General features: G+C 40.4%; 1 protein-coding gene, 2 long non-coding RNA genes and 1 other non-coding gene across 6 annotated transcripts in view; 3 read left to right on the plus strand and 1 right to left on the minus strand.

Moving 5' to 3' along the window:
• Positions 1–3,831: 3,831 nt before the first annotated feature.
• On the plus strand, positions 3,832–93,932 carry Ano5 (anoctamin 5). 3 transcript variants are annotated; one of them, XM_048442429.3, is made up of 22 exons: positions 3,975–5,229; positions 15,094–15,137; positions 17,844–17,897; positions 22,948–23,061; positions 44,425–44,493; positions 46,311–46,595; positions 51,432–51,545; positions 53,276–53,391; positions 62,722–62,856; positions 63,550–63,655; positions 63,752–63,812; positions 64,825–64,976; positions 67,155–67,229; positions 69,248–69,470; positions 71,020–71,189; positions 72,141–72,238; positions 75,787–75,917; positions 80,283–80,488; positions 82,495–82,673; positions 84,544–84,649; positions 93,287–93,520; positions 93,652–93,932. In XM_048442429.3, the coding sequence occupies exons 1-21, from the start codon at positions 4,161–4,163 to the stop codon at positions 93,506–93,508; spliced, it is 3,729 nt and encodes a 1,242-aa protein (XP_048298386.3). In that variant the 5' UTR covers positions 3,975–4,160; the 3' UTR covers positions 93,509–93,520; positions 93,652–93,932. The 3 variants fall into 3 exon arrangements, with proteins under 3 accessions (XP_085538827.2, XP_048298386.3, XP_048298404.3); XM_048442447.3 differs by lacking the exon at positions 44,425–44,493; XM_085682701.2 differs by lacking the exons at positions 82,495–82,673; positions 84,544–84,649; positions 93,287–93,520; positions 93,652–93,932 and adding an exon at positions 78,089–78,159 and having other exon boundaries at positions 3,832–5,229; positions 80,283–80,482.
• A 308-nt stretch (positions 93,933–94,240) lies between these two features.
• LOC125405976 (U6 spliceosomal RNA) lies at positions 94,241–94,343 on the plus strand. The gene has a single exon (XR_007233745.1). It is a non-coding gene; the product is annotated as a U6 spliceosomal RNA (small nuclear RNA).
• Positions 94,344–135,001: 40,658 nt separating this feature from the next.
• On the minus strand, positions 135,002–139,265 carry LOC125405796 (uncharacterized). Its single transcript, XR_007233687.3, has 2 exons — positions 135,548–139,265; positions 135,002–135,434 (listed from the first exon to the last, which is right to left on the minus strand). It is a non-coding gene; the product is annotated as an uncharacterized LOC125405796 (long non-coding RNA).
• Positions 139,232–144,179, plus strand: part of LOC146889952 (uncharacterized) — a 14,816-nt gene continuing 9,868 nt past the window's right edge. The window contains exon 1 of the long non-coding RNA XR_014999477.2: positions 139,232–139,542. This is a non-coding gene — a long non-coding RNA (uncharacterized LOC146889952). The remainder of the gene's footprint in view (positions 139,543–144,179) is intronic.

Below are 144,179 nucleotides of genomic sequence, written 5' to 3' on the forward strand. Positions count from 1 at the left end.
CCTTTGGGCACATCCTGACATGATAGTACCTAAAATGTTCCACGCTCATTTTGTGTGGATCCAGTTTTTCCCTTCTTTGTTGCTATCGTGACCTCCCTTTCCAGCCCTATATCCTAATCTTCATTGTTAAATTTATATCCTGGCTAATGGAAATCCACCTCTGCTGATTCAATTAGCCCATCAAATCGAGTTAATAAATCCAGGTTGATTCTGAGCACAGCATTCCTGGGTAGTCCCAGGGGAAGTTGAGGAGACCACAAGGGGAAACCACAGGTGGAGGCTTTTACTGCCTCTGGAGTGGAGCCACCAATGGTGGCCTTTTTCAGGATGAAGTCTAGACTGAGGCAACTCTGAAGGAGAGGGTTTGGGGTGGAGCCTCCACCTGAATGTTCGAAACTCTTTGGATATATGGATTCCAGGGACTGAGGTGAAGCTTTCACCTAAACATCCCAGACTCTGGGTACATGGGCACTTGTTCATGTCTGATTGTTTCCTGCAGTCATGGGATGATACAGGGAGGGGGAGAGTTGGAAGTCAGTGGGCTCATGCTCAGCGCAATGTTGGCTGGAGGGGCATCAGCTTAACTGCCATCCTGGAGACCTTAGACATCTGTTTCTTGAGAGAGCTGAGAATACAGGTTGCTAGGAGAAAAAAATATAGATTGTTATCATTAGCCCTATGAACAGAGCTAGCCATGGGAAGGGTGATTAACTGCCAGAAAGAACGGGACAGAGAAGTGCCCTGGTTATACAGAAAAGGTAAGGGTGAATGAACAAGACATGAGAGCAGATGTGCCTTTTAAAACCAGATTCCTGAGATTTCATCTTACACCTGTAAGAGTGGCCAAGATCAAAAACATTGATGACAACTTATCCTGGAGAGGTTGTGGGGTAAAGGGAAAACTCCTACACTGCTGGTAAGAATGCAAGCTGGTACAACCCCTTTGGAAGTCAGTGTGGCGATTTCTCAGAAAATTAGGAAACAACCTTCCTCAAGACCCAGTAATACTACTTTTGGGAATATATTCAAAGGATGCTACAAGGACATGTGCTAAACTAACTACGTTCATAACAGGATTGTTTGTCATAGCCAGAACATGGAAGCAACCTAAAGATCCTTCAACCGAAGAATGAAGATAGAAAATGTGGTATATTTACACAATGGAGTACTACACAGCAGAAAAAAAATAATGACATCTTGAATTTTGCAGGCAAATGGATGGAGCTAGAAAACATCATTTTGAGTGAGGTAACCCAGACCCAGAAAGGCAATTATCACAGGTACTCAGTCATAAGTGGTTTTTAAATATAAAGCAAGGAAAATCTGCCAACAAATCACAATCCGAGAGAACCTAGACAACAATGAGGACCCAAAGAGAGACATGCATACATAGAAATAATCTACATGGGAAGTAGAAAAAGACAAGATTCCCTTATTTAATTGGGAGCAAGGGGAACTTGGAAGATGGTTGAAGGGGAGGGGCAGGGAGGAGAGCCAGGGAGAGGCAGGGAAAGAAAAATGTAGAGCTCAATAAAAATCAATTAAAAAAAGAAATAGTAGTATGCAAAAAATATTTTTACAAAACAGATTCCAGTTGCTGGGTAGGTACCCATTTGAGTCTGGAGAGGTGGTTCCAATGGTGAAGTCCCAGGAGATGGTGCAGGCACTAGCCTATCTGAAAAATCCTTTGCACTTTGTCCTTGGCTTTAACAGTGCTGTGACCTGTAAGATAAGCTCAAAAATGGGTGGGGTCAAAATAGGCCCCAGAGACTGTTAGTTTTCACCAGACCAGATTTTTTGATACAGCAGCAGAACTTCTCCTGGGAACCTGCAGGTGTCTGTAAGAAACCTGGAACCGATTTACATCTTGGCATCAAAGCAAAAGGCTATGACGTTAGATTAAAAGGCATGAAAGTTTTAGAAGACAATTAAAGGAAAATTTAAACCTTCTGAACCTCTGAAGTTACATCTGAAACCTGGCTATCCTGGACTATGAAGCCTATGAACGAGGCACACCTGTCTGTATTTTTAGCAGGAAACTTAACTAATAAACTAATGAGCTACCAGTACCGTAAGTCATCAAATGCCATCACACAGATCTGGAAGGAAGGCAATCCCGTCTCTCTGTGCTCTTTGGCCAACACCCGTCTTTGAAACCTTTAGCTGCTAAGCCCAGGAGGCCTGACGCTCATCAGTAGGAACACCACCGCCAGAAGTCATGGGGCAGGTGGCAACCAGGCCCTTAGGGTTTGCTCCGCCAGAATTCCCACTGAACAAATAACCTTAACCCCATCATGCTGGGGACAAGCAGGTGGAACTTTCCAAGAAGCTGTCTTGGTTTCCATTGGGATGTGACAAGCTGGTTCAGGTTCCTGCTGTGCCCCTTTTGCTATGATGACGAAAACCTGTGGGTTCAATGAAAGCCTTTCTCCTCTAAGTTGCTTTATGTCAGGATATTTTATCTGAGGAAAAGGAGTGAAACTAGGACAAATGGCAGCTCCACTGTGTAAAGGTTAATCTTGAGTGACATGGCTGGATTTGGAACCACCTAGGAGACACATCTTTGGGCTCTTTGATAGTGTTGTTGGCAGAAAGAGATACATGTACTGTGTAAGGGGAGGCCAATGAGTCAGAACCAAACAGTTCTGTCATAATTATGATTACGGGATGTTATGTTTCAAACCGAGGACAAATGGCTGAGGTGTCTATTTAACACATCAAAGCCAACCTGGCCTCTGGTTTCTCCCAGCATTCCTCAGTCTCTACCTGTTACAGGGTATGGCTCTCATACCCTACCCTAGACCCTGAGCTCACAGGACCAGGGGCTGGGCTGCCCTTCTGCCAGAGACTCTTCCCTATATAATCCAGATATTTTGGTTACAGGACTCCTGGCTGCTAACCTGACTCCCATCTTCTCCTTCACTTCCCTTCCTCCTCTCCCTGAACGAACCAGTTCAGTTTGCTTGTGTCCTCTCTGGATCCTCCCAGATGTCCCTATCTGGACCTACATTGTCCCTTTTATCTATAATAAACTTCCTCCTCCGCCATACCAAGGAGCAATTGTGTTCTTCCTTTTCCTTTTTATTTATTTGTTTTTCATTCATAGGCAAGCACATCTTTTGCTCGCTTATGCACATCCATGCTTCAAATACAATTGCAAAATACATCAAGGAGAGAATTGTCCAAAGCCTTGAATCACTTGATCAAGCACGACATGTTCCCAGAAGCTCAGCGGGAGAAAATCTCAACTGTGTACAGAAGCCAAGAGCACAGCCCTGCTGCAAAGTCCTAGCCATCTTGGAATCTCTAAAAGGTGATTCTCCATTTCAGAACACCCCTAGAACAGAGGAACACACAGCAGCCACGAGACCAAGCAAGACACACCAAGTTTTCTTTGGTCGATTGTTTTTTAATTCTCAACTCACCCCAATCTAGCCCTAGATGTTGATATGTCCCCTGCATTGCCAAGGCGCCCTGCTCAGGTGTCTGATCACCTCACGGACAACAGTAATTCTTATCTCCTAATTACTGTGGGGCTGCCGGGCCCAATTCAGAGCAATTTGTTCCCTGGGAATTCCTCTGCTTCATTTTCAGTAAGAGGCAGGTAAACATTCTTCCCAGAGTGCTCAGTGGAGTGCTCCCCACATCATCTAGACTGTGAAAGATTTTCCTATATTTCTATCTCCCCCATCACATGCATCGTGAGTGCACTGTTAGCTTACAGTTAGTGCTTGTTAGCTCATACCTGTTCAACTTTGAAGCAAGAGACTGACTCAAACTTAACCACTGTATCTAACCTTCTCTTCACTGTAAAAATGCCCTTGGCTCAGCTTCAAGGAAGTGACCGTTAAAGAATCAATGCCCAAGATTCAGTAGATACCTAGCCAAGAGTCTTCTGGAACGTTGGAGAAGACGTCACACTCGTGCCTTAAAAGGAGTGAGCTGCTTTAAGAGAAGTGATTCTTTTTCTCTCCCGACAGAAAATAAGCCCCGATTGTGAAGAACTTTTTGCCGTAGCCTGTCTCCAGGGGAACCAGGGCTACGAGTAGGCCAGGCCGAGGCCGCCCACCAGAGAGGCTGTGAGAAGTGTTGGAGATAGTGAACTGTGGGTACCTGCCCTGAGTGGGTGGACCGACTAAAACAGGAAACTCTACATCTGTATGGAGGAGGGACGGGAGCCAGAAGACTCCCAGCAGTCCGCCGGGGCTGGGGTAACCAGGGAAGCTGGAAGGGTAGAGGGGCAAGGAGTCCCAGAAGATGTAGATGTTGTGAGGGCCCCTGAGGAGGCAAGACAAGTGGGGGTGTCTGAAGTCGCCGTGGATTTAAACTTGTTGAGGGTCCCTGAGAGGGCAAGAAGGGTGGAAAGAAGGCCTGGAGTCTCCAGGGATGTAAGCATGATGAGGGGCTCAGATGAGGACCAGATGGGAATCCTGGAGGAGGGAGGAAGAAGGATAAAGACGGTGAGAGTCCAGGAGACAGAAACTGGGGAGGAATCTGGGCTGTCCGGAGAGATCAGTGAATTGTCAGCGATCCCTAAGGGCAAGGTGCCAGGAAGGTCCAAAGGGAAGAGGAGGAATCGCCAGCATGAACTGGAGGAGAAAGTGGGTGGGCAACAGAATCAAGAAAGCCATTTAGGCCAGCAGAGGCCGGACCGGGAGGAGTACTTAGAGCCCTACTTGGAAGGGACAGTGCAGCGCTATCGCTCCCGGACAATGAAACACAAGGGCTTAGTTGACAGTCTGATTCAAGCCAAGTACCGCCTGGAGAGGAAGCCCAGTCTGAGGAGCCGCGCTGGATCTTTGGCTCAGGGCCGCTTGAGCCTGGCACCCCGATCGTCCCTGGCTTCTGGACCGTCCCTGGCTCCTGGATTGTCCCTGACTCCTGGATCGTCCCTGGCTCCTGGATCGTCCCTGGCTCCTGGATCGTCCCTGGCTCCTGGATCGTCCCCGGTTCCCAGTGTATCCCTAGTGCCTCGGAAGTCTCTGGCGCCCCAGGTGTCCCTGGGTCTGGGCTCACAACGTTCCAGCGCCTCGAAGAGAGCGAGCTCCACTTGGTATCAAGAGCCAGAGCTGGAATACCGGCGGCCCCCCATACGCTTCAGCCTCCGCCCCAAGACATCTCGCCGCCTGTCTCAGCGGTCAGACACCCCCTGCATCTCGCTCGTCGGTGCCTTCAACGAGCTGGCAAAGATGGGTGACCCGGACCTGTTGGAGATGGTGGAGGAGGAAGGTAGGACCGCAGGCTGGCGCTGAACAGGCGCGTGAAATTTCTCTGCAGGCGGTTCCTGGGGAAAGTTCGCAGCCTGGTAAGCCCTGCCCTGTGCCTTGCTTGCCAGGTGGAGGGTGACATTCTGTGCCCCGCGATGTACCCCGATCCACCTGTGCACCTGGGACCTGCAACCTGTGACTCCCTAGGATATCCGGGCATCTGTCTAGGACCCCTCTGACATCGAGTGATTGGTGTGTTGTGGTGCCCCCGGCCAGGGTTTCCCAAGGATAGTCTGCACAGTTGGCGACGCTTCTGTAAGGAACTTGTTCTGATGTCTTCCTGTCAGCTCTCTGCAGACCTTCAGACAGGTTTTGAGACAGTGATTACAGGATGGACTTACCCTAAGGTCTAACAGCTCTTGGAACACTATGGGGTGTGTGTGTGTGTGTGTGTTTGTGTGTGTGTGTGTGTGTGTGTGTGTGTGTGTGTGTGAGAGAGAGAGAGAGAGAGAGAGAGAGAGAGAGAGAGAGAGAGAGAGAGCTTTAAATGAAGCCTTATTTCTGTTGAAAACACTAGTGAACTTTTACGGAGGCTTACACTGACCTATATTTTGTCGATTTATAGTTTAGTTAACACATTTTTTCCTAAACATAGTTTTCCTTCTGGAACTACTAAGTCTCAGTTCTCTTAGTAATTCTGGATCTTTTATTTGTTTGTTGTGTTCTTTTTTCCAGTATTTTGGACATAAAAGGTGTTCTGGTATTGGAAGAGGAGAAGATAAAATCTCTCACTCTGTAATCCAGCAGATTTTGTACTCATGGCAGAACTCCAGTTGCAGACTGGGTGTGGAGTGCTCAGTAGGCAGGAGCTCCTGGCTCCATTAAAATAAAATGATAAGAAGATACACTTGTAGTCTTCCTATTTGGTCTTAACGAGACCAAGAATATTGTTATTGTCTCCCCCACACCCATTATTTTTCTTTTTGAAACAGAGTCTCACTGTGTAGTCAGTCTAGGCTGGCCTCAAACACACAGATATCTGCCTACCTCTGCCTCCCAAGTGCTGGCATTCAAGGCTTGGGACACCACCATACTGCACTTCTCTCTTCCCTTTTAAAAATGGCTTTTCATTGAGACATAATCTTCATCCAATAAAACTTACCAGTTAAGTGTGCAGTTAATGGCTCCTGCATATTTAGTTTTGTGACCATTGCCATAGTCATTTTTACATCATCTAATAATGCTCTCTGTAGCCATTTCCAGTTCCTGTGCCTTGTGTCTCTGTAGATTTCCTTCTCTCAGACATTTCAGATGAATAGAACCATGAAGTCTGTGCTCTGCTAAAACTGGCTTCTATATCTTTTATTTCCTGGTTTTGGGAGACAGGTTTTCCTGTGTAGCTTTGTTGTCTCTCCTGGAATTAGCTCTTGTAGACCAGGCTGGCCTTGAACTCAGAGAGATATGCCTGCCTCTGCCTCCCAAGTGCTGGGATTAAAGGCATGTAGCACCATTGTTTGCCTTATATCTTGATATGTTTCTGAGGTTCAGTCACGTAGTACACCATTCCTTTTATTTGGCAAGTGGTATTCCATTGTGAAGGAATGCCACGCTCATTCCTTCATCAAATCCTGGGCATAAAGTTAATTTCCCTCTTTATGCTACAGTGAATATACAACAATGAACATTCATTTCTAAGTTATTGTTTAAACATTGTTTCTCATTTTTCTTGTGTCTATCTCAGAAGGTCCATGAAACATGTGGTCACTCTGTATTGACTAACTTAAGCCAAGGCCACAGTTTTCTAAGGGTCTGCATAGTTTTTTTTAATCTAACAGTTGGCCTCTATGTCTTTTTTGAATGAAAAATATGAAACAAAAAATATATGCGATGTGATAGTTTCTAAGCAATAAAAAAATATTACATTGCAGTCACATGGAGATGAACTATTTCATTTTTCAGTCATATGTAGCTCCATGTGATTTAGTCTTAAGGTAAGCCTACTTACTAGAAGCTGTGGGTTAGCAACCCTTTGTCATGAGAACAAATGTAGCTTCTGTCTCTCCAAGGACTTTCAGAACATTCCTGAGGCTCATCTCTTTTTATAGCAAATGACATTGTGGGGTGTCTTTCCTTATATAATCACAGTTATCTCTCTTATTTGAGTGGATATGGGAGAAAATTATGTTGATAAGAAGTCTGGTGTCTGCATCCTGTCCATATGTCTGGAAATGGCAGCAAGACACTTGGGAGAGCAGGGACTCGGCAGCACAGTTCCCCGGACAACTCCTATCTTTCCAGGTGTAAAATGAGAAAGTCCCATACTTTGCTTTATTGGTCTGGAAGCCCATTTATTATAGCTGCTTCTCTGTTGCTGTGAGGGGATGCCATGACTAAGGCAATTTATAAAAGAAAATGTTCATTGGGACTCACAGTTCCAGATGACTAGAGTCCATGACCATCATGGCAGAGTTCTGGTTCACAGACATAATGCAGAGGGAGGAAGAGAAAGAGAGAGAGAGAGAGAGAGAGAGAGAGAGAGAGAGAGAGAGAGAGAGACACTAAATGGAAGTGATGTGATCTTTTGAAACCTCAGAGTTCATCCCCAGTGACATACCGCCTCCAACAAGGCACACCTCTCAATCCCTCCCAAACAGGTCCGTGTACAGAACTCAAGTATGTCAGCCTACAGGGGCCATTCTTATTCAAACTACCAGATTTTGTCTATGCTTCTGTGACTGCTATTGACATAACTGGAAAAAGTAAATTGAAGTTTAGCGTTGGAAATGAAAGTTTAAAAGCTGGATGTAAAAACATATTATAGCTATATTAAACAGTGTATCTAATAAAAGCACCCACCCCTTAGTTAAGAGGTTATTTAAGTTCCCATGCTGTTGTTAGTTGTTCTCAATAGGAACACGTTAAGAAATCTGCTGTTAGGTGATTTCAAAAGCCTGGGTGGTAGAGCTTCCTCCTGCACATCAGGACACAGTATAAGCTTGGGAACACTAACCCATCTGTGGTCTGATATTTATCAAAACATTGCTCTTGGTGCCATGTGGTTACGCTTTATTTTGTGCTGTTGGTAAGCATGTAACATGAGATGATCTCTTGGCAAATGCAGGGGCTATTTTGGGCTCTGCTTTTGCAAGAGAATGTGTTCACAGTAAGGTGCCTTCCATGAAAATCGGTTGCCCAGTCTGTGCTGGCTTTCCTCTGTAGTGTGTAAATGGTGACTCTCCTCAGTGGTTAGTACCACCCTTCACAACTTTGCTTTCTTGCCTACATACAGCAAGCTTCCAGGGCTGGAGGGATCTCAAAGTGCTCATGAAGAACTGGCTCCAAATTTGACCTTCTCAAGACACTTGGTTTTTAATATTTTAAAAAAAAATTTACTTTTAAGTGTTTTAAATTTTATTTTATTTTATATGTATGAGAGTTTTACGTGTATGTATGTTTACTACATGGATACATGGTGCCCTCATAAGTGGGAAGCGGGCATTATATCCCCTGGGACTGGAGTTACAGATGGTCGTGAACTGCCGTGTGAGTGCTGGGAAGGGAAACTGATCCTCTCTACAAGAGCAATATGTGTTCTAAACTGCTGAGTCATCTCCCTAGCCCTTATTTTTATCTTTGTGTGTCTCTGCTGTGTCTGCTGTGTGCATGCAGGTGCCTGTAGAAGCTAGAAGAGAGCCTTGGGTTCCTTGGAGCTAGAATAGCAGACGTTTATGAGCTGCTTGATATAGGTGCTGGGAGCAGAGCCTTGTTCCTCTGGAAGAACACTGCTTACTCTGGACCTCTGAACTCTCATTTCAGTTCCAGGCCTCATGTTTGGTGTGTGTACCTGAGTTGTGAATATTTGTGCATGGGATAGCAAGTGATCTCTCTCTCTCTCTCTCTCTCTCTCTCTCTCTCTCTCTCTCTCTCTCTGTGTGTGTGTGTGTGTGTGTGTTTGTGTGTGTGTGTAATATAGGAGGAAAAAGAATCTAACCTCCTCAAATACTGCTGCTCAGAAGATTCAACACACAGAGAAGAACTCATGAAGTGACTTGGGGCAAGGCTGGGGAGGAGAATATCTGAGCTGCCACAGTGTGAAGTATCAGCAGGGCAGAGCCAGTGCAGACAGTTTACTCCAGGGAAGGCAAGCATGAGATTCAAGGGTACAGAGTGAGGGGAGGGTAGCAGGGACCTTGGAAGACTGGGAGATGTAGAGCAACCCTTGTCAGAATCTTCCAATCCATCTTGTCAAGTTCAGATGAGAGTTTGAAAGTGAAAGTGTCTATCCTGGCTAATTTTATGTCAAACAGAGCAAAGGAGGCAGGTAAAGGAGGGTTTCCTGTTTAGAATTTTCACCTTTTTCTTCATAAAACTGGAGCCATAAAGTGCTCTGTGCTCCTTGTTTAAGGACTGCTTTTTGATGGCTCTGTGATGTGATCCTATTTGGGGGTTGCATTGTTCCTTGGTGTAATTGTGATAAATTGTGATAATCTGTGAGTTGGTATCCCCTGCTACCATAACTTCAGATATAAATACATGTCTCTGAGAGTCTTGATCCTGACCTCATTGTCATAAGGCCTGTTAATTAATTTTTGTTGCTTTAATGAAGTGTCTGACAGTGATAGTGATAGTCAGGAGCAGAGTAGTATTTAGCTCATGCGTTTAGAGTTGAGCAATTGACATATGCACAGCTTGAGGGATTTCTGGCCATGCCACATATCACGATGACTGATGCTGCAGGAGCAAATGCAAGAGAACAATTTACGATAAGACGTAATGCCAGAAAGACTTGGGGCATGATGGGCTCTTTCTCTCACAGCTCGTTCTCGTAAGGAATGACTGCGACTCCTCTAGAACTAAAGGAGTTTCTTCCAAATGGGATGCCTGCAGTGTTCCAATTATGTGTGACTAGGCTCTTGATGGCTCAGCACTCAAGAGCACTGCCTGCTCTTCCAAAGGTTCTGAGTTCAATTCCCAGCAACAACATGATAACTCACTACTATCTATAATGAGATCTGGTGCCCTCTTGAGGAAGAGACTTGGTCAGTCAACCTCATAAATTAGGACCATGAAACCCAAATATGGACAAGTTTAACATAACCACCATATATGGGCTGCCCATGCATGCGTTGCCAGGGTTCTTGCCTTCTCTTCTCAATATTGTCACACTGGAAGCCAGACCTCTGGCATGTGAAACTCTTGGAGACACACTCAAACCATATCCAAACCATAGCACAAAGGCATGTAAGAGTCTTCCCTTCACTCACAAGTCAAATGAGAATTGTTTGGGGCATTGTTGAATCCCAAGCTATATATTGAGGCATATTCACTGGGAAAGTCCTTGATGTGTGGTTTTGTATGTTATGTACCTTTCAAAGGATGTTTTATTTCTGTTTTTCTCTTTCACAAGAAAAAAGTCTACACTCAGGAAATCTAAGTGACACAGTCATTGTTGTTTAAGGTTCATGTTGTGCTTTTAAGTGTTAACACCTTTCTGTTTGTTTGTTTTTATTGTTTTTACTGAGCTATATATTTTTCCCACTCCCCTTCCTTCCTCTCCTTTCCCTCTTGGCCTCCTACTCCCACCATGCTCCCACTTAGAAAGAGAAAAAGGCATGATCTGATGAATTATTGGACGTGTTAACATCTTAAAAATGCCTCCTGCAACACGAAGATATGAACATAAAAATAATTTTAAGAACTTTATTCTGAAACATAAACCAAATAATTTACAGAACTCCAGAAAAATGAATTTGGAATATAACATATCCTAATAATAGCAACAATATCAACAAGCACACACATCAGCTCACATACTTTATAAGATGGAGATGGCATTGTGTCATTGATGTGTCAGCTGAAAGGGAAGCTATGGATGCTGTGTTGTTTGCCGTGATGCATTGTCTCCCTGTGTACAGTATCTACCTGTGTAGGGAACATAGCTTGAGGAACAAATGGGAGCCTGAAAGCACAGTTAATACTAAACTCTGTTATCTTTCCATATTGCCCATGCTTTAGTGTAGCATGATTAATAAAATCTCACAGACAGATATTGGGGTTCAACCCAAAGACCAGAATAGCAAAGCAGCCAGCCATTGGCTCTTACCTTGATCTCAGTCTGAGAGTGGTGATCCTGCCTCCAGGAAACTTCAAAATGAGACTAAGATTGAGAGTTGTTTCCTCATATTTTATAATCCTCTCTAGTTATAGGTTTAAAGGCATGCACCATGACCACCTGGTATCTATGGCAAGCTAATGAGGCAACTGGGATTAAAGGTGTGTGGCTGTTTTACTTTTCTGATCTTCAGGCAAGCTTTAGTTATTAAAATACAAATAAAATGCCGCTACATTTCCCCTCTTTGTCTAAAATAAAATAGGAGGCTATAACTAAGAAAAACTATATACAATAAGTACAATAACTATATACAATATATACAGGCAATAAATGCATCAATGATGTCTAGTCCATTTGCATTTGACAAATTCAGAGAAAATGCTCCATATCTATCCTATCTTGGTGAGTCCAAAATCTTGTGCTTTCTATCATAACTTGCTTTCTGCATCAGGTAAACAACAAGAAAAAAAAGCCTATAACTATCTAGCTTTCAACTCCCTCAGAGACTAAAGAAGGCAATAGTATTGAATATGCAAGAAGTGCAAGCAAGTGACTTTCAAAAAAAATGTTGAGTAAAAACAGAAACAGTAGTGTTCCTGGAGAGTCACCCAAAGTTCATCTGTAACATTGAGAGACCCATTTTCAGCCTACAGTCCTAGCATATCTGACAGACTTTTCTGTGAAGCGGGATATTCTGAAGGGCTGTCCTGCTTTGTCTTGACAATGTTTAGCAGTCACTTTCTTTTGTGTCCTGCTTGTCCAATAGGACAGCATAGTGTTAGTAAGTCACAGCAGGGCATTTTCTTGCCCAGTGGCTTACTTTTGCCATAAAAATAATAAATTGCATATGGAGTTTCTTTGATGTCTATCATCTTCTCTGAAGTAGATTGGTGCTGCCAGGGGCAGACTTGTCTCATTGTCATGAAAAAGAGCCTATGTTATTGAAACATCTTAAATGCCATAATCTGTAGATCTGAAGTGTTTGAAGATGACTTGTCTATCTAAAATATATCTTTGTTTGACCTTGAAAATATACCTAATGTAACTACAAGTTCAACTATAGTGAGTAACTAATTACTAACCTGCATTTCCTTATTATCCTAAAGAGTTGATAAGAATAATTTTCAAGGACTAGAAATTTGCCTTACATTGTTAAATGAGCTGTATCCTTGAAAAAGATAAGAAATGAGTGTACCATATGTTTTAACAAAATTAATCTCAAATTTGTATCAATATGCATAATTTGTATATAATATACAAAAGTCCAATCCAATGTAAAACATTTAAAATTAGTAGTTGCTTTTTAAAAGTACATTCAACAATCTACCTTTTATTTTATCATATCTGTATGCTCCCTTTTTCTTTTCAGAGTACATTCAATAATCTATCCTTTTATCCTGTCATATCTATAATATCTATAATCCATTGAATGATCAAAAACCATCCACCCTACCTCCTGTGAATATGGGCATTGTATTCTTAAATTTACTTCCTGCTGTCTAGGGGCAACAATATCTTTAGGGGATCTTGAAAGAAAAATTTGGGTTAATTGTCAAGACCTGGGAGTGGTAGCTGTATTATTTTTTGTCCAGTCTCTGTGTAATGGAAAAGTTCAGGGCTTGTCCCATGTCCTGGTTAGAGTAGTATATGAAACTGATTCATCTCAGCTAGCCACCTGAAAATTGTTCTGAATAGTTTACAGTCCAAAACCAATCTTTAAGCGGTGTTATCAGCTGAATGGCATCATATGAACCAGGTAGAATCCTTGTTGTGTGGCACCATCTTCTTCCCAGAGACTTCAAAGATTACTGTAGAAAAATTTATTATTCACTGTAGAAAACTTAAACATTATACATATAAAAACAGAAAGTTTAAATTTAAGTAGACATTGAAAGAAAGGTGCTGTGGAGATGATAATAGGTATAGGGAGAAATTGAATTCTGGAAAACAGTGTTTTGATAATAACCTTAGTCCCAAAGTTTTTATTTTTCTTCTGTCCCACACCAGATGACTCTCCTGATATGAGACAGAAACTCTGAGTTTTTCTTTTAACAACATGCTTTGATTTATAGGAGGATTGGGCCACAGACCAACTCCAAAGCCAGCTTTGATTTTTAAGTCAGTTGGGGACTACCATTATATTGAAAAGTAAGGAGATATTTGTGTTTGGGGAGTGAGATTTTACCCTGTGGAGAATATTGGTATCATAAACCAAATTTTTCTTTATTTGGTGATTCTTTATGGATAGCTATCTTTTTTTCTTTAGCCATCTAGATGTCCAAGGTCTCTTAACATCTCAAAGATGGATATTTTCTATTTTCCTGCAAAGACAAGAACAGAATCCTGCCCCAACCATTGTGAGGTTTCCTTACAACTTGTAGAATTGTCACCACAGTGAATGACCTGTCATTTCTCTGTATCAAGAAGTTTGTCCTTTTCAAATTGAATATGGATAGATTTGATGGTATTTATAGCTTCTCTTCTCCTGTAGAAAAAAGAGTGAGATCCTTTCCCCAACATAGTACATCTAGTTTCCATTCTGAGGTCAATACATCCTTAAAGTACATCAGCTTATTTAATTCAGAAGTTTTTTCTATTGTCCACTGTCTCTGCAGTTGTTGTTTCTTTCGCATTAACATTAAAGAAATTCAAAGTTCAATTTCTAGGGGTGTTTATCATCCCTTTCTGTTTGTTTAATATATCCTTTGTAGTTCAGTTTAATCCTTCTATAACTGCCTGACCTGTAGGATTATGTGGTATACCTATAATATGTTTTATATAGTAATAAAAATAGTGTTTCATTTTCTTAGAGACATATGCTGAAACATTGTCTTCTTCATTTGTCATTCTTACCAATAATGGCCATAACATCTCATAAATGTATCATTAGCAAATCATCCTTTTCTGAATGCAAGGCAGTTGTCCATTAGAAACCTGAATAGGTATCAATGGTGTGATGTACATATTTTAGTTTTTCATATTCTCCAAATGGAACATATCCATCTGCCAGATTTCATTCCTTTGCATACCCTTTGAGATACTTCCTGCAGGTAGTGGTGTTTGGTTGTACAATGAAAAAGTAGAAGATTTTCTAATGTTCTCCTTGGCTTGTTGCTATGCATTTAAAAAGTCCTTTTTAAAACATTTGCTATTGACATGATGTTTTTTATGAAATTCTGAGGATTTCATCACATTTCCTGTCAATAATTGATTAATTTGTGCATTACCTTATGCTAGAGGATCTGACAGACCCATATGAAATGTGTGTTATGTACCTGAATAAGCGATAAACTCAATTCTGTATCATTGGGTATAAATTCAGTGGTTTCAATATGCAAAACAACTCATTCTGCATGTTGTGAATCAGTAACTATGTTGAGAGGTTCTTTAAAATCCCTTAGTACCTTGAGAATAGCACATAATTTTGACTTTTGGATAGAATCATAAGGACTATTTTTCACTTCACTTAAATTTTCTGATTTGCAACCTACCTTTCCTGATGTATTTGCATCAGTATAGATGTGGAGTCTCCAGTTATTGGTGTTTCCCATACAATGTGAGGGAAGATCCATTAGTTCTCTTTATATGTCTAGTTCTCTCACTTTTGGAGCAGTTGTTGAGCATTCCCAGAAAATTACTATAAGCTCTTTGCCAGTGTTCACTGACTTCCAATAATTTGTTAATTTCATCACTCATAAAATACTATAATTTTTGCTGTGTCTAAACCTGCTAATTTACAACATAATTTATCTTTCTTTTTCTTATTTCTTCTAGGTTTAAGAGCCAAAGAAATGAACTATGTTTTCCAAAGGAATGAGGTAAGTCTGTGTATTAACTTCATTATATGCAAAATACAAAGATTATGTCAAGGTTAGCACCTCAGATGTATAACTGCTTTGGACCCCACTTATCCTCGCCTATAATTCTCTGATTTGATCATCTTTTAATGTGAGACAGATCCCATACCTCATTCACTATTAAACTTAACATTAGATTGGTGTTCTCACTTAAGAAAACCAACCTTTTGCAAATAGTTTCACTGTCAGACAGTTGCTTGATTTAAGAGTGACACAAGTTCCAGAATTCATTTAAAAACATAATTTTTAAATGGAGCAGAGCAAGATATTGTTGTAGTGGAAAAGTCTCATTTGAATTTATATTGAGGTTTCCTGTACAATAAGTTCAGATGTGCTGGGGTTTGATCTGCAAGACAATAACTTTAAACAAAACACTGTAGGGACATGTAATGCTGTTTTGTGTGTGACATTTGTTTACACCATGGTTGTTGGGATGGAAAACATATTTTTACTGAGGACTATCTGATTCAAGTGACTCAAGAGTTAAGAAAACACTTTTATCTAAAACAATAAAATCAAATACAGTTGCTCTCTGGATCTGCAAGTCCCAGCCTTGTGTAGTCAATCAGCTGAGCCTTGAATGGAGGAAAAGTGAGATTGTCCTGTGACGGCATGTTGTGCACCTCAAACACGCATGGTGTAGTAATGAGACGATTTGTGGGTCCTCTGAATGAATAAGACCACATTTGTTACTTGTAGAAGTATGTGACATCCATTGACTTACCAGTGCTGTTCTATTTTGTACAAGTTTACTTAATTGGTTAGTTACTGGGCACTGGGAAGGAGGGCATATGACAATGAAAGCCATGCCATTGTTGAGGAACCATAGGCTTGACCATAGTAAGGATTCTTCTTAGACATACCAAATCTAGGTTACAGGAGTCAATGAAATACACAGCCAAGAGTTTAAAAATGAAGGAAGGAAGGAACTCTACCAGTTTATGTTTCAAGTTGGAGACATAATTGTCAGTTTGGGTCCAAATTTGAACAAACTGACCTTTTTTTTTTTTTAAGGTGTGAGATAGTCAAGTTCCTGTGAGAACATAACCAGTACTGTGTGGTTTTCTTCAGTCATTTCATATGTAAAACAACTGCTTTTTCTGTATGTCCATAGAATACAGATGTTTGAAGACTCTGGGGTCAAACAAGGACAAACTAAGTTCCTTTACTGCCTTCATGGTGTAAATGGAGTTCCACCATTTATTTTTATTTATTTTCCTGGATTTTAAGTTTCCATTGTGTGTGTTGGGGGGTGGTTGTGATGCACACATGTATTCAGGTGCCCCTGGACGGCCAGAAGATATAGGAGTTACACATGGTGCTAGGAAACAAATCCAGGTACTCCAAAAGAGTAGCAATTACTCTTAACTTCTGAGACCTCACTCTATCTCTTTGTGGTTAGTTTGTAGAGGCTGCCATTTCAGAACTGTTTGATGGGTTAGTTTTATTTGTTATTTTGTTACAGTTTTGCAGTCACAAGTGTGATTTGTGTTGGCTGAAGTAGTTTGAATATACCTGTGCTCAACCTATCTTCCTCCTAGCTAAGAAGACAGAGAGACTGTTGTTCCTTGCAATCTACTATGTAAACTCTACAACACGCAGTATATTCCCAAAAGCTCCTGAAGTGCCCTTAATCCACATTGACTGTTTTTCAAAACTGATTTGCCCAGAACCAAGCAGTTAGAGTGACATGTTGGATGTGATACTCAACAAAGGAGAAAACTGAATACCCAATGTAGATATGGACTTCAGGTCACCTCTGATAATTGGGGCCACTCCTGATCCGATCCCTCGAAGTTCAGAAAGTGGACAGGTGAGACCTCAGGAGCCAGTGCTGTGGTGTGAGCACCACTGAGCAACAAGTGGATTGGAAACCCATGTCCAAGAAAGCAGACACACTTTCATTCCATGTGGCTTGAGTGTATCATATATGCACAGGGATTTGTCTTGCATTGTTCATTATTTTAAAGCATGATGTGTCATCTTCAAAGCTACAAATTTTTTTTTAAATATTTATTTATTATATATACAATATTCTCTCTGTGTGTATATGCCTGCAGGCCAGAAGAGGGCATCAGACCCCATTACAGATGGTTGTGAGCCACCATGTGGTTGCTGGGAATTGAACTCAGGACCTTTGGAAGAGCAGGCAATGCTCTTAACCTCTGAGCCATCTCTCCAGCCCCCAAAGCTACAAATTTTCAATAATTTCAAACCAATGCCAAGAAACATGAAACATCCAGTCAGTGATGCGTGTTCCCTGTTGGTCCTGCTCAGAATCCTAAAAATACCACAGGTTCTGGTTATTTTACTGTGGGGTAGAAGGTTTTAAGCATTTCACCTGTTGCAAATTGTCTCAGGACTTAGTAGAGCTTCCTCTACAATGTTTCTTTTCCTTCCTCTGTTACTCCCATCTCTCTTTTTTTTCCAACCTTACACAGATATGTGTACAGATACATACACACACGTGCATGTATGCACACATACTTGCAACTTCATATACCGTTTCAGATGGAGAAATAGAGTTTAGGTTTCAAGGTGTGGTGTTTCTACAGAGAGAACCTCACTTTTCTTGCTTTGGAAACTTAAATGTTATGGTTTTTTACTCAGGTCATTCTTAACAGCTCTGTATCTCCCCCTCTCTCACTCACTTTTTGCTATTAACAGGGCATGGGCACCAGGGATACCAGCTTCCTCATCAGTAAAGAGTCGCAGCCATTGGTAAGCAATGACCCACACTTCCTTTCTTGGGTGGACAGACACAGGTGTTCTTTTGTGTCCTGACCTGGATACTGTCATGTCAATCTCAGGTCCTTATGTATGGTGTCTGAGAATGTCTTACTTTTGGAAAATTATTTTTTAAGAAAAAGATTATGGCAGACATGGTAAGAAGAGCAGCACATAGGGAACATTAGTTTACACTTTTAATAAGTTTGGCTGTTGCAGAGACTTTGTGAAAACCACTCTGTGTTTATGGGGCAGGTCTTAGAATTGAACCCTCAGCCTTTTTACTCCACTACAGTATGCTTAGCTATAAATTAATGCCTAAGAATAATCATAATTTGAACTTCAAAAATTAATCTTAGATCCAACTCAGAAGTTATTGAACTTAAAGTTTGATTGTTTTCTGAGTAAATAAGGATGCTCTTTGGGAAGACAGGAAGTGGAGTTCAGGTGTCCTCAGTTTCCCCTGTCATTGTCTTCGAAGGTCCTTACTTGTGCTTAGTAGCTCTGTCTCCTCTGCACCTCCTGGTGGAGGCAACTTTAAGTACTTCCTTGCATCTGGTGAGCTCCAGGGTTGATGCTGTCCTTTTACTTTGTAGAGCGCACCCCAGCTGGAGCATTCCTAATGTATTTCTAATGATTCAAACTGGAGGTGGAGAAAGTCAAAAAGTCTCATCAGCTTTGCATCATGTCCTGGGCACATTGGGACACTTTAGCCTTGATTATTTGGCTTAAAGTGGGTTTGCTCAGGTTTCTCCACTACTATGTATCTGTATGTTCCTCTTCTTATGTGCTTCACTAGTCTCTGTGTCTGTATGCAGTGTGCACATGAGTGCTAAGGGTTGTGCTTAATCTTAAAAGTAGATGATAGTCATAACTGTTTGGTTGGTTTTTCTTTCACTGACACTAACAGTGCCAAAACTTGAACCCAGGACCATCTAGACAAACATTCTATCATTAAATCACATTTCCTTTCCCTGGACTTCTTCTGTGGCCTCTCCTTTCCTCCTCCTTCCTTCCTTGGCATCACATCATAGATATTTATTTTATATCTTGTGTTATAAGCTCAATAATATTTTATTTCATTGCATTAGGGAGCTTTTTAGTGAAGTCAGTATAATTTAGACACACTCCATTATTGTGTTCTGTTTTGTTCTTGGTGTTTTCTTCATTTTTGATACTACAAGATACTGCCGGTTCATCTTGTCCGTTTCTAGCCTGAATCTGAGAATGAATCGCTGCTCCAGAGAACTTTTGTTCTCTTTACAATCAGTCAGCACGAAGTGCGTCTGTGTCAGCCAAGATCTTCTTAGACATGTTCAAAGTAGGATGCTTTGAGGAGTAATTGTACAGATTATCATAGTGCAGGAGATTCCCAACATATACAGGTATAGCAACCATGGACCCAGTGCAGCCCATGGGACCAGGGACCAGAGGGAAATAGACTGTTTCCGGAACCCAGAAGGGGAAAACCAAGTCCATAAGACACTCTTGAATTCAAATATAGGATAGTGAGGGGAAAAGCAGCCTGTTTTTGGCTGGAGTATCATTGGGCTTTTTTTTTCTAAAATAAATGTATTTTTTTAAAATTTAGGTTTCCCCTTTTTTTCATTAATGACTTGTACCTTTAGTGTTCTCTTTAAGAAATAGGGGCAGGACTGACAGTTCTGTGGTGTGTATGATGGTTAAGGGGAGGAAGGATTCAGCTGGACAATCACCACCAGAAATGCAGCTTTTACCAGCTTTCCTGTAGCACAGCAATGGTGGGCAAGATGTGAGAGAAACTCATGAACACAGGCTCTCTGAGGGGCGGCATCTATGCAGGCATTAGGAGTATTTTGGTGTCATGATGATTTGGAATAACTAATTCTGGGGCTTGTTGTAGTTACCCATGCCTGGTGTTGAGGCAGAGCAGGTCTTGCTAAGTCAGAACCATCTCAGCAACAACACCTGCTTCAGCCCGACACCTATACTGTGAAGCCAGGGTTAGCTACGATAAACTCCAGGTAGGTGGTGGCTGTACTTTCAGGAAGCAAACCCTTCATCTTAGGGAACAACAGTCTTGCTCCAGGGCTGGAATGTCTCACCATAGCCGTTCACCACAGAGCACAGCTTTATTGATGTGTGTCTGTGTGTTGAAGCCCCAAAAGATTTGTGCTGACTCTTCATTGGTTGCTCCACAGCCTGAGAAGCGATTCAATTTGTTCCTGAGGAGACGTCTTATGGTAAAACAGTGCTGGCTGCTGCTGCCCGTGCCTGAGTGTCTGCAGTAACAGCCTGGATGCTTTCTGAGTTCAGTTCCGTGAATGCTGTACACACAAGGGGGGCTTGATCACTGATTCCCAGTTAGCAGGCAGTTGGCATTTAATCATGGTAATTCTCAGTCTTTTCCATTTGATGAGCTTACTTCCTAAAAGCATACATGCAAACACACATACAGACAGTGTAAATAACTTCAAAGGCTCAGGAATCATCAGGATTATAAATGATGGTAAGCTAGATCCTAACTGTGTATTGCTTTGTAGTAACTGGGCATCTTTAAGGACAAATAAACACTGACGCGACCGCCTCGAACCAGCAATGATGACGCGACACCGGAGCTCTTCTTGCGTGCAGTTTATTTAGGACCTTGAACAGTTGTTTCTCTCTCGCTTCTGTCCCGTTTCTGTTTCGGGGCAGACCTCTCCCAGACCTTATATAGGCTATGGTCGCCTATCCCAGAGTGCCACGTGGACATCGCCCATAGGCTCAAGCATACGCAAGTGACACATGATCATAGCAGGTCATGGGCCATCACCATAAAAGAAGTTGTTTATCACAGAGAGCGCTCGCTTTTGGGTTCATGGAGGGCGGCAGCCATCTTAAAGGCGCGGCTCCATGCAGCTCTCTACAATACACACAAATACATATACTAAAATGTGTTCTTTATGTTATGTTTTCAGTAAAATAAAAGCATGATGTGTTTTAATGACATCCACTTGTCTGTAAAAAAAAAAATAAGTGGTTTTTTTTTTTTCTGCTCCATTTAGCTCTAATCAGTTTGTTAAGAATCTGAAGACTTGGGGCTGGAGAAATGACTCCATGTTTACGAGAACTGGCTGCTTTTGCAGAGTTGAACCTCAGCAACCATCATAGCTCACAGTCATAACTCCAGCCCTAAGGGAATCCTAGGGCTAGTCTTCTGAGAACTATGAACTCTTCTAAAAAACAGGAATGATTTCTCCAAGGTTCTACTGTGCAAATCATGGTTGTCACAAAACAAAAGATGGATGTTATTTTGCTTTCTGACTTTGTCTTTGATTATATGTGGACTAAACTATGCCTCTCTTGCCAATTGGCTTCCACACATTTTGGTGAACTTTACCAAATATGTTCATTTTGCAATGATGTGCAACAATGCCAGTGAGTGTTTCATTTACTTTCTCCTTTTTAAAACTCACTTGCGGAGGAGCAGCTTATTGCTTCTCCAGTTTTTCCTTTCCCTTTGTTGTAGAAGGAGCGGCAGACTGTGTTCCCGCCGCCCGGCTCCCTGGCTAGTTTACACGCGAAATAACTACACGGAAACTGTATCCTTTTAAACACTGCCTGGACCATTACTTCTAGCCTTTTATTGGCTAACTCTCACATATTGATTCAACCCATTTCTAGTAATCTATATGTCACCACAAGCTCGTGGCTTACCGGGAAAGATTCAGCATGTCTGACCTGGCAGCTTCATGGTGGGTGGCTCTCTGGCATCTGCCTGACTCTGCTTCTTTCTCCCAGCATTCTGTTCTGTCTACACCACCCACCTGTGTTCTGACCTATCAGGCCAAGCAGTTTCTTTATTAATTAACCAAATGAAAGCAACACACAGAAAGAAGACTCACCTACATCATTCCTTTATGAAAGGGGAGGGACTCTAGGTCTTCTAGAGATAGACAGATAAGTCAAGCCTTTGAATTAATTTTTTCTGATACTTGGTCTGTTCTCCTTAGATATTTTTGTGTTTATTTCACCACTCTTATCCTCATATGCCTCGAGTGCCTCTTTCTCCTCCACCACAGCCACCAGTGACCCATAGGCAAATAGAATTACTGTGTTCACAGACCTCAGATCAAGCCCAAGATTTCTGCCCCTTTTATGGGAACTCTCAGTTGAGCTGAAAAGTGCGGACAAGCACAAGGCCTGCAGAAGGTGCTCAGGGGTTAGCAGATGTACCTGCTTAAGAAAAAAAATCAATAGATCTAGCTCTCATTTACCAGTTTCAGAAAGCAACTGGGAGACCTCCCACCAACCTTTGCATGATGCTGAGCCTCTCACAAGGGACTGTCACTCAAAAGTACATAGTATTGTACCTTTTCCATGAATGGTGAGGAAGAAAATCAAATGTGAAATCTTTTTTTCCCCTGAAATGCTCAGTACTGTTTTTATTTGTTGTTTTCTTTTGCTATCACAAAATGGAAGGAATTCATGAGCTGCACGTCATGTAAAAGGTGAACATGTAACTTTCATTATTTGAGAAAATTCATAAAATCATAAAGAAAGATGGGTTGTAACTCACTTGAGACACTGATGACAGACATTTGTAGGACTTAGCCATGGTGATGTTGCTTGCCTACTCCCTGCTTCTGATTCTTAACTGCATCTTGGTTTTTGATTGTGCCCTGGAAGAAATGTGTAATAATGCAATACTTAGTAGACTAATTGGTGTGATGTTCAATTAAAACCACACATTTCTGTTTGAGTATGTATTTTGCTGTCTGTGTATGAGTATATTCATCTTACATTTTGATCTACTTGCAGCATTTTTGTGATAGCATGTGGTTAATGTGCTTAGCATGTACTTAAAGCATTTCAGCCTTTCCTGAGCATATATCATTTAATTCTCTCTGTGAAATTTTATGTTCTAAAAGGAACCTAATTTCTGTCATGTTTTGGCTTGCTTGCTGTGTTAAGTATGGGAAAAAAAATGAAGTGGTGGCCAAATTGCAATGACTTTTCTTCATGTTTTTGCCTTCTGAGAATACACAATAATGTAAAATCATGTTAATTATGTCTTCTACAGTTTCAAAGAAGCGAACAAAGCAAAGATTCAATCTTCTTCAGAGATGGAGTTAGGCAGATCGACTTTGTCCTTTCTTATGTGGATGATATGAAGAAAGATTCAGATCTAAAGGCAGTAAGTGCTTATCTTGGAGAAGCAGAGAAGAAAGATGAATATTCTAAGACAGAACTGACTGAGAATCTACTGAGGATGCAGAGTTTATCAGTTAACATTTATTTCCTGAATGTTTTGCACTTGATGACTGAGTTAACTTCTTTCTTCTCCCACATCCTCTTCTTTCTTCCTCCCTCCCCCATTATTCTCCCACTTCTCTTTCTATGTGACTGACACATCAATTTCATACACCTTGCTTTAGATATTAAGTGTGACCCCACAAATAGAGGTTTTATCTCTTAATCTAGTACAGTGGTTCTCAACCTTCCTAATGCTGCAATCCTTTAATACAGTCCCTCGTGTTGTGGTGATCCCCAACCATAAAACTATTGCATTGATGCTTCATAACTGATATTTGCTACTGTTATGAATCATAATGTAATTATCTGATATGTGGGATATCTGATATGTGACTCCCAAAAGGTCAGAAACCACAGGTTAAGGACTACTGATCTACATACTCATAAGCACACACACACACACACACACACACACACACACACACACACTAATCAGGTTCTAGTATTAATCAGATTCTAGTCCTCTTGTGTGTTTTCTATCATATCTATTATCCTAATAATGTCATCTATCTCCTTTTGGTTTCAGGGAATTAACGTAATTTCCCTTGGGCTTTAGCTGGCTCTTCTCTAACTGTAGAACTAATAATGCCTTATAGAATGAAGTGTTGACAGAGGTTTCTGTCCTGCCCAATTCTGCAGCCATTCAGTCTGGCTTCCTCTGTTATGACTGCTGATGGACTCTTTCCTCTTCCCAGAATTCTCCTGTTGTCATTGCTCCACCTATATTTCCTGCCTGGTCACCCCGCCTATACTTTCTGCCTGGCTACTGGCCAATCAGCATTTTATTAAATTACTACAAGTGACATAGTACAAGACCATAGTATAAGTCCCACAGTAGTGAACCTCTTGTACAGTTTAGACTTGCATCTCACATGATGACTGTCCCATCGAGAAATGGTTAAAACTGCTTCTGTTTTTCACTTCATAATTTTGGACTATTTATCTTCTGTATTATTTGATTTTTTCAACTCTAAAATGATAAGTCTAGTCTCTCACTATTTAGAGTAAATTAACTAGTACATAAAAAAACCTGAATGTAAGACCCAGTACAGACCATAATGAGAGCTATTTCTTCAATGGTAGCAGGAAATATTCCCTGAAGTTCAATTTTCATTATTGCTATCCACTTCAGAACAAATAATCTTATGTTAAGGAAGAAAAAAAAGAATAAATGGTTGATTATATTTAATAAATTGAAAGCATTTGATGTATCCAAAGGATCTTATACTTGTGATACAATTGTAGTAATTTACTTGGCATAAAGATTTATTTTTTTACTGTCTTTTAGTGATTCTGATAATGTCCAGTGAAATGTCTTTCTTGTTCTTGATTAAATTTTAATGATTCGTTCAGGGAAATAAAAGTCAGAATCAGTAAATAAATAAAAAAAAGAACCATTGATCTAGTATATCCTTTTAATATTCAGTTTTCATCTTCAAAGTGTGTAGTCAATTTATCTAATAAGAAGATAGCTTTTGTGTTGAGCTCTAACCCTGGTTCTACCACTAATTGCTTCCTGAGTTTATTATTTTTGCTTTAATGCCTCTAACACAGCAGGGTAGGTTCATAACACAAAGTATGTTGTCTTGTTCCTTGTCCCATCCCCAGGTGCTCAGAATGCTGTTAGGGTTTGATGAGTGCTCCATATTTGAAATGATGAATAAGAGATTTGATCTCCATGTATAAGGATTTATATGTGTAGACATATTGTAGACATATATGTGCAGGTATTTATTTATATGCTGAAACATTACACTGGTAATAACTTGAAAACTGAGTGTCACCCTCAGAACCTGAACTTACTGACCTTTGTATCTTTCTACCTTGTTCTGATGCCTACTAATGCCTCTGAGATTCATAGACAACAGTCATCTTTGTATCTTTTTATATTTTCTATGGATGATCCTTTCACACCTGATCCTTTCTTGAGGATCTCTGCTTCTCATAGTCATCTTCTTTTCCAATAGGGACAGTACAGGCTGAGAGCCTTGTTGACTTTCTTCTGCCTCTTTTCTTCCTAAAGTTTCTGTGCTTTGAATCTCAGCAAATTTAGTTCGTTTTCTGATGTGAGGAAGAGGGCCCGCTTTTTTGTCTCGGCTGCCTGGCTTGCTTAGCCCCCAAAATAACCACACAGAAACTGTATTAATTAAATTACTGCTTGGTCCATTAATTCTAGCCTCTTATTGACCAACTCTCATATCTTGATTTAACCCATTTTTTATTAATTTGTATATTGCTATGTGGCTGTGGCTTACCAGCAAGATTCTAACCAGTGTCCATCTCAGGCAGAGGATCCATGGATTCTCTGACTCTGATTTCTTCCTCCCAGAATTCAGTTCCATTTTTCCCACCTACCTGAGTTCTGCCCCTATCAGGCCAAGGCAGTTTCTTTATTCATTAACAAGCAACAGATAGAAAGAAGGACCTCCTACATCATTTTCCCCTTTCTGTTTAAACAAAAAGGAAGGCTTTAACTTTATTTTTTTTTAGATTTATTTATTTATTATGTATACAGTGCTCTGTCTGCATGTATGCTTGTCTGCCAGGAGAGGGTACCAGGTCTCATTATGGATGGTTGTAAACCACCATATGGTTGCTGGGAATTGAACTCAGGACCTCTGGAAGAACAACTAGTGCTCTTAACCTCTGAGCCATCTTTCCAGCCCAAGGCTTTAACTTTAACATAGTAAAATTACATATAACAAAACAGGTATCAAATAAGAATTATAGTTACAGTATTTATATCTACTTTATCTTTTATCATAACTAAGCAAAGCTATATTATTACTATTTATTCTTCAACTCCATCAAAGACTCCAGAAGGATATAATATTACCTAAGTAAACAGAAAGTACATTGTAAGCAACTTCTAAAATTCTAGAATTAACAGAGACATCTCACTACCTGGACAATCACCCAAAGTATTTCTGTACCATAGGGACATCCATCTTTAGCCTACAGGCCCATAGTATCCAGCAGACTTTTCCATGAAGCAGGAAAATTCAAAGACAGTTCAGTCACTTTCTTCTGTATCCTGCAGAATGTCTCATAGAGTCTTTCATTAAGCAGAAACCCTGAAGGATCATCTCACCTTTAGGCAAGTTCAGAAGTCATTTATCTGCAGGTCATGCATGTCCAGTGAAGCAGTCCAGGCAAGATCAGTTTCTTGCCCAAATGGGTAAGAAGCCTCTTCAATGCCCATGTTCCTCTCAAAGTAGCTTGGTGCTGCCAGGAGCAGATGTTTATCACTGTCATGAAAAGTTCTAAGTTCTTAAAGGTTTTAAATGCCATATTCTGAAGGTCTCTGAAAGGTTTAATTAATACCTAACTGAAATATATCTTTATATATCTAGAATATCTAACAAACATAATTACAAGCTTGACTGTTATAGATGATTATCCATTAACCTATATTTCTCAATTATACATTACATTTTTAAAATGAACTACACAGTCACATCACCTCAATCAAGAGCAGAAATATACATATAACAAGATCGACCTTAAATTTGTATCAGTAAACCAAGATCCATACCAAGGCAAAATATTCATATCTATATTATATCCCCCTTTAAATGTAAAAAAAGCATTTATAAACAATGTTTGGGAATATGGGCATAGTTTTTTCACTCCAAACTGTTTCCTGCTGTATGGATATGCTATTAATCAGGTCTTTCATGGTGTATCCTGTGTGCTAGGTTCATCTCAGTTGGCAAGTGGGTGAAGAAATTTTTTGAGGGTGTTTATGGCAACCTTTCAGAAAGCCTTGGTCTATGAAACCATATTTGCCTGTAGACAATCCACAGCTTCTCATCTTCTGTGAAAGCAAAAGAAAAATCTCTTCCCAAGCAGCATGTTCTTAGACTCAAACTCTGAAGTCAAGATACCTTTATAATATACTTGCTGGTTTAGCTAAGCAGCCCATACAATGAAATGTCTCTTGGTACTTAGTTCTGTCACAGTCGAAACATTCAAAGATAACACAATATATACATAATCCAGATTCTTTGTGAATTTTCCATTTTTATGTGGCTTATTTTTTTTACTTCTTTTAATCTATGACTATCTATGATCTGTCTCTTTAAAGGCTTTACCCCCTTTTTTTAAAGAATTAACATTATTTTATGACTCTCTATACTCTTTTTCTTCTTTCTCCCAAGTCTGCATATATTTATCTAACACTGTGACCCATTTAAAGGTCTTTTATGTCTAAATCAGTCCTATTATGAATCTGTAATTCTTTACTGTCCAGGAGCACTTCTAAAAATGCTAAGCGCTTCTTAAAAAAGTAAGTTGCACCATTAGTAGGGGTAAAATGGTATGACCTGTTTGCCTGCCCAGTCTAAAACTTAAACTGTGCTATTATTATGATAAATATGGTAGTTCCTGCCTGTGCTCCACACAGTTCAGCATGGCATGGCAGAGCTGCTTGTACCTCTGAGCTGTTTGTGCCTCTGAGCCACATGCATTGCCCCATTTCAAGGCACACAGTGAGTCCACATTTCCATCAAACAAGCCATAGCACTTTACTCACAAACCCCATCCAAATGCTCTGTCTCCCACAAGAGACAGAGGTCATGCTAGCAGCATAGCTCAGAAAGCCGGCATTTTAAAACTGCTGCTTTTTTTCTAATGTATCTGCTGAGTCAAAAAAATCTCTCATAAAGAAGCTGCTGCGGCAGGATGCCAGCAAACAGCAAAAAACTGTGTCAAACTTGTTTTTTTTTTTGTCTTTGTGTTGTTGTTGTTTTTCTAGAATTCCTTTTAAAACTTTCTCAGGTTTTACATGGATATCATTGACCACGTTGGAGTGCCAGTTGTTGTAAGGAAAAGGAATACAGTTCCTGTGTGATTATTTCATGTGTAAGTTGGGTGGCTGGGACAAAAAAAGCAGGCCCTTTCCATTGCAACATTTTCCCATATGGGAGCAGATGTTTGTTATGTATATGGGATAAAACCTTTTCCTCATTATATCTTGAACCTGAATGAATAATGAAGTCAATTCTGTACCATCTGGTACAAATTCATTAATTTCAAATATGATATGTAAGATAACTCTTTCTGCATATTGCAAATCAGTGACTATATTGAGAAATTCTTTAAAATACCTTAGTATCAAACGAATAGCATATAATTCTGCTTTTTAGACAGAATTATGAGGACTTTGTCCCACCTTATTTAATTCTTCTGATTTGTAACCCATCTTTCCTGATTTATTTGCATCAGTATAGAATTTAAGGGCTCCAGTTATTGGTGTGTCATGTACAATTTGAGGAAGAATTCAAGTAGTTATTTTTATAAGGCTAATTCTAACACTTTTGGTATAATTGTTATTAATTTCTCCAAAAAAATTAGCACAATTTCTTTGTCAGGGTTAATTGTCTTCCCATATTTTTAATTTCATCAGAAGTAAAAGGCACTGTAATCTTTGCTGGGTCTATTCTTACTAGTTGACATAGTCTCAATTTTCCTCTTATAATTAATTCAGAAAATTTTTTCACATACATTTTAATTTTTTTACTAGGTTTATGTGGTAAAAAGATCCATTCTAAGATAAAATATTCCCTCTGCATTAAAATTCCTGTGGGAGAAATTCTAGAATACTATTAAGATTTGGGTCTCCTGGGGCTGGAGAGATGGCTCAGAGGTTAAGAGCACTGACTGCTCTTCTGGAGGTCCTGAGTTCAATTCCCAGCAACCACATGGTGGCTCACAGCCATCTGTAGTGAGATCTGGTACCCTCTTCTGGCCTGCAGGGATACATGAAGGCTGAACACTATGTATAAAATAAATAAATAAATCTTTTAAAAAAAAAGATTTGGGTCTCCCCAATCCACATGTTCCCCCTCCCTGTAATTTCTCTTCAACCACAACTAATCCATTCTCAGCTTCAGTTATTAATTTCCTGGGACTATTTAAGTCTTTGTCACCATCTAAAGTGTTGTTTTAATGAATTATTAGATCAGGTGTTATCCCAACAGTGGGTCATAGAATGGAAATATTTCCTAACAATCTTTTAAAGTGATTAAGAATCCACAATCAGTCTCTCCTAATTTGTGCCTTTTGTGTTCTAATTTTCTGTAAACCTATTTTATAACCTAGGTAATTGACAGAAGCTTCTCTTTTTACTTATTCAGGATCAATTTTTTATCCCCAATTAAGCAAAACTTTCTTTACTTTTCAAACATTCTTTCTAAAGTATCCAAATTTGAATCACATAGCAAAATGCCATTCATGTAATAATGAATTATAGATTTAGGAAATCATATACATATTATTTCCAATGACTGACTTACAAAGTATCGGCACAGGGTGGGACTATTGAACATTCCCTGTGGGAGGATGGTCCATTGAGATCTCTAGTAGGCTGAGAATTATTATAAGTACACACTGTGAGGGCAAATTTTTATCTGTCCTTTTCTTGAAAAGGTATAGTCAAAAATTCTTTTAAATCAATAACTGTAAGAGGCCATCCTTAAGTTAATAGGGAAGGCAAAGGAATTCCAGATTATAGAGGGCTCATAGGTTGAATTACCTTTACCTTGTTGACAGCTCTTAGATTTTTTTTTACCATTCTCCATTTCCCAGATTTCTTTTTAACAATAAATACAGAAAAATTCCAAGGGCTGGTTTATTCTTCATTATGGTGATCATCTAGTTGTTTTTGTACCAGTTTTCTAAAACCTGTAGTTTCTCTTCCATTAAAGGTTGTTGTTTAACTCATATTGGTTTCTCAGTTAACCATTTTAAAGGTAGGGTCATTGGTACCTTTGAAGGTTTGCTAGTTGTTTTGCAATCTTATACAAGCTAAATGGCTGGTGTCCTTTGTCTATAGTACCTTATAATATCCTTCCCACAAACTCATATTAATTTAATGAATATTAATTTGGTTATCCCATTGCTGCAGCAGGTCATGGCCCAATAAGTTTACTGCAATATTAGCCAAATATGGTCCCAGCCTTCCATTCTGTCCTTTTGACCCTATGCATTAAAATCCATCTCATGCTTTGTTTCACTTGAGATATGATACCAATACCTAGAGATTGAAGATCTGCCTCTTGAAGAGACCAATTTGGATGCCAAGATTTTGGAGTAATGATGGTCACATCCACACCTATGTCCAGTAAGCCCTCAAATATAATGTTGTTTATATGTACTCTTAGCTTTAGTCTTTGATAAATTATAGAAGTCTGTCAAAATATATATTTCCTACTTTCTCTTGGAACTTTTGATTCATCTTCCATTTTTAATCCATCATCGAGAACAGTATGGATTTATACAGCACACATTGAAGTTTTAAATTTTTCTGGTGAGACATGTCCTCCACTGTGACTTGAAATGACTGAACCATGTTTGACCTGAGGGCCTGTGAGAGGCCCCCCAAAGAGTTTCCCAGTGGTATCCGGTTTCATTGTTTGTCTTTTTTTTAATCTAGATTCATTGGTCCAATGACAGCCTTTGCAGCATCTTCTATATAATCCAGAAGACTGACACCTTCTATTTTTGTCATTCCCTAAAGAGACAATATTCCTGGAAATGTCTTGTCTACAATACCTTCTCAGATATCATAGTCTACCACAATTAAAACATTTGGCATTTTGATGTCTCCTCATAGCTTTGGAAATTGCTTTCCCTAATCAAAGCCTCAGGATTATAGTAAAATGCGTCAATGTTCATTGTATGCAAGACCCATAAATCCATTGGTACTGATCTAACCTATAAAAGTATAAGTATCTTTTTGCATTTTAAGATGCCATTTTCTTTTTTATATATATCTCAAAAAACTTTATTCCACAAGATTGGAAAATCTAAGAGAAATGAACAAATTACTTGACAGATACTACTTAACACATATAAATCAAGATCATATAAACAATTTGAATAGAATGATAATTCCTAAGGAAATAGAAGCACTCATTAAAAGTCTCCTAATCAACCAAAAATAAATAAATGAATAAATATGAAGTATGGGACTAGATGGTTTTAGCAAAGAGTTCTACCAGACTATCATTTGTTTTTAAATTTTTATTGAGCTCTAAAATTTTCTCTGCTCCCTTCCCTGCCATTCCCTTTCCCCTTCAACCCTCCCCCAAGGTTCACATGCTCCCAATTTGCTCAGGAGATCTTTTCTTTTTCTACTTCCGATATACATTAGATCTATGTAAGTCTCTCTTAGTGTCCTCATTGTTGTCTATGTTCTCTAGGATTGTGGTTTGTAGGCTAGTTTTATTTGCTTTATGTTTAAAAACCACTTATGAGTGAGTACATGTGATAATTGTCTTTCTGTGTCTTGGTTACCTCACTCAAAATAATGTTTTCTAGCTCCATTCATTTTCCTGCAAAATTCAGGATATCATTATTTTTTATACTGTGTAGTACTCCATTGTGTAAGTGTACCACATTTTCCTTATCCATTCTTCAGTTGAGGGGCATTTAGGTTCTTCCCAGGTTTTGGCTATGACAAACAAAGCTACTATGAACATAGTTGAGCACATGTCCTTGTGGCACGATTGAGCATCTTTTGGATATATACCCCAAAGTGGTATTACTGGGTCTTGAGGAAGGTTGTTTTGTAATTTTCTGAGAAATCACCACACTGACATACAAAGGGGTTTTAACAGCTTGCATTCCCATCAGCAATACATAAGTGTTCCCCTTTCCCCACAACCTCTCCAGCATAAGTTTTCATCAGAGTTTTTGATCTTGGCCATTCTTTCAGGTGTAAGATGGAATCTCAGAGTTATTTAGATTTGCATTTCTCTGATTACTAAGGATTTTGAACATTTCCTTAAGTGTCTTTCAGCCATTTTAGATTCCTCTGTTGAGAGTTCTCTGCTTAGGTCTGTACTCCATTTTTTTATTGGATTATATAATCTTTTGGTGTCGAATTTCTTGAGTTCTTTGTATATTTTAGAGATCAGACCGCTGTCTGATGTGGGGTTAGTGAAGATCTTTTTTCATTCTGTAGGCTGTGGTTTTGTTTTGCTGTCTTTGTCCAATGTTTTACAGAAGTATTTCAGTTTTAAGAGGTCCCATTGATTAATTGTTTCTCTCAGTGTCTGTGCTGCTGAGGTTATATTTAGAAAGCAGTTCCCTGTACCAATGCATTCAAGTGTCCTTCCCACTTTCTCTTCTATAAGGTTCAGTGTCATTGGCTTTATGTTGAGGTCTTTGATCCATTTGTACTTGAGTTTTGTGCATGGTGATAGATTTGGGTCTATTTTCGTTCTTCTACATGTTGAAATCTAGTTATGACAGCACCACTTGTTAAATATGCTTTCTTTTTTCCATTTTATATATTTTGCTTCTTTATCAAAGATCAGGTGTTTGAAGATATGTGGAATGATATCCGGGTCTTCTATTTGGGCTCCATTGGTCCTCCTGTCTGTTCTTATGCCAATACCACACTGTTTTCAGTACTATAGCTCTGTAGTAGAGTTTGAAGTCAGGGATTGTGATACCTCCAGAAGTTATTTTATTGTACAGGATTGTTTTGGCTATCCTGGGTTTTTTGGTTTTCCATATGAAGCTGAGTGTAGTAAGAGGAGCGGAGGGCTGTGTTTTGCCACCTGGCTAGCTTATACCCCAAAATAACAACACACAAATTGTATTCATTTAAACACTGCCTAACCCATTATTTCTAGCCTCTTATTGGCTAACTCTCACATCCTGATCTCACCCATTTCTCATAATCTGTATGTCATCACGAGATCATGGCTTACCAGTATAAGTCTAACCAGATACCATCTCAGGAAGGAGAATCAAGGCATCTGCCACACTTCCCTTCTTCCCAGCATTCGGTTCTGTCTACAATGCCCACTTAAGGGCTGCCTTATCCAAAGGCCAAGAAAGTCTCTTTATTCAACCAATGAAAGCAACACATTCTACACCAGTTGAGTACCGTTCTTTTTAGGTCTTTGAAGAATTTTGCTAGGATTTTGATGGGCATTGCATTGAATCTGTAGATTGCTTTTGGTAAGATTTTCATTTTTGCTATGTTAATTCTGCCTACCCAAGAGCATGGGAGATCTTTCCACTTTCTTGTGTCTTTTTCAGTTTCTTTAAAGATTTAAAGTTCTTGTCATACTTCCATTTGTTTGATTAGCATTATTCTGAGATATTTTATGCTATTTGTGGTTATTGTGAAGGGTGTTGATTCTCTGTTTTCTTCCCCAGCCCTTTTATCATCTGCGTACAGGAGGGCTACTGATTTTTTTGAGCTAATCTTGTATCCTACTACATTGTTGAAAGTGTTTATGAATTGTAGAAATTCCTTGATAGAATTTTTGGGATCACTTATGTAAACTATCATATCATCAGCAAACAGTGAGAGCTTGATGTCCTCTTTTTCAATTTGTATCCCCTTGATCTCTTTTTGGTGTGTTATTACTCTAGGTAGAACCTCAAGAACTATATTGAATAGATATGATGAGAGTGGACAACCTTGTCTTGTTCCTGATTTCAGTGGCATCTCTGTGAGTTTCTCTCCATTTAGTTTGATGGTGGTTGTTGGCTTGCTGTATATTGCCTTAATTGTGTTTAGGTATGCTCCTTGTATCCCTGTTCTCTCCAAGACCTTTATCATGAAGGGATGCTGTATTTTGTCAGAAGTTTTTTCAGCATCTAATGAGATAATCATGTGGTTTTTATTTTTCAGTTTGTTTATATGGTGGATTACATTGACAGATTTTCATATGTTGAATGATCCCTACATTTGTGGAATGAAGCCAACTTGGTCATGGTGGATGATGGTTCTGATGTGTTCTTGGATTCAATATGCCAGTATTTTATTTAGTATTTTTGTATCAATGTTCATGAGTGAGATTGGTCTATAATTCTCTTTCTTAGTAATGTCTTTCTGTGGTTTGGGTATCAGGGTAATTGTAGCCTCATAAAAGGAGTTTGACAATGTTCCCTCGGTTTCTATTGTGTGGAATAATTTGAGGAGTATTGTTATTAGTTCTTCTTTGAAAGTCTTGTAGAATCCTGAGCTGAAATTATCTGGTCCAGGGCTTTTTTGGGTTGGGAGACTTTTGTTGACTGTTTCTATTTCTTCAGCAGTTTTAGGTCTGTTTAATTTGCTTATCTGGTCTTGATTTAGTTTTGGTAAGTGATATTTATCCAGGAAGTTGTCCATTTCATTTTAGTTTTCCGATTTTGTAGAGTACAGGTTTTCAAACTATGACCTGATGATCCTCTGTATTTCCTCTGTGTCTGTTGTTATGTCCCCCTTTTCATTTCTGATTCTGTTAATTTTGGTATTCTATCTTTGCCTTTTTGTTAGTTTGGGTAGAGGTTTGTCTATTTTGTTGATTTTCTCAAAGAACTAACTCTTTGTCTCAATGATTTTGTATTGCTTTCTTTGTTTCTATTTTTGTTGGTTTCAGCTCTCAATTTGATTATTTTCTGCCATCTAGTTCTCTTAGGTGGGTTTGCTTCTTTTTGTTCTAAAATTTTCAAATGTTCTGTTAATTCACTATGTGGGCTTTTTTAAAGCTTCTTTATGTAGGCATTTAGTGCTATGAACTTTCTTCTTAACACTGCTTTCATTGTGTACCATAAATTTGGGTATGTTGTGTGATCATTTTCATTGAATTTTAGGAAGTGTTATTTTCCCCTTTATTTCTTCCTTGACCCTTTGATGATTCAGATGAGTATTGTTTAATTTCCATGTGTTTGTGGGTTTCTGGAATTATTATTGCTGTTGACTTCTGTTTTTTAACCATGGTGATCTGAGAAGGTACATTGGGTTATTCTAACTTTTTGTATTTGTTGATATTTGTTTTGTTATTGAGTATTTTGTCAATTTTTGAGAAGGTTCTATGAGGTGCTGAGAAGAAGGTATATTCTTTTCTGTATGGATGGAATATTCTATAGATGTCTGTTAAGTCCATTTGAGTCATATCATTTGTTAGTTCTCTTATTTTTCTGTTCATTTTTTTGTCTGACTGACCTGTCCAGTGGTGAGAGGGGAGTGTTGAAGTCTCCCACTATCAGTGTGTGTGGTTTAATGTATGATTTAAGCTTTAGAACTATTTCGTTTACATATGAGTCGGCCTTGGTTTTTGAAGCATAGATGTTCAGTATTGAGATTTTCTCTTGATGAATTTTTCCTCTGACTTATATGAAATGATCTTCTTTGTCTCTTTTAAAAGACTGATTTTAGCTTGAAGTCTATTTTGTTCGATATTAGGATAGCTACACCTGCTTGTTTGTTAGGTCTATTTGATTGGTATAGTTTTTTCCAACCCTTTACTCTGAGATGATGTTTGTCTTTGAGGTTGAGATGTGTTCCTTGTATGCAGGAGAAGGATGAATTCTGTGCATTTCTAAGGTGTGTTCAGTCTATTTACATTAATGACCAGTGATTGCTTTCTCCTGTTAATTTAGTTTTCATTGTTGGTGATGTTAATTTGTGCATTTTCTTTTCTGTGGGTTTTGCTGCATCAATTGTTGGTGTAGCCATCTTCCTTGGGTTGGAGTTTCCCTTCTAGTACTTTGTGTAGGGCTGGACTTGTGGCTAGGTATTGGTAAAATCTAGATATGTCATGGAATATCTTGTTTTGTCTTTCTGTGGTGATTGAAAGTTTTACTTCCTATAGTAGTCTGGGCTGGTGTTGGTAGTCTCAATGTCTGCATAATGCTTGACCATGACCTTCTGGCTTTCATTGTCTCCAATGAGAAGTTAGGTGTAATTCTGATAGGTCTATGTTTATATGTTACTTGGCCTTTTTCCTTTGCAGCTCTTACTATTCTTTTTTTTTTACTCTGTATGTTTAGTGTTTTTGTTATTATGGGTAAGAGAACTTCTTTTTTGGGATCCAGTCTATTTGTTGTTCTGTAAGCTTCTTGTATCTTCATAGGCATATCTTTCCTTAGGTTGAGAAAGTTTTCTTCTATGATTTCATTAAATATGTTTTCTGTGCTTGTGAGTTGAACTTTTTTCTTTTTCTTCTATACCTATTATTCTTAGATTTGGCCTTTTCATGGTATCCCACATTTTCTGGATATTTTGGGTTAAGCTTTTGTTTGAGTTTATGTTTTCTTAAACTGGTGAGTCTATTCTCTCTATTGTATTTTCAGTGCTTCAGATTCTCTCTTTCATCTCTTGTATTCTGCTGTTCATACTGGTGTTTGTGATTCCTGATCATTTTTTCATGATTTCTGTTTCTTTAATTTCTTCAACTTGTGTTTTCTTTATTGTCTCTATTCCAGTTTTCAAGTCTCGAATAGTTTCTTTCATATGTTTGATTTATTTTTCTTGGTTTTCTTTAAGTGGTTTGCTGATGTCTTCCAATTTTTTGTTTGTCTTTTTCTCCATTTCTTTAAGAGAATTTCTCATTTCCTCTCTAAGAGTTTTAAACATTCTCTTGAAGTTATATTTTAGGTCCTTTTCTTCTCCTTCATCTATATTTGGTTGTTCATGTCTTGCTGTTGTAGGTTTTACTGGTGTTGTTTTGCTCTTTGTGGTGTTGCATGTGTTCTTACCTTTTTGACTCATCATTTTCTCTAATAGGTGTGGTTGGTGCTTTCTGAGATTCTGTTGAATAATATTCTAGGTGCCAGTGAATCCAAAGCTCAGATGGTTTTTACTCATGGTACAGTCAGTGTCACAGTTCTAGTTACCTATTGGTTACTCCATGTTCCGGGAGATAGGTCAGTGTTCCTGTGCTTTGGTGGGCTCCTTGAAGTTTACTGTCTCAGGCCTAATTTGGCCTAGGTTACCAGCTTTCACCTGTTTCTGTAAATCCTGGTCTGGATCTTCTCCTGCAGAATTTCCTGACTTGGAGTTCATCCTGCAAAGGTTTCTGGCTCCAGTCTACTTGCCTCAAAGTTCCCAGGCTTGGGTGCACCCAGAACAGCAAAGGACCTAACTCAGTCTTACTTTTTCAGAGGTCCCAGACTCATGCTTGGACTTGCAAATGTTCCAGATTTCTGCCTATTTTCTTTGGTGTCCCAGAACAATGCCTGGACCCACATAGGTCCTGGCTCAGGCCTACTTCCTCTGAGGTCCCAGTCTCCTACCTGGCCCCACAGAGATCTCTCATTTCTGCCTACTCCCTCAGATTAATGCTCAGAATGGCAGAGGTCCTGACACAGGCCCACATCCTGGGAGCTCCTAGACTCATGCCCAGATGACAGGGGTCCTGGCTTATGTCTATTCCCTTGAAGGTCCAAGATTCACATCCGGACCTTCACTGGTCTCTGGTTCTGGCTCACTCGCTCAGTGGTTACTTACCTGTACCTGTTCTAGAGGAGATTATTGACTCTGGATCAGGTTGTTGTCTCAGTTCTGGTCTGCCAGTGTCCTGGGACTCCTAATTTGGCTTTTCAAAAGCCAGAGATTCAATAAGAACTCCTCTATCTTCCTACTCTACAGCCTTAGTTAATCTTTGTAAAAAGTCAGTAAAGGTTTCTCTTTGGCCTTCTTTAACCCTAGTATATGATTCAATTCTATTTCTTAGTTCTTGAATCCTGCCCCAAGCATTTACAGCTGCTCTTTGGCCTTAGGTAAAGGATGTGCTCATCATAAAGAGCTTGATCTTGTATATAAGCATAAGTGTCCTTGCCAAGAAGTTGATCTTGGGAAGCCTCAAATCCTTTTGTTCTTCCCTAGTGTTCTAAAATTTTTGCATCTCCTCACCATTAGCATTTCCACAGTAGTTGTGACCCATCTTTGAGGATTGCTGAAACTAACTGAAACCAGTCATATTTCTGTTATTGGAAACCCACGCTTTCATCAACTCCATAACAACTGGTGAATACAAGTCATAAGATACTAGTGCTTGTTTAATTTCCTTTAGATCATTCATACCTATAGATTTTCATTCACATTCTCTGAATCCTTTTGGGTATTTAGTGCTGGATGGTTTGTTAGAGGTAATTACAGGATAAGTAGCTAACACCCTTGGTATGTCATCTCTGACTCTGACAGATAATGGTGATGTTAAATCCTGTCCCTTTACCTCCACCAGTTCTTACCAGTTCTGATAATTTCCGCAATCATTTCAAATCTTTTTACCAATGTCTTTTGTAAAGCATGAATCTCTTAACCTCTGAATATATCTAATGATTTCATTGACTCACATAAATTCTGGGTCTCATTCTACATGCATGATTTCAAGGTATAAAATTTTTCCAATAATGATAACTTCTCATCCTTGGATATTACTTGGATGGTATGCAGAATGCCTTCCTGAAGAGACACTCTATCTGCTAACTTAACATAGCTTTTTAACAGATTTTGATTGTCAAATTCAACACTATGAATTCCTTCAGATAATTTTTCAGCACTCTTTATCATGGCTTGAACTTTTCTGTAAAATTAATGTTATCCTTTTCAATGGTATTAATTTTTTAGCTAACTTTTGATTTTCCATAGTATATATACTGTCAGCTAGATGTTCATTGTTAGTCCATAAAGACGGTATCATTTCCAAAAGTACTTCATTCTTGGCTCTGTTATAATACAATTTTTAAAGAATATAATATGAAAAACAAAGGTAAGTCACATTATTAAGTAAATGGATGCATCAGAAAAACAATATAAACCCTGCAGAATATCATCTATATTATATGGGAAAGATTATTAAATTCCTTGATGGTGATATTTTCTACAATTATATAACTTCCAAATTTATTTATTGATTGATTGATTAATCAAATGAACCTAGCTCTGTTATGAAATCTCAGTAAATTATTGTCTGGGAACATAAACCAGAAGCTGTTCAAGTCACAGCATGGCTGGGGGGAAAAGTGTGCACAAGCCTGGGAAATTGCCAAGTCACCATGCTGCAGGTCTCCCAAAGGGTTGGCTCTGCTCTGGCAGGGTTTTGGCAGAGAAATACTTATTAGGTGAAATCACGCCAAATGGGTGGGGGTGGGAGACCTTTGGACATGACCCTTTTGAGCCAGTTTTGGTAGGCATGAAGTTGGAATCCACGTGAGTTCCAAATTAAGCGCAATTAATAAAAGCTCATGGTCAGAAAACGGAATTCAAACTGAAGATCTGAAAAGCAAAACAGCCAGCCACTGACTCTTACCTCAAACTCAGTCTTAAATGCCTCTCAGAATTTCAGAATGAGACTGTGTGTTGAGAGCTGTTTCTTCCCATTTTATAGACTTCTTTAGGGCTGGGAATAAAGGTGTGTACCACAGGGATTAAAGGCACTCACCACCTTTTATGAAAACAAGTGCGGCTACTGGGATTAAGGTGTGTGCCTTTGTGGCTACTGGGATTAAAGGTGTGTGCTATTGTGACTACTGGGATTAAAAGTGTGTGTTACTATAATCTGGTCTCTAAGGCTGACCAGTGGGACTGTTTTACCCTCAGATCTTCTAGCAGTCTTTATTTATTAAAACACAATTGAAATGCCATTATACTCCATCCCTTCCTGCATCCACCCATTCATTTGTCCATCCATCCCTCTCTTACTTCCTTCTTTCCTTTTGTAAACCTTCTTTGGCAATTGTTGGTTATGGAATGTGTGACATTCTCATACTTGCCTATAACATGCTTTGATTATGCTCACCTCATCTGTTTCTTTCTCTCTCTTCCAAATCTTTATGTCCTTTCACTGTCACACCCTCCCCACACCACGACAATACTTGTTTTGTTAGTTCAGCCTTCTTCCTTTAACACCATAATCTCCAGTTTCTGATATATTCATGACACAATTTCATTTTTCTCCATTATGTATATACCATTTGTCCTTGTCTACTCACTCCTCTGTTGTTGTAGTCAGTGTTCTATTGCTGTGAAAACACACCATGACCACAACAACTCCTATAAAGAAAAGCTTTAATTGGGACTTTCTTAGAGTTTCAGAGGTTTAGTCCATTATCATCATAGCAGGGAGCATGGTTGCATGCAGGCTGAATGGTGCTGAAGAAGTAACTGAGAGTTCTACATCTGGATCCACAGGCAAGAAGAAGAGAGAGAGAGAGGGAAGAGCTACTGGGCCTGGCTTAGGCTCTCAAAATTATAAAAGCCACAGACAGTGACACATATCCTTTAAGAAGGCCACCTAATTCTTCTAAGTAGTGCTACTCCCTGATGACTAAGCACTCAAATATATGAGTCTGTGAGGGTCATTATTATTCAAAGCAACACATCTGTTGATGAGCACCCAGGCTGGCTCACTCCATAATTTAACTTATGTGATACAGCTGCAGTAGATGAGGTTATGAAAACATCTTTATAGTCACTACTCCTTACCCCTCACATCTTCATCCAGCTCAAGTCTGATAGTCAAAACTTGTTATCATTCTCATATACATGTCTCTATATCCCTTCCCTACCTATTATTACTTATTTGCTAAAAAATCTTTAAATAAAACCTTTAGTGTACTACATGCAAAGGTCCATGCACCTCAACCTCAATGCCCATCTCCACATTTAAAGCAATAGCCAAATCTCAGTTCTTGTCTTACATAACTAGTGTATTACTAAAGGTTTTCTAGAGTAGCAGAACTTAGAGAATGAGTCTATCTATCTATCTATCTATCTATCTATCTATCTATCTATCTATATCATTTATCCACATATATATGCACACACACACACACACACACACACACATATGAAGGGGATTCTTAGAATCACTATGGTTCAACTAATACAACAATTATTGGCTATGAATGGAGAGTCAAAAAATCGAGAAGTTGCAATCCTCAAGGCTGAATGTCTATGCTGGTTTTCAGTAGACACTGAAATTTCAAAGAAGTTTGGTCTAATGCCAATAAAGGAATGGAGTTTCTAGTGAGGCAAGAACAAGAAGGCTCACTTCTTTGATGACACCATTTTGTCTCTCAGTTTTAAATCCAGAACCTTCCTTTCCACAATTCTCTGCAAAGGTACCTAACTTAGTGTGCATCCACATCTCTGTGCAAATTTCATCAATGTCTGAAACAATGATCCCACTCCTCAACTGCTCCCCAAAGCCCGACCCATCTCCAAATGTTCTCCATCTGTAATTATTCACCATAAAGTTTAACAATTACAAAAGAGGATAGAGTTGGATCAGTAGTTAAGAGCATATGCTACCCTTGCAAAGGACCTGACCTCAGCTCCCAGCACACATATGGGTCAGCTCAGGATTCAAAAAGGTTTGCTCTATCAGGCAAAAACCTGCCTAATTAGGTCTGAGCATAAACAAAATAAATTAACTAACAGAAATCTTTTCGTTATATCCCATTTCTGCTTTCTATGTTCTTTCTAATCACACTGTTTGTTGTTCTTTGCTGCTGCTGTTGTTCTTGCTGCGCTTGCTGCTCTTTCCCCTCCCATGATGTTTCCAGTTTGTATAACCCACACAGGCATTAGGGATGGTATCAACATGCACTTCAGAATCATAAAAAAGATAAATATAACTCAAAAAAGCAGCACTCCAGAAAAAGATGACACCATTCAGGAAAAGTCAGCATCCAAGGGGAAATACCTGACATTCCAAACCATTAGATAAGATCAGTAGACTTTTCTGAACCTTGGACTCCACTCCCCTCACTCCAATCTTAATTGGGATAACCAGCTTTGATAATATCCAGACCTGTTTGTCAGTAAGAGCTGAAAGACTGTCTTCCTATCTTTTTAAAATCCCTATGTGGTCCATTAGCAAAGGTAATTGTGGGGGACTGGCTTTAAGTAGATATGACCCAAGAGTGGATGTTAACACTCCAAGGCCTCTTGGGACAGTCATTTCCTTGCCCATACAGGAGGAAAGTACATTGCTGAGGTATTTTGGGAATGAATCCCAATTTGAAGGGGAGAAGACTCATAGCTTTGCAGGGTTTCTCTAAAATTGACAGTGACTGTCCAAAATACAAGTGTTCCTGAAGCTCTACAAGTCAGGTCCCCCACAAGTTGTACACTGTGGGTCTGTCTAAGAATCTTTCAGCTGTACACATGCTGTATAGTACTCCTTGCTCCAATACATACACATAAAATAAAAATCAATAGAATTTTTAAAGAAATCTAGAACAATTTCATTAATTACAAAGCATTAAAGTTTAAAATAATACTTAATGACCTAAAATTCACTCTTATTTCTGCCATCAGTTCTGTTGAATTCTTAGGGTGGGTGACTGTCTAATTTACAAAAGCCCTTGTCTTTGCAACTGGAAATTTAGTCACTCTTTTGGTGCTAGATGCAGAATTTTAAGTTATTCTCCATTCCTACTGGATTTTTAATTTTGTTATATATTGAAGAAATATATTTAAGTCAAGATAGTTGAGGAGGGAAGGTTTTTAGACATAGGCCCCTTCATATTAACACTGGAAGCAGAAAGGAAGCAGAGATTCCTTATTATGTCTGCGAGAACTTCAGTGTAAAGGAACCTACTGATCATAAATGACTCAATACATCCTAGTGAAGCTTTTCAAAGTTCAGTTTTCTGAACTGTTCACAATGAAGACAGGAAGAGGCTTTGTTCAGCAAGGCTTTGTCTAAATCTTACAGTAATTATTATTCTCAAGCCATGATTTGTGGTGAATCTTAACCTTTTTCCTCTAAGTGAAAGTCCTCTTGCTGGTCACGATCAAAAACCATGATGAGATTATGGCCTTCTGTGTCATGTAGATGGATGCTATAAAATAGTCCCACACTACCTTAGAATCAAGTATAATAAAGGGTTCTTTTTAGGGGTAGATTCATAGATCACAGTCCTGGGCATGAGCAGGGAACAGAAACTGAACCCAGAAGTTGAGAAAAGGAGGCCTCACAAGCTTTACATTTATATTTATAGTAAAAAAAAAGGCCATGTTCAAGTAGACTGGTATCTTAAAGGTTATTGACTGAAGGAATTACCACAGCACCTCCCCCCTTTTGTCTAAATAAGAAGACTTCTAAGCCTAATACAAAACTATATACAATAAAAACAAGTATCAAGTATAAAAATTAGAATTACAACCAGCATAAACAATATCAAGCAAGAAACATATTCTAAATGTTTCAATAATTATCCTATCCTAAGGAGTCTAAGTCTTGTATTAGAAATGACTTGGATAAGTCATGAGAGGGAAAATAACTACAATGATCTATTCTTCAATCCCAATGAAGACTTGAGAAGGGAAATAATAGTACTTGAGTAAACAGGAATTATAATCAAGCAACTTCCAAAATATGCAATAAATAACAGAGAAAACTGACTACCTGGGCAATCACCCACAGTCTCATTTGCAATGTTGGAGCAACCAACTTTGGCTAAGGCCTAGAGTAACTGACAGACCATTTTCAGAGGCAGGAAAGTTTTCAAAACCCTCTTACCCTGTCTTGGCAAGGTTTAGTAGTCTTTTTTCTTGTATCTTGCTTGTTCTGTACAGACATTGTGCATTTTGTCACTGATTGAGGCATGGGCAGTTCTTTGCCCAAAGGCCAATTTTTCCAAGAAGAAAACAAGCTCAAAATAAAGTATCTCCAGTGCTCAACACTCTCTCAGGAATAGATGGGTGCTTCCAGAAGCAATCATATCTGGCTCCAGATGTAGATAGATGCCATAAAGTAGTCCCACACTAGCTGAGGATTGATATAATAAAGAGTTTTTTATTTAAGGGTAGATACACAAATCACAGTTCTCTGCACAAGTGGGGAACAGGAATCAAATCCAGTAGCCAAGAGAGAGGATGTGCAAGCTTTACTTCTACACATACAGTACAAGAGATCATGCCCAAGTAGGGTAATATCTTGAAGGCTATTGACTGAAGGAGTTCCCACAGAAGTGGCATTAGAAAATTTGTTTGAAGATCACTGATCTTTGTAATGTTGAGCCTGTACCAGCTAGGAGTCTGTGTTTCTCTGTTTTCAAGTTTCTCATACTGTCAAAACACTCAGTGAAAGTTTGTGTGTATCATCAAATGTGAATTTTGTGAATCTTAGAGACTGTTCCTATTATTTTGTATTTCCAGAGTTTTGTCAATCATGGTATAGAACAAAATCAGCCCATGACCTGGAGTCAAGAATGCCTTGTAGTGCATTTTTACATACAACCATGGAAGGTTCTAGAACCTTCTGGAAGCACAGCCTTGAGTCTGCCTAGCCCTTAATAAGCTGTCACCAAGGTTAGCCAGGCATGTCAGCTAGCATATAGTGTTAGCCTGTCACTGTGCACTAACACAGAGAGTTACCCTGGCACTGCCAACAAACACAAAGGGTTGGCCTGGCATTGTCAGCTACCATGGAGTATCAGGATGGCACTGTCCACTAAGGCAGAGTATCTGCACCACCCGTTTCATTTATTTCTGCCATAGGAAAGAAGACGCGAGTTTGAACTAAATCTCAGAAAAACTGGTCTTGAGTTGGAAATTGAAGATAAAATGGTAACTATATTTGATAAATTATGCAAGGATTTTATTTTAAGTGGGTTTTTCTTTTATTCATGTATTTGGCTAGATAGATAGTGGGTTTGGAGCAATAAATAAATCTTTTGGCTACAGAAATATGCATGGAGCCAAGAAGTCCTGCATTTTCACAGTCAGTGAGGTGACATTTCAATGAAGCTTCTTAAAATGTGCAGGAGCATAGGAAGTCGAAAAAAGGCCAATCTGTAAAGTGTTTGCCATACAAATTTCACCCAGAAACCATATAAAACTCTGGATATGGTAATATGTTCTTATAATGCCAACAGTGGTAAACAAGAGGGCCCCTGGGACATAGTGTCCATTGAGTTTACCCTCACTGGTGAGTCCCAGACCCAGTGAAAGACCATCTCAAAGCAAACAAGCAAACAAGCTAGATGACTCCTATGGAGCTACACCCAAGACTACCTTCAGTCACTCACACCCACACACTACATATGCAACATTGGGGACACACACACACACACACACAACGTACTTTCCACTAAGGGTATAGAAAAATGAAGAACTTTGTTTACATAGCTGTTTTACCTTGATGCTGCCTGTCACATTGCACACTGGGCCTGGCTGCCTTGCAGGATAACCACTATTTAATCCATGGTACTCTGTTCATGAATAGGTGACATTATTTTATTCTGTAACTGCATTCATGTTTATTACTGCTTCTCTGCAATTACCTTTAAAGTTGTGTTTAAAACCTTACTTAAGATCATATTCTATCTGTGACTCTTCTGATATCCTCCAACTTTGTTTTCATTTTCTATTATTTCTCATCAGTTTTTACTGATCCAATCAATAAATGTGTGTAATAGAACACAAAATATAACTTACTTTCCTTTGTAGTGGACCTTCAGGTGAGGTCTATGCAGGAACTGTGGAAGAAGAGTGGGGATATCTAACAGCATGCATATAATATAATGTAATGTAGTACAATGTAATATAATATAATATAATACAAATAACCTCATATGATTATCTAAACAATATCCTGAGGTGATGCTCATCAAAACCTATTATAGTGTCTAGAATTATATATACAATTATATATATATATAATATATATATCGCTGTGAATCAGTCTAGAGCTGAGTAAACTAGACACACTAAAGTATATTATAGATGATATTCAGTATATTTATGCTAGTATAGTCATAGATCTGAAGTATATTTCAAACAAAATTCTCTCTCAGTCTCCATGTGCCTCTGTAGCACTCCTCCTTGTGGCATGCATATATTCACAATTATATATTACATATATGTTGATTCCTATGTTAGTATATGTCTTAGTTTCTTTTCTTTCACTATGATATAATACCATGGCCAAGGCAACTTATAAAAACAAAGTTTTTGGAAGAGCAATGATTTCAGAGGTTTAGAATATGTGATAGAGGAGCACTTTGTAGATGCAGGAACAGTTGAGAGATTCCATCTTGATCCATGACAGGAGGAAGAGAGTAAGACACTGGACCTGAAGTATGCATTTGAGACTTCAAGGCTCTCTCCCAGTGACACACTTCATCCAACAAATCCACACTTTCTCATCCTTCTCAAATAATTCCACTAGCTAGGGACAAAGCACTCAAACATATGAGCCTATGGGAGCTATTCTCCTTTAAACCACCATAGTACGCACACATAAACATCTTAGAGGAATCTCATTTTTTAAAAGTTTTGCTTAAAAATTGATTAAATTGAAAATTTATTTTCATCATTGAGAATTTGAGATTTGATTTATTTAATTTTTACCTTTCTTTCACTCTGTCTCTTTTTTTATGCAGAACTCTGAAGATGGAAAAACCTTTTTTGTGAAGATCCACGCCCCATGGGAGGTCCTAGTCACTTATGCTGAAGTGCTGGGAATCAAGATGCCTATCAAGTTGAGTGACATCCCACGGCCAAAGTACCCACCTCTGAGGTACATGCTTGGGCCTGTGAAGCTCCCGGCCACTGTGAAGTACCCCCACCCTGAGTATTTCACTGCCCAGTTCAGCAGACACCGTCAGGAGCTCTTCCTCATTGAAGACGAGGCCACTTTCTTTCCATCTTCAACGAGAAACAGAATTGTAAGTAGTGAAGGTTTTGGACGCCGCTCTCCATGTGTGCTGTGTAAGACTGCGCTTACGGGACTGTGCAAGCTCAAAGCTAAGCACTCAGGGTTTTCCTAGGCACGGCAAATATACCCATCTCATAGGATTATGCAGGGCTGGAGTCTGTTAGGTCCAGTTTTAACTTGTTAAAGTTCCTATTCCTCAAATATTATTTAAGAGCAGGTGATTGATAGTAGATATAATAGTGTAGGAGGCATTGTGTAACTCCAGATCAGCTTCTCACTGACAGCCCAAGGGTTTGTGCATTAAATCATCATTGTAAATTGATTCCATGATCTTAAAATTGGATTTTATAAATTTAACATCAGAATATCGATCAGTTTAATTCAGTTTGAATATTTTAATTTCTTTATATGTAAATAGGCTTCAAGGAGCCTCAGACATTTTCCCCCAATTAAATCATCTTTAGGCTTGTCAACAATATTTCTTCTCCTTCTGTAGTCCTACGTCTTGTACATTGCTGGCTGGAAGCCCCAGACACCACTGTTTCCTTGTGTTGGGTTGAGATCACATACATTTCTTATGTTACTATAAAACTTCAGTGAATTCGTCTGCAAATGGCTTTGAGCAACACTTAATGTACAGCAACTGCTCAGTGGGAATTAGCTCTCATTCTCATTAGACATCTAACTTCAGAAGAAAAAGATCGTATTGGCCTTGCCTTTGCATTGTGTGTGTGTGTGTGTGTGTGTGTGTGTGTGTGTGTGTGTGTGTGTGTGCATGTGTATGCGTGTGCACACGAGTGTGTGATTTAATTTCACCATATGATTCCCAGCCACTACAGACCTGTTTGCCCTTGAGACCCACACATTCTCTGTTTATAAGTCGAAGATATGGCACATTCTACTTTTTTTTACTAGTTCTTAAACCGTTATTTTATTTAAGTTCACAGAGATATCAAACAGATGTAGCTACTAAAATATGGTACAATGCAAACTGAATATGAATTGGGAAAGAACATTTTCACTTTCCCAGCAGAATTAAAAGATAAGAAGGCCCACATGTCAAACTATCACCTTCCAGGGACTAGAGAGGCCCTGCTGTTGTATCGGAAGGCTTCTTTTCAAGCCGTAAAGTTGCTGTTTCCTAAATAAGTTAACTTCTCTGGCAGCAGAGGACCTACTACTGCCCTGTGCTGTAATGAAAATGTAGTCAGTAACTTGTTCTCTATTGTTCTACTTATATTTCTGATAATAACTGAGGATGCTACTAATTGCCGAGTGTCAGTCTAATGTATACAAAGCGCTGGATTTAGGCTTTATCCCAGCTTTCACAAAGATGGACCAAGACACTGTTCAGCGCAGGAAGGTCGCTGCTACTCCTTCACCTCATCCTTCGCTGCTCATTGTCGCTTGTAAACCTTGCCAGCATGTTTTGTAAGTGGGAGTATGGGCTCCCTTCCTTCTGGAGCAAAGAAGCACCGTGCTCACTATTTAGAAGACTGATGTAGAAAGAGTTCCTTCCTGTCCCACTCAGCATTTTAGTCTGTGTATGGACACAACAAATAAATCTCTGGAGCATCTTACTAGGACAAACCCTCATATTTGAAAGCATCTTCCCAAACACCACAGTAAGAAAGTATATATGCATGCATGTGACACACATATATAATGTTCAACTGAGAGTCCCCATGATGCATATGTGTGTGCACACCATAGAAAAAGCACAGAACTTTTGATAAAGATTTAGCAACCTGTATATGTGGGAAAGCTTCCACAGTTAACATGAGTTCTGAATTGAATCTCTGCTTAAAGCATCTGCATGGAAAGAGAAACCGATAAGAAATTTTGTGTCACTTTGGTCATAAGGACAAACCTGACTTTCAGAGCACACTAAAGGGAGGGCACCAGCTTCCTGTCCATCTGTGGTGGGCACATTCCATTGCTATAGGACACACATGTGCCACTTGGCTGAGATGAATATTGGTGGAACCCTGCCTTAAGAAGCTCTAGAAACAACACTTCCCCAACTGGACATAACACTTTTATTTCTCCTTGTGTCTATGTGACTTTATAATCCTTCCTGGATATCACAAATAGACCATTGTGGAATAGACTTGCTGGGCCTGGTGGTTCATATCTGGGATACAGGCCCTTCAAACGCTGAAGGAGGAAGATCATCGTTAAGTGTAGGACCAGCCTGGACTATTCAGTGAGCTCCAGTCAGTCCTGAGCAATAAAGTTAAGACCCTATCTCAAAACAAACAAGCAAATAAATAAATAAATCCATGAAAATAATGATCTTGCACACATACAAAAGATGAAGAGGTAGATAATGTTTTTGACTCTTCCCTTAACTAACATTTCCCTTCATCTCTCTGACACTCCCTATGATCCCTTCTCCCTGAGACAAAACACCATGAAAATTGGTCCAAGCATACAATGTCACATTGACCTCTGTGTGATTAAGTCAAAGTTCCTTAGCTTGAATCAAATGCCAGGAGTGAGAAAACTTAATAAGACAGATTTGTGAAAATGCTGAGAATGGCCAGCTGCTAGGCCACTTGTGCCAGTCAGTCAAATTTTGGACACCATGGAGACATTCCTGAAGGAAATTGAAAGTGTACTGCAGTTGACAGACATCCAGTAAGACAGTCTTTTCAGCTTTGTGGCTGAACCTTTTGGGGTCTAAATAAAAGATCAAACCTTTAAGCCAACATTACCTTACATCAAACCTAATGTGGATTTAGCCCCTCCCCTCAGTCTGTGAAGCCAGGGAGATGTGAAGAAACTGCTGCAGAAGAGCTGGACGACTGTGAAAATGGTTCCTGGGGGTGTAAACAAAGACGCTATCTCCTGCACACCCGGTGTACAGCAGAAGTCACAGATGCTGGAGAAGGAGCTACAGCTGTCCACAAGATCTGGGTCAGGGAACTGGGGAGAGTGACTGTGCTCTTAGCCGATTCTCAGTGTAGATGCAGAAGTTTCCTGTCAGACCCGAGGGGTCCTCTTTCCCCCAGGCCTGTTGGCCACCATGTGGAGAGGGGAAAGAAGGAGATCAGGCAACAGACAGCCTTGGTGGCCCTTGAGCGTGAATAGAGGCTGTCCTCTGGGAGACAGATTTCTGTGTATCAGCTCAACTTTATCCCAGAATATAAGGAATATATAGGACTGGAAAGCCTGGGAGCAAACCTACTTTGCATTAAGTGGCATGCTCCTAACACAAGGCTTTGCATGTGACAGTAGGATCCTATAGCGGGCTCCTAGCACAAGTCTCCTTAGTAGGGATCAGTGCCCAGTGTCAAGATAAAGATAACTCAGGCGTCTGATTTAGAGACAGCTTTAAGTTAAGGTCAGTCCTTCAGGCCCACACACATTCTCCAGATAAGGCTGAGTGGAGAGCAGGAAGCTTTGCTGGAGAGAGGAACTTTGTGTTGTGGAGCTAATGAGTAATCTACCAGGCCACAGGGAGACTGCGACCTCAACCAGTCAGCAATGTCCTCTAACATCAGAAGATACCCTCTAGGACTTCCCTGTAGGACTGAAGAGGCTGGCTTCAGAGCATCAAAGAGCAGGACGATGGTTTTGCTAGGGGCCCAGGCAGTGGACAACTTTAAATTGAAACCCATGATCACATGGCATTCTGAAAATTCTAGTGCATATTAGAAGTAGAGCATCTATCTCCCTCTGTACCCTGTGACAGGACAACAAAACCCAGGGGCAGCACAGCTGCCTAAACTGAACATGTTTAGTTGGAATGCACAGTTGGAATGCACTTGGCAGGAACAATTTCTCTTCTTACTTCAGGAAGCACACAGCTCCCTGGAACTCAAACTGAGAAGCATGAGGTGGCTTCTCTCCGTGCTGCTAGCATGACCTCCATTCTTCAGCCCGTGGATGACCGGGTTCGGGTCCTTTGATGCAGCAATTGTGTTCACGTTTTGAACGGCTATGACTGAGAGAGATAGTGACCGTTCTGATGAATTGAAACTCTTCTAGAAATGATTCACGATCCTAGATGTCATTAAAATATTCACAACTCATTGGAGGAGATCAAATATGAAAACTGTGAAGAGCTTGCTAGGAGTTGATTTCAGTGTGAATGAAGGGCACAAGATTTCAGTGGCACAAGAAGCTGCAGATGTAAGCGGCAGGTGGGCCAGGACTAGGGGGAGCCTGAAGACAGGTCTAACATGGTCACCAGGAGTTTTAGGGTAAAAGTCCCATGATCCAGGCTCTAGGTGTCTCAAGGACTGAGCTTGACCAACAGTCCCAGTATGGTAAGCAAGATAACGTCTGGCAAAGGCCCCATCTGCATCATCAGAGTGATAGGCTGAAGAAATACTGAAACCAGCCTGGCCACGTATCAATTTAGTCTCCTATTTCTCCAAGTGAACTATCGATAATGGCACTTGAAACACCAATTCTAATAAAATTTTATGGCATGTGAGTGTCTCAGAGGTATTTGATACAAGAGAAGAAAATTAAATGATGATTCATGCACCCTAGGCCCCAAACAAGGCAATGGGGTATTGTCAGAACCCAGGAATACAACTCCTGCCAATTCCATCTAGAGCCTCAATCTATGGTGTCTCACAGTCCGTGAAGGAAAGCATCCTTCTGTAGTCAGGACCTGTGTCCATTCAGAGTAGACACTGACCACCTGCGATTACCAAAGTGTGAAAAGTTTGAAGTTCTGCAAGATGCTGAAGTGTCTTCACATTTAACATTTAGGTTTAGTGTCTTAGTCCCTGCATTTTTACCTCAGATATTCAATATATTGAAGTCCCTGCACACTTGTGTGTTGTAGGTAGAATTCATATACTGACTTCTCCTGGTACCTACCTGGCAGGTTTACTATATTCTGTCACGATGCCCTTTTGGAGTTGAAGAGGGGAAGAAAAAGATTGGAATCGAAAGATTGCTAAACTCCAACACTTACTTATCTGCCTACCCACTCCATGATGTGAGTATCAGCTACCTCCACAATGCAGAGCCTATTTCCTATCTCACAGTCACAGCCTGCCTTCCTGAGGGATCGAACAATAGTTCAACATTTTTCCATATTTTTAACAAACTGCTAGTTCTCCTTTGCAAAGGGAAAACGTCCAGACACCCTGCTTCCAACCTGAGGAGTGTCCTTGCAAGGCTAAAGTGCATTCAATGTTTTTTTACGCTGGTGTTTCTAATGAAAAGTACTTTTAATGATCATTTGTATTTGCACATAGTATTTTCTTTAGGATCCATTCTCTAAATATTACATAACTGGGTAACACATTACTCAGAAATTTCTATCTTGTCTTTTCTCATAGATTTTGAATCTTGTAATGAGTAAATACACTCATGTTTATTATCCAATAGAGAACTGGATTCAATCACAGGCAAAGTATTTTGCTGGCTATTATTTTCACACAACCATGAATCCAAGTTCAGAGGTCAGGGCTACCTAGAAATGAAGCAGATGTTTGGAGGATTCCTAGGAATTCCTATAGTGCCAGGTTTTTTGCTAGCCCCACAATGGCTTCCTCAGTCAAAACATCTCCAAGATCCTCCCTACCTCTCCTCCCACCCAAATCCACACCCTTTCCATCTCTCATTAGAAGTGGTGTTTGAAGGCCTGCAGCCAAACTTTTCCACATGACTTAAACTGCAACCAACCAATCAACACTGTGAAATATGACTTTAAGTTGGTTCTGCAAGGATGACTGTGATCTGCTTCCTGTAGGTTGCAGTAGCAATTTCATAGAAGCATTTCCCCTTTTAACACACCTGTGATCCTTTAGCATAAAGGAGGGAAACTGTCTGTCCTCCTTTAATGCTTCCCACCCCAAGATGTCCATAGTCTTTCAGAGAAAAGCAGTGTGGGGGATCCAGTCAAGAGACCAATATATACTATACTTAGGAAGATCCTGTTAGAGTAGTGTACATGTTGCTAGGGAATTTTGTTAATCTTTATTTACAAAGGTGATTATGTTTTGAAAACTTTAAGGATTTTATTTACCTGCAGGACACTGATTTTTTTTTTTTTTTAGCCCATTGCCCTGTTTTAAATCCAGCGCCTGCCATGGTCCCAGGGTATTTTAAGCTGTGTGTCCAGCCTTTCAGCACAGCTTCCCTTGCTCATTGGAAATGAATGGCACTGAGCTGTCTTTAGGAGGAGCTGGCCTTCATCATCTTTGACATCTGTAAACTTTGAAGTGCTGGGCTTTCTCTCGTGTGCTTTCTAGAGAGGTGATTTACACCAGCCCCAAACACCATCCTTGGGACACCGTCTTCAGTTTTCACTCCCTAAAAGTCAGTGGTATTACCTACAGAACAACAAAATGCTTGAATTTGTAGGGTATAAAATGTCACTCTTTATCATAAACCTTCACTTGTGTTAAACTTGAAGCTGGGTCCTCACTCAGACTGTCCTCAGTCATTCTCTCCTCTGCAGTTTTCATGTCCACGTAATGTTCTCACAGCTTAAACAGCTGCTGTGTGAATGGCACTGTGTTTCCTGGACCAGCTTGATAAATAAATCACTCTGTGGTTTCTTAGGAAAATGTTAGCTAATGACTTGATATGACTGGAGTATAAATTAGAAGTCAATCAGCAAAAGATGCTTTCAGTTTTGCCCACCAGTCCAGAGAGGCTCCCTCCCCACCATCTGGGTCTCTCATGTTCTCCTCTTACACTCTCCTTGACTGTGCACAGGGCCAGTACTGGAAGCCATCCAGAACTCCTTCTCACATCAATGAGAGGTACACCCTTCACCAGAACTGGGCTCGATTTTCCTACTTTTACAAGGAGCAGCCTTTAGATTTGATTCGGTAAGTCATTCTGCGTCATGACCACAGGAAACCTTGCTCAGTGCGCTTGTTACCCTCTGTGTTTCCTAGCCCCTCTCTTTACTATTGATTGTTCATTTGGTAGAAGATACTTGTTGCCACCATCTAAGAAAGGAAGGATGCAGCATGACTATTAAGGGTCAGGATCTATCTAGCATTTAGCTAAATTGTAATCAGTCTAGTTCCTGCCTTGTACAAGTAGCTCTCACTTGGTCATGGTACTGAAATGCTGTGTGGTTCATCTCGTAATGTGGCAATGATGCTTTATTTTCCTTTGAAAATGTAATATGATATGTCTACATTTTAGTTTAAGTACATATACTAAGTTTGCTTTCTTCCCAAGTAGAAGAACTTAGAATACAGGAGAAACTGGTCTGTGAATTTGGATGTGTTCATCTCAGAGATCTGTCCTATAATCTCAATTTTTAACATGCTTGCAACAAAAGCAAATAAGTAAAAGAATCAAAGGATATATGTAGATTTTTAAAATTTTTTTTGATTTTTTTTCTGTGTATTTGGAATTGTTTCCAAACAGGAACAATAATAAAAACAAAAGCTCATAAATAGACTTATGTATGATAATGACTTGATTTTCAGCAAAGGGAACTAAGAAGTCCATGTGGGAAGAGGCAGTGTAAGAGCAAATGACAGTGGCACAGGTGATGAGCACACAAGGTGTGCATCTGGACAACAAAAATGCAGCCGTGAACTTGGGCAGGAGCTGTAAAGTTAGGATGGAAATCAAAAAGGGGGGTTAATGGTACACGTATGAGATTGCCAAAGAACAAACAAACAAAATGGAAGTGATCATTTTAAATTAGTCACAAAAGTTGTCAAAGTAACTAGCTATGACCTGATTTGAATAAAGTCCCACTCAGTGAGAGGGAACCCATGCTCAACACTGCCTAAATGGCCAAGAGCCTGAGCTTGGGTATGTTGTGAACCTAGGGGAAAACTAATTACGACTACTGTTCTGCTAAAGGAACACAGCAATAAAAATGACTCGCAATGGCATCTGCTGTACTCATAGACCAGGGTCTTACTCAGACGTCATCAGAGAAGCTCCCTCCTGTAGCAGATGGGAACAAATACAGAGACTCACAACTGCACAATGTGAGAGATCTTGAAACACTCAGTCCAAAATGGAATGTCTCCCTCAAATTCCTCCCCTCAGAACTCAGGGAACTCTGAAGAGGCAGGCACAGAGATTGTAGAAACCAGGGTGGGTGGTGGACACCAAAGAAACACGGCCTTCTAAACACGATAGAACCAATGCACGTATGAATTCAGAGACTATGGCAACCTCCTACAGAAGGGCTGCACAGATAAGTTGACACAGGACACAAGTCCCAATCCCTAACCTAGAACTTATCCAATTGATAACTACTCACACAAAAAAATAGTTTCTTCTGGAAGAGTTTCACTGGGTTTACAAACCATACTTAAGGGCAGGCCCCAGGCTTGGCAGTCAGTAGCCAAGTCAAAAAAAATGAGTTCTACGTGTTTTGGGAGGGTTTCAGTTCTGCAGTGTTTTGACAGCAATTTTTACTGTTTGTTTATTTATTTATTTTTACTGTACAGGTTTTTTGTTGATATGTTATGGTTTCTGAATCTGTTTTTATTAATATTCTGTATGTTTGTCAATGTCTGTAGGTGTCTCTTATGCTTTTCCTGTGGCTTTTTTTCCCTGTCTGTTTTGTACTATTCTGGATTGTTTGTTTTTATTTTATTATTATTTAGATGCCTGTTTATATTCTGAGAGAGAGAGAGAACATGGAAAGATGTGCATTTAGGTGCGTAGGGAGGTAGGGAGGATCTGGAAGGAGTTGGGAGAAGAGAACCATAATCAAAATATACTATATGGAAAACATCTATTTGCAATAAAGGAAAAAGAGATTACAAAAAAAAGAAAAACAGGCAAAATCTGAGGTTTTCAAGATATCCAGTTTTCTCATAAATTCCTAAGAATTCTTGTGTATGTAGCAACTGTATCTCCTAAGATGGACTCTGTGAAGTTTAGGAAAAAGAATATAAAAATATAGGTACCAAAAATTAGAATGTAGGAAGAAAGACATTAAATTTGTAATCCTAAAAACAAGAACAAACTACCAACAGCCTTCTCAGCAGCTTAAGGATGAATTGTCAGCAGTGGATTGTTTCATTTTATAACTGGCTGCTTTGTTTACAAGACGAAAACATCCCTCTGCAAACTGAGAACTGTCCCTAAGATAACACCCTGGCCAACCATGATCAATGATGGATATGAGCTGAGTTAACCTTTAGAGGTTGGGGTATATGTGACTTTTCAGTTATGCATTGTCCCTGCTAAATGAGACTGGCAGCATTACGGGGAGTGTAGAGCTTTGGTAAACACCATCAGGGAGTGCCAGGGAAAAACAAACCTAAAATACAAGCACTAGTCTAACTAAAAAACTCTGTTACTGGAAATTGGAAAGAAGGGCAATTTATATCTAACTTTCACTTCAAGATTGTAAAAATTCCTTTGTTTATACCTAAGGCTTGCCTCTTGTTATAAGAATGGGGGGTCAGGAACCATATTGGCCACAGTTACAGAACCCATGTCTCTGGCTGTGGTCTCAGCTAGCTGACAAGCTTTGGTGCTCCACAAAGTTTTTATACTTTTTTTTCCTGGAATGAAGTTTGTTCCTGATTTACTCGACTTTTGTGGTCTGTCCCCATCTATGCATGACCCCCGTGAACCCAGCATTCTGCAAACATTAATAAGGCAAAAGCAGATCAAATAGAATATGTTCAAAAATAAAACACTTAGGAGAGAACCTGGGTCCTCCAAAGGAATAGGCAGGAACCAGAGATCTCAGTAGGGCCAGGTTTGAGTCTGGGACCTCAGAGAGAGAAGGTCTGAGCCAGAACCTCTGTGAGTTAGGGCATTGGTCTGGGACATCAAAGGGAATAAGCAAAAACCTGGAACCTCTGCAGGTCTGAGCATGAGTCTGGGACGTCTGAAGAAGTAAGCATGTCCTCTGTGGGTCTCGGAGCACCCAAGCCTGGGACCTCCAAAACAGGAACCAGAAACCTTTCCAGGTCCAACTCCAACCAAGGGACTTCCGCAGGAGGGAACCCAGCCCAGGATTTACAGATACAGGTTAAAACCAGTAACCTAGGCCAAAGTTGCCCTGAGGCAAGGAACTCTACCTTGGGCAACAAATTCCACAGGAGTGGGACTGAGGAAACAAACTCCACCAGGAGCAGAAGCCAGGAACAAATCCAGACCCAGGAGCCTAGCCAGTCCCAGAACACTGGCAGATCAGGACTGAGCCAGCAATCAGATCCAGAGTCAGTGATCTCCACCACAACAGGTCCAACTCTAAGCCAGGGTCTTCTGCAGGAAGGGATCCAGACCAGGATTTACAGAAACATATCAAAGCCAGCAACCTAGGCTAAAGTAAGCCTGAGACAGCAAACTCCAAGGAAGCAGAGCAAAGCACAGGAGTGCTGAGCTATCTCCAGGAATAGGAGTAACCAATGAGGTAACTAGAATTGTGACACTAACTATATTACGAGGCACAACCATCTGAGCTTTGGATTCACTGGCATTTAGAAGATTATTCAACAGAATCTCAGACAGTCCCAACCACACCTATTAGAGGAAAAGATGAGTAGAAAAGGTAAGATCACATGCCACACCACAAAGAGAAACACAATGCCAGTAAAAACTAAAGACCCTAAAACAGAGAGGGCGGGAGAGATGGCTCAGTGGTTAAGAGCATTGGCTGCTCTTCCAGAGGTCCTGACCTGAGTTCAGTTCCCAGCAATCACATAGTGACTCACAACCACCTCTAATGAGATCTGGTGCCCTCCTCTGGCGTGCAGGCATACATGGAGGCAGAATGTTGTATCCATAATAAATAAATAATTCTTTTTAAAAAAGACCCTAAAACAGCAAGACATGATCAACGAAATATGGATGAACCAGAAGAAAATGACCTAAAATATAATTTCAATATAATGTTTGAAATTCTTAAAGATGAAAAGCAGAATTCCCTTAAAGAAATGGAGGAAAAGACAAACAAAAAATTGAAGGTATCAACAAACCACTTAAAGAAAACCAAGAAAAAGAAATCAAACATATAAAAGAAACTATCCAGGACTTGAAAATTGAAATAGAAACAAAAAAGAAAACACAAGCCAAAGGGATTATAGAAACAGAAATAATGAGAAAAAGATCAGGAACCACAAATACAAGCACGAACAGCAGAATATAGGGGATGGAAGAGAGATTCTCAAGTGTTGAAGATACAATAGAGCAAATAGACTCATCAGTTAATGAAAACATTAAATCTAACAAAAGCTTTACCCAAAATATCCATGAAATATGGGACAACATGAAAAGAACAAATCTTAGAATAATAGGTATAGAAGAAGGAGAAGTTCAACATAAGGCACAGAAAATTTATTTAACAAAGTCATAAAAGAAAACGTTCCCTACCTAAAGAAAGTTATGCCTATGAAGATACAAGAAGCTTACAGAACACCAATCTTGCCATATTATAACCAACACACTAAACATTCATAGTAAAGAAAGAATATTAAGAGCTGCAAAGGAAAAAGGCCAAGTAACATATAAAGATAGACCTATCAAAATTACACCTGACTTCTCATTGGAGACAATGAAAGCCAGAAGGTCATGGTCAAGCATTATGCAGGCATTAAGAGACTACCAATGCCAGCCAAGACTACTATACCCAGAAAAACTGTCAATTACCATAGAAGGACAAAAAAAGATATTCCATGACAAATCTTGATTTCACCAATACCTAGCTACAAACCCAGTCCTACACATAATTCTAGAAGAAAAACTCCAAATCAAGGAAGATGACTACACCAACAAAAACACAGACAATTGGTGATCTCATTAGAGCAAATCCTGAAGAAGAAGAAAAAAATGCACAAATTGACATCACCAATGATGAAAACTAAATTAACAGGAGATAGCAACCACTGGTTATTAATATCCCATAATGTAAATGGATGCAATTCACCTATAAAAAGGCACAGCCTAACAGACTGGATACGAAAACAGAATCCATTCTTCTTCTGCATACAAGAAATCCATCTCAACCTCAAAGACAGGCATCTTCTCAGAGTAACGGGTTGGGAAAAACTATACCAATCAAATGAACCTAACAAACAAGCGGGTGCAGCTATCCTAATATCTAACAAATAGACTTCAAGCTAAAATCAGTCTTTTAAAGGAGATAAAGAAGGTCATTTCATATAAGTCACAGAAAAAATACATCAAGAAGAAATTTCAACACTGAACATCTATGCCAAAAATATAAGAGCACCCTCATATGTCAAAGAAACACTTCTAAAGCTTAAATCATATATTTAACCCCACACACTAATAGTGGGAGACTTCAACACTCCCCTCACACCACTGGACAGGTCAGTCAGACAAAAAATGAACAGAGAAATAATTGAATTAACAGATGTTAACACTCAAATGGACTTTGACATGTATAGAATATTCCATCCAAACAGAAAAGAATATACCTTCTTCTCAGCACCTCATGGAACTTTCTCAAAAAAAAAAATTGACCACATACTTGGTAACAAAACAAACCTCAACAAATACAAAAAAAAAAATGGAATAACCCAATGTACCTTATCAGCTCACCATGGTCTAAAACTAGAAGTCAACAGCAATAATAATTCCAGAAAACCCACAAACACAGGAAAATTAAACAATGCTCACCTGAGTCATCAATGGGTCATGTAAGAAATAAAGGGGGAAATTAAAGACTTCCTAAAATTCAATGAAAATGATCACACAACATACCCAAATTTATGGGACACAATGAAAGCAGTGTTAACAGGCAAGTTCATAGCACTAAATGCCTACATAAAGAAGCTAGAAAAATCCCACACTAGTGAATTAACAGAACATTTGAAAACTTTAGAAGAAAAAGAAGCAAACTCACCTAAGAGAACTAGATGGCAGGAAATAATCAAGTTGAGAGATGAAATCAACAAAACAGAAACAAAGAAAACAATACAAAGAATCAATGAGACAAAGAGTTGATTTTTTGAGAAAATCAACAAAATAGACAAAACTTTATCTAAAGTAACCAAAAGGCAGAGAGAGAATATCCAAATTAACAGAATCAGAAATGAAAAGGGGGACTTAACAACAGACACTGAGGAAATACAGAGAATCACCAGGTCATATTTTGAAAACCTGTACTGCACAAAACTGGAAAACTTAAAGGAAATGGACAACTTTCTGGATAAATATCACTTACCAAAATTTCATGAAGACAAGACAAGCAAATTAAACAGACCTATAACTGCTGAAGAAATAGTCATCAAAAGTCTCCCAACCAAAAAAGCCCGTGACCAGATGATTTCAGCTCAGAATTCTTTTTTTCCACTTCAACAACAAACCCAATTATTTTATTTTAAATTTTACTTTTAAACAGATAAATATATGAAACAATCAATGTTTTTTTTAAAGGGGGGAATAATGGTCATAAAACTTACCACTTGAAAAAGCAGAGCCAAAGTTCAACTTGATGGCTTTACTAACAAGATTATAATGAAGATAATCATAAATGTGTTTATCAGTTAGGTAGTCATTTTTACTCAAAGGCTAAAAACAAAACAAAGTCCCAAGAAATTCTTATTTGTTCTTACAGACTTAGAATAGAAGCTGAGTGACACATCTTAAACACAGCGACTAATGGCTACACATTCTTTGCAATGGAAACCATACTACAGTGACATGTGACACTAGAGGTATCAATCAGCTCAGAATTCTACAAAATTTTCAAAGAACTAATACCAATGCTCCTCAAATTGTTCCACACAATAGAAACAGAAGGAACATTGCCAAACTATTTTTATGAGACTACAACTACCCTGATACCCAAACCACATAAAGACATTGTCAAGACCAATCTCACTCATGAACATTGATGCAAAAATACTAAATAAAATATTGGCAAATCGAATCCATTAACACATCACAACCATCATCCATCATGATCAAGTCGGATTCATTCCAGAGACACAGAGATGGTTCAACATACAAAAATCTGTCAGCATAATCCACCATATAAACAAACTGAAAAATAAAAACCACATGATCATCTCATTAGATGCTGGAAAAGCTTTTGACAAAATACAGCATCCCTTCATGATAAAGGTCTTGGAGAAAACAGGGATACAAGGAACATACCTAAACATAATTAAGGCAATATGCAGCATGCCAACAGCCACCATCAAACTAAATGGAGAGAAACTCACAGAGATTTCACTGAAATCAAGAACAAGACAAGTTTGTCCACTCTCTCCACATCTATTCAATATAGTTCTTGAGGTCCTAGCTAGAGCAATAACAACCAAAAGGAGATCAAGGGGATACAAACCAAAAAAGAAGTCAAACACTTACTGTTTGCTGATGATATGATAGTTTACATAAGTGATCCAAAAAATTCTACCAAGGAACTTCTATAACTCATAAACACTTTCAGCAATGTAGCAGGATACAAGATTAACTCAAAAAAAAAAAAAACAGTAGCCCTCCTGTACCCAGATGATAAAAGGTCTGGGGAAGAAATCAGAGAATCAACACCCTTCACAATAGCCACAAATAGCATAAAATATCTCAGAATAACTCTAACCAAACAAGTGGAAGACTTGTATGACAAGAACTTTAAATCTATGAAGAAAGAAATTGAAGAAGACACCAGAAAATGGAAAGATCTCTCATGGTTTTGGGTAGGCAAATTAACATAGTAAAAATAGCAATTTTACCAAAAGCAATCTACCGATTCAACGCAATGCCCATCAAAATCCCAGCAAAATTCTTCAAAGACCTTGAAAGAACAGTACTCAACTTCACATGGAAAATCAAAAGACTAAGGATAGCCAAAACAATTCTGTACAATAAAAAAAAACTTCTGGAGGCATCACAATCCCTGACTTCAAACTCTACTACAGAGCTACCATTCTGAAAACAGCTCGGTATTGACATAAGAACAGACAGGAGAACTAATGGAACTGAATGGAAGACCCCAGATACCAATCCACACATCTTCGAACACCTGATCTTTGATGAAGAAGCAAAATATATCAAATGGAAAAAAGAAAGCATATTTAACAAGTGGTGCTGGCATAACTTGATATCAACATGTAGAAGAATGAAAATAGACCCATATCTATCACCATGCACAAAACTCAAGTCCAAAGAGATCAAAGACCTCAACATAAATCAGCCACACTGAACCTTATAGAAGAGAAAGTGGGACGCACACCTGAATGCATTGGCACAGAGAACCACTTCCTCAGTATAACCCCAGCAGCACAGACACTTAGAGAAACAGCATGAGACTGTCTCAAAAAGGAAAGACAGAAAGAAAAAGAGAAAAGAATATTAGTGTCTTTTTGATGATCTTGATGTTGTGTAGTATTAGAGAAATTGCTTTATTCATTAGTAAAATCTCAGAGAGATGTAGCAGGGTCATTGACATTTACTGTGGGGAAGTGTCAACAGCTGATTGCCTAGGGACTGTGACAGACAACATTGTGGGAAAAAAAATGAAAGCAAAACTGCAAAAATGTTTACCAGCACTGAAAAGAAAACACAGTACACACAGAGACACCTATTTAATTAGAAAGGTTTCAAAAGCTGAAGAATTAATGTGGGGCATGTGAAATCTATTTAAAATCTGCTTAAAATGGTCTCCATGGGAGGTAAGAGCTATGTCCCTCAGTCACCATCTGTAGTTCTCAGAAGTATTAAGTAGCAAACTTTCAGTCCCTGAGGGCAGTCAATCCTGTGGGAGGTTGTAGCCTGGTGATGAGTTCTCTAGGAGGGGAGGGCTTGTCTGCAGGTCTCTGAGAGTGTGCTCAGCTAAACCTGGCCCTGAGTCCAAGCAGGTGTCGGAACAACACTGTCAACTCCTCCACTCTGTTGCAGTTAGGCCCGAGTGCCATCAGAACACCCAGTTCCACTGTAGAAAGGAACAAGGCAATCGGGCAGACGATGTCTGTCTCTTTAATTTGTCAATTGCTACAGGTTGCATTTCTTTAATAACTTAATATATATTTGTTTACTATATAATAATGTACTTTAAACACATGGAGGCTTTAAGATGTGTGAGTTCTTAATATGATATTATTAAAAATTTAGATCCTATCCTAATGGCTTCCTTCATCCATGGGCTATTTCTTTTCATCTTTACCACTATAAACTTGCCTGCCAGAGTGGAGCCAGGGCACTTGGCCCACAGTTTTCTTCCAGCCTCTGATTCTGTCTCTCGTTCACAGGAATTATTATGGAGAAAAGATCGGCATCTATTTTGTGTTTCTCGGGTATTACACAGAAATGCTGTTGATTGCGGCTCTGGTTGGCTTAGCCTGCTTCATCTATGGTTTGTTATCAATGGAAAATAACCAAACTAGGTGAGCACAAGAGACTGGCACAGATAGAGACTGCCTAGGCCTAAGCTGCTGGAGCCTCTTTATTTCCCCACATTTACCTCAAAATGCTTCCTATGACCACAGACATATTTTCAAAGCAGACTCATGTGTAGTGCTTCTACGTGTCAAGGGCTTTATGGAAACTGCCTTTTGCTGTTGTTTTGGCTTTAATTTCACTTATTTTATCCTCATTATTCTTTTCCTTGTTGGAGAATTTCATAACGCATACAAAGTGTTTTGATCAAACCCACCTCCGCCTGCTCAATTCCTCCTCGGTGTTTTCCTTCCCAATTTCCTGTGTTTGTTTTAAAAACGTGTTGACCTCACGTGCATGCATGGAGGATTATGTTCTGGAGCATGCAGCCTCACTCTCGATTCCCCAGCACCAGCCATCAATTGTCCATAGCTCTTCCGTTAGTGTGGGACCACATGACGCCTCATTCCGCATCCATCCTAGACATTGTCTGACTCAATCCTGTTCGGGTCTTCAAGGTCAGATTGCATTTCTAGCCTAAGGAGTCTGTTCCCTAGACTATGACTTCCACCACTATAGAAGCCTTTGCTTTGTTCCCACTTTTGTTGTGAGTGGATGCTCACTGAACAGTTCATCTGGTGAGAATTGCTTGGATGTTTCACTCCAAACTGCATTGCTTTTTATCTGACTTCTCTGGACAGCACTGAAATCTGTGACCCTAACATCGGAGGTCAAATGATCATGTGTCCACTTTGTGATGGAGTCTGTGATTACTGGAGACTCAACACCACGTGCCTGCATTCGAAGGTAAGTGTGCCGTGGGGTGGGACGGAGACTGGCCTTTCCTTCCTGTGCTGACGTCTTTCATATTAAGAGGGTTTTATGATGGTGTTGCCTTTACAGTTCTCCCATCTGTTTGATAATGAGTCAACGGTGTTCTTTGCACTCTTCATGGGGATCTGGGGTGAGTACAAAGTCTCCTCCAACTTTGTTGTTTTTTTCTTTTGTGTTATGACCATTCATGAATTTATCATATTTTGTCTAATCTGCTGTGTAATTTGTGTAACTGCCTATTTGTTTGCTTGTTTTCTTTGGCCACCAGAAATAGCTCTGGAATAATATTTTCTTTTTTGAGATAAGATCTCATAAAGTGCTGAATTCTCTGTGTAGCTGAGGTTGACTTTTATCTCCTGCCTTTGCCTTCTAAATTCTAGGATTAGTAGTGTGTACTGGGACACAGAATATAGGTGTTGCTGGGAATGGAACCCTGGAACAGTTTCTAGGCCAGCACTCTACCCACCTTCTAAAACAAGTATCTTTATATATTTATATAACAACCTTATAAGAATAAAACTTAACACGTGAATTTGCGGGGAAAAAATTGTATATACAACTTAAAAGCTTTACTACATTTTTATATGACTTATATTTATATATATCGAACTTTTAAACACATTCTGATTTTAGTTTTTAACACTGGAGATGCCGTTTGATGGATTGGATGTCTTTCCATTATAGTTTTGATTTACAGTTATTTGATCACAAGTGTTTTTGGTATTCGATATTGGACCAACAAACATGATCTCAGCATTTCCAACTGACAACATGTGAAGTGCTTTGCAAACAAAATGATTGAAAACAGACATGAACATTTCCTTTTTTAAGATTTATTCTTATCGGTTTCCATTATATGTGCCCACATGCACATGCATGCGCATGCCATATGTGCACATCCAGTGCCCAATGAGGAAAGAGGGCATTGGATCGCCTTAATCTGGGGTAAAGGTGGTTGTGACCCCCCCCGCCCCAGATGTGGATGCTGGGTACTGAACTCAGGTCCTCTGCTCAAGCAGCAGGGCCACTCCACTGCAAGGTGCCCCTCCTGCTCCTAGGGTTGCTGGCTTGTAGCTTTTATTTGTCAAATTTTTGTTTGACCATCTTTTGATGACTCCATCCTGATGTTTCTTCTACTGTAGTCACACTGTTTCTGGAGTTTTGGAAACAGCGACAAGCCAGGCTCGAGTATGAGTGGGATCTGGTGGACTTTGAAGAAGAGCAACAGCAGCTCCAGCTGCGGCCCGAGTTTGAAGCCATGTGTAAACGGAAGAAAATGAATCCTGTGACAAAGGTACAGTAGCTATGGAGTGGGACTTTGCTTCCGGGGACCCTCTGCTACCGGCTGCCCTGGGATAGTCATGTTTCATCTATATGCAAGTTAATTCACAAAATTTCTATTTCTTATCATGTATACATAGTCATATATCTGAAAAAGTTCAAACCTATTTACAAATAGAAAGCTATAGTTAAACCCATAGGTGGAAGTACTACTCAGCATTGCATTTGCACTCCAGAAACAGAATTTTTCTCACATGTATCCTCACACCTGCTGTCACTGAATTATTTCTAAAGCAAATCCAATGCATCACAGTGTGAAATGTGCGAGTTTTGCTACTAGATGAGAGAAGGTGAAATGGAGGCCAGTGTGTGTGTAAATGAGTTAATAGGTTAAAGGGCATTTGTGTTAAGACAGTGGATTTATGAGAGAGGATTTTATTTGAGCAAATTTATCTTCCCGTGATACTTTTACACTGATTGCCTGGGAATGACACTGCATTGAAAGTGAGAAGTGTCAAAATTTTCAAATCTTTAACCATCAATCTGTCTGTTCTTGACTAAGGCATCTTGGAACCTCCATATTCTCATTTAAAAGTGAAATCTGCTTTATTAGCTTCATAGGTTGGGAGCCATTGTGTGCTGTGTGGAAGGCAGTGTGTTCTGCCTCAAGGTCCCTGTCTTCTGTAGAAGCCCATCCGTCCTTGAAGGCACCCTAGCAGTACCACTCTCAAGATTCTTGTCACAGTTTAGGGATGAGCCAAATATCTCTTAATTATGACTGAAATGTCATGCAAATGTTCAGCATGTGTAACTCCTAGTTAACCTGGGTGTCGTGTGGGTCACTTTTTCTTGTTCCTATGTCAAAAGACCACAGACAAAAGGAACTTGTAGTTTCTGCTTAGATTACAAAGAGAGAATCCTTAAGGTCAGGAAATGTTCAGCAGCTGAAGCAGGAAACCAAGAATCACTGTCATCCACATGGGAGAGGGAGAGCATGGCTAGCCTACAGATGCTCAAAGCCCTCTCACAGTGATGTGCTTCCTCCAGCATGGCTACACTCCCTAAAGCTTCCATAACTTCCCTAAACAGTGACACCAGCTGGAGAATATGTATTCAAATTAAGGGCCTACTGGGGACATTTCTCACTTAAACCGCAACGGGTGTTAGGAAAAAATAATGACACTATGGGCACTCATTTGTTTGTTCCTATTTCATAGTATGAAAAGACAACAGAGGCATGCCCATGCTATCTGGTTTCATCAAAAAATAACGAAATAAAAGATGGATTGAGTGTTTACCTTTTAATTTCATGGCAAGTATGTATAGATTCTTTCTGAGTCATTCAATTCATTTAGCTCTGACAGAATTGAAATGAAGAAGACAGAAATTTTTTCATTTCTGGCAATAGTTTTTATTGTTTAAGCACAATGAGAACTTTCACGAGTGGGTCTGCATCAATGACACATGTGTCCAGATACAAACATACACACGCAATGGTCACTAGCACACAGTAGCACACATGCATTAAGTGCACACAGGGATATAGTGCAAAGAATCCTATGTGCACACATGTGTGCACAGCCTGCATCTCCAAAGAGCTCTTAGAAGGCTTCTCAGTCCAGGGAACATTCTGTAACTCTTGGTTTAACTTGAAAATCTATAAATGCGGAATCTTATATTTTGTACAATTCTGTGGTTTGCTTGTTTCCTGGCACCTCTTCTTCACTTTGTAGCAACCTTTGTAGATAAAGTACATGTCTGACCATAGCTCAGAATGTCAGTGGATCCACTTAATATCTTATGTATTCAAGGCTGTGAAGACTGGGGTAGAAGAGCATGACCTGCTGCGTTTGGGGTAATGACCCAGGGACTCGTGTGCTCTAAAGCAAGTAGAAAACATGCCAGATGGAATGAAATTGTACCTTGTCATATATCAGTGGTGAGGTTTAGACTCTGTCTAGTCTCTGTCAGGCCCTGGAGTCCACGGCCACCCAGCACTTAGGAAGCAGGTTGCATCAATCAAGTCTCTCACCTCATGTTGAATGTCACTTCGGGTTCTGGTGGCCTTCTCTTCGAGAAGAAATTACTTTCCATGGGCTATATAATGAGAAACATTTTGATTTTTCTACTGTCATTTGGAGTCCCAACTCTGAGGCCAAAGTGTGACTTTGTTATTTCTCCAATATTGCAGGAGATGGAGCCACACATGCCACGGTGCCATCGCATCCCATGGTACTTTGTGTCAGGGACCACAGTGATCTTCGGGGTAAGCACCATTTAGGAAACTTTCACCATTTCTTTAGGACACAATTCTGTATGAACCACAGTATCTCCTTAACTCTGTCTGCATCAGCTCTTGGATCATTCCTGCAATGCCCCATTCTTGCTATATTGACTACGCCTCTTATACAAACAGGACGGAATTTACATAGAATTTCTTCCCCAAGACAGAAGTTTGTAGATAGATGTGTGGGAGAGTCCTGACTTCCCAGCTTGTTCCTGTCTGTATCATTGACTGACACCTGGCACCAAAGCAGAATGTCATACTTATCATTGCAGTCTTTGGTTAATGTTGTCAGCATCACTCATTTCCTGAAAGTATCTGTGCATATGACAAAATGAACTATTACCACTTTTTCCTTGTTGAGACACAGACTCAAATCTGAGGAAGACAGATATATGAGGGGAGACATTCCTCTCTGTATCTATAGCTAATATGTTTATCCACCACCATGACTTTTTGTTCCTTTCCTTTCTAAATCTGTATACTGGTCACAGTTGGATTTTAATTTTGGGAAGTGAGATGGCGGTATTGGCTTCTGAGAGAATGTGATATTGAGGTGTAAACAAATTAACTATTTTAGACAGTGGTTTAACTCTCTCCAATGTGTGTGTGTGTGTATGCGTATGTCTGTGTATGTGCATGTGTCTATGTGTTTGTGTGTGAGTGTGTCTGTGTGTGTATGTGTGCGTGAGTCTATGTGTGTGTATACTGTACTTTTTAACGGCTCTTATTAAAATATTTCTTATATCTTGAAAAATTAGTTGGGGTGTATTTTCTTACCTTACAGAACAACTTGTAGAAGCAAAAATGAATAAAAGGGAGAGAAGTAGCCACGTTGGGATCAGTTCTGAGAAAGGAACCTGAAAGCACAGTCCCAGAATTGCTTTTCTGTTTCCATTTTCTTATCACTTATCACTCAATTTAATTTGCTTCCTCAAATTTAGAATAAAGTTTTCCAGTCATTGAATCGATATAGAGCCACAGTGCTTTACAATATACAATGTATACAAAATTGATGTGGAAACTACACAATGAAATCCTCAATTATGTTTGGTCAAATTTTTCCCGAAGGAGGTTTCATTTGTGGTCACATAGTCTCTGGTTCAGGCCTATATTTTATTTTCTTTATAACATTAAAAATTAATCTATATTGATAGCTTTTTCTAGATAGATAGATAGATAGATGAAAGATATATAGATTGATAGATAGATGGAAGATAAATAGATTGATAGATGAAAGATAGATAAATAAATAGATAGATAAATAGAGAAGAAGAAGGGTTAGTAGATAATAGACAAATAGACAAACAATCAGGTAGATAGACAGGCAGAGGATAAATGATAGATGATAAAGTTATCTCAAGAGCCTCACCAAAGCATACCCAGACACGGGTAGGATTCAGAAATATGGCTGTCATTTGTAAACACTGAGAAATGAATTTAAACATTGAATATAATAGTCACCACTCATATTGCTATGATGAAATAACTGTCAAGAATCAATTGAAAAGGGTTAATTGGTTCAGAGCTCAAGGACATAGCCCGTTGTGGCGAAGAATGTGTGGCAATGGGAGACTGAAGCAGCTGGCTACATTGATTGAGAATCACAAAGCAGAGAGAGAGAGAGAGAGAGAGAGAGAGAGGAATGCCAGTCCTCAATTCAATTTCTCCTTTCATCCTGTCCAGATCCCAGGCACAAGGAGTGGCATCACTCCCAGTTGAGATGGATCTCCATCTCAATTAACCTAATTTAGATAACTCACTTGCAGATGAGTCTCCTGCTAAGTTGACAATGTTTTCCATCCCAGGCGATAATGGTTTTCCCTAGTTCATGTTCAACTCATAGCAATCAAATGATTTTTTTTCCAGTTTTTTTACCTTGTGGTATCTTATCTGATGCTTCTGTGGTAAGAGCAGATGCTGTGCCTAAGCAGCAGCTGCTGAGCAGTATAACAAAATGGGAAAACAGCGCATCCAGTGGCTCTCGGTTTTCCCCTCAGATGGCTCTCCTCCTCAGCAGCATGGTGTCCGTCATCGTGTATCGCCTGTCAGTCTTTGCCACTTTTGCCAGCTTCATGGAAAGTGAAGCCACCCTGCAGAATGTGAAGAGCTACCTCACCCCCCAGCTGGCCACCTCTCTCTCTGGATCATGCCTGAACTGCATTGTCATCTTGATCTTGAATTTTTTCTATGAGAAGATATCTGCCTGGATTACAAAAATGGGTAAGCTGGCCAAATTCTGAGAGTGATTTAAACACAGGTTTTAGCCAACACTGCACATCCATCTTTGGAGCTTCTCTCAGGAACTGGCAACTGAAGAGCACAATTTTCAGGTTGTTTTGTTCTCTGAGTAGATCCACACTTGCTTTTTAATTCCTTAAGATCCATATTCAGTCATTTCACAATGGAAGCAAGAAAAACTGTAAGAGTCAGGACACCTTGGGCCATTTTGAGGGCTCTTATCTCAACATTCCCTGGGTGGAGTTAGCTGAATCCTGATCAAAATCCACACCTTACTAAAAACGTGGGATAATCTGGTTTTACATATTTTCTTCTTGGAAGACATTTGCTTCTAGAAATCATTCTAAAATAGAAAAGAATAACAAAAACAAACACAGCAGCAGTTCCTCCTGCATAGCCCTAGAATATGGTGCCTCTCTGTCTATGTAGCATCTGTTACAACCCAGATTATTTTCTTGCTAAAGTTTTTAAATTTCTCCCGAGTGAGAAGTGCTGGGATCAAGGGTAAAAGACTTGAGCAAGGAACACTGCAAAGAACATGTGTGCTTCTGCTCCCACCTTGAACAAGTTAGAGAGGGACAAGGCTAGCCACTTATCTAACAGAAAGAGGCATCGCATCTCACGGCTCCACACAAAGGCAAGCACCAAGCAAGCACTGCCTGGAAGCAGCCCTTACATCATCTTCAGATTTTGAATTCTCAGTCAAGTTTACTTTTTCTCTGGGTAAAGTGTTTTAAAGGACATAAAAAATTACGGCTCTATTCAGTGAAAATTGTTCCCAAACTCCTACCTGAGATGTTTTTAATAAATTCAAGTGAGCTTCAGCAAAATGGAAGTTATCTGTGTCTTAGAAGATTTTGTTCTCCTGAAAGTATCATGGGAGTTGTCTGGATGAGCTGTTCTATGGGGAAGTCACTGACTCCTGATAGGAAGTGTATTCCCTTACTCTTAGCACTCCCCAAAATGGTCTAGGCTTTGGGGAGAAATTAATATTTTTTAATCTTTAGATTTTGTTGCATTGGAAACCATAACTGCATTTTAATTAAGGAGAAAGAAAGCATATATTATCTCTACCAGCATTAGTAGGCACAGTTTAGTTGATGAGAAGAAAGTAGAATGTAGTCAGGAACCATCTCAGCTCTGGACATAGTTCTCGACATAAGCTTACCTGGTTCACTCCAGCTTGACCATTATGAAAGGAGACAGAAGCATGATGGGATTTTTGTTAGCATTTAGCAGTGATGGCAAGGAGCACTGCCCATTTTGTAGAAACCCCACATTCAGACTGTCTTATACCTAGAGAAATCCCACCCTTGAAATGGAGTAACTGCTTCCTAGACTCTACCAGCCATGGGATCAACACAACATGAGCAACAGGAAGCCAGCACAAAAGCACAGCTCTTCAACATTGGTCAGCTGAGGTCAGATAGAGGAGCATGTCTCCACACTTTGAAATGGCAAGCCTAAATATGCACTTCTAAGTACAGCATTCAGGGAAAGTCCATTGATTCCTGGTGGTTTCTCTTGGCAGAAATTCCTCGAACTTACCAGGAGTATGAGAGCAGTCTCACTCTGAAGATATTTCTCTTCCAGTTTGTGAATTATTACTCAGCTTGCTTTTACGTGGCCTTCTTTAAAGGGAAGTTGGTGGGCTATCCTGGGAAGTACACATACATGTTTAACTTATGGAGAAGCGAAGAGGTAAGGTCTCTCATCCAGCTCAGATTTATGGTCTCAGATAGTTAAGACCTGCCTTTCTCCCTAGTACTAACTCAGTCATTGTCAAGTTGTAGAAGTCCAGACACTGACTTCACCCTCTGATCAGTCTGATCATCTGTTAGATTTTTCATTCCCTTTGAGCAAGAACATACATGGCTCCAGTCTTGCTTGGTTTTCTGTTGCTATGATTAAATACCCTGGCAAATGAAACTCATCAGAAAAAGGACTTATTTCCTCTCACTTCAAGAGTGTAGTTTCATCACGGCAGGAAAGTCAAAGCAGTTGGACCATGGCATCCACAGTCAGGAATCAAAGAACAATGAATGCCTGTGGTTGCTCAGCACCCTTTCTCCTCTTACTCAGTCCAGGATTCCATCTAGAGAATGATGCCACCCACAGTGGGCAGGTTTTCCCCCTTCAATTACTGTAATAGAAATAACCCTCCATATGCATATCCAGATGCTCATTGCCCAAATGATTCTACCTCATTCTAACAGGGTAACAGTTGACTCTAACCATCCAAGAGTCTATGGTCTGTTCATAAGACATAGAGTTTTTTTTCTTGAAAGCATCCTGCAAAAGGTCAAGAGTGAAGAAAGGGCTTTTTTATGGTCCATGAGACATGACCAGTAGTTTTCAAACTGATCACCTGAATATTATAGCACCTTTTGATCCTAGCACGGACATAAGAATTCAGAATTTTTTAGGACTCAGAGTCTGTATTTCCATCACAGTCCACAAATGGGTGTGCTGCAGCTACCGTGGTACTAGTCCCACATGGTCTGTGGACTGAATGGCTCTGGAATATCCTCATTGCCTCTCCTGACCATATTATAACCTCTTACTATACCTTCTTGAGTTTCTGACATTCCAGATGCTGCAAAATTCTGTTTCTCCTCTTCCTCTGTTTTCTTCTCTCTTGTTTCTGAATAGTGTGATCCTGCAGGCTGTCTGATAGAGCTGACAACCCAACTAACTATCATCATGATTGCCAAACAGATTTTTGGTAACGTCTATGAAGCTTGTCAACCGTATGTATGGATGGGATTTTTTTTTTTGGTCATGGTATCTTTGTCAGAAAATGCCTAAGCAAACAGGAACAATTTGTGTTTAGTCAACAGTGCAGAATGCCTCTGGTAATAGAGATCATTCAGTAATTTCAAGGCCATCAAAGATTTTCTTCCAGTCAAGAGGTGGTGCATGCCTTTAATCCTAACACTTGGAAAACAGAGATAGGCAGATCTCTGAGTTCAAGGGCAACCTGAACTACAGAGTTCCAGGATAGCCCCACTACACAGAAAATCTGTCTCAAAACTAAAAAAGAGAAAAGTTTTTCTTCTTTAGTTCTGTCCTTTAGTTTTATTTTTGATTGACAGATAATTTTTAGATTTCCTCACTTGCATGTACATATTTACTGATTGCAATGCATTGTTTCAGTAAAGGATTTTTTGTGTGTTTTTGAGAGGGTCTCACCACATGGTCTTGGCAGGCCTGGAACTAATAACTCACAGAGATCCAACAGCCTCTGCTTCATGTAGTGTTAGGATTAAAGGCGTGAGCCTTAAAACCTGTGGCACATTTAAGTGAATATTTCTGCTGTCAAGTGAAGTTATAAAGATTTAACTGGGAATCAATATAGTAGATCTTTAGTAGGATATTCTGCACACTGCATATCATACTTTTGTAACTTAAAATTTTTAATATAAAATGTGAGTATTTCTTTGAGAATTTTATGCATGCTTTAGTTCTCCTCCTCCATCCACTGCTCTCTATCCCCCTCCTTCCCGCTTCCTAGTCTTTCTTTCACTTTTCTTTGGCTGTGGTCTACTGAGTCAGTTTATACAATGCATGTCCTCATGCATGTGTGGCCACCTACTGGAGGGTGGTAACCTACCAGGGGCCTCAGCTTTCAAGAAAACTTATTCTTCCTCTCCCAGAAGCCATCAGCTATCAATAGCAACTCATCCACTGGTGGGAGTTCATCACCCCCCCCACAAACACACACACAACGCACTTCTCCATGCTGGAATGTGGAGTGCCTCAATCTTGTGTGCAACGGGCACAGCCATGAGTTCCTGAGTACAGCAATCCCACCATCTTCACAAGACACTGTTTCTCCCTCACACAGTCCTGCTGACCTCTGGGGTTTACTGTCTTTCTTCCCTCTCTTTGGCAATGGTGCCTGTGCTTTGGGATGTTACATACAATTGTTACTATGACTAAAAGTTGAACCTTTGCTTTTTCATTTTATAATTCTTGTATTATGTTTTGTAGTCGTAGAAATACTAAAGAACTTAGGTCATTTGATGAGGGAGGAGTTGCTCCCTCATCCAAAAGCACAAAATGAATGTATTGCATATATACACTAACTAAAATACTAGCTGATATTACACATTTAAGGACCATTTCTACCAAGGAAAAGAGAAAGGATAAAAAAGGTCTCAGTTTGTGTTGGGAGTTGTCACTGTGTAAGAAGTAGTCTGAAGTCGGGTTGGGTTTATTTCCTATTTATTACAAAAGTTGAAGACACATTTTTTGAGAAAAATGGTGATTTTCTGGGTTTGAAGAGACAACATAGAAAAAATTATCCATTATCCCTATACTGACACATGCACATAGTTTATTTCAGTGGAAACATCAGCATTGTTGCCTGTATAGATGAGCAGATTCTAAATGTTAGCTGGGAAGTCAAGAAACTAGAAAATTAAAACAGAGGAATTACTCCACTTAATTTTAAAACTAACTATAAAACTTTATTAATGACAAGAATATGGGATTGGAAACAAACTGGTTCTATAGGTAATGGGGAAATGAAGATGTCAAAATCTGTGATCTGTGCAAACATAATTAAATTATTTTGGCCTAGTTGCAAAAGTATTTAAAAAAAAACAGTAAGATTTCATGTTAGGAAATGTATAAAAAATCAAACATCCATACCAAAATATAAAATTTGGAACAAACTTCAGTTATTCAAAAATAGTCCCAAATAGATCATAGGTACCAAAACTGATTTCAATGGAGCAGAAGTAGAGGCAGCCAGCCAGTAGACCTTTGAAAAGCTCCTCACTGAAGACAGGCCCCACCTTCCCCTCTCTGTGGGCCCTCCCATCCTAAAAAAGTTTTATCTTGTTCTCTTTGTATTTCAATTTGGATGTGTGCTATCTATAAATGATTATTCATTTCAGTACACAGTGGATGCAGTTGTCTGAATGATAATGCTATTTATCTGTTGATCCATTTGCTTGATAAACTCCACCTCTTTGGACTCTTATTTTTCATTTGCCTAAGTAATTAACATGAAAGGACTGCTGTCCGTCTGGGTGTGATTCCTTTGCAGGGTGAGTGTGCTTGTTCATGTTGTTTGAAACCTCTCCTACCTGACCGCTTTTCCTTGTTTGTTTGCATTAATGCTTCACGAGCTTTAGCTACCAACTCTTTTTGGTTTTCTTCTGTTTTGAGACTATGTGTAGAAAATATTTTGTCTGACCATAGTCTTATGTTTTTGTTTTTTTTTAAAAATAATCTCATGAGGTTGCTCAAACTGATTTAGCTGAGGCATCTCCATGTTTCCATTTGCAGGGCTGGATAAATATATGTATTCTTGAAGTCGCCACGAGGTGGAACAAGGCCACCACCTCCACATTGTGACAGCCAAGCCTCCCTACAAAATCACTCTGACTGGGAGGCACTGCTTTAAATGCTTAAAAAGGCAGAGTTTGAAAGTCAGGTCACCCTGGTATTATTTGGTCTCCTATCTTTGGCAGATTTTTTTCTTTTTCTTTTCAGAAACTTATGAATGTGTTTGCTTGATTTTTTTTCTTCCATTCCCAGAACTTAGCAGGTGAAGTGGTGACACTCTGTGTTTCATAACCTCAGTGGTTGTTTTATTTCATTTATTTATTTTTGTTCATGCTATTCTCTTGAATGTGGTCATGCGCATTCTCACTTCAGTTTTTATTCCAAATGTCTTTACACCAATGAGGAATTTTTATCTTGCTGGATGCTTGCTCACACTGTGCCATCTTGATTTCATGAATGTATTTGATACTAAGCACTATTAAGTTTGCATTAAATCTGCCAGCATGTCTATTGTGTTGGTTAATTTGCTTGTTAAACAACAAACCTTTACTTTGGCTCACTCCTACACTACTATAATCTCCTGGTATGGTTTGGACCTTAGCCTGTGTTTGTAGTACTATTGCATTTACTCAGATAAGCCTCTGCTCTTCCTTTCATGCACCTTCTCTATTATGTCCGAGTTCTCACTTCTGCTAGTGTTTTCTGAGCTTTGCAGTAGTGTGGAGATTGGCCATTGCCCTGGCCCTGCCCATTTTCTTCACATGCTCTGTCACCTGGACTGCCTCTGAGTGAGTGCTCTTTTTGTCAGCAGGGAGAGGCAGAGCCATTTACCTTCTCCTCACCTCCCTGTGTGGCAAAAGCAATACCATGTCTTCATTTGTATTTCATCTCCTATTTGCTAGTTTAAGGAACTCAGCCTCTCTTTCTGACCATTTCCAGACTTGACATACTGGCTCTCTTACTTCTTTCTTCAAGTGTCAACTTCTATCATTTCTAACAGCCTGGTTTTTAATTGGTGGAGACGCCGAAGAACCCGGACCCACTCTGAGAAGCTATACAGTCGCTGGGAGCAAGATCATGACCTTCAGGCTTTTGGACAACTTGGGCTGTTCTATGAGTACTTGGAAACAGGTAATTTCCAATTATGGTTCTCAGGCAGCAAAAACCCTGATAAAATGAATAGTTTTCATCTCTTGCAATTTCCTTCTGTCTTATGTGTCATAGATGTTTAAATTACTGAATAAAAAGATAGATGAATGGATGGATAGATGATGGATATATGGATAGATTGTAGATGGATGGATGATGATAGATACATGAATAGTGGCAGATGAATTGATGGATAGAACTGTGAGTTGTATATATCTAGGTGAATAGTGGGTAGGTAGATAGATGGATGTAAGTATAGATTAATAGATGACAGGTGTACACACATGCATACTGAGGGAGGAAAGATGGATGGATGTACTGATTGTGGAGAGATGTATAGACAGCAGGTAAGTATATATACAGATGGCAGGGATATATATGTATGTATGTATGTATATGTATATATGGATATATGGATAGCAGATGGATGGAAGAAGATTTATGGCATCTATGGAAGATAGGTGAATGGATGGATAGATGGTGATTGGATAAATGAATAGATGGAGAAAATGATTCAGTTTTCCTTCGACTCAGTGATTGAACCGAGATGAAAGACTGAGGTGAGATCTTAGAGAACCAGTGCTCAGGCTGTTTGTGTGGTCTACCAAGGGCATTTCTGCTCACCAATAGCCCCTGCTTTGGTAGAACTATAGAGGGCACTTTATGTACTTATTATCAAGCCCCTTGTGCAAAAAGAGAGATGATCTGAAAGCCACTAAATGATTAATATTTTAGATATGCTATATATTTTATCTTAAAATCTGTCAGTGTGACAGAAGACATTTTTACGCTTCATGATAAACCAAGGTTACTATAGTTTACTTTATATTGTGTGGTATTAGTTGGGTAATACTATGTACATTGTTGGGTAAAGAGGTGGGAATTCTTATTTCATGCAGCTCACTATGCAATTAGGTAGTTCTTGCTTTATAGGATGATGAAACACTGTATTTTTCTCACTGTGGAGGTTCTGAATGAATGTGTATTCACAGGCAGGGGAGCTTAGTACTGACAGAGATGCAGAATATCATTTATAACAAAATTAGCTTCAGTATCTTGAGAGCCAACCAAGACTTGGTTCATACTGAAAACTATCACACATTCTTCTAGTCATGAAATAACTGTACAGTAAACTGAACTGATTGGCTGACTTTCTTTACTCTTGGTTTTGAAGATACTGAAATTAAATACCTTAGTTTTCTAGGTAAAGATCTGAGACTAACACCTTGAAACACATGCTACCTCTTCTCAGAGTAGTTATAGTATCCTTAAGAAAAGAGAAGAATGGACTAATGCAATTGGAGACTGCTCATTTGTTTTCTAGTGGCTCAGACACAAATAATCACACAGAAACTGTATTAATTACAACACTGCTTGGTCAATATGACTCCGGAATATTTCTAGCTAGTTCTTACGTCTTAAATTAACATATTTCTATTTATCTTTGTACTACCATGAGGCTGTGTCTTACCAATAAGTTTCCAGCATCCTCCTTTGGCAGCTACATGGCATCTGCTTAACTCTGCCTACTCTCTCATTATATTTCTGTTCAGATTTCCCATCTGGCTATATTTTTCCATGCCACAGGCAAAGAAGCTTCTTTATTAACCAATGGTAATAAAGCATGCTCACAGCATACAGAGAAGAATCCCACATCATCTCCCCTTTTTTGTTTAAATAAAAAGAAGATTTTAACTTTAACATAGTAAAATTACATAAAATAAAACAGTTACCAAGCAAAAATTATAGTCACAATATTTCTTTTTGACTCTAAAGTTTCAGTATCTAATTAATCTTTTATCATAACTAAGGAAAATTATAACTATCTAGCCTTCAACTTCATCAAAGACCCCAGAAGGATATAATATTACCTAAGTAAACAGAAAGTGCATTGGAAGCACTTCTAAAACTCTAAAATTGACAGAGACATCTTGTTGTCTGGATAGTGTCCTGAAGTTCTTCTTTAACATTGGGGCATTCATCTTCAGCCTACAGTACCATACTATCCAACAAACATTTTCATGAGGCAGGAAATTTGAAATGGTTCTGTTTATGTTGACAGTTTGTCAGTCACTTTCTTTTGTATCCTGAAGAATGTCTAGCAGACTCTTTCATGAAACAGAAACCCTGAAAGACTGTGTCATCTTATTTAGGCAAATTCAGCAGTCATTTTTCCATGGGTCCTGCATGTCCAGTTCATACAGCATACCATCAGGCAGTTCAGGTAAGAGCAGTTTCTTGCCCAAGTGGCTAGCCTTGTCACATTAAAGGCAAATTCCATAACAAGTTTTTAATGCTCATCAACCTCTCTGAAGTAATTGGTACTTCCAGAAGCAGATATGTCTCACTGTTGAAAAGTCCAAGTTCTTACAACATTTTAAATGCCATATTCTGTAGGCCTTTGATAGGTTTTAAGAAAACTTATCCACCGGAAGTATATCTCTGTACATCTAGATAACCTAACTAACATGACTACAGTTTGACTCTTATAGGTGACTATTTATTAATCCATAATTTTCAAGTATACATTATATTTTTTAAATGAGCTGTATAAACACAATACGTTAAACAAGAATAGAAATATACATATAACAAAGTTGACCTTAAACGTGTATCAATAAACCAATGTCCATACAAATGTAAAGAATTTAGTTCTATATGATATCCCCCCTTTTTATAGAAGGTGATTGACTGTGACTATTTAACCCTTTATACTCTTCACCTTTTAAATAAAAACAAACATTTATAAATAATAATTTTTGGAAATTGGGCATAGTTTTCTCCAAACTGCTTCCTGCTGTTTGTTGGGCAAAGTATTTTTAGGAATAATGGAGACTTTCTGGGGGGGGGGGGGGTCTTATTCAATCAAACCACATTAGCTTGGAAAGAATTCACTGGTCCTCATCTTCTAGTAAAATAAAAGCGGAACCTCTTTTCCAAAGTAACACCTCCTTAGACTCAAAATTTGAAGTCAAAATACCTTTAACATATATCTATATCTATATCTATATCTATATATATATATATATATATTTCAAAGATATATTTTGAAGGTATATGTATTGGTCTAGCATAGAAGCCTGTACAATCATATGTCTCTGTATTTCGCTCATTTGTGGCCAAAAAATTTAAAGAAAACACAATAATATACATAATTTAGGCTGTGTATTTTCACTCTTTATGTGGCTTTTTTATTCTACTTCTTTTAATATTTATTTTATTATCTTTCCTCATTTACTTTCACTGTCTCCTTAAAGACTTTGCTTTTCTAAAACTATTTCTTTTTAAAACTGTCTATATACTTTTCCTCTCTCTCCCAAGCTTATGTACATTTTTTAAACACACTGTATCTTATTGAGAGATCTTGTATATCTGAACCTGTCCTATTGTATATCTATAATCATTTTCTGACCAGGAGCACCTTTAAAAAAAAACATGATAAGCGGACAAGGCCAGGACCAACTCCACAACCTTGCCTGTTTGCTCCACCCAGTCCAACATGGTGAAGGCATACTCACTGCTTCTGTGAACCATGCTTGCCAGTCAAGCTTCAGGGACACAGTGGGTCTGTGTTATGATTAAGAAATTTGTAACACATTGTTCATAGACCCCATTTAAGTACTCCACAAGAGGACCAGCACAAACCAGGAAACCAGCTCTTAAAGGAGCTGCACAGTTTTCTACTGTTAATGCTGAGTCAGGAAGCCTTCTCGTAAAGGAATTGCACATCTACTTGCCTCTAGCAGAACCCGCCTGAGAAAATACTACTATCTAGAAAGCATACTTAACTTTGTTGTGTGTGTGTGTGTGTGTGTGTGTGTAAAACTCCTTCCCAAGCGCTCTCAGGATTTATGTGGATGTAGTTGCTCCACATTGGCATCATTTGTAATTGGAAACTGTTTATTCATTTCCCAGCTTCTCAAACCCAAATAATCACACAGAAATTATAGTGATTAAAAAACTGCTTGACTGATGGCTCAGGGATATTTCTAGGTAATTCTTTCATATTAAATTAACCCATTTCTTTTAGGCTGTGTATCACCACAAGGCTGTGGCCTACTAGTAAGTTTCCAGCATTCTTCTCCTTCAGCAGCTACATGGCATTTCTTTGCCTCTGCCTACTCTCTTTATATATCACTCTTTGGATTTTCTACCTGGCTATATTCTCTCCTGCCACAGGCCAAAGCAGCTTCTTTATTAACCAATAGTAATAAAACATATTCACAGCATATAGAGGGGAATCCCACATCAGACAGGTGAAAAGAGAGAGTGAGGTTCGAAATGGCAGGGCTAGGCTGAATGGCCCTTTATCTCCTTGGTAATGATGGGTGACCTATGTTCTTTCAGTTATCCAGTTCGGGTTTGTCACGTTGTTTGTGGCCTCCTTTCCCCTGGCCCCCTTGTTTGCTCTCATAAACAACATTGTGGAGATCCGAGTGGATGCCTGGAAGCTGACGACTCAGTACAGGAGACCTGTGGCTGCAAAAGCTCACTCCATAGGTGTCTGGCAGGACATTCTCTTTGGAATGGCCATCATTTCCATTGCAACTAATGTAAGTGCCTCTTTCCATGGGATGACTTTGCCCTTCTTTTTGCTTCTGTTGGGGTGGGGGATTGTGAATGATACCTGACTCAATCCTCATGGGCACCAATTTCATCACAGAGTTGATTTCCGAGGACAAGTTACCCGAAACTTTGCTTTCTGAGGAAGAACAATGGCAAGAAAATAGTATTTTCTCATTGAAATTTCATGATGTTGTTTTATAGATTTGCTAATCTAGGTAGAAAATCAGTGACAATGTAACATGTATGAACAATGGAGTCAAAAACTGATTATACACAAATATGTATAATATAAAGAATACATGTTTACTTACTTTTACTTACAAAATGATTTTTGAAAACTAAATCTCACAAACACTACTTTTATATCCCTTATATCCATCTAAAATTGTTTTATCAATTGAAGATTTTCTTGAGATAATCAAAAAAATTTGACACCTGAATATTTGTGGTTTATTTTATGAAACTTTATATAAAGGAAATGTGGTTGAAACTGTGGAGTTTAAATATGGTAGGAATATAAAGAGATGTGGAGCACAGTTACAGAAAAATCTATGGCTGGAAATGCTCTTTAAAAACTAAGACAGGAAAGCCTAACCTAAGCATGTGACTTCAGCCACCGAAGGAAAACACAAAACTAAAAGCAGTAAAAAGAAATAAAATAAAAATTGTTCATAAATAGTCAACTTAGAAGATGAAGGGGTTATTAACACAAATACTGAGTTAGTTTGTTAAAAAGACATAAACAAAATAAACGAATGCCAGGTGGTGGCAGCACATGCCTTTAATTCTAGCACTCAAGAGGCAGAGGCAGGTGAACATCTGAGTTAAGGGTCAGCCTGGTTTACAGAGTGAGTTTCAGGGCACAGAAACTCTATCTTGAAAAAAACATACAAACAAACAAATAGACAATAAACAAGAACAAACAAAAAACCCAAACCCTTAAAACAATAGATTTCTTTTTAGCAGATTGTAAAATTTTACTTGAAATGACCAATTACTAGATATAAAAATGTCAGATTATTAAATAGTCAATGGAAATACCAAATATACTTATTAACATAGAAGTAACAGAAATGTTTTTTAAAAATATACCACAAACTGCACAGGTGCCAGAGTTATACAGATGTGTTCTTGAATAAACAAACTATTTCTGTGATCACTGGGCTTAAAGAAATAACACCCCCATATAATGAAGTTCTGAAATTAATTGTACTAAGCTACAAGAAAAGTGCCAAATCACACTCTTTCCTTTTATTCATCAGCTTATTATTGACACACTTAATGCACATACACAAGACACAGATTCAAACAAATGCACAGAAAGACATAGTCATAAATACACGCTGGTACATTCATGCATTATTGTGCATAGATATGGTCACACACAATCATGTACACACAGATTTTACAGATATATACAGATGCTCACAAATACAGGTATATTCATACATCATTATACATAGATATGGTCACACACAAGCATGTACTCACAGATTTTACAGATATATATAGATGCTCACAAATACAGGTATATTCATACATCATTATACATAGATATGGTCACACATGAGCATGTACACTCAGATTTTACAGATATACAAATGCTCACAAATACAAACAGAAACACACATATAGATATGAAAATACACAGAGATGCAGATATATGAATTCCCCTATTTCCCCACCTGTCTCTCTCCTAGACCAGACAAGGGAATTTAAGAACAATGAATGTGTCAATCAAAAACATGAGTCATGGTAAGGTCAAGGAGAGAGAGCATGTTTTGGGGCAGCAAATACACATAGGTTCAACTCTTAACTTAGCTATTCTGTAGCTATGAAATTTTAAAGATCAATCCCAGGCTACCCATGTGCCTTCAAAAGTTTTAGAGTGGTGTTTGAGTTACCTCGTGTTCTCATGGAAGTGGGCTTGCATATACGTCAGACTTTGTGCACTGAACTGAGCTCATCGCTGTTTTTGCCCTTTGTTTCTCAGGCCTTCATTGTTGCCTTCACATCTGACATCATCCCACGCTTAGTTTACTTCTATGCCTACTCCAGTAATTCCTCAGAGCCCTTGAGTGGATATGTCAACAACAGCCTGTCAGTGTTCCTGATAGCTGACTTCCCCAACAACACAGCACCCATGGAGAAAAAAGGCTTCACCACTTGCAGGTCTTCTTCTGTCTAGGTTTTAGTACTACACTTTTAATGTCTCTCTTAAATTATCTTTTTTCTAATGTTTGTCTTGTAGTATAAGAGGTTAACTGGATACAAGGCATTTCCTAGGTTAATATCATACATCATTTCTGGAATTCATACATTGTATGACCTGACAGACTATACAAAAGGAAGTAATATTATGGGCCGAGGTCATGCTGTTCTTAAGTAGTTTCTTAGTTTTGAATTATTTTTGAAAATGATGCTCACCAACTAGGACAGGCTCCCTGGACTTGAGCTATAACATCTATCGCTCAGTATGGTAATTAAGTGAATTTTACCATTTATCCCCAGAAAAAGAACTAGAGAAATAACAATGTAATAATGGGACCATTATTACCAGCCATCATTCCACTTAAAGATTTTCTTTAGTGTAGAATGTGTGAGTGGAATTTGTGAATTGTTATTACCACACCCAGTTTATCATGTTCTGTGTGGATCTTTATACCATAGAATATTAAAACAATAGTCAGCAAATTGGTGGTTAGATAACAAAGATATTATAGATTATAGATCATTGATGGAGATATGCAGGTAGTTGGATGGATAGATAGGTAGGTAGGTAGGTAGGTAGATAGATAGATAGATACATACATACATAGATAGATAGGTAGATAGATAGATAGATAGATAGATAGATAGATAGATAGATAGATAGATAGATGAAAGAGGTAGGTGATGGAGATAGATTGATAGATATACATATATGGAGAGGGTTGATTGATTGTAGCCATACATGGTAAAGGTAAATGATGCAGATATATAAGATAAAGATTGATGGGTAGAAGATAGCAATAAATAGGTAGATTGTACTGATATATGCATAAATAGATTGATAGGTAGAGATAATTTATGACAGATTGATGATAAGGTAGATAGTAGAACATAAATAAATAGTGATTAGATAACAGACAGACTGATAGATATATGCACACATATGTACACAAAAAGGTCTTTCAAATTAAGTTCTTCCTCATATTAACTTCTCACTTTGGGATTCCAACAAACAGAAAGGAAGACATTTCAGGACAATGAGACAAAAACACTGATCTGTGATACATTTGGATACGAAGGAATCATAGCACAGTGTTCAAGACTGGGATCTCTTTTGTCTGATCTCTGGGTTTCAACCACTTTCTAAAAGCTAGAGTGAGTGATTGAAGAACATCGGTCTAGTGAGCTTGTAGAAGGGGATCATCCGAAAGTCTGAGCATGAGAAGAATGCAGAACGAGAGCACTGCCTTGTCCGTGCATCTGAAAGGAAAAGACATGTCCAGGAAACAAAAGCAGTCCACATAGCATAGCGAGTTGGTTGGGTCAGATAGGAGGAGGATTTCTAGGAAATGCCATGGTAGTTTGTTCTCTCATAGGAGAAATTGCACTAGACCAAGGAAGTTTTCCTGGTTTCTGTCCCCTTAGGTAGGTAATACGGGTAAGTAGCACAAGCTTGGAGCTGTGAGAACAGGAAAAGATTTAACACTTGCTTTCCTGTGACCTGAGTCTGTACTCAATTTCAATCTAAGAGAAATGATAAAAGTTTATTCCAGGTCTGTTCATTAAACTTGCCACAAATGTCATCTGTCATTCTATCTGTCATATATATAATCTATCTAAATATCACAGATTATCAATCTCTCCATCTATCTCAATGTCTGTGTATCTACCTATCATCTATAAACTATTTATCATATGTTTCTATCACAGACCATCTCTCTATCCATCTATCTACTTGTGTACTATCTAGCACATCTATGTGGCATAAATCATCTCTCTATATATGTTTCCCTGACCATGTTCATTTTTGGTCTTGTTGTTTGTTTTGTAGGTACAGAGATTACAGGAACCCTCCTGATCATGAGAACAAGTATGTCCATAATATGCAGTTCTGGCATGTTCTTGCCGCCAAGATGGCCTTCATCATAGTGATGGAAGTAAGCTGACCCGGACTCTCCTCCTTCTCTTTCATCTCACCCACCTCTTTTACCATTCCCCTAAGCAACTGTTTCTAAACAGGCCTGTTATCAGAAAGTTAGCGCCCTTTTCTTTTGTTTGAAGGAATCACTTGTTGTCATAAGTTGCAACTCCACTATGGGAGCTTGATACTCACAATTGGTAAAGGCCCCTTGGCAAGAGAAAAAGAAAGGCAATGCCTGGCAAGGTTAGGAAAAGGGTGACTTATAGAGCACCTGTTCCAAAGGCTCTTTTTCGGCCACTCTCATCATCTAGCCAGCCTTTCTTTGTTTTTACTTTTGACAGATGAACCTGATATTCATCAAAATATGTCATTGGCTTAAGGTTAATTAGCTAATATCAAAGCTAGGATTTGGTGGCACATGTGGGTCAGTCCTGTTCACTGCAGGGCACTCTCTCAATGTGCAATATTTGGAAAGAAAGTTCACAAGAAAACATAACTACCACAGAGGGAGGATGGATAAATCTCATTAAAATAGGAACAAGAAAAATTAAGATGAGGTTCCCCTGTAGGAGTACCCGAGTACAACACAGGCACATGTTCAATCAGTGTTTCCTGGACTCATTACTGCTACCCAGGCTGTGTGTCTATAAAATCAGATAGTTCTATGTAGTTAGCAGAGAGCAGCCTTACACATTTCTCACCAGTCTCAAATCCTGGTCTCCAGAGGCAAACACATTCAACTCAGAAGCTCTTTGGTTTTGCAAGTTTTGCTGTAGTGGAACAATATTCAAACAGACACAGATTTTTATACATATTTTAGTGTTGGGCAGTAATTGTTGAACTCCTCCTGTGACATGTCACACACAGAAGCACACATGACACTGTCTTCATATAAATCATCATCTTCTTACTCCTGAAGATAATTATAAACTATGCATGTATATGTGTATATTTGATTTATAGAGCTCCATAGTTCCTCTCCTGAATACAAATTCTCATAAGGCAATCCTTTGACGCTTTATGTGTTCTTGTGTTCTTGATCTGATACCATTTCAGTTAATCAGTAGCCTTTATTCATTCCCTTAAGAGTGACTGTTGGTCAAAATTGCTACAGAAACACCAAAGGAACACTTCAGAACTTACTGGTACTTGTTTTATACTCTAAGTGATATAGTTATTGATACATAATCACTCTCAACTCTAAAATGATGCATTCTTCAGAGTTTCACCTAAGACTTTAATCGAGATTTATATACTATGACTTTATAAATATTAGTAACATTTGTTTCATGCAATATGCTCCAAAAATTTCTTTCCTTAGGTCTACGTTCTTCCCTTCCATCCTGTTCTTTCTTCCTTCTCTCTCCCTCTCTTTCCCCTCCACTCCATGAGTTTTTAATTCCTCTTAAACTAATTTCACATTTCACATAAGAGGTATAGATCACTCTTTGAGCCAGTAAACTGCATCTCATGTTCCCCTGGAGTTTGCTACCTAATTTTGAGATTCATCTTTCAGAAACTTTCAGAAGAAACATTATAGGTGGCTTGTTTTTGAGAACTTGAATGTTGAAAATTTTCTACAAATATTGCATTCATTTATTCTGAAATTGAAAGTCTGAAGTTGTTGCCATTAATTTTTAACCTTAACTTGGGCTATTTTGAAAAACATTTGCAGCACTGCTCCATTTTTCTCTAGCTGTTAAAACGGACAGGACCATCCAGTTCCCTTCCAGGTTGATTTATTAAGGTTTATGTAAAGCTTTCATGGCTTGATAAGCTTGTTCACTGAATCAGACCAAAGTAAACTGAATTAGAAACGGGCCAGGTTTGGGCTGGAGAGATGGCTCAGTGGTTAGAAAAAGACCAGGTTTAATGGATGCCAGCACTCCCGGGTGGCCCTCTGGGAAAACATAGAGAGGGGAAAGGTAAACCAGAATGACCACATGTCTGTTCTCTGGGGGCAGTTTAAATAGCCTGTGGGAGTGGTCTTGACCCTCTCTGGGAAGGGGTCACCATTTGGTGGGATTTGGGGGAGGTAGAGTTTGGACTGGGGCAACTCCCAGGGGAGAGGACTTGAAATGGAGCTTTCCACCCAACATTCCAAAATGGATGCCAGGAACAGGTTGTAATGCCCCAACCAAGCATTACAGACTTCTTTTGGATAATGATGTTAGGGGCTGAGGTGACACTTCCAAACATACATTCCAGACTCCTTGGATAAAGGGGCACCAGATCAAGTCTGGCTACTTCCTGTAGGCATGGGGCAACGTGGTAGAGGAGAGAGTTGGCGGTTGGTGGACTCATGCTCAGCAAGAGGTGTAGTTGAAGAGACATGTGGTTTACTGCCATCCCAGAGACCTCAGGCATCTGTTCCTTGAGGGAGATGAGAAAACAGGTGGCTAGGAGAAAAAATATATTGTTATTGTTGGCCCTATGAATGGGGCTAGCCATGGAAAGGGCTATTAACTGCCAGCAAAGATGGGACAGAGAAGTGCCCTGGTTGTACAGATAAGGCACAGGTGAATAAGTGAGACATGAGAACAGATATGCCCTTTTAAAATCAGATTTTAGTTGGTAGGTGTCCTTTTGAGCCAGGAGAGTTGGTACCAATGGTGAAGTCCCAGGAACTGGTGCAGGTGTTTGCATTAACTGGAGATCACTTTGTAAGTTGGTCTTGACCCAGAGAGCAGGAGTGACCTGTAAAATATGCTTGAAAATGGGTGGGGTTAAAATATACTCTGCAGACTATTAGTTTTTACCAGACCTAATTTTTGATACAGCAGCAGAACTTTTCCCAGGAACCTGCAGGTATCTGTAAGACAACTGGAACAGAAGCAATTTAGATGACAATTAAAGGGTTGTCATCTTTAATTAACTGGGAGCTCTGGATCTTTGAACATACATCTAAAATGTTTTAATCCTGGTCTATGAAACTTGTGAAAGAGGAACACCTGTTTATATTCTTAGCAGCAAACTTAGCAAATGAAGTAATGAACTACAAGTACCTTAAGTCATCAAATGCCATTAGACAGATCTAAGAGGAATAAACGAGAAAAAAGAAATGAGACAGCTTTTTTAACTACATATGCATTTCCAAGTTTCTTTGTAATGTTTGGAGAATACCAGTCTTAGAAACAGTGCTAGCAATTAGATGCTGAGTCCAAGAGGCCCGGAGATTTTCCTGTGTGAGAAGGGAAATTTAGTCTACCTGTCTTGACAGGATGAGATGATTGATCCCCCAGTGTAACTGATGAGGTAGAAGGCTGATTTTTGGTGTGTGGGTGGCTTTGCCATACCCAAAGGCAAGCTTTCAGGTCTTTTGTAAGCATGCATTTTCTTGGAGGAGCTATAGGATGCTGCAGAAGCTGGCATGTCTCTGCGTTAGAAGCTCTTTGTTAAATGCCGTACTCTCAGATCAATAAAGGCACTTGAGAATTGGGTACCATTACCTGTTAGTTATATTTAAATTAGACATACAAGTTAAATTTAGACATGTATTTTATACGCAATTAGTCACATCTTACCTGATGTTCTTTCTGCGGAATATGAAAGAAACCACGAGGTACAAAGGAACCCACGTGTAACTTTATTACAGGGAAGGGCGTGGTGGACCATACAAGTGGGAAACAGGAAGGAAAGAGAGAGCGAAAGTACCACGCTTTGCTTTTAAAGGCCACCTCAGCATACGCACATCAGATGCTGCATTTTGCATCTGCTTGGGGGCTTTTGTGTTGCAGTTGTAGGTGCATGTGTTTCTGGGAAATGAAGTCTTCCGAGTCAGGCAGACAATGCTGTACTCTGCGCCTGTGCACAGGGGCCTCCTGGGAAATGTAGTTCCCCAGGAGAATAACATTACCAATACTATTAAATATAAGAAGATTTAAAAGGAATATTTTAGTAAGTTAAGAATTTTGGAGGTGGAATTTTTTTTTAAGTGGGTGTAGGTCCAGTGTACATGGGTACTCTTATCTAGAATGGTGTTGAGGTCAAAATGGCAGCTACCTATGTGTTTTTATTTTTCTAGAGCTACTGTAATCTGGAGTTACAAGTTTTACAGATCTTAAAACACACGCACATACACACAGAGAAATAAGACAAGCATACTACGGAAACAAAACACATATATGCACAAAAGAATAAAAGCATAGAGTGGCCACATTATTTTAACAGAAAGAATTTTTTTTTAGGAACCTGTGTTAGCTGACTAACTTAAAATCCTGGTGTAGGCAGGTGGCAGAAGCCAGGGAAGCACACAGGTGATTCCATTAGGGGCCAGATTAGCAGACACTGCAAGAGAGAACAGAAACACAAGGGCAGAATACCTACACAGATTTCAGAGTGGAAAGAAAGTGGGAAAATTGATCCCTTGTAGAGAACAAACAGCAAGAGAAGTGGGGGGGAGGAGCAGGAGCACAGCATCCAGAAACCATGGGCATTTGGGGGCTTCTTTGTTTTACATTAGGCATTAGATAGCCTAATTTAAAAGAATTTATAGGATGCTTCTGCAGCATCCTATAGCTCCTCCAAGAAGATGCATGATTACAAAAGACCTGAACGCTTGCCTTTGGGTATAGCAAAGCTACCCAAGGGCATTTGGAGATCAGGCCTCAAATTGCAAGTATCCATTTTTGCAAGTGTATGCCCAGTCTCGGGACTCAATCCTTACCACAATGCATCCACTATAATAAGACTTTTGGGTCTAAAAACCAGAGTGATGTGAGAATTTTGTGAATGGATGTCTCCATGTCATGGAATCCCACCACAGCAAGGACTGCCTTACTGCTTTTAGTCAAGTCGGAAATCTGGTGTGACCATGACTTCAGCAGACTGCCCAGCAATGCTTAGGCCCTGGGTCCAAGGGACATGTACTTAAAAAAAAAAAAAAAAAAAAAAAAAGAACTCACCCAAATGAAACTGATCCTAACCTGTCAGAGAGCACAGGCGAAAAGGACATTTTTCAACATGTAGCCCTGGGCCAGTGGGAAAAAACAGCCTCCCCCCCCCACTACCGTGGGACCTCCAAATGTAAACTTTTTTCAGCCCAACAAGCCTCTCTGCTGAGGCAATGATCCAAATCAGACCAAATCAAAACAAATTAGAAGAAACCCAGGTTTAATGGATGCCAGGTTTCTGGGTGACCCTCAGGTAAAACACAGAGTTGGGAAAGGTGAACTGAGAAGACCACATATTTGTTCTCTGGGGGCAATTTAAATACCTGTGGGAGTGGTCTTGACCCTCTCTGGGGAGGGGTCACCATTTGGTGGGATTTTGGGGAGGTGGAGCTTGGACTGAGGCAACTCCTAGGGGAAGGGACTTGAAATGGAGCTTTCCACCCAACATTCCAACATGGATGCCAGGAGCTGGGGTGAAGCCTCAAAACAAACATTCCAGACTTTTTTTGGATAAGGATGTTAGGGGCTGAGGTGACACTTCCTATCAGTTTATTTTGGGGTTAAGTCCCTTAAACCTCTCAGGAGTTCTGAAAGATTCACTACAGCAGGCAAAAATCTGACTAATAGAATCTAAGGGTAAAAATGAAATAACTTAACTCATACAAATCTTTTCATCCTATCCCATTTCTTCTTTCTGTGCTCTCTCTAATGCCCACGTTGATCCTCGTTCCTTGCTGTTCCTGTTCTTGTTGTTCTTGCTGCTCTTCCCCCTCCCATGAGGTTTTCAGTCTATGTCACCCACATAGACATTAACAATGTTCTCAACATGCATTTCAGAATCATAAAAATCAGATAGGACCTGACAAAGCAGCATTCCAAAAAAGGTGACATGACCCAGGAAAGGCCATCATCCAAAGGGAAATACCCAACATTCTAAACCATTAGATTAGATCACTAGATGTCCCTGAACCCTAGACAGACCCATTCCCCTCACCCCAATCTCTATTGTGATAATCAGCTTTGGAGCTGCCCAGACTTGTTTGTCAGTAAGGACAGCCATGTTGTCTTCCTTTTTGAAATTTCTATATGGTCTATTTGCAAAGGTAATTGTAGGAGATTGACCTCACGTAGATTTGATTATGAAAACAAAGACTAAATGTTATCATGGGAATTCCCCATGCAAGGTCATTCCCTTGCCAGACCACACAGGAGGAAGCTACACTGCTGAGGTATTTTGGGAATAAATCCCACTTTGAATCAGAGAAGATTCTACAGAATTGACAATGATTGTCCAAGACAGGAGTTCCTGGCTCTGCGATTGTGTTCTCTATGTGGAGTCTGTACTCCCGTGGCTCTGTCTGTGGGTCTGTCAGCTGAGCATTCACTGGATAATACTATGAGCTCCAACATTAACGACCTTAAGATGAGCAATTGTTGGGCCTTCTCTTACCAGCTCTGTCAGTCTGAAGTGTCACAAGCACAGTTTCTGGAAAATACAGTCGTTCTGGCCACTGAGTGGGGCCACTAGAACTAAAACCAGACTCTTAAAGTTTGTGTGAAAAATGTTTGTCTATGTGATTTTGTTTACAAATGCCCCCTTCCTTCGTTGTTTCTCTGCTACAATGTCTATCCTGCTCGAACCATCAGTGATCTTATTTTCTCACCTGTAAGGACATGGAGCCGCACCTTTGCTCTCTTCATTAGCTTTCTGTCCTTTGGTTCCAGTTTGTTTTATTCTTTTTCTTTCTTGTTAGACATTTCATTGTACAGTGGATGGTATTGTACATCCAAGAATCAGGGATCATAAGGGTAAGGTGTACCAGCTTAGTGTGTGTAGATGTCAGCCCACCTTTCTTCAGAAATCCACAAGTGTTCAGTCTGCAGTTCCTTATCCCAGATGGGTCAATGCAGAAAAGAGTTTCAGGCTTAGCCAGTATAAAGCAGTGTTGGGTTTTACTTATGTGTGTTTTGGTTTTTAATAGGAAGAAAGGGTCTGACAAGATGTCTCAGTGAGTAGGGGTACTTGACTCCAATTCTGACAATTCAAGTTGTATTTCTAGAACCCATATGATAGAATGAGAGACCCAACTTCTCTAAGCTGTCCTATGACCTCTACACATCATCCACATATCCACACATGAACACAATCAATCAACAACTAATTTTAAAACTTTTAGGTAAATCACTCAAGAAATACATCCGTGCACAGACAAGAGCATGGTATCAGCTTCTCCAGGGGCAGCCACCATTCAGTAAGACATCCTTCTTATAGTTATTTAATTTAGTTTATGTTGTGGGTATTTTATCTGCATGTATGTCTGTGTACTACATTTATGCAGTACCTACATAGGCCAGAGGATGGTGTCAGATTTCCTAAAGCCAGAGTCACATTTGTTAGCTGCCCTGTGCTAGGAATTGAACTCTGGTCCTTTGGAAGAGTCACTGGTGCTCTTAACCAATGAGTCATCACCAAGCCTATATTTTAGCACACTAAGTGAAGAGAAGGAAAGACCTTCAGTGAAAGAAGTCCCTATCTAAGAAGGTATGGGCTCCACATGGGAGTCCCAATCGAGTGTCTGCACATTGACCACAATGGTAATCCTGGAAGATCTAAGTTCACTCTCCAGAGCTTAATAAGAAACTATTTTTAAGTGGGTGGTGGTGGCACATGCTTTTAATTTGAGCACTCGGGAGGCAGAAGCAAACAGATCTCTGTTATTTCATCAAGACCAATCTTGTCTACAAGAGCTAGTTCCATGACAGGCTCCAAAGCGACAGAGAAACCCCGTCTCAAAAAACAAACAGACAAACAATTTTCTTTCCTTTTGATACGTGAGATTAGAGGATGCTCTGAATAAGGTACCTTAGATGGGATTGTAATATTTATAATATGATGAGGGGAAACCAGAAATCACTCTCATTGTCAAGAGTTTCCTGGTGAGACTCCTAAGTGGAGGTTCATGCCTGAGAAGGGAGAGAAGGCTTTAGTGTTGATTGTGCTGGGACTCTGTTCTCAGCTGGCATAGGGGTTCAGTCAGCCTTCTGGGTGAGAATTTCTTCGCCTCCCTGTGTCCCCAGGTTTTGTTCTATCTTTCCTGCCCATGCTCAGTATTCTGAATTTCACTGTTTAGAAACTGTGCTTTCAATATGTGTCCCACCTCCGCTCTACAGCACAGCCTCTGCCCATGTGTTCACAGCTTTCTGGTGTAAAGATAAAAACTGTTCACTTAATTCCTAGACATTTTACTGCTTCTCATAGAAACCCAAACTGATGCACTTGTTTTCAGTTCTACACTGCACCACTGTCCTCAGAAGGCCTGACTGCCTTCGTTCCAGAAAACTCTCTAAGATTCTAAAACGGAGTGGCCGGTATTCTTTAAGTTTCATCTTCACACTAAATCATAAAGTACACGGTTGAGTATGAGCTGTGCTATCTAAAAGAAACCAGGACTGTTTTAGAGATGTTTCCTTCAGTTCTTAGGACGGGGCACAGATAAAGGGCAGGCATTTTAATACCCATGTTCCATTCCTCTAGTTGCTTATTTAAATATATTTTACTTAATTCAATTGTATGTGTGAAAATTATAGGGTACATACATGCACACACTCACACATGCACAGACATGTGTATATGTATGTGTCTGTATAATTCAACTTTGTGCTTACTGTGTCCAACACAGTTTATCAAAGCTCAGGGGCACCTATGAGGACTCCTTGATAATCCTAAGAGAATCTCTGTTCTTCCTTTATCACCCCTTTAGCACATAGTGCTTCTGTTCAAATTTCTGTTAGCATGGATGATACCAGATGTTCCAAAGGATGTCATAGAGAAAATCAAACGAGAAAAGTTAATGACTGTCAAAATTATCCATGACTTCGAGCTCAACAAGTTGAAAGAAAACTTGGATTTTACATACAGTAACATCATGAGGGATGACACAGTGAAAGACGATATATCCCTGGGGGAAAATTCCTCTGTCTAATCCACATGCAAGGTGAGAAGCTCTGTACCCTGCTCTGTTCATTGTTGCCTCTGGGTTTCTGGCTGGATGTTGGAATCCATATATCCATTTGTTTTACTTTCTTCCTTTTATTTTTAACTCAGAGACTTTATGCCCTTTGCTAGGCGCTGACATCAGACTTGGAGTCCTGAAGACAGTTGCAGGTGGTGCCACTGGATGCAGAGTCTGGGAAATCACGAAGTATTTCCTCTTAGAGTGAAATCCTGGCCTTGGGATGCTTGGTCACTTCCCAGAGCAACTGTGCATCTCTGCTCTCTTCTGTTGAGTGCTCCGTCACCCTCCCAACAAGAAAAGGATCACATTGAAGAGTAAGCTAGCAAAGAGATCTGCCATCTCATAGAACATTTGCCTTTCTAAAATGCACACATTAAAAACTGAAATCAGATGTCTTGAGAAATCTCACTTATTGACAAATGTTGAGTAAAAATTATAGTAGAACTGTGCTCTTGACCATGTCAGGTGAAAGTTAACTTCTGTCAGAATCCCAGATAGCCTTTCCAGGTAAAGGTAGAATCAATTTTTCCAGGAGACTAAAAGAATTTTCACAAAAGACTCTCAGAGGGCTTTTAAAGGTAATGTTTCCATTTTGTTAACTAACTTCCACACCATGGAGTCAGGTGACTACAGGCTTCCAAGGGAAGGAACTCTGCAAAGCCCAAGTGTCTTCTTTGGAGATAAAGAGTGCAAGACGGTGTGCTCACTTCAGCAGCACATATACTAAATTGGAATGATACAGAGAAGATTAGCATGGTCCCTAAAAAAGAAAAAAAGAATGCAAGACAGTCCATAGACATTATATAAAGTGAAACTCTTCAATTTTTTTGAAATGCTGATTTTTGCATCATGAAGCCTTTTTTGAGATCTAACTATTTGTATAAGTTGGGCCCAAACTATTTACAAATTGTGATTTCTTCACTCTGAAGAAACTCCAGATCTTGTAATAAGTTTACAGTCTTTTCATGGGCAACCTTGCCCCCACAATGTCCAGTGCCTTCTTTCTCTGCCTTTGACACATAAGACACGGTCACTCATTGCAGGTTCAAAACCAACTCAAGCACCGAGTGTCTAAAGTCATGGTAGATATTAACAAAATTGGAATTTATTCTATTACAAGTGCTTCTTAGGATTTATCTGTGTTTTCCCTTCATATTTGCCTTGGAATTTTTCACTGAGCACTTTCTTCCTGCCTCATATTTTACCCTGAGATACCAGAGTAACTTTCTAAAAAGTCTTCTAGCCAAAATCAGATGGAATTTGCCCAGGTGGATTTGCCTCATTTCACCAAAACACTGGTTGGTGTGAGAATGCTTAGTTAGATGCACCTGAGCACCGGATGTATGTTCATGTTTAAAAGTATGGCTGTGGGGCTGGAGAGATGGCTCAGAGGTTAAGAGCATTGCCTGCTCTTCCAAAGGTCCTGAGTTCAATTCCCAGCAACCACATGGTGACTCACAACCATCTGTAATGGGGTCTGGTGTCCTCTTCTGGCCTGCAGGCATACACACAGACAGAATATTGTATACATAATAAATAAATAAATATTTTTTAAAAATAATAAAAGTATGTCTGTGATTCTTTTTTCTTTCAGTAAAACAAGCAGTTTACTATTTTCTACTGATATTCCAGGGAACAAGTAAGATCTTATGTGAAAATAGAATCCTCAAGTGCCAAAGGCCCAAACCACGCAACTCTTTTCAAAGGTCCTTTGCGATCATCATCTTCATTGTTTCTTTTCACACAGAAAACAAATCCTTCAAGTCACACTGACTTTAGACATCAAGAGGGGCCTTCAATTAGATAAAAGATGTGTTAATTTTGCAGTGTTTCTGGACTCTTTTTTTTGTCAAGAGAGGGCGGGGGGAGAGGGAGAGAGAAAGAGAGAACTGTTTCTTCTGAAACTAAGGTAAGATTCACTGGGGTGCAGCTGTGGGTAGGAAGATGCAAATCTCAACTCAGTGCCAGTTACTAATGGTGAGAGAATATATCTTGAGAAATTTCAGGTTGACAATATTTATATGTCCAAGGAAAGCCTTTGAATTATGATCATAGGATCAGGCACTGTGAATAATCATTGGCAATACTGGTCATTCAAAAACATAACCTATTGTTTTGGACAAACCTCTCATAGTTATTATATAATAGAATGATGTCGTGAAGGAAAATGTTAAATTGCTAGACTTTGGAACTCTGTCACAATAAATCAATAAAACTATCATGTTACTGTTCTTCCTGAAATTTCAATCTACTTTTCTGTGTAGTAATTAAAATATGTCAATTATTTCAGAATTATGTAAAAAATAGTGACAATGTTTAAAACATACTGTATAGTATGGTGTAATCTGTGTAAGATACAACTGTCCATCCCTCTAAATATGTCATTGGAAACAAGATGTAAGTCTCCTGCTATCAGGTGCTGTATCCTGAGGTCAGCTCAGAGTATACAAGCTTGCTTTTCCCTCCATTTCTCCCTCCTTCTGTCCCTCCCTCCTATTTTCCCTTCCATCCTTCTTTCCCTCCTTACCTTTCTCCCTCATTCCTTCCTTTGCTCTTTGCTCCCTTATTTCCTTCTTTTCTTTCTTAAAGGGAGTACACAGGTATTAGGGAAAATTGTCTTTAGTTATGCATCCGAACCTCAAAAACCAAATCACTCGGTGATTAAAGCAAGTAAATAATTTCAAATTTACACTTAGTTCATTTCATGCTCTCTCTCTCTCTCTCGTGTGTGTGTGAGAGAGTGTATGTGCATGCTTTGGTTTAGAGCTGAGATAATTTCTGAAATCGAGAACTCTAGAGAAGTTTTTACATCAAATGTGTTTAAATTATTTGTTTTATTTGTATGAGTGTTTTGTTTGCATGTATTCTGTGCTCCAAGTGTATGCAGTACCCATGCAGGTCAGAAAAGCGCCTCCACCAAGACACTTCATAAGACATCTGAACACATTCATAAAAGCAATTGCATCACATTATTAAAATTTGAATCAAAGCTACAAGTAGGTGTACAGTCATTGGGTATATTATTTTCAACTCTTTGTATTTGAAGACTGTCAAATAAAAGTTGGTTAGAAAAGTTTTTAAGTATCCCACCTATTCAGCATGTTTATTTATACCTAGAACAAAAAGGAACACGAGAAGAGCTGGGTGATAGTGGCACACGCCTCTTAATCAGCACTTGAGAGGCAGAGGTAGGGGGCTGTCTGTGAGTTCAAGGCCAACTTCCTCTAGAGATTGAATTCCAATACAGTGGGGGCTACACAGATAAACTCCATTGAAAAACAAAATGAAAAAGAAAGAGAAAAAAAACAAGAAAAACAAAACACGAGAAGAAAGTCTACCAAGTCCATAAATAGAAAAGAGAACTTGTGTTTGTATCTAAATCTACAAATTCACAGAACGCACGGGTGTCTGAGGATCCTGTTAAAGGAGACAAAATCACCAATATTCAGACTGTAAGATCTCCACTGGGATAACAACCGGTTTTCCTTTGCAAATGAACTGGGGGCAAAAAGAGATGAAGGAGAATCCTCCAGTTAGAGCAGCTGAGGAGACAACACTCACTTGTGCCTTCTCTGTGGATTCCGATTTCACCCATCCATGAAGAACAAGTTGACAGATAACCAGAGCAGGCTGGGAGCCAGTGACTCCGTACTCTGAATCCCGGACCATTTCTAATGTTTCTCTACCAACATAGTATTTTTATTAACTATTTAGGAATTTCATACATCATATCCCTATTACACTCATTTCCCATTGCTCCCAGGTCAGCCCACCCTCCCACACTTTCACCCTCAAAAAGAGAGAGAGAGAGAGAGAGAGAGAGGAGAGAGACTCAGACCATCTTCCCCCAAAATGTCCAATTGCTATCACACATTTTTTGTTTTTTGTGTGGCATCACTTGGATTTTTGAGAGTGCATTTATTTCAGAGGTACTTTCTGAAAAGGCATGGTGCCTGAGATCTTCTTCATATAATCCTGGATGAAAAAGGTAAGGGAATTCTGTTTGTTTTGAAAGTTGATGCTTCAAATTCCAAAGTAAGCATACTCCCAACACATACATGCACACACGCATTCACACATATAGACACACAGACATATACACACACATGCAGCATACCATCAGCTGAGTAATCTCATATCGTAAAGTTGACCATAATAATACTCTTATGTTCAGAAATACAATTTCTGAGCTATGGAAAGAAAAGTGATATTGAGCAAATAAATGAAATGACAACCATATTCATTTTAAATGTTTTGAAAAGCAATGCAATTCTCTACAAATTAATGGGGTGATAATGGTCTTTTCTTGTTGAAAAAAATAAATCTGTACAGTAGCCATACTTACAGTGTGTAGTAAACATAAGTGTACATGAGCTCCCAACTTAATTCCCACTGCAGAGATAAACAACAGTTTGTTGCTGTCCCGCGCTACTATCTTGCCAGCAAGAACGACGCAGGGCACGTAGGATCCTTCTGCAGAACAGCTTTTTAATGCATCTTGAGAGCGAGAGCATAAGCCGACATGGCGGAGACCCAGAGCGAGGCGAACCCAGCCCTTATATAGGAAGCAGTCCCCGCCTCGGACGTGTCACTCTCAGATTGGTCAGCTGCCCATCATCCCAGATGACGCCTCGGGAGAGGCAGGGACTACAGCGTTGGAAATTTACCAACGCATGCGCGTTATCCTGTTCACCGGGCGGTGGAACCGGATGTCAGCGCCATCTTGGAATGGCGAATGTGGTTGCGGTCCTCTACATCTCCCCCCCTTTTTTTTTACTTCATTGCAGAAAGGCAATTCCCTCAGAAGGCAAAGATAGAGGTCGCACTTCCCAAAGTGGAAACATTATAATGGGCTTGCACGGAATCTGCCCCTAGGTTCATGACACCTGGAACTCATCCGGCCTGCCCTCTGCCATTTTTCTGGGAAAGGGAATATACGGCAGGAAATCCTTATGCAGGGCGACATATCTCTCAGAGAGGGCCATTCTCTGTGTGATGCTCTTTAGCTCGACAACCTTCAGGGCTAGCTAAGCCAAGCATTCCACCCTGTGCAATGGACAGAGGTGTCCTAGGGGTGCAGGAGCTGGTTGGCATAAACCTTACTGCTTCAGCATAGATAACCACATCAGTAGAGGTTCCCTGTTCCAGGGCAGCCAGCGCTTGTGCAATAACCACACTTTGTCCCTATGACTTTGGGATTTGAGTCAGCAGACCATCCAGAGGAGAAACACTGATCCACAGCATAGGGCTGTTTCAAACATTCCCACCCCCACCCAATCTTAAAGTAGGAGATGAAGGACACAACCCAGGATTGGAATCCTTCGGCTAAGTTTATAAATAGAAGGTAGGGGAGCCCCAGAGTCTTATTGGTTGTAAAATAAAAAAAAAAAACGAGGAAACACTGCCACTCTATGGCTGACTGGTGTCGGTTTCAGGAAGGCTGAGAGTATCCCCCATCGCTGTTCCTTCGTAACCTGCTCCTTTGTAACCGTTGTCATCCATCCGCAAAATGGTAGGAGGAACATAAGCCAAATCTTCTGGCGAGTCCGCGTGTTGTGGGTCACCCCTCACTGTTCGGGTCAGTCTTTCTGGCACCCAGAATGGATTTTCCTGGTCCTGCGGGAACACACAAACAGCTCCCCTGGATCTCAACAGGATGGGATCCGGGCCTTTCCATTCATTAGAAAACACATCTTTCCATATAACCAAATCCTTGGGCCGCTGCAGATCCAAACTATGTCGTGTTGCAGCATTCTGGCCATTATCATCCAGATTTAAAAAATTTATAGTGAACAGAGCCATGGCAATGGCTACTCTTGGTGTCGGGGGTAATTCCTTCAATATTCCCCCTTTTTGTTTAAGTAGATAAGATTTGAGTGTGCGATGTGCTCGCTCTACAATACCTTGTCCCTGGGGGTTATAAGGCAGGCCTGTAATGTGTGTGACTTGTATCTGTGCACAAAATTGTTTAAACTTTTGAGAAGTATAGGCAGGCCCATTATCCGTCTTTAAAGATGTGGGCTTGCCCCAAGCATTCCATGCCTCAAGACAATGTTGAATGACATAAGAGGTTTTTTTTTCCTGTAAGTGGTGTGGCATGAATAACGCCAGAGCATGTGTCAATTGACACATGCATATACTGAAGTTTTCCAAAGGCAGTGATATGAGTCACATCCATCTGCCATATTTGCAAAGGCGCAGTCCCTCTGGGGTTTACGCCAGTGTGTCTGACAGGGAGAAACTGGCAACAATTGTGACATTGGGTTACAATATCACGAGCCTCCTTTCTGGTAAGAGAAAAACGTTTATGCAGGGTTTTAGCTGTAACATGAAAATTATCATGAAAGGTTTTAGCGGTCTGTAACGGGGAGGCAAGAGCTACCGCAGCAAGCTGCGTAGCATGATCAGCCAGATCATTACCTAAACTCATGGGGCCCGGGAGCCCCGAATGTGCTCTTATGTGTGTGATAAAAAATGGAGCTCTCCTATTTAATAAACAGTCCTGTATCCTCTGGAAAAGAGCTGCCACTGTACTAGTAGGTTTTATAATTTCAGCGGTCTTTAATAATTTAACAGCATTAACCATATAGGCAGAATCAGAAACAATATTAAGAGGACAATGAAATTTTTGAAGAACCTCTAAAACCACCATATATTCCACCACCTGGGGTGAGGTGGCAGAAAAGTTCTTTGTATATATTTTAGAATCCATAACATAGGCTCCCATATCATTTTTGGAGCCATCTGTATATACCATTACCCCGTCTTTTAGCGGGGCAGAAGACGTAACTCGGGGAAACTCAATGGGATGACATGCAGCAAACTGCAGCAGAGGGTGTTTGGGATAATGATTATCAATTTTTCCTGAAAAGGTGGTAACCAAAATTGCCCAATCGTCAGAGGTGGCGGCCAAAGTTTGTATCTGAAAGGAGGTATAGGGAACTATCATAACTGTTGGATGTTTACCAAAATGACTAACAGACATTTTAAGGCCTTTAAGGGCAATTTGAGCTACAGCAGCTGGATACCAATCAATACTTTTGTTAGGAGAAGCATGCGGATGGATCCACAGTAATGGTCCATCCTGCCATAACACAGCAGTAGGTAGCTTTTTTGTTTTAAACATATATAGAACAAATGGTTGAGTTTCATTAATACGGCACAGCTGTGTCTCCTTAATGGATTCCTCCATTAGTAATAAGGCTGCTTCTGCTGCCGGCGTCAAGGCCCGAGGGAAGGTAATATGAGTATCCCCTTTCAAGATATCAAACAATGGCTTCAAATCAGCAGAGGGTATTTTTAAAAACGGTTGCAGCCAATTAATATCTCCTAACAACTTTTGGAAATCATTTAATGTTCGCAAATCGTCCCTATAAATTTTTATTTTTTGTGGTAGAATCTTTTTATGAAGAATAACAGAACCTAAGAATTGGCCAGTGTCTGTAATCTGGACCTTTTCAGCAGCTATTTGAAGACCCCATAGCTGTAAACTCTTAATGAGCAATGGGTAGGCTTCCCTTAGGACCTGTAAGTCCTCATGACACATGAGTACATCATCCATGTAATGAATCATAAGCAAACGTGGGAAACGTTCACGAAGCGGTTTAAGAGCCTCCTGCACAAACATCTGACAAATTGTTGGACTATTGGCCATACCCTAAGGCAAAACTCTCCATTGAAAGCGTTTATTAGGCTCTATATGATTAATTGAAGGAACAGTAAAAGCAAAGCGAGACCTATCAGCAGGATGCAATGGAATAGAAAAAAAACAATCCTTAATATCTATTATTACCAGATTCCAATTTTTGGGTAAAGCTGAAAGCACTGGGAGTCCTCGCTGTACAGGCCCAAAGAGGTGCATTTGTTCATTAATGGCTCTCAAGTCGTGTAACAAGCGCCATCTTCCTGATTTTTTTTAATGACAAAAATGGGTGTATTCCACGGAGAAGTGGATGGTTTTATGTGCCCCAAAACGAATTGCTCATTAACTAGCTGATTCATTGCTTTCAGTTTTTTAGAGGTAAGTGGCCACTGGGGAACCCATACGGGGGTCTCTGTTTTTTACGGTATGGGCCGTGCTGTCCCAGTGGCGCCTAGGAAAAACCCAGACCCTGTTTATTGATATTAGGTTTAGGATTTACTGACTCCCGTATTCCTTGCTTGGAGCGACCCAAGCCCTTTTCTGGCCTATGGCCCATTCTTAACATTATATCTTGGGCCTGAGATGAATATGCATTAGATAAGGTCAATCCCATACCCTGTATTACATTTCTTCACCATAAGTTGACTGGCAGGGGAAGGACATATGGTGTAAAATATCCTGACTGCCCTTCGTCTGTTTCCCAGGTTAATCTGGTGGAGCTAATGGTGGGGTTTCCATTATAGCCCAAGCCCTGTAGGGCATGAGACGACTCAGTAACAGGTCAGGACTGTGGCCACCAGTGCGATGAGATAATACTTTTGTCCGCGCCAGTGTCCAAAATGCCTTCGAAGCATTTACCATTCACCCAAAGGGGCAGTTTGGGTCGATCTTGAAGGCTAACAACCAGGTAGGCCGAATCCTGTCCTGTTGACCCCATTAATTTATTCCCCGGCCTCTGGTGGGTGTCTGCCGGAAGAAACAGTAACTGAGCTATCCTGTCTCCTTTACTGATGGAAAAAACTCCATTAGGACAAGAGCATAGGGCTTGTATCTCAGCAGTGTGCTGACTATTAACAAGACCTGGGTGGACAATCAGTCCCTGCAGGGTAAGCGAGCCACGCCCTAAAAGCAGGCCCACGCTTCCAGGGGGTAGAGGCTCAGGCAGCTGCACAGGGACAGGCTGCACCCCCATTTGGGGCATCAACAGGAAGTCGGTGGAGGCATACAAGCCCATCCTTGTTCTGCCTCCGAGGGTCCCTCGGTCGTTGCCCTGATGAACTTGTTCCCATATTTTTGAGGGCCCTGGGACTGAGGGCCCATCATCTCGTTTTTTGGATCAGTCTGTGGGTTTCCTAATGGTGGGAGGATCTTGTCATGGACATCCCTAACGGAGCGGCAGAGCTCAGCCCTATGATAACCTGTGTCATAGCGTGAGCAGAGGGTAGGAGGCGCTCTCTCCTTTTTTGATGACCTACAATCCTTTTTTAAATGTCCTGGCTTTCCACATTTAAAGCAAACTCTTTTGTCTGGCCCTTTAAAAGGGCGTTTTTGTGACTGCATGATGGCTGCAGCCAAACCCGCATTCGTCAGGGGTCCTCCTAGTTCTCTACAGACCCTGAGCCAGTCCTGTAACCCTTTATTTTTCCTGGGGGCTATGGCCGCACGGCATTCCTGCGTAGCTTGCTCAAAAATGAGCTGCTCGATGAGTGGCATGGCCATATCAGTGTCGCCAAAAATGCATCCTGCTGCCTCAGTCATTCTAGCCACAAAATCTGAAAAAGGCTCCTGAGTCCCTTGTATAATCTTGGTGAGCGAGGTGCTTCCTTCTCCCTTTTTAGACAAGGCTTTCCATGCTCTTATAGCTGTATTGGCTATCTGGCGGTAGGCATCATAAGGGTAGTCTGTCTGGGCAGCGGTGAAGCGCCCTTGCCCGGTCAGGAGCTCAAAAGTCCATTGTTGTTGTTCTGGAGTTAAGGCTTGAGCGTTAGCTCTGGCCTGTTCCTGGGCCGCCTCATGCCACAGAGCTTTCCACTCCAAATATTGACCCATGCTGACAAGCGACGCTTTTGCAACTGTCTCCCAGTCTGCCGGAGTCATGGCACTCAAGGCTAATCTGTCCAATTGGGCTAATGTGAAATTAGCGGTCATTCCATATTTTCTAACTGACTCTGCTAATTTTTTTATTTGGTTGTACTCCACAGGCGCATACACCCGTCCATTTTCCCCTTCATAAACGGGGAAGGCCAGGTGCAGCTTTCTCTTGACCTTGTCAGGGATAAATGAAAAAGTCTTTGGCCCAAGGTGTTCCTCATAAGGAGGCGCTGAAGGGGCAGTTGGGCGAGGGCGCAGCTCGTAAGAAGGCGGATGGGCCCTTTGGGATGACCTCATGGCCCTACCGCTGGTTAATTCTGCCTCCTCCTCTGTATCTAGTTTTTCTACCTCTTCTCCTGAGCCAGAACTTTCATGCTCACTTTCATGGTCACTTTCAATTTGCAGAGCTTCAAGCTCCTGCAGAGGATATAAACTACTGTCCTTTCCTTTTTTCTTATTGTTGGTTCCAGAAATCTTTCGACCTTGTAAATCAGTCTTCTCCCCCATTCTTATTTTCTTAAAACCACTGGGGGGTCTTTTTTCCTTATTTGAGACTGTGCGCGCACCTAACCTCTCACTGTACTCAGTTTCTGAAATGCTATCCTGGACTTCCTCCGTTGCAGCAACCGCCTGGCAGGATTCATCTTTTAAGCAATCTTTGGCGAAAAATAAGAGGACTACTAAAAGAGGTAGCAAGGCCCCTACGAAACCTTCCCAATGCGGAAACAAGTCAAGCCCAAAACCGAAAAATCCAGGAAAAGCCATACCTCTCTGAGTATACAGGCCTGCAGTTCTGAATCCTCCTTGTGTCCAAGGGGTCTCCGGCGGTGCGAGCAATTGTCAGGGTCCCTCAGCATCCCGAGGGATTCGGCACCAAATGTCCCGCGCTACTATCTTGCCAGCAAGAACGACGCAGGGCACGTAGGATCCTTCTGCAGAACAGCTTTTTAATGCATCTTGAGAGCGAGAGCATAAGCCGACATGGCGGAGACCCAGAGCGAGGCGAACCCAGCCCTTATATAGGAAGCAGTCCCCGCCTCGGACGTGTCACTCTCAGATTGGTCAGCTGCCCATCATCCCAGATGACGCCTCGGGAGAGGCAGGGACTACAGCGTTGGAAATTTACCAACGCATGCGCGTTATCCTGTTCACCGGGCGGTGGAACCGGATGTCAGCGCCATCTTGGAATGGCGAATGTGGTTGCGGTTCTCTACATGTTGCTATATTTTTTAAAATTTTATTCGTTGCCAAATGCTGGCTATAAAGGAGAAATAAAAATTGGTTTTCAACTAAACTAGGAAACTAAGGAATCCCTTCACCTAGATAAAATTGTTCAGTCTTTGGGAAACCCTGGGAATATGCTTCTATTGTAAACATTGTATATAAATTGAGACTGCTCTCTTGTTCCCAGCCACCCACCCAAATAATCACACAGAAACTATGTTAATTACAACACAATCTTGCCAATTGCTTGAGTGTATTTCTAGCTAGATCTTACATTTTAAATTAACCCATATCTATTAATCTATGTATCACTATAACGTTGTGTTCTATCTGTAAGGTTCTAGCATCTTTATTCTTCAGCAGCTAAATGGCGTCTGCTTCAGTCTGTCCACTCTATATATCTCTGTTCAGATTTCCAACCTACCTTTGTCTTGCCCTGCCCTAGACCAGAGTAGCTTCTTTATTAACCAATGGTAATAAAATATATTCACAGAAAACAGAGGGGAATCCCACATCATCTCCCCTTAATTGTTTAAATAAAAAGAAAGGTTTTAACTTTAACATAGTAAAATTACATGTAACAAGACAGGTATCAAGCAAGAATTACAATTGCAATATTTAGTCTATTTGTATCTGGCAAAATTAAAGAAAATGTTATATCATTTATTTTATCTTTCTGATTCTAAGGTTTCATATCTAATTTACCTTTAATTATAACTAAAAAAAACTATAATAATTTGTCTTCAAGTACATCAAAGACCCCAGAAGGATATAATAGTCTCGAGGTAAACAGAAGTTCTCTATAAGCAGCTTCCAAAACTCTAGAATTAACAGAAACATCTCAATGCCTGGATAGTCACTCAAAGTTCTTCTGTAATATTAGGGCATCCATTTTCAACCTACAGGCCCACAGTCTCTGGTAGACTTTATCATAAAGTAGGAAATTTAAAAGATTGTTTTGCCCATATTGGCAGTTTTTCAGTCACTTTCTTCTGTGTCCTGCAGAATGTCTGACAAATACTTTCATGAAGCAGGAACCCTGAAGGACCATTCTGTCTTTTGGAAAGTTCAGTAGTCACTTTTCCATAGGCCCTACATGTCCAGTCCATACAGCATACCATCAAGCAGTCCAGGCAAGAGCAGTTTCTTGCCCAAATGGTTAGCCTTATGACATTGAAGGCAGAGTCCATAATAAATTTCTTCAATGTCCATCAACCTCTCTGAAGTAATTGGTGCTGCCAGAAGCAGAAATGTCTTTCTGTTGAGAAAAGTCTAAGCTCTTAAAAGATTTTAAATGCATATTCTGTATGTCTTTGAAAGGTTTGAAGAACATGTATTCACCTGAAATATAGTTCTGTGCATCTAGAAAACCTAACTAACATGACTATAAGTTTGACTATTATAAAAGACTCTCTATTAATCTGTATTTTTAAATTATACATAGCATTTTTAAATGAGCTGTATAAAAATAATAACTTAAACAAGAGTAAAAATATGAATATAACAAAATTGGCCTTAAACGTGCATTGGTTAACCAAAGTCCATACCAATGTAAAGTATTCATTACTATATTATATCCCCTTTTAAATGAAAATAGATATTTATAAACAATCATTTTGGGAATTTGGACATTGTTGTCTCTAAACTGCTTTCTCCTGTTTGTTAGGTAAAGTATTCTTATAGTTCACAGAGATCTTTTGGGAGTCTTGTTGCATCAAACCACATTAGCCTGGAAGAAATACATATGATCTTAACATCTGTGGAAACAAAAGCAGAACATCTTTTCCAAAGTAATATATCCTTGGACTGAAATTTTGAAGTCAAGATACCTTTAAAAATATATGTTGGTTTAGCTTAACAGGCCCCACAATCAAATGTCTCTCTGCAATTAGCTCATTAACAGTCAAACAATTTAAAGAAAACATGATAATATACATAATCCAGATTTTGTGTATATTCCTCTTTACGTGGCTTATTTTTTTCTATTACCCATTTTTTCTTAAGCCCACATACATTTTTTAAATACTCTGTGCCACATTCAGAGGTTTATTTTTGTCTACATCTGTCTTTATTATGTATTTGATTTTTCTGACTGTGGGTACCTTTTCTTAACTCTAAGCAGGTGTGGCTAAGCCCCAGCTTTGCCTGTGACTCCACCCCATCCAATATGACAGAGGTATGTTCATTGCCTCTGTAAGCCATTTTCACCATTCCCAGCTTGAGGGATACACAAGGTCTATGTCACCATTAAACAAGTAGGAGTAGGCTGCTCATAAGTCCCATTTAATTGCTCTGTAACAGGACATTCCAAAAGAGCAAGGGCCATTTGTGCCATCAGCACAAATCAGAAAGCTTTTTCTTAAAGGAGCTGCTTAGTTTTTGTTGCTAAAGGTGAGTCAGGCAGCCTTCTCTTAATGGTGCCACACCTCTGGTGCCACCAGCAAACAGAGCCTATCTCAAAATATTCACCTACCAAGAAGCTCCAATTGACTCCCTTTTTTGTGGGTATAGAAGCCCCCCTTTCTTTTAAGCGTTTTTAGATCTTATGAGGATCCATTCTCTATGTTGAGTGCTATTTGTCGTTGCAGATTGCTCTTTTGTTTCTGGCTGCCCAACCCCGAATAATCACACAGAAGCTATATTCATTACAACACTCTTTGGCTGATCACTCAGATGTATTTCTATCTAGCTCTTACATCTTAAATTTACCCATTTCTATTAATCTGTGTATCACCATGAGGCTGGGGACTACCGATAAGGTTCCAGAATCTTTCTTTTTTGGCCTCTACATGGTGCCTGCTTGACTCCACCTAATATATATATATATATATATATATATATATATATATATATATATATATATATATATATCTTTGTTCCAATTTCCCACCTGACTTTTTTCTGTCCTGCCATAGGCCAAAGCTGCTTCTTTACTAACCAATGGTAATAAAACATTCACAGAATGCAGAGGGGAATCCCACATCAATTGGGTCCAATCTATTGATAGAAGTATGGCTTGGGTAAAGAGGGTGTATAGTTCACAGTGTGGTAGTATGTGTGGGCTGCAATCCACTGTCGCTTGGAAAATGACCCTTGTGATCTTGTGATTTTGATAGCCTATGGTAAATGAAGCAACAGCACTTATTGCTTCTATTTATTCATCTATCCAACTTTCTACCCATACATGCATGCATCTATCTATCTATCTATCTATCTATCTATCTATCTATCCCTTATTTTGTTTTTAGAGACATTGTTTCCTAGAATACATCCTAGAAACATTCTGTAGACCAGACTGGCAACAAACTCAGAGATCCACCTGCTTCTGCCTCTCAAGTACTGGGTTTAAAAGAGTGTACCACCGCTGCCTGAGTATATATTTATTTATTTATTCATTTAATTTTTTGTTTGTTAGTTCAATCATCCATTTATTCATTTATTTGTTTGTTTATTTATTCAAACAATTTTTTATTTTGTTTATTTTGTTTACTTGAGGCAGGGCATTTCTACACATCCCTGGCCATCCTGGAACTCACTTTGCTAAATAGGTTGCGTTATAGTGGGGCCAGCTACTCATGTGAGCAGAGCCTGAGGATTTCACTCAGTATCTGGGAACTGAGCAGCAATTCTCAAAATTTTCTGTGTTCAGTTCCTTCTCTTATTTATGGCCATGCTTTTATCTAGCCCCTGATGGAAATCTTCTCCAATTACTACCAGCTCTCTTTGTACAACCTCCCTGGCCATGGGGTTATCTTCCTTTTCTAGGTTTGAAATTCTTTTAACATATTAAGACAGACAAATATGTCTTGCATCCTGAAGTGTTTCCTGTATACCTTTTCACAGAGACTATTTTTTTAAAAAAATCATGTCTAATCTTATGCATAATTATTTCTAATGATGTTCATGTGCATCTATCATGTGACTTGTGAGATCTTTCAAAGAATGTTTCCAGGCCTGGTGCAATTCTCAGTTCTCAACAAACATTCTTAGAATGAGTAAGTCAATATTAGCTCTTATTTCAATTCAGACACTCAGAATATTGCTGGGAAAAGGAGAAAGAACTAGGTAGCATTTCTCAATGCCAAGCAATACAATTATTTACTCTAGAAGCAATGTCTTCATGCCAGAGTACTATTTCTTGGACTGTGTTTGAATGATGCAGCCATCTTGGGTTTTGGAGGTTTTCACCTCTAGTCTACTGGGATGGAACGCGAAAAGAGTGCACAGGGGAATCACTTTTGCATCATCATCCCAGCTTCACAGATATTTAATATCACTTCCATCTTTACATAAACTTCCACAACAAACATATCATGGATAGCCCTAAATAAATGTATTTCAGTGTGTTCAGTCACTAAATATTTGTATAGCTGTATATTGAAAGATGACAGTATAAAACAAGTCCTGAGGGCACAAAATTTTCTATGTGAAGAGACAATTTGATAAAAGGTTCTTTTTTTTTATACCCAATCTCCTATGGAAGTACATCGCATTCATTGGGTGGCTTTCCGGGGAGACTTTTTAAGATGACTTCACAGTTTTTAAAATATATATTTAATATAATACATAATATATTCCTATGATGCATATGTACTAAAGTAATAAAAAATATGCTACTGGAATCCTTTCTCAACCATACTGCCTAGTTAAATATAGTTTTGACAGTATTCTATTTAACAATTGCAAAGATGTTTTAGGTCTTTGTGATGTTTTTATCATTACCTTTGGGAAATACATTTTTCACACACCATTTGAAATAGTCAGAGAATGTTCTTATGAGATTCTGCATGTACAGTTATACCTCTGGGATACAATCCAATAGTTCCTATAGAAAACCCACTCTTCCTGTTGGTTCAAATAGCGTCTGAGGTTTGACCTTGGGGATGTAGCTCAAGGCCAGTCTGTTTCATAAACACTTGCCTGAACTGCATCTAAGAGGATTATAACCCATGTGGATGACATTAATAATTCATATTATCTGGAGGATTCACAATCCTTGACTTCAAACTTTACTACAGAGCTACAGTACTGAAAACAGCCTAGGATTGGCACGAGACAGGAAGATCAATGAAACCAAATTGAAGACCCGGATATCAATCCATACATCTTTGAACACCTGATCTTTGAAAAGGAAGCAAAAAATATCAAATGGAAAAAAGAAAGCATATTTAACAAGTGGTGCTGGCATAACTGGATAGCAACACGTAGAAGAATGAAAACAGACCCAAATCTATCACATGCACAAAACTCAAGTCCAAATGGATCAAAGACCTCAGTATAAAGTCAGCCACACTGAACCTTATAGAAAAGAAAGTGGAAAATACACTTGAACGCATTGGCACAGGGAACTACTTCCTAAATATAACCCCAGCAGCACAGACACTGAGAGAAACAATTAATAAATGGGACCTCCTGAAACTGAAAATCTTTTGTAAAGCAAAGGACATGGTCAACCAGACAAAACGACAGCCTACAGAATGGGAAAAGAACTTCACTAACCCCACATCAGACAGAGGTCTGATCTCCAAAATATACAAAGAATTAAGAAATTGGACACCAAAAGAACACATAATCCAATTTTTAAAAAAATGGGATAAAGATCTAAACAGAGAACTCTAAACAGAGGAATCTAAAATGGCTAAAAGACACTAAGGGAATGTTCAACATCCTTAGTCATTAGAGAAATGCAAATCAAAACAACTCTGAGATTCCATCTTACACCAGAAAGAATGGCCAAGATCAAAGACACTGATGATAACTTATGCTGGAGGGGTTGTGGGATAAGGAAACACTCCTGCATTGCTGGTGGGAATGCAAGCTCATACAGCCCATTTGGATGTCAGTGTGGCAATTTCTCAGAAAATTAGGAAACAACCTTCCTCAAGACCCAGTAATACCACTTTTGGGTATATATCCAAAGGATGCTGGATATATACCACATCCAGCACACAAGGACATGTGCACAACTATGTTCATAGCAGCTTTGTTTGTCATAGCCAGAACCTGGAAACAATCTAAATGTCCCTCGACCAAAGAATGGATAAGGAAAATGTGGTACATTTACACAATGGAGTACTACACAGCAGGAAAAAAATAACGACAGCTTGAATTTTGCAGGAAAACGGATGGAGCCAGAAAACATTATTTTGAGTGAGATAACCCAGACACAGAAAGATAATTATCACATGTACTCAAGCATAGATGGTTTTTAAACATAAGGCAAAGAAAACCAGCCTACAAACCACAATCCCAGAGAACTTAGACAACAATGAGGACACTAAGAGAGACTTACATAGATCTAATCTACAGGGTAAGTAGAAAGTAGAAAAGACAAGATCTCCTGAGTAAATTGGAAGCATGGGGACCTTGGGGGAGGGTTAAGGGAGGAGGGGAGAAGCAGGGAGGGGGTAGAAAGAAATGTAAAGCTCAATAAATATTAAAACAAAAACAAAAAATAATTCATATTAATTCAGCGCTATTTAGTTGTTTTGCTTAATGAGATAAGTTACTCATGTTATAAATATGCAACCAAGATGCAAAGTCTTGTGTGATTGTCTCTCAAAACAAACAACAACAGCAAAAATAACTTCCCCCTTGGGAGAAGGTATCATAAAAAGGAAAAGATGAAATTTCAATGGAATGTAAGTATTTTGAAATAAAATGCTAAAGCATTATCAATTATTATTTGCTGACAATCATAAGTATAGGCATAAATTTTACTTGTCTAGAAACAATTCAGCAGTGTGCCGTGTATTGGGCCAACTAAAACAGCTTAGGATCCGAAGAGTTCATATCACACTGCCTGCCATTTACTTGACAGAGTGCTCTAAGGCTACAGCTGTCATTTTCCTTCTGTGTATCCTCCTTCTGTCTCCCACCTTTTCTCTGTCTCCCTCCATTGCTTTCTCTCTACATCCTTTCTTGGTCGTCTTAGGAGTTGAATCAAACACAAGCAATATTATTATGCACCCCATAAATATATGTTTTATATCCGAGGGACACCAGGTGATACCCTGGACACCACACACCTAAGGAGAAGCTTCTGCAGTGTTGCTTCCCCGCCATGCTGCCAGAGCTGGCATGGATCAGCTAGCCAAGCAGAGTAACTTGTCAGTGTTAAATAAAGCCCTCCTCCCTAGCAGAGCCAAATGCAGCCTTCCTCCTGAGAACTCTGCAGATGATGACATCTCCCCACTTGGTTTCCATAGCATCCATTCCTGAAGAGCCCTAGAAAGGCCCTTGGTCAGGGCTATGCTCTCAGCTCCCCTAGGAAGTTGGCAAGCTGGCTAGCCAAAAGCAGCATTCTGGGTTCCTGAACTTCCTCTGTCCGTGGTGCTGAAATGCTTAGCTGCGACTGGGCACACACTGACGGGGCGCGGTCAGCTTTTTTGGCTCCCCTGAGGCTGACTAAATCACAACTGTGTGTCTGTTACTTACGTTCGCAAAAAGCAGCTAACCTCAGTCTTAATTCGACTCTGCCACTCTGCTGCAGAGCACATTTACGCTGGCGCGATGGGAGGGGAGACCACACTAAGGCAGGAAGTTACAGCAGCATAGCTCACCTGAGGCCGGGGAAGCTCTGAAGGGTTCTGAGAATTTATGAGCTCTGATCAGCAAAGTCACCATTTTAGACAGTAGGGGTTCTTTTGCCTTTTCCCTAACACAGGGTTCCGTAGCGTTTCCGATCTCTCTAATTAAAAGTCAGAGGATTTGATTGCAATAAGCCTTCAAAACCGGGAATTTGCATTGTTTTTCTGTGAGCTGGCTTCCAGAACAAGCACTCAGCAGTAGCACCCGCCCAAATACCAGAGCACATTGAGAACCTGTTTATGAATGCAGGGATGTGGTATTAAATGCACCTGTTGAGTGTGTTTGTGTGTGTGTGTGTGTGTGTGTGTGTGTATGCGTGTGTGATTTTGTGTGATTACCTGGGGATTCTCACATCTTCCAACCCAACTCTTAAACCCCCTTTACAATCCTGAAATGTCCATTTAGCACCTATTCAGAAAGCCTGCTGTTTTTGCTTTGAAATTCCCCACATTTAAGTTCCTTTGATCCAGACAAGTGAATAACAAAAGCCAAATCCCTTTAAAGAATAAAAGTCAAAGACTAATAATAAAAAGAAATCTAGATCTCAACTGCAAAAAAACATAATGAAGAATTTCTCATGGGAAATTCTACATTGAATGAAACCATAGCAAAAGCTATTAATAGTTGATCATTGGTGCACTTTTATTTGTTAGCTATGTAACTAATAATTATGTTATTAGACAATTAGGAATCTTTCTCTTGTGGGGAAAAGTCACACTAATTTAAGAACAAACAGAATCATAAATGGAAAAATTATTTTGAAAGTAATCGAAAAATGTTTAAATTCTATGTTTTTCATAATCACTACACTAAGCACACGGTAGTTTGTATGATTCAGGTCCTGCTAGATGTGTTATATTTTCTATGATATAAGTTACTTTTTGTTAGTGATATAAGCAAAATAAATGAGACAGCAGAGAGAGAAGGAAAATGGATTTTGGAAAGCATTCATTTTTACATGTGGAAACTGAAGCCTTGGCTTCAGTGAGAGTTGTAACCCAGATGACCAATGTACATCTCTATTTTCCATGTGGCTTGGTTCGGGTGGGCTTCAGCAGGCACCATCAGGCACCTCTGAGGCAGTAGATGCTGCAAGCACCCTGCAGTCTTGCAGATGTTCAGAAACCTGTGAAGTCAGAAAGTCAGGTACAGAGTTCAACTTTGTAAATGTTGGTATACAAAGCCAAGGCAAAAATAATCAAACCCATTAAATTTCTTTCTTGCAGAAAGAAATGCCTTGTTTCTGGTACTTGGTTTCCATATCTGTGATATATACCCATGAAGTCCAGCCTTAATGACCTGCTCTGTAGTGAAATTTGATAGAATCTGAAGAGAGCTTCAAGATTTTTGGCAGCCATAGTCCAAGCTATACATGTCAGGAATTGATGTTAAAATTCCACAGTCTTCGTGTGTGTGTGTGTGTGTGTGTGTCTGTGTGTGTCTGTGTGTAATCAATGGTGCACCATTTAATGGTGGATATAGGAATAAAAGTACCTACAAGAGAGATTGGAGAAATGTTGGCCAATTGTTAGTGAAGACACTGTCTCATTGAGAGAAAGCTATTAATTTTTAGCCTGTTCTCTTATTTAAAAATAGCAATTTATAGATGTGGTAGACGAACAGCATCTACCACACGAACAGCATAGATGTGGTAAAACAGCATCACCTTTTCTCAAGGCCATTTTAAAATCCAATTCTCTTCTCCTTGCCCAGTCCAGCAAGGATCAGATTGAGAAGAGTCAAACCCTATGAAATAGAATGAGATTTCCTCTTAGCAGTACAGACAGTGGTGTGCCCCTTGGTAAATCCAGAAACCTCATTTTCTGCATCTGGAAATGGGCCAGCGATATTTTTCTGTGTGTTGTAGCTGAGATAGTAATGATGCAAGATTGTGACTGATTAATTACTCATGTTGTAGGAAGGAAACTGAAGTGTCAGACATTCTAACAGGAGTAAAGGAGAGAGAGAGAGAGAGAGAGAGAGAGAGAGAGAGAGAGAGAGAGAGAGAGAGTCAGAGACAGAGAAGGACAGGGGTGGAGGGAGAGGGGGGAGGGAGAGACAGAGAGAGAATAGGAGGCAATGATGATGCAGTTCACCAAGGTAAAGGATTGAGAAGTGCTTGACAGCAAGGTCACCAGCTAGAAAAGGTTACCCCTTGGGTCCAGTAAGGGGTAGGATCAAGGAAGAAAGTGATCATTAAGCAGCTGAACCTTGAAAGAGTTAACAAGTTGTCCCTGGTCCTGTCAGGTCCTTCTCAAGCTCTGAAGTTGATGGAAAGGACCCATGGTAGCGAGATTAAAGCAACAGTGACCAAGGGAGGGCATCCAGCAGGGGACACTCCCTTCCCAACCCTCTCCCTTTCATCCTGGTGACCTCAAAAGTTAGGACCAAGGGCCTGTGTGTGAATGGAGACCAGAAAGGTGATAGAATTGGGATTCCCTGAGTTAAGCCCCTGGGTATTAAAGTGTAAGTGTTGTTGCCCAGAGAGAAAGGCTTAGAATTTCACAGAATTTAAGAGCACCTAGGTTCTCTCTTTATTGCAGGCATTTTAACTAGGCAGCAAGAAAGAGGCCAGAGACCAACTCCCCAGCTCCTGGGGGTTGAGGAAACTGAATGCTGGCAGAGCTTAGGGCATCTTTGTTCCCTAAACTGTCTGGGGGAGGTGTCTAACCAAAGGCATCCTTGCTTCTTAATCTAATGCTCAGGGTACTGGAGGAGAAGCAAGACACTGGTGAGACCATTGAGCTGACAGAGGATGGCAAGAGGTGCCTGAAAAGAAGGCTTCACTGTGTGACTGTACCTGCTTTGGCCTGCCGCACCACTACATCATAGCCATCATTAGCGGCCTGGGCTTCTGCATCTCCTTTGGAATCCCCTGTAACCTGGGAGTGGCCATTGTGGACATGGTCAACAACAGCATCACCCACAGTGGAGGCAAAGTTATCAAGGAGGTGGGCATTGGCAAAGCCCTAGAGGGGACTCCCTCTGAAAGCTACCCACCTGTCTAAGCTTGTTTTCCCAACTGGAACTGGAAGGTTTGCATATTGTCTAAACCTTCCCTCGGTCCAGCTATTCTGGAAAGGGCCACTAGAATGCAATGATAATATTCTCCCTTTTTCCCTGGGTTACCGACCTTTCCTCGCTGGTTTGCAAGGCCTAAAATAGTGTCTAGCTCACTAAATTTGTATAAAGAATTACTAGCTAAGAGCAACAATATCTGTTAAATCTAAAAAGAAGCATTGTTCTTTAACTGGAAAGTTTAACATTATAAAGTTTCCCTGGCTCCCTTCAGATCACCCCTGCCCAGGAAAACAAAAACAAAAACAGAAACCTTGTTTTATAATCTAACTCAAACAAGCTATAAGTCCTTCAGTCAAATCACCATATGTATAGCTGGTTCATTAGCAGCTCTTTAGGCAAGAACAACTCCAGCTGGGAGAGAAGCACCCAGTTGGGTAGGAAAATCGGCGTTTGTGAAAGTGCTCCCAGCAGGGAGGTGGGGTGGGGAGGGAGAGTGCGAACTGAAGGTCACAGAGACCTTTGTGGGGGGGGAGGGGAAATAGTAGAACTGCTTCATTTGGTGGCAGAAACTGAGAACACTCTGAGGAGCCAAACTGGCGTCCCTGGGCCCTCAGGAGCCCAGGATACTCAGGACATTGTCATTGCAAGAGAAATAACGGCATTCCCCATTACCTGGGCAAGGTAAAAGCTTAGACCTTTACAGTAATTCAGTAACTTGCAGATATTTAGCTCCAGTTTTATGAGAGGCGCATCTTATGCTGTGGACCAGTGTGGTCTGGGTGCAGTCGAGGCTTGCCATTCACACAGCTCTGAAAGAGAACCTCAAACGGTACCTTCTCATCGCCACCACACAGCCTTCTCCAAACTCTGCTAGACTATCCCCAAACTCTTTTGTCCTGCCCACCCAGATTTAGAAGAGACACCCTTTTTTTCTCCCTGCGTTCTTCCTGAGGGTTGCATTTCATTCTGGGAGGCACCCCACTACTGTATTCTTACTGGCTGGCAACTGCCAAAAGGACCTGAACCAATATTCTTTTCAGAGAATCCAAATGTCTTAGTCCAATTAAGGAGGTCCCAGGTTCACTGACCACAGTCCAGTCCGCAAGGAAGCCTGGGAGCCCGTACTTCGTTTGGAATCACAACACCTTTTAAAAGAAGTCTCTCTTGTCAGCAGCTATTTTGTTACGAAACGAAAATTAGGACCCTGACCTCGGTATTGCAGAAAATGTCCTGCATGTTTAAAGGTTCTTGGCACACAAACCTCCAAATGGGAATTAGGAGCGCTGACTCTGCTTTGCCACCCCAGACCTGTTCTTTCTTGGTGGTTTCCCTCTGTTCTTATAGAAAGCTAAATTCAACAGGGACCCTGAAACCATGGGGATGATTCATGGCTCCTTCTTCTGGGGCTACATCATCACCCAGATACCGGGTGGATATATCGCATCGCGGCTGGCTGCCAACCGGTAAAGCTATTGAAATCTGTGATTGAGACTCCCTGCTCATTTTTCGCGCAGCTCTAGACAGCCCCGGGAAGTTTGAAAACTCCCTCATGAAGTCTCCTTGTAGCTGGACAGGCGTTCCAGGCAGCAGAGCTCCAGTGGCGTCCTGCAAGGTGGAAAGGGCTTAGGTTTTTCAAGACCTTCTTTGTACAGGAGTCGACCACGCTAGGTCCCTCTAAGCAGTCTTCTTAGAAAAGCGGCCCCAGTGCCGTAGAATAGGGTGCGCCCGCGCTTGTGCGTGTTGGGAGTTTCTGTGTTGGCTGCTGCAAAAATGGGGCAGTGATGTAAGATGCACAAGTCGGAGAGAAGGGGAATGCCCAGACAGGTGCGGGGGGGCGGGGGGTGCGGACCTCCAGCAGGGCACGTCAAAGGCTAGCCGTTAACCTTGCCCAGGTGGTGTTGTGAGGCTGAAGAATTTGTTTCTTTGAAGCCAGGCGGGCTCTAGAGCTCTCGGGTGCGATTCCACTTGTTAAGAAGCTGGATGCTTAGCGGCAGGAGTGAGCTGAGCAGCTCAACTGAGTCACAGTTTCATCGACTTTCGGTCCTGCAGTGGTGGAGGGAGCCAAGGTTCTAGCGCCAGCTTTCAGGGGCACCCCTCCTCCAAGATTCATCTTCAGATACACCAGCAGCATAAAGGCTTGTGGGTGGCGATACTAAGGAGCTGGGAATGACTACCGGAGGACTACAGATATTTCTGTTTGCTTCACTGGGTGTATTTTAATGACAAACCAACAAAGCTAAATGTCCCTCTTTGGTTATGAACCCTTGTTGCCTTCCGGGATCTAAGGCTTACAAAAGTCAAATAAAGATCTTCAAACCTCTGGCAGGTAACACCTACCGGCTTCCACCACACCAGCAACTGGACTAGAAGGCGACCCTAATCTGCAGGTCAACTCCTAGGCTTCTGCTCAACCTTTCTTCTCCCCAGCGCTCACCTGCATTTCCTGGCCCCATCCCCAGGCTTATCGTCCAATCCAGACTCAAGAGACTGATGGCTCTCCAGTCCTCCAGCAAAGTTCTTGGAATTTTAATTTAGTCATTTAGATTGTACAATGGTGATTGATCAAAATGTCAAATGGAGAGAGAATAGGATCTTTTGAGTATGATCTACAAGGGGTGAGGGCGCCCAGCACTCGAACCCAGAAGGCGGCTTCCTTCCCGGTAAAGCGAAGCAAAATTAAAAGAGTTGCCCACTATTATCGACTCGATAAGAAAAAATTTAGGAGGAAGAAATTTTAAAGAAAACATTCACTTCGTTGATGTTTAGTGATTACGAACCCACAGCAACATTCTGCGTTTTGCAAATCTGTAATAAAAGGATTCTTATTTTTTCCCCAAAATTATTGCTTCAAAAGTATAGTTTCCGTGTCTCTTTCTCTCAGAATTCTCTCAGAATAGCTACCTATTCTTTACTAGGTAGCTGGGAGACTTTCTTCAAAGGAAAAACTTGGAAGGTTTAGAAATCTTATTTGGATCCAACTGTTGTTACCTTTAAACACGTTTTCAAAAGACAGACCCCATACCTCCAAACATGATATTTTAACCTCTACCAGTCTGAGAAAGTTGACAATGCAGCAAAGTGTCATGAAGATGCAGATTTAGAGAGACACGCTTCCCAGAGTTTTGACATATTCGCTTCAGTTTTGTAATTCTGCAAACCTTCTGAGCACAAAAATAGGTCAAAGGGCATGGACATTTTCTTTTCTACTGACAAGAGCCTTACATGATCAACAAGAAAAAGCAAAACCTGTCTTAAGGGAAGATGATCAAAATCATAAATAATGCAGCCAACTAGATGCGTCTGTTTTTAAATATGTTTTGAATGTTCCTCTGGCGTTGGAAACTGTACATAGAATTTTGTCCCAGAAAGCTCTCTACACACGGATACATGACACTCTTGTAGAATTGGTTAGGGGGAAAAAAAGAACATTTGCTTTTATTTTCTTTTTCCACAAATAGCAAAACTGCATGGGGCAGGTCTTAGCTCCTTGAAACCTGCCAGCAGGTTCATTCCTGCTGCTGTTCCTCCTCCTCCTCCTCCTCCTCCTCCTCCTCCTCCTCCTAGAAGACTGAGACTCCCCTAGGCACCCAAGGCTCTTTGGAAGGTGTTTGCCCTAGCTGTTAATGGGGAAGGAGCTGAGTGGAGACCTCTGGAGGACCAGGACAGGGCGGGGGGGGGGGGGGGACTCCTAACTATGCTCTCTGCTCATTTCTCAATGAAAAATAAAGAGCACTTTGGACTTCTCCATTTTTTTTTTTTAATTCAGACTCTGGGTCATTTTATTGATCAAATTCTAAGCACTTTTCTTTCCTGTTCATTAAGAGGAGTTGCTGACGGAGTCAGGAGGCAAGACATTCAATTTAGTGGAGCACTTCTTACACCCCCCCCCCCCCGCTTTGTTTTTCCTTGGCTCACTGCACACAGTGGGAGAAGACTTCAGTCACCCCCAGGGACAGTTTTTAGGTGAGCTCTCAAAGGGAGACTCCTTATAAAATCCCTAATGTTTTTAGATGAGGAGATATTTAAAACTGTGATAAAAAATGTCAGGACAATGTTCATAGCAGCACTATTTGTAAAAGTCAGTACCTGGAAACAGCCTAGGTGCCCCTCAATAGAAGAATGGTTAAAGAAGGTGTGGAACATACACACATTAGAGTTTTACTCAGCGGTAAAAAATAATGACAGCTTGACTTTTGCATGCAAATGAATGGAAAAAGAAAACGCTGTACTGAGTGAGGTAGTCCAGACCCAAAAAGAGGAATATGGTATGTACTCACTCATAAGTGGATTTAAGCCATAATAAAAGGACATTGAACCTATAATTAGTGATCCTAGAGAAGCTAAATAAGAAGGTGAACCCAAAGAAAATCATATAGTTATTCTCCTGGATATTGGAAGTAGACAAGATTGCCAGGCAAAACTTGGGTGCATGGGGGTGCGGGGGGGGGGGGGTAGATGTAAGGGGAGATGAGTAGAGAGAAGGGAGAAGGGGAGGATTCAGGAGAGCTTGGGAGAACGGGACGGGTGGGATGGAGGAAGTGTGGATATGGGAGCAGGGAAGTAAAAATCTTAATTAAGGGAGCCATTTCATGGTTTGCAAGAGTCTTGACTCTAGAGGGGTTCCCAGGTCCAAGGAAAGGTCCCCAGATTGTTCCTTGGGCAGCAGAGGAAAGGGTGCCTGAACTGGCCTTGTCCCATAGCCACACTGATGAATATCTTGCATATCACCATAGAACCTTCATCTGGCGATGGATGGAGATAGAGACAGAGACCCACACTGGAGCACTGGACTTAGCTCCCAAGGTCTGAATGAGGAGCAGAAGGAGGGAGAACATGAGCAAGGAAGTCAGGATCATGAGGGGTGCGACTACTCACTGAGACGGTGGGACTGATCTAATGGGAGCTCACCAAGGCCAGCTGGACTGGGAATGATGGAGTATGTGATCAAACTGGACATTCTGAATGTGACTGGCAATGAAGGTTGACTGAGAAGTCAAGGACAATGGCACTGGGTTTTGATTCTACTGCATGGACTGACTTTGTGGGAGCCTGGTTTGTTTGGATGCTCACCTTTAGAAACCTGGATGGAAAGGGGAGAACCTTGGACTTCCCATGGGGCAGGGAACCCTGACTGCTCTTAGGACTAGAGAGGGAGGGGGAGGTGGGGAGGAAGTGGAAATTTTTAATAAATAAATAAATAAAGTCAGGGCAAATCAGTACAGGGCACCAGAGATGGTGGGTTAGATGCTGACAAATGTAGAGCCACCCAGGCGTGTATTTGTCCTGCAGCTAGGCACTTGTAAGGGGCTGTGGCAAAAATTTAATCACAGGACCATAACCAGATTTTTTTTTTTTGCGAGACATAACTAAAGAAGGTCAAGGACATTTGGTAGATACATTTTCAATGTATAATAATGTAACTGTCCTTGCCAGTATTACTTAAACCCTTTGTAGACTTTCCCCTATCTGCTCCTCTCTTGTCCACCTCTCACTGCACTATGGGCACCAGCAGGATCACAAGACTATTTTCTTCTTCTCTTGGTCCAGTGCCTTCTTTCTTCCAACAGGGTTAGCTACATCATTGGAGTCTTCTCGGTGCTTCTTTTTTGTTTGTATTTTCATGGTGATATCTCTGCCATGTTGAAGATTATCTGAACATCATGCATATTTGCTAAAGAAATCAAATGAGATTTAGTCTCCAAAGCCAAACCTTATAGCTTCAAGATCCTGAATATGTTACTTAATAACTTCCAGGCTCAAGAGTCTTCCTTCTTTCATTTTCTTGTCAAAAACCAAAGTGCTGGGCTGGAGAGATGGCTCAGCGGTTAAGAGAATTGCCTGCTCTTCCAAAGGTCCTGAATTCAATTCCCAGCAACCACATGGTGGCTCACAACCATCTTTAATGAGGTCTGGTGCCCTCTTCTGGCCTTCAGACATACACACAGACAGAATGTTGTATACATAATAAATACATAAATATTTAAAAAGAAAACAACCAAAGTGCCTACTTCGTTTTGCTGTTCTGACAGCTAAAAGAGAGGGTACATATGGATATGAGGAGGTATTCAGAACTATGTAATTGCTGACTGCTTGTTGCTGATACAAACCTAACTTTAAAAAAATGAAAGAGATACTGTATGATCATTAATCTTAAAATTCAGTTTTTCTATCAGTAAGGTAAATGAATTATTTCCACTGTGACAGTAGCATCCATGTTCGTGTATTATATTTCTGCTTTAAGAATCAATTTTTTCAAACTGATTATTTAGAATTAGATTATTGTTCACTAAAATTATACAAACCTCATCTGAAAGCTTGAGAATGGCTATTATTAAAATAGAAGTTTCAGTCAAACATGCAGAGAGTGCCGGGAATTCTGTGCATTTAATCTTTGAATTTTAGTCTGGGGTAAGCACATCTAGGGAAATTCACTTTGAAAGCTGCAGTCATTTCTCTCTTCTCCTGTCCTCTAAGAAAGATAATCCACAGTGCATTGCTTTGTATTTATAACTTGGTTTTTGCCAAAGAAAACATAAGGTTTTAACTTTTAAAATTAAAATTATTGTTCCATCCCACTGGGAGTAAGGCTGAAAGCAAGAGAGCCTCCAGTGTTTGTTGCTTCCGACTTCTAAGAATTTTCTCTGCCACCCACTTAGATTGTTTCTCTAAACTAACTTCCTTCTGGGACCAATAACTTTCTTTAGTATGTATTGGATAACTTTAGGGTAGAGAGGATAACAATAGACACTTTCTCCACTTGGAAAGTGCTTTATAGCTTTACAAATTCTCTTTAATCCCCCCCACCTCACCAGAACAAATGCTATATGAATGACAAGACACCTGAAACAGACTGAAGGATGTCATCGTCCTCCAAAAGAATTTGAAATGCAGTACAAGTAATACAATGTGGAGCTGAGGATGTGGCATTGGCCTTACAAACATGAGGACTTGTGTTTGGAGCCCCATGACCCACCTGAGAACCTAGGTGTGGCGGCAGCATGCACCTGTACTCCCAGTGGTGGTGAGAGCAGAGATGGAGGAAGGCATATTTCAGGAAGCCTACTTACCAGCCAATCTACTTACCTGGCAAGGTGCTGGACCAATGAGAGACCATATATCGAAAAAAAAAAAAAGTAAGAAGTTTCTGAGAAAGGACATTTGAAGTTGTCCTCATTGCACACAGATAGAGACATGTGCAGCTCTCTTCACATGAAGCTATACACACATGCACACCCCCGCAACCCCACACACATGGTCATTTTTTTTTCAAGAAAAGAAGTCACATCATGTAGAATTATTGTATCTTGTTCAATAAAATCTATCACAAATGACTAGGGATGTAGCTCAGTGACAGAGGTTTTACCTAATATGCACAAGACTCTAGGTGACAGAGGCTTTACCTATCAGCCACAATTCTCTGGGTTCAGTCCCCAGCACTATATAAAAAATAAAAAAAAAACTAAATAAAAATTGTCATGGCAGCACCATAAGAAATACACATATATAAGAAGACCCTTTGGAACCCTTACAGTGAAGCAGGGGCTGTCTCTGGCTCTCCTGCCTACTTTTGGGACCCTTTTCCTCTTACTGAGTTGCCTCATTCAGCCTCGATGTGAGACTCTGTGCCTGGTCTCATGGTGGCTAGTTATGCCATATTTGGTTGATGGCCCTGGGAGGCCTGCTCTTTTCTGAGGGGAGGTAATGGGGGGCAAGTCTGGGAAAAGGGGAGGTTTGGGGAGCAGAGGGGAAAAGAGGGAAGCTACAGTCAGGATGTAATGCATAAGAAAATAACACATCCAAAAATGATGTGAGTCTGCGCACCACCACGCAAAACTGCAATTCCAGCTGCTGAGAACTTCAGTGAGTTGTGCAGATTTGGGGTGTGGCTAATTTTGGTGTGTGGTGTTCCTATTCTAAAATCTAAGTCAAATATGTACTTTTCTGAGAACACACATGTAAATAAGTGTGTTAGTTTATACATATCTTACCAGATCAATGAAAGGGTCATCTTTTTTTCATCACTTTTTGGATAAGGCAAATGTCATTAAATGGTAATTAAAGGATTACTGGGTAGTCTTCTATGTTCTCTAACAGAGTGTGGTTCATAGGATATTGAGTAGTTGTCAGAGCAATAATCACAGAAATGAACAGTACCACATGGGGAGATCCTTAGAGCATAGGATTGACATTCATACATAACCACTACAAAATATTGCTTGGTTTCCATGATACCTACCCATTCTTGTTGAATCAGTCTATTAACATTAGAGTTGACATGAAAGAGTGGGGTGAAGCATAAGAAGGTGGGTCAAATGCCAAGGACAAAACAAAACATGAACCAGGAAGGATGAGTGATAAATATCCAGCACTTGATGAGAAGTGCAATAAATTAGTCTTGGAACATTAAATTGAAAAAAATTCTGAAATATTTCAAGTAATAAGGTAGAGGTATTATAACTGATATAAAACACTTTATTTGAGGTCCCAAATAAAAAATAGTTATTTAGTAGTCTGATCTAACTCCTGCAAATATGCATATATAACATACACTGACCCATGTCTATAGCTTCATAAATCTCTGAGAATATGCAGAAAGCACGTTTAAAATATTTTGTGCCCAGTGAATAAACCAATGGGTACAGGTTTGTTTGTTTTTTACATAAATGATGTTTTGATGACTTTATCATGAAAATATATATATGAAAATGAATATAAACTAAATAAATTAAAAAGTGTAGGCAGAAGTGATAACACGAGCAAGTGGGAAGGGCTTGAGGCAGACATATTAGCAGCTGTGCACAAGGATAAGTCTGTTGGGTAACATTTGGGCACATCTGGACAACAAAATGTGCACAACTAGGCCAGGTGGTGGTGCACACCTTTAATCCCAGCACTCAGGAGACAAAGGCAGGCAAATCCCTGTGAGTTCAAGGTCAGCCTGGTCTACAAGAGTTAGTTCTAAGACAGCTAGGACTGTTACACAGAGAAAAACAGTCACAAACAAAAGGAAGAAAGAAAAGTGCACAACTAGTCTTCTCATTTACCCCTTATTCAGTGTTGGTCTCTAGTCCATGAGGTGGCATCACCAGTGTCCAGGACAGATCTATCCGCTTGCTAAGATCTCTCCAGAAAGGCCCTCACAGATATGCCTACAGGTGTATTTCATAAGTGAATCTCATTCAAGCCAACTTGACTGTGAAGAGCTACCATCACAGCTTCATATGCAAGAATCATGCTCCTAAGTCCTGTGGTACTTTAGTTTGCTGAGATATTTCTTCAACTTTTTGGAAGGAGAGGATGCCAGGCACAATAATATCTAGAGATTATAGAAAAGCACACGGTAGTTCCCAGTCTCACTCTGGATCCCTCAGCCCAGGCATTGAGCTTTGCACTCTATGTGTTGCCTGCCATTTTTATATTGGCGTCAGCCTCCTTGTCCACACAAATTGCTTCAACTTTCTCATGGCCTTGAGTAAAAGCAACCCTTTGTCCTCTCATCCCTATAGCACTTCAGTTCCTTTGAGATACCCTTGGAGTGACTAACAGAGTCACACAGTGCATCTAGAGGTAGGGTCAGAAACAATCGAGGCCTCCAGCAAAGAAGACCCTGAAAAAAGCTGGGAGTCTGGCAGGGCCACCAGACTGTTCACTGGTCATATGATTGGATAGGACATTTTGAAAATGCCTTGATCTCTGTGTTTAAAGGATAAAACATGTAAAGCACTTGAAATCATGTTTACTATACACACAAAGTGGACCACAAATTCAATTGCTATGCTTAGCATGTGCTTAATGTCTGCTCTGGTGTCAGTCATTGCTTGATGTGCTGTGGAAATAGCTTTGAAAAAATAAACAAAAATCAGCCTTCTGAGTGAACATCTGAATAGAAAAATGGAACAAAATTAAAAAAACAAAATATAAGAAACAGATAAATCAATAGAGAGGATGAGGTCAAGATGGGATTACAACTTAGAGACGGAATGTTGGTGCAATAACACATAAGGGAGGCAGAGTTCTGCAGGTTCCTGCTTCCAAGGGTCTGGCTACAAGACCATTTAGCACACAGTTTTGGAGAACCTGCTAGCCTATGCCATTGTGTCAAGTCCTGTATACAAAATAGCAAACGAAACAAATTCTTGGTGGGGACTCAGCATATGCTCGCACCATACTGAGACTGCATCCACCTAACCTTTCTAAAAATGATCACATGGTAATGTAGACATTAGGTATCTTGATTGCTACTGACAGCAACTTGAGAGCATAAACTTGGGGCTGAGACACCAGTGCAGTTACCAGAGTCTCATATTTACTGAGAAAAAGGAAACCCTACCTTCGCAACAAGGTCATATGTTTTTACTTGACAGCACTTGGCATTGAACTTATGGTCAATTCACACAAGGATTTTTCTCAGCTCACATGTCATACTGTACTGAACAATTGAGAACAAAGCTGGTAGAACTTCTCTCAGCCACCACTAAATCTGAAGCATTAGTAAGAGCGTCAAAGTACCTGGGACATTCTCAGTTCGTGCCTTCTGAATCTGACATAAACATTTATTTATATTTTAGTGATATGTATACATCGACTTGTGAGTATGTGCACAAGAGTACAGGTGACCATGGAAGCCAAAAGAAAACTTCAGATCCCCTGGAGTTAATGTCACAGAAGGTTGTGAGCTGCCGGACGTGAGTGCTGGGAACCAAACATGGGTCATCTGCACGACCAGCATGGAGACTTAACCATTGAGCCAACTCTCCATCCCCAAGAGTGCGATTTTAACTATCAGTTTCTTTTGGTACTTCATGTGTTGCAGTTTGCACTTTACTTTTCTCAGTGTTCAGAGAAACAGCTAATAAAGGAAATTTGATGATACCAAATAACTGTAGTTGTTCTGAATCACAAGACAAATGTCGAGGTTTGGAAAGTGTCCTGTAGTCTGTGTGTGTCTATTCCTGATGTCTGTGGTTTTGCTAGTCCAGTGCTCTCAGCACTGTAGTTGATTTTTTTGGAACACTGTGAATAAGTTGGCACCAAGAATATCAAAGGAAGTATTTATTTCATGACTTTAAAGTTCATGTGTGTGTCCATGCCTGTAGAGGCCAGAAGTCAATAGAAGGTTTCTTTCTCGATCACTCTCTATCTTAAGACCAGTTCCCTAGGAAGAAGGATGTTCACGTTGTGCATGGCTCTTTGCAAAGTCTCGCTGAGTCTGGTGTCCAATCCTCATCTTCTGCATGTCAATGATTCTCACCTATTCATTTATTTTAAGTGGATCCCATTCTTGAGGCCTGGCTAACACTAATCAAACTCACAAGAGATTGATTAGAAAGCCTGAGTCTAATTTCTTCATATATAATTAGAAACATTACTGCTTAATGATTCAAAATTCTCACAAAAATTGGATGGCGTCTTCTGCTTCTTACGGGAAACTGTTCTTGGGAACTGAATTAGTATGTGAAAGTTGCTGGGTAAGAAAAGAGATGAAGAAAAGGAGATGCAATTATCTTAATGAACTTACAATAAATTGCTTTTTCTTCTGTTAGCTATAGTGTTGGATTTATTTGTTCATTCCACATGTCCTCAGCATCTACTCTGTGCCCATAGTACTGATGAGGTGCATAAAAATGTGTGTAAACCAAAGCAGAAAAACATACAGAACAACATTGGTCAAGATGCCTCTGTGGACCAAACCTCTGGGTTTTATAATCACACAATACTGAATTTTTATAGCAAATTCTATGAGGAATTTATATTTTATTTTGCCCCTTTGAAAATGGTAATTATTTTAAGGAGATGCAATTTTAAAAAACTTGGAACATATGGTTTAGGTGTTCATGATTATATATTTCTCAAACTCATTTCATTTATAGAAAATAACTCAATACAGCTTTCTAATTACATGGGAAATGTAAAGTTTATAAATCAAAGGTGTGAAAAATTTATGTCATGGGTCCCTAGTTCACAAACAGGAAAGGGGAGTGTTAAAGCACTTGCACTGTGTCAAGCTGACTGCAAGGAGTCCCCATGAGGCATATTGACCAGAGATCTCTTCCTTACAGATTCCTAAGTGATTATCTCTAAGGGTTATGTATAATTTATGTGACTTTAGATAAGTTCTGGTGCCTGGTTATTTGATAACACGTGCTATTGGGATCAGCAGAGTCTGAGTAAGGTGGCCCTATGAAATATGGGTGTCTCTTGTTCTATTGGAATAAAATCTCAGTACAAAGAGTTTTCCACAGAAGGTTGATTTGTCATTTGCCATGGAGAAATTCAATACGTTTAGTTCTCAAAGTCATGGTTGCTTCATATTGAATTTCCTATCATTTGCCCTGCAGACTTACAAAGTTTGATCAGACCTGCAAAATCATCCAACCAATTTTCAATCTTTCTCACCCTCTCCCCATCTCTCTCCTATTATCTGCTTCTCTTCTCCCTTCCACCATCCCTCTCTCCTCTACTCCTATTATTCCCATTTCTCTAATAAAGTCTAACTTATGAAGATTTTGATACTTGTCTCCATCTACAAGAATAGAGAAATCTTTATGCTATTAGAACAACAGAATTCTGAAGTGCCAGGAACCAGACAGAAGTACAGATTGTGAAAGGCAAGATGATGAGACTTGTTATACTACAAATCAGAATTAAACCAGCAACAAGAACAACTTGCCTCATATGGACCTTGAGTTGATAAATATGATATTTATGCATCTTTATGTATATATGCATAAATAATCCATTAAATTCTTACTTGAACTCTATTTGAAATAGAAGGAAGTGAAAGATCTATTTGACAAGAACTTTAAGGTTTTGAAGAAAGAAATTGAAGAGGATACCAGAAAATGTAAGAAGCTTCCATGCTCTTGGATTGGGAGGATCAACATAGTAAAAATGGCAATTCTACCAAAGGCAATCTATAGAGTAAATGCAATCCCCATCAAAATCCCAACAAAATTCTTCACAGACCTTGAGAAAACAATAATCAACATTATATGGTGTAGGTACCCAGGTCTTTTTCCCTTTTCTTCCTTGGCATTTCACAGGGCTGTTTGACCTCTGGCCCCTGGAGATTCTGCAGGAGCACTGGCTTGAGGGTAGCTTAGAAAGAATTTGGCTGTTTTGTTATGGTAATTTAACCTGTAAACAAGGTTGCAGCTGTGGGCCCTACACACCTCCCACGCCTGCCTCCCCCATAGCTGATCCTGCCTGAGGCTCTGGGAATGTATCAATCTATTCTACTGCTCCTGATGGGAGGGGGCCATGCCCTTTTGAACCCTCTTGCCTCCTGGTATATATACCTGACCTGAGTTGAATAAACAGTGGCTTTTTTACTCTCTGGCAAGCAAGCAGGTCTCTTGTGTCTTTGTCTACGTAAACCCTTAGGACGGTCGTCCATTCTCGTGGCCCTGATTCAGGAAAGCGCGCTCCTGGATTAGGCCTGGGTATCCACAGAAAAGTGCGGAAGCTAACAGATGGCGTCCCTGGGTGGGCCCTTAAAGAAGGACTGAAGAACCGCGTTCTGCCGTCTGTGGATCCACCACGAGAACCCCAAAGAGGTAAGGGTCCCCCCACGATCCGGAAACTGGCCAGTTTTTATAGTATGCAATTGTGCATGTATGATAAGGGGGGAGAATAAACTTGATTTTGAGGAAAAAAAAAAAGGAAAATGGGTGCCGAAATGTCCACTTCGGAGTTAGAAGGGCAGTTAGCAGATCAGCTACTGCAGCTCGTGGAAAAGCTAGGCACCAGGATCAAAGGTGACACAGCACAAGGGACCATTAAGGTAATTTCAGAGCTCAGTCCTTGGTTCTCGTTAACAGGAAATCTTAATATCGAGGACTGGGAACAAGTTAGGGCTGATTTACATGTTGCACAGAGAGAACGGGGAACTAAAGCTGTCCCCCTAGCGATCTATTCGCTGTGGCGTCTTATCAGAAATGCCCTCCTTAGTGAAGATGTTTTAGTGAAGGAACAGTTAGAGGTTTTGAACAAAACCCTTGAGGAAATTCAGAGAGTAGAATCTGTGAGCTCTATCAGGAGTTTTGAGGATCAAGAAGCCAAAAGCATTGATAATTTAGATGAGGAAGAGGAAATATTAGAAGGAGAAATCGCACTTCTAACCAAACAGCTAGAGAAGAAGGAAGGCGGGGCCACTAGTAGAGATGCCCCCATTAGGCCTCCTCCGCAAAGAACATTTTCTGCCACCCCAAACCGTTGTTTATTATTATTTATTATTATTTATTGTTATTACTTATTTCTATGCACCAATCCCTGTAAGCTTGATAATCATTACCCTTCTAATAAGCTAGTCACCTTTTTCAAAAATCATCCGGTGTGTTTCCCTAAAGTTATTTCCTTAAGGCCTTTGGCTGGGGCTAGGAATGTGTTTACTGACGGCTCCTCCACCGGGAGAGCTGTGGTGTTCTCCCCACCTGATGTTTGCACTCAGACCATTGATACTAACTCAGCTCAGGTAACTGAATTAACTGCAGTACAACTGGCTCTGGAAAAATATGCTGACATTCCATTTAACCTCTATACTGACAGTCAGTATATTAGCAAAATTCTTGCACCTTTAGAAACTGCAGCTTATATTGCTTCTGTATCTCGAGTCCAGATTCAGCTTCTGGCTATTCAGGCATTGCTTTGGCCAGGTCTGTTCCCATTTACGTGGGACATTTGAGGGCACATAGTGATCTTCCTGGCCCCTTGAGTGAAGGCAATGCCTTGGCTGATGAACTCACTTGCCAGGTTTATACGGTTAGTCAAGAATCTTATGAAGCTGCTAAGGAAGCTCATAATCGCTTTCATCTCAATGCTGGGTCTTTGAGATTTCATTATAAAATATCTCAGGAGCAAGCCACTGATATTGTTAAGAAGTGTCCTTTATGTGTAGAATTTTTGACTGCTCCCCATTTGGGAATTAACCCTCGTGGACTGACTCCCAACCATTTATGGCAGATGGATGTTACCCACATTCCTTCTTTTGGACGTTTGCAGTATGTTCACGTAACTGTGGACACATATTCACACCTTATCTTTGCCTCAGCTCATACAGGAGAAAAATTACGGGATGTTAAAAGCCACAGTCTGCAAGCCTTTGCCTACATGGGGGTCCCTAAATCTCTCAAAACGGACAACGGACCAGCCTATACCAGTGCAGGTTTTGCTAAGTTCTGCCGTGAGTTTCATATTTCTCACAAAACCGGTATACCCCATAACCCCCAGGGGCAGGCAGTCATAGAGAGGACCCACCGAACTCTTAAGGCTTATCTGCACAAAACTAAAAGGGGGGATTACAGTTCTACCCCCAGAGAGCATCTATCGTTCATTTTATATATTTTAAACTTTCTGACTGTGGATGCTGGCTCCCTTACGGAGGCAGAGAATCACTGGCAGCCTAGCTCCCCCGGGAAGCCCTTAGTAAAGTGGAAAAATCTGGCAAACGGCATTTGGTGTGGTTCAGACCGGGTCTTAACGTGGGGCAGAGGAGCGGTTTGTATATTCCCGCAGGATGCAGAGCTCCCGATCTGGGTCCCTGAGCGTCTGGTGCGGACCATGAATTCCCCTACTCGGAGACCTGAGGACGAGGCGAGGTCAAGAGTTCCCACGGACACGGTGACAGAGGCTGCAGTGGAGTTGGCAGATTCCTGAGGGAGGATCCAGCGCCTGAATTTTACCCTTTCCCAGCCCCCTGCCTTGATCTGCCCAGGCTGCTTGCCCCCCTGAGGGGAAAACAGCTACCTCCCCTGACCTGATTGCAACGTTGGGAGCTCGTGGCAAAAACCTTGCCAGACAGACAGAATTACCATAACTATTCAAAGTAATCTAAATTCTCGATTGGATGCTGTAATTGATCTTTACAAATTGGATGCGGATCTTGACCTCTGCTGGTCACAGGTCAAGATCTTGCTGCTTTTCCTCGGACCCCCGAATACAAATTACTAATTGGCTCTGATTTAGTTAGAATAGTCATGCTGGGGGTCCCATTGGCCAGTGCTGTAGGTGCTCTATCAGCACTATCTCCTCCAGGAATGCTTATATGCATGCTAGAGCGTCTTCATCTGGCCAATGGCTCTCAGGTCTGCCATGGCCTGGCCCTAGTAGGCGTTAGCCTTGGAATATCTTTCAGCATAACATTGGCTGAACGCGTTGGAGGATGGCTTTAACCAGAGACGGGCCTAGATCACTGGGCAGGCTCTTCCAATCTAAGACATGGGGCATGTCTGGACCTGAGGCGTGATCCTGATGACGGATCCGGATTTGTCCTGGATCCCGGTGACACCTAAGACAGGTTTCTGCCATCATATTTATATATTTAAAGGGAGACTTGTAGGTACCCAGGTCTTTTCCCTTTTCTTCCTTGGCATTTCACAGGGCTGTTTGACCTCTGGCCCCTGGAGATTCTGCAGGAGCACTGGCTTGAGGGTAGCTTAGAAAGAATTTGGCTGTTTTGTTATGGTAATTTAACCTGTAAACAAGGTTGCAGCTGTGGGCCCTACACGCCTCCCACGCCTGCCTCCCCCATAGCTGATCCTGCCTGAGGCTCTGGGAATGTATCAATCTATTCTACTGCTCCTGATGGGAGGGGGCCATGCCCTTTTGAACCCTCTTGCCTCCTGGTATATATACCTGACCTGAGTTGAATAAACAGCGGCTTTTTTACTCTCTGGCAAGCAAGCAGGTCTCTTGTGTCTTTGTCTATGTAAACCCTTAGGACGGTCGTCCATTCTCGTGGCCCTGATTCAGGAAAGCGTGCTCCTGGATTAGGCCTGGGTATCTACAGAAAAGTGCGGAAGCTAACAATATGGAAAAACAAAAAAACTTAGGAGAGCCAAAACAATCCTATACAATAAAGGAACTTCTGAAGGCATCACCATCCCTGACATCAAACTCTATTACAGAGCTACAGTATTGAAAACAGCTTGGTATTGGCATAAAAACAGAGATGTTGACAAATGGAATCAAAATTGAAGACCTGGATATTAATCCACAAACCTATGAACACCTGATTTTTGACAAAGAAGCTAAAGTTATATAATAGAAGAAAGAAAGCATTTTTAACAAATGGTGCTGGCATAACTAGATGTCAACCTGTAGAAGAATGAAAATAGATCTATATCACCATGCACAAAACTCAAGTCCAAGTGGATTAAAGACCTCAGTATATATCTGACCACACTGAACCTGACAGAAGAGAAAGTGGGAAGTAGCCTGCAATGCATGGGCACAGGAGACTACTTCCTACCTATAACCCCAGTAGCACAAACAATAAGAATAACAATGAATAAATGGGACCTCCTGAAACTGAGAAGCTTCTGTAAAGCAAAGGATACAGTCATTAAGACAAAAAGGCAACTTACTGAATGGGAGAAGATCTTCACCAACCCTACAACAGACAAATGTCTGATCTCCAAAATATATAAAGAACTCAAGAAACTAGATATTAAAATTCTAAATAACTCAATTTAAAAATGGGGTACTAAACTGAACTGAGAATTCTCAACAGAATTTCAAATGGCCAAAAGATACTTAAGGACATGTTCAACTTCCTTAACTATCAGAGAAATGCAAATCAAAACTACTTTGAGATACCATCTTACACCTGTCAGAATGGCTAAAATCAAAAACACCAATGAAAGCCTATGCTGGAGAGGATGTGGAATAAGGGGAACACTCACCCATTGCTGGTGGGAATGCAAACTTGTGCAACCACTTTGAAATCAGTGTAGTGGTTTCTCAGAAAATTGGGAGTCAACCTACCTCAGGATCCAGCAATACCTCTCTTGGGAATATACCCAAGAGATGCCCAATCATACTACAAAAGCATTTGTTCAACTATGTTCATAGCAACATTATTTGTAAAAGCCAGAACCTGGAAACAACATAGCTGCCCATCAATGTTAGAATAGATAAAGAAGGTGTGGCAATTTACACATTAGAGTATTACTCAGTGGTAAAAAGCAGTGACATCATGAATTTTGCATGCAAATGGATGAAGTAGAAAACACTATTCTGAGAGAGGTAACCCAGACCCCAAAGTATGAATATGGTATATACTTACTCATTAGTGGTTTCTAGCCATAAACAAAGGACATTGAGCCTATAGTTCGTGATCCTAGAAAAGCTAAGTAGAGGTGAACCGAAATAAAAGCATATATAGATCCTCCTGAAAATTGGAAGCAGACAAAATCACCAGGCAAAAGTTAGGAGCATGGGAGTGGGGATGGGTGGGGGGGAAAGGGAGAAGGGAGAAGGGGAGGGATGGGGGGAGCTTGGGGGAGTGGGATGGTTGAGATGGCAGTAGGACAGATATGGGAGCAGGTAAGAAGATATCTTTATTGAGGGAGCCATTTTGGGGTTGGCAAGAGCTTGGCTCTGGAAGGGTTCCCAGGAGTTCACAGAGATGATCCCAGCTAGGACCCTGGGCAGTGGAGAAGAGGGTGCCTGAAATTGGCCTTGTTCTGTAGTCAGACTGATGACTATCTTGACTATCACCATAGAACCTTTGTCTGGCGACAGATGGAGAGAGAGACACAGACCCACATGGGAGCACTGGACTGCGCTCCCAAGGTCCAGTTGAAGAGCAGAAGGAGGGAGAATATGAGCAAGGAAGTCAGGACTGCGAGGGGTTGGTCCACCCACTGAGGCAGTGTGCCTGATCTAATGGGAGCTCACCAACTCCAGCTGGACTTGAACTGAATGAGCATGGGATCAAACTGGACCCTCTGAATGGGGCTGACAAGTGGGGCAGACTGAGGAGACAATGATAATGGCTCTGGGATTTGTCTCTACTGTATGTACTGGTTTTTGGGGATCCTATTCTATTTGGATGCATACCTTACTAAGCCTGGATGTAGCAGGGAGAGTCTTGGACTTCCCAGAGAGCAGGGTACCTTGCCCTCTCTTTGGACTGGAGGGGGTGAGGGAGGGTGTATGAGGGAGTGGGAAGAAAGGGGGAGGAGGGGAGGAATTGGAAATTTTGATTGGTATTATTTATAAAGTAATAAAAAAGAAAGAAAATGGACAAATAAAACTACACTAAACTTTTTTCAGAAAACTATCGATGACCCAGTATTATAGATAGGTACAACTAAAAAGTCAATTGCGTAAAAACATAAGAGTAATTATGAGTCTTATGTTGCTTTGAATGAACATAATTTTGCCTTGTAGGCAGACTGATGACTATCTTAAATGTCACCATAGACCCTTCATCCAACAACTGATAAAAACAAAGGCAGAGACCCACAGTGGAGTGCTGGGCTGATCTCCCAAAGACCAATTGAAGAGTGAGAGTGAGCAAAGAGGTCAAACCATGATTGTGACACCCACTGAAACGGTTTACCTGAGCTAATGGGAGCTCACCAACTCCAGCCAGAAAGGGAAGGAACCAGCATAGGACCAAACTGGACCCTCAGACAGAAAGCTGATGGGAGAGCATGCTGTTGGCAGGCAAAGTCACCGACAGGTCTGGACCAACTCAAGTGCTGTTGATTGTGCCAAGCTCCCTTTGTTCCCACACTTCAAGGTCAGCCTGTAACTCTTTTCACAGCTACCAAGAAGTTGTTCTTGGTTACCTCACATTTAGTTCCCTGTTTTAGGATGATGGAGATCTCTTTCCTGAAATAGGTGGAGCTTTCTTTTATAGGGGTGTGGATTGGAGCCAACGCAATGGCTCGTCATTATTTGAGAGAATTTTTCCATCACATTCTAAAGCATTAAGACAGGGGCTCAGTGGGCCAGCTGGTGGGGCTGGAGTTCCACAGTTTGGGTGTCAATAGGTCTCGCCTTTGTACAGTCAAAATCCAGCCCTATATCCCATTCTTTATTGTTAAGTTTAAATCCTGTTTAACGAGAACCTGCTGCTGATGTAATAAGCCCATCACAGTAAATTAATAAATCCAGGTTTATTCTGAGCACAGCATTCCTGGGTGGACCCAGGGGAAGTTGAAGAGACCACAAGAGGAAACCACACTGTGGAGGCTTTTAATATCCTTGGGGATGAAGCCTCTGAAGGCAGACTTTCTGGGGGCGGAGTCTGGACTGAGGCAACTCCTGGCAAGCAAACTTTGGGGGATTCACCCAAACATTCCAGACGATTTGGATATATGGATTCCAGGGGCTGAGGTGAAGCTTCCACCCGAACATCCCAGACTCTGGGTACAAGGGCGCAGGTTCATGTCTGGCTGCTTCCTGCTGGCATGGGACGATGTGGGGAGGGGGAGAGTTGAGAGTCATTGGGCTCATGCTCAGCAGAAGGTTGGGTGGAGGGGCATCAGCTTAACTGCCATCCTGGAGACCTTAGACATCTGTTTCTTGAGAGACCTAAGAAGGCAGGTTGCCAGGAGAAAAAAACAGATTATTATCATCAGTCCTATGAATGGGGCTAGCCATGGGAAGGGTGATGAACTGCCAGAAACAATGGAACAGAGAAGTACCATTGATGTAGGGAAGAGGCAAGGCTGTACAGAATGAGCCAGACATGAGAGCAGATATGCCTTTTAGAACCAACTTCCAGTTGCTGGGTAGGTGCCCATTTGAGTCTGAGAGCAGGTACCAATGGTGAAGTCACAGGCAATGGAGCAGGCACTGGCATATCTGAAGAACCCTTTGCAGTTTGTCCTTGGCTTTGACAGCGTGCATCACCAGTAAAATATGCTCAAAAATTGATGGGGTAAAAAATAGGCCCCTGGAGACTGTTAGTTTCCACCAGACCATATTTCTTGATACAGCAGCAGAACTTCTCCCGGGAACCTGCAGGTGTCTGTAAGAAACCTGGAACAGATTTACATCTTGGCATCAAAGCAAAAGGCTATGACGTTAGATTAAAAGACATGAAAGTTTTAGAAGACAAAGGAAAATTTAAACCTTCTGAACCTCTGAAGTTACATCTGAAACCTGGCTATCCTGGACTATGAAGCCTATGAAAGAGGCACACCTGTCTGTATTTTTAGCAGGAAACTTAACTAATAAACTAATGAGCTACCAGTACCGTAAGTCATCAAATGCCATCAGACAGATCTGGATAGAATAAGTAAATGAGAGGAAGTGAGACAGCTTTTTTCAGCTACCCAGGCAATCCCATCTCTCTGAAGTCTTTGGCCAACACCCGTCTTTGAAGCCTTTAGCTGCTAAGCCCAGGAGGCCTGATGCTCATCAGTAGGAACACCACTTCCAGAAGCCATGGGGCAGGTGGCAACCAGGCCCTTAGGGTTTGCTCCGCCAGAATTCCCACTGAACAAATAACCTTAACCCCATCTCACTGGGGACAAGCAGGTGGAACTTTCCAAGAAGCTGTCTTGGTTTCCATTGGGATGTGACAAGCTGGTTCAGGTTCCTGCTGTTTACCCTTTGCTATGATGACAAAAACCTGTGGGTTCAATGAAAGCCTTTCTCCTCTAAGTTGCTTTATGTCAGGATATTTTATCTGAGGAAAAGGAGTGAAACTAGGACAAATGGCAGCTCCACTGTGTAAAGGTTAATCTTGAGTGACATGGCTGGATTTGGAACCACCTAGGAGACACATCTTTGGGCTCTTTGATAGTGTTGTTGGCAGAAAGAGATACATGTACTGTGTAAGGGGAGGTCAATGAGTCAGAACCAAACAGTACTGTCATAAATATGATTACAGGATGTTCTGTTTCAAACCGAGGACAAATGGCTGAGGTGTCTATTTAACACATCAAAGCAGACCTGGCCTCTGGTTTCTCCCAGCATCCCTCAGTCCCTACCTGTTACAGGGTATGGCTCTCATACCCTACCCTAGACCCTGAGCTCACAGGACCAGGGGCTGGGCTGCCCTTCTGCCAGAGACGCTTCCCTATATAATCCAAATATTTTGGTTACACAACTCCTGGCTGCTAACCTGACTCCCATCTTCTCCTTCACTTCCCTTCCTCCTCTCCCTGAACTGACCAGTTTAGTTTGCTTGTGTTCTCTCTGGATCCTCCCAGATGTCCCTATCTGGACCTACATTGTCCCTTTTATCTATAATAAACTTCCTCCTCTGCCATACCAAGGAGCAACTGTGTCCTTCCTTTTCCTTTTTATTTATTTATTTTTCCTTCATAGGCAAGCACATCTTTTGCTCTCTTATGCATATCCACTCTTCAAATACAATTGCAAAATACATCAAGGAGAGAATTGTTCAAAGCCTTGAATCACTTGGTTAAGCATGACATGTTTCCAGAAGCTCAGCATGAGAAAATCTCAACTGCATACAGAAGCCAAATGCACAGCCCTGCTGCAAAGTCCTAGCCATCTTGGAATCTCTAAAAGGTGATTCTCCATTTCAGAACACCCCTAGAACAGAGGAACACACAGCAGCCATGAGACCAAGCAAGACACACCAAGTTTACTTTGGTCGATTGTTTCTTAATCCTCAAATTACCCCAATCTAGCCCTAGATGTTGATATGTCCCCTGCATTGCCAAGGTGCCCTGCTCAGGTGTCTGATCACCTCACGGACAACAGTAATTCTTTTTTCCTAATTACTCCAGGGCTGCCGGGTCCAATTCAGAGCAATTTGTTCCCTAGGAATTCCTCTGCTTCATTTTCAGTAAGAGGCAGGTAAACATTCTTCCCAGAGTGCTCAGTCGAGTGCTCCATGCATCATCTAGACTGTGAAAGATGTTCCCATATTTCCATTTCCCCCATCACACGCATCGTGAGTACACATGTAACTAGCTTATACCTGTTCAACTTTTAAGGAAGAGACTGACTCAAACTTAGCCACTGTGTCTGACCTCCCCACTGTAAAAATGCCTTTGGCTCAGCTTCAAAGAAGTGTCCGTTAAAAAATCAATGCCCAAGATTCATTTGATACCCAGCCAAGAGTCTTCTGGAAAATTGGAGAAGACGTCACACTCGTGCCTTAAAAGGAGTGAGATGCTTTAAGGGAAGTGATTCTTTTTCTCATCCGACAGAAAATAATCCCCAACTGTTAAGAACGTTTTGCCTTAGCCTGTTTCTAGGGGAACCAGTGTAACTAGTAGGCCAGGCCAAGGCTGCCCATCAGAGGGGATGTGAGATGGGTCGGTGGACCAATTGAAACAGGAAGCTAGCTACAAGGCGTTTGAGGATTGAGGAAGAGGATCTAGAGGGAAGGGAGCCTGGAAAATCCCAGGAGTCCACCAGGGCTGGGGTCCCCAGGGAAGCTGGAAGGATAGAGGGACCAGGAGTCCCAAAAGATGGAGATGTGGTGTGGGTCCCTGAGGAGGCAAGATAGGTAGAGGGATCTGAAGTCGCCCCGGATGTAGACTTGTTCGTGTTGAAGGTCCCGGAGGGAGCTAGAAGGGTGGAAAACCCTGGAGTCTCTAGGGATGTGAGCATGGAGAGCATCTCTGAGGAGGACCAGGTGGAAATCTGGAGGAGGAAGGAAGGAGGATGGAGATGCTGAGAGTCCAGGAGGCAGAAACTGAGAAGCACTCTGGGCTATCCAGAGAGATCAGCAAATTGGTGGTCCCTAAGGGCAAGGTGCCAGAAAGGCCAAAAGGGAAGCAGAGGAATCGCCAGCGTCAACTGGAGGACCAAGGGCGGGGGGCAACAGGATCAAGAAAGCTATTCAGGCCAACCTAGCCAGGACCGGGAGGAGTACTTAGAGCCCCACATGGAAGGGACCATACCACGGCGCTATCGCTCATGGGTAGTGAAGCACAAGGGCATCCCTAACAGTCTGCGGGACCTCCGCAAGAGTCAGGCCAAGTACCACCTGGAGAGGAAGTCCAGACTGTGAATCCACATCAAATCTTTATCTTAGAGCCGCTCGTCGCTGGAACCCTGTTCGTCCCTGGCTCCTCGATAATACCTGGCTCCCCGGGTGTCCTTAGTACCTACAGTGTCTCTGGTTTTCCGGGTGTCCCTGGGTTTGGACTCAGTTTTCTCGCACTTCGAAGAGAGAGAGAGCTCCACTTGAATACAGGAGATGGAGACGGAAAACAGGCCCTTCAGCCTCCGCCCCAAGTCATCCCTCAGCCTCTCTTCAGTGGTCTGCCTCCCGCTGTGTCTTGCTCAAGGAGCTGGCAAAGATGGGCGACCCCGACCTGCTGGAGGAGGAGGAAGGTAGGACCGCAGGCTGGCTCTGAGCAGGCGCGTGAACTTTCTCCGCGAGCGGTTTCTGGGGGACGTTGGCAGCTGTGAGTCCCTGTCCTGGGGAACGTTCGCAGCGTAGCGAGCCCCATGCAGCTCTGTGCCTGACAGGCAGAGGATGACCTTCTGTGCCCTGCGATGTCTCCCTGATCCACCTGTGCCCCTGGGATCTGCAACCTGTGACTCCCAGAATATCTGGGCATCTGTCTAGGACGCCTCTAACCTCGAGTGATTGGCGTGTTGTGGTGTCCTGGGCCAGAGGATCCCACTCCTGGAAGGTGGGCTTTCCAATGATAGTGTGCACAGATGGCGACCCTCCTGTAAGGAGCTGGCCCTGATGTCTGCTGTAAGTTCTTTGCAGACCTTCAAACATATTTTGAGACAGTGATTACAGAATGGTATATCCTAATGTCTAACAGCTCTTGTGAACACTGTGGGGTGTGTGTGTGTGTGTGTGTGTGTGTGTGTGTGAGAGAGAGAGAGAGAGAGAGAGAGAGAGAGAGAGAGAGAGAGAGAGAGCACTTTAACCACTTTAACTGAAGTCTTTCTTCCGTTGAGAACACTGTCAATTTTTATGGAAGTTTACACTGACCTATATTCTGTCGATTTATAGTTTGTTTATTTAACACATATTTCCTAAACATACATTTTTTTTCCTGCTGGAACCAGCAAGCCTCAATTCTCTTAGTAATTCTGGGGATTTTGTCTATTTGTTTTGTTGTTGTTGTTGTTGTTGTTGTTGTCTTCTTTTTTAGACATAAAAGGTGTTCAGGAGTTGGAGGAGGGGAGGGTAAGATCTTTTATTCTATCGTCCAGTCAGACTTCAAACTCATGGCAGGATTCCTGTTGCAGACTGAGTGCTGAGATTAAAGGCAGGAGCCCATGGTTCCATTAAAATAATATTTCAAAAAAAATAGTAGTAGTGTAGCTAACTACTTAATGAGACCAAGGATATTGTTATTGTCTCCCCCAATTTTACTTTTTAAAACAGTCTCACTGTGTAGTCTAGGCTAGCCTCGAACACGCAGATATCTGCCTGCTTCTGCCTCCCAAGTGCTGGGATTCAAGGCTTAGGCCACCATCATTCTACACTTCTCTCTTGCCTTTTATAAATGGCTATTTAGGACTAGAGACATGACTCAGAGGTTAAGACTGCTCTGCCAGAGGTTCTGAGTTCAGGGGTTCACCTGAAGTGAGATCCGATGCCGTCTTCTGGCCTGCATGGACACATGCAGGCAGAACACTGCATATACGCAATACATGAATAAGTAAATAACTTCTAAAAATTGATTTTTATTGAGAGATAATCTTCATCCCATAAGTTAAGTGTACAGTTAATGGCTCCTGTCTATTTGGAGATTTTGTGACCATTGTTGTAGAGTCATTTTACATCACCTTCATCATTTCAGCTGATAGCCCTGTCTGTAGCCACTTCCCGTTTCTGTGCCTTGTGTCTCTGTAGATTTCTTTATCTCAGACATTTCAGGTGAGTAGGACCATAAGTCTGTGCTCTGCTAAAACTGGCTTCTATCTCTTGGTAAGTTTCTGAGGTTCAGTCACATAGTATACCATTCCTTTTATTTGGCAAGTGGTATTTCATTGTGGAGGAACCCCACACCCATTTCTTCGTCAAATCCAGAACATAAAGTTAATTTCCCTCTTGATGCTACAGTGAATAATACAGCAATGAACATTCATTTCTAAGTTATTTTTCAAACATTGTTCCTCATTTTTCTTCTATCTATCTCAGAAGGTCCATGGAACATGTAGTCACTCTGTATTGACTAACTTAAGCCAAGGCCACAGTTTTCTAAGGGTCACAACCAGCAGGACATGAACAGGAGTTCATGGAAGAGAGAGGAATGAAGAGACAAGAGTTATGAGAAATGGACAAGAAGTCTGTATTCTGATCAAGCTGCCAACTTTATTTTTTCTCAGGAACATTATATAGCAAAAAGGGCAGGGGTGAGGTTAGGATCCTGGAATGTCAGGTCTGGAGGCACCTCTAGCTGATAGAAAGAGATAAGGAGATGCTGAGGGTCTGTAAATATTTACTAACAAAGGAAATGCTAATTACTTCTGGTGCCTGGGATCCACGGGTCTGCAGGGGATCTTAACTCACAGGGAGATGAGGGTTATCTGGGCCCAGAACTTGCCCTACAGAGGCTTCTGAACAGCTTACTTAAATTGCTAAGATGGCTATAACCAAATACAGGTCTTTGCTTCTAGCACAGGGGGAGGGGAAAGAGAGAGAGAGAGAGAGAGAGAGAGAGAGAGAGAGAGAGAGAAAGAGAGAGAGAACTAAATGGAAGTGATGTGATCTTTTGAAACCTCAGAGAGTTCATCCCTAATGACATACGGCCTCCAACAAGGCACACCTCTCTATCCCTCCTAAACAGGTTCATGTGGACAGAGCTCAAGTATGTCAGCCTACAGGGGCCATTCTTATTCAAACTACCAGATTTTGTCTATGCTTCTGTGACTGCTATTGACAAACTATAACTGGAAAAAGTAGATTGAAGTTTCGCATTGGAAATGAAAGTTTAGATGCTGGATGTAAAGACATATTATAGCTATATTAAACAGTATATCTAATAAAAGCACCCACCCCTTAGTTGTGAGGTTATTTAAGTTCCCATGCTGTTGTTAGTTGTTCTCAATAGGAACACACTAAGAAATCTGCTGTTAGGTGATTTCAAAAGCCTGGTTGGTAGAGCTTCCTCCTGCACATCAGGACACAGTATGAACTTGGGAACACTAACCCATCTGTGGTCTGATATTTACCAAAACACTGCTCATGGTGCCATGTGGCTACACTTTATTTTGTGCTGCTGGTAAGCATGTAACATGAGATGACCTCTTGGCAAATGCAGGAGCTATTTTGGGCTCTGATTTTGCAAGAGAACGTGTTCACAGTAAGGTGCCTTCGGTGGAAACTGGTCGGCCAGTCTGTGCTGGCTTTCCTCTGTAGTGTGTAAATGGTGACTCTCCTCAGTGGTTAGTACCACCCTTCACAATTCGGCTTTCTTGCCTACATACAGCAAGTCTCCAGGGCTGGAGAAATTTCAAAGTGTTTACATGAGACCTGCTCCAAATTTGACCTCCTCAGGACCCTTGGTTTTTAACATTTAAAAAATATTTACTTTTAAGTGTGTTTTAAAATTTGTTTATTTTATATGTATGAGAGTTTTTCCTGTGTGTATATGTACTACATGGATACATAGTGACCCCAGAAACCAAAGAGGGCATTATTCCCTGGGATTGGAATTACAGATGGTTGTGAACTGCCATGTGAGTGCTGGGAAGGGAAACTGATCCTCTCTACAAGAGCAATATGTGTTCTAAACTGCTGAGTTATCTCCCAACCCCTTACTTTTATTTTATTTATGTGTCTCTGTGTTTGCTGTGTGTGTGCAGGTGCCTATAGAGGCCAGAAGAGAGTCTTGGTTTCCTTGGAGCTAGAATAACAGACATTTATGACCTCTATGATATGGTTGCTGGGAGCAGAGCCTTAGTCCTCTGAAAGAACACTGCGTACTTTGGATCTCTGAACTCTCATTCCAGTCTCCGGCTTCGTGTTTGGTGTGTGTGTGTGTGTGTGTGTGTGTGTGTGTGTGTGTGTGTGTGAGAGAGAGAGAGAGAGAGAGAGAGAGAGAGAGAGCCATGAACATTTATGTGTGGGACAGTGAGTGATCTCTCTTTCTCTCTCTCTCTCTGAGAAACGCTTTTTCTTTTAACAACATGCTTTTATTTAGAGAAGGATAGAGTCACAGTTCAAAGCCAGTTTTTTAACTGATTTTTAAGTCAGTTTGTACTACCATTATTTCGAAAAGTAAGAAGATGTGTATGTTTGGGTAGTGAGATTTTACCCTGCAGAGTATATTGGCACCGTAAATCAGATTTTTCATTACTTGTTAATACTTTAAGGATAGCTATCATTTCTTATTTAGGCATCTAGATGTCCAAAATCTTTTGATATCTTAAGGATGGGTATTTTCTGTTTTCCTACAAAGTCAGGAACAGAATCCTGCCCCAACCCTTGTGAGGTTTCCTTGCAACCTGTACTATTATCACCTCAGAAAATGAGCTGTCATTTCTCTTTATCAAGAGGTTTCTCCTTTTCAAATTGATCATTGATTAATTTTGATAGTATCTCTAGCTTTTCTTCTCCTCTGGAAACAAGATCAAAATCCCTTCCCCAATGTAGCACATCTCCTGGTATCCATTCTGAAGTTAACACATCCTTGAAGTACACCCATTGATTTAATTCAGAAGGTTTTTCTGTTGTCTAATGCATTTCTGCAGCTGTTGTTCCTTTCTTATTAGCATTGAGAAAATTCAAATTTAATAAAGCATTATTTAATCTATTTTGGGGGGTCTTTATCACCTCTTTCTGTTTAACATATACTTCATAGTTTGATTTTATCTTTTTATTACTGCCTGACCTATAGAATTGTGTGATATACCTATAATATGCTTAATATTATAATAAGCAAAAAACTGTTGAATTTTCTTAGAGACATATACTGCAGAATTGTCTTTTTTCATTTGTGCAGGTATACCCACGATGGCTATAACCTCTAATAAATGTGTGATTACTAAATCAGCCTTTTCTGAACTCAAAGCAGTTGCTCATTGAAAACTTGAATAGGTATCAATATCATAACATATATTTTTTAATTTTTCAAATTCTACAAAACTGAACATATCCATCTGTCAGATTTCATTTCTTTGAGTACCCTTTGAGTTACTTTCTGCAGATAGTGGTGTTTGGTTGTATAAAGAACAAGTAGGACATCTCCTTATAATCTCCTTGGCTTGCTGCCATGTAATAGAAAAGACCTTTTTAAAAACTTTGTGATTTACATGATTTTTTAAATGAAATTCTGAGGCATTCTTCACACTTCCAATAAAAAATTGATTTCTGCATTACCTTGTGCTAGAGGACATGGCAGATCCCTATGTGATCGGATGTGTTTTGTA

The sequence above is a fragment of the Myodes glareolus genome, chromosome 24 (genome assembly GCF_982192425.1).
Source record: "Myodes glareolus chromosome 24, mMyoGla1.1, whole genome shotgun sequence".
Taxonomy (NCBI): domain Eukaryota; kingdom Metazoa; phylum Chordata; class Mammalia; order Rodentia; family Cricetidae; genus Myodes; species Myodes glareolus.

Excerpts from the sequence above, each read along its gene's own strand:
- Ano5 (XM_048442429.3), top strand. The coding sequence starts at position 4,161 with ATGGAGGAGGGACGGGAGCCAGAAGACTCCCAGCAGTCCGCCGGGGCT. Across the intron at positions 63,656-63,751 it reads CCACGTGCCTGCATTCGAAG|TTCTCCCATCTGTTTGATAA; the intron begins GTAAGTGTGCCG and ends TTGCCTTTACAG. Across the intron at positions 64,977-67,154 it reads AAATGAATCCTGTGACAAAG|GAGATGGAGCCACACATGCC; the intron begins GTACAGTAGCTA and ends CCAATATTGCAG.